General features: G+C 48.4%; 2 protein-coding genes and 1 long non-coding RNA gene across 3 annotated transcripts; all 3 read right to left on the bottom strand.

Annotated features, from left to right (window-relative positions):
* Nucleotides 1–18626: 18626 nt before the first annotated feature.
* On the bottom strand, nt 18627–91953 carry FGF18 (fibroblast growth factor 18). The gene is made up of 5 exons (XM_005442675.4): nt 91535–91953; nt 91230–91266; nt 63021–63201; nt 37720–37826; nt 18627–18928 (listed from the first exon to the last, which is right to left on the bottom strand). The coding sequence occupies exons 1-5, from the start codon at nt 91564–91566 to the stop codon at nt 18662–18664; spliced, it is 624 nt and encodes a 207-aa protein (XP_005442732.1). The 5' UTR covers nt 91567–91953; the 3' UTR covers nt 18627–18661.
* Nucleotides 91954–95053: 3100 nt separating this feature from the next.
* LOC129736615 (uncharacterized) lies at nt 95054–98697 on the bottom strand. Its single transcript, XR_008733496.1, has 3 exons — nt 97243–98697; nt 96122–96579; nt 95054–95303 (listed from the first exon to the last, which is right to left on the bottom strand). It is a non-coding gene; the product is annotated as an uncharacterized LOC129736615 (long non-coding RNA).
* Nucleotides 98698–105465: 6768 nt separating this feature from the next.
* On the bottom strand, nt 105466–118618 carry NPM1 (nucleophosmin 1). The gene is made up of 11 exons (XM_055718077.1): nt 118462–118618; nt 117663–117742; nt 114594–114713; nt 113691–113784; nt 112907–113010; nt 112301–112359; nt 111760–111814; nt 110113–110202; nt 109410–109511; nt 106805–106879; nt 105466–105826 (listed from the first exon to the last, which is right to left on the bottom strand). The coding sequence occupies exons 1-11, from the start codon at nt 118523–118525 to the stop codon at nt 105788–105790; spliced, it is 882 nt and encodes a 293-aa protein (XP_055574052.1). The 5' UTR covers nt 118526–118618; the 3' UTR covers nt 105466–105787.
* Nucleotides 118619–121896: the final 3278 nt, after the last annotated feature.

The following is a 121896-nucleotide window of genomic DNA, read 5'->3' on the forward strand; positions in this document are numbered from 1 at the left end:
ATAAATCTATCCCATATGAAATTCCATCATTATAGCAAAACCTCCTTACTTGTTGTTTTTCCCCACAGCCAGCTCCAGCTCTCATCCCCCAGTTTATCCGAAGGGGATCCAGTCTCCAGACAGGTAAAACACACATTGAATTCAGGTGGACTTTCACCCACATGATGCTGGTGCCAAGCACTGTAAACCCTCGCACCTGCTCATTTCCACTGACCCCGACGGGCCCCAGCACCCTCCTCCAGTCCACCCTCCACACCAGGAGGATCTCTGCAAACAGCAGCAAGCTCTGCTGCTTCACATTCCTCCTTAAATCCATCCTTTGCCAGCATATCTACCGAAAAATTGACAGCAAAAAAAACTGAATTAGGCTGCTGGTGTGCTAAGACCACTGTCTATCATACTGAGCAATATTGGCTCATCGTCTCCCCGCTCTCGCTCTCTGTCTGCACCCATCTGCTGCCTTTCCTCTCCAGCTCGGGTTCGGAGCGCTGGTGCTGCACGTCGCCTAGGTCAAGGACAAAAGCTTCAGGATGCTGTAGTGGTAGCAATAAAGGCAGGCACACACACACACATGTTTATGTGTATGTATATGTGTATGTGTGTGTATGTGTTTGTGTATGTATCTGTGTATGTATCTGTGTATGTATACGTACACATATGTGTGTGTGTGTATGTATATATCTCTGTTTCTATGTCCATATGTATTCAGTGGGGTCCAGCCTTTGGCAGTCAGTGCCTTGTTTCTCCTGGCTAAGTGGGAAAAAAAGAGGAAAATCCTATCAGAAAACAGGACTTCACAGAAATCGAAACGTCTGCAGAGCAAGCTCTATTTGAGCTGCTTCTTCCAGCAGGAAAACCAGAGTGTTTCGTTTCATGCTGGACCAAGAGGCACTTCCAGCCATCACAGTGGCTCTAGAGACACACTGGGTGACATCAGTATGCCCTGACATAGCATGAGATAACAGAATTGCCTGAGCTCTTTGTGCAGACAGAAGTTTCAGTATTCTGAATTTTCACTGTGCGTGCGTGCCAGCCCCTCCTCCAGCCCGGAGCCTGCAGCCCCGTTCCCGGTGGGCTGGCGGGGGTGGGCAGGGCAGGGGGCAGCCGTGCCCCAGCCCCCACACTGCCCTCCGGCGCGGGACCTCCACTCAGCCCGCGCAGAGCAGCCTGCAAGCCTGAAGTATCATTTCATTATTAAAACAAGCTGCCACCACGGAGAGTCTTGAGCAGGACAACAGGCCTGTCCCTGGGCTCTGGAGAACATCAGCCTTGATTGGGAAAAATGGTTTTAACAGGAGTTTCACCCAAGCAAGGGCTGACAACTGGGCCTGTGGCACTGGACGCGGTTCCATGTGCTTTGGCAGAGCCTCTGGTACCATGCTGGCTTTTCACCCAGAGTGGCTCTTTACTCACTTGATAGCGGTGTGGGTTAGGGACTGTCCTGGCTTGCCCCTGTGGCCAGCACCGGAGCATGTCAGGAACAGTCCACTGTCATTTAATGCATGTATGAGCCAAAAAACGGTGACAACCTATTAACACGTGGTCATTAACGATCAGATCTCATTCATGCTGGTATAAATTCAGGAGTACATTAATTTTTAAAAGTGTCAGGCTAGCAGAGCAGAATGCAGAAGCTGATCCCTTCCATCTCCATTTCTGATACCTAGCTCGTGTCTCAGCCTCTCTCAGTGCTTCTAGGACACACTGGTGAGTTTTCAGGAGAAGGTCTGGAGTCTTTTAGTCATGGACTGCCTCTTTCATCCAGCTCAAACCAGGTCAGGAGCTACTGGAAGCCACCTTTGGAAGACCCAAAGGCAAGAGCTGGTGCACAGAGCCCAAGATCACAATGTTTCAAGCCTTTGGCCTGAAGCATCACCTCTCTCTGCTCAGGGTGTTTCTCTGCTTAGCACTTTGCTGCTCAGGAATCTCATACAACAGCCTCACCATCAGGTCTGCAGGACATCATTGGCATCATCATGCCAACAGCTATGCCATGAAGGGGCAAAGCCCCAGCCAATGTTGCACAACCCACGCCGCAATTATTTACCCACAAACACCTGTTCTGAACTGATGACCACATATCAATGCTTACCACTATTTAGCAGCTACTGGCCCATGCCCTGGGTGCTCCATCCAGGCATGACTCTGTGGACTAGTTCAGAACAGTTTTCCACCAACTACTGCTGTGACAATGTAGACTGAGATCTGCCTGTGACCTCTGCATCTCAGACCCCTCTTTCATTTCCCAGTTGGGCTTCTAGGATGCCCCTCAGAAGGGTCAAACCCCGATCAATTTGCCACAACCTGTATTCCCAAGAGCTGTATGGGTGTTAGGTCTCTAAGTCGAGTTACCACCTGCAAAGCATCATTCCCCCTTCCCCCATTCTACAAATCATTTCCACCACCTCCTGCCTTCCACCCACACATACCGCCCTGAAAGAGTTAAGAAGAATTTACAGTATTTTTAACTTACATTACTCACTTGTATTGAATTATTCTTGGATCAGATATTAAATGGAGATTTTCCATATAATATCTGTCACAGATGGAAAAAAAAACATCATCTATGGATGAGTGTAATCCATTCATTGGTTTACGGATACAGCCCTCTCCAGGGATTGTCAGAAATAAACACGATGTCCCTGTTTGCTGGATTTTTGCATTTGGATTGCTGAGCTAGCTGAAAAAATGTGTGAAATCGCATGTAAGCCGACAGCTCCCTATTGACTAGGCATACGAACAAGCTCCCATGTGTTATTTATTCCAGCAAGCCCATGGACTGTGTCGTGCACATGAAATGCTAGCCCGCTCTGAAATTCGAGGGGATAATAATCAATAATGCTTTGTTCGTAACACAGCTTTCATCTGCAAAGCCCAGAGCAGTGTTGGAGGACACAGGTGCCTGGGGCTTGCAGGGGAGGAAGCTCGCATGGGGGGGTTGCACAGACCCTCACTCAAAAGGCAGAGCTGGAACCAGTCCCTCCAGCCCAGCAAACCTCAGGGACAAGCTGCCTGCTGACAAGGCACCTTTGGCATCTCTCAGACATGCTAAATACATGGATTTTTGTTTGTTTGTTTATTTTTATAGGAAACAGTCTCTGCCAGAGCAGCTTTCCAGTTACCTGGTATGATGTATTGCAGCGGTTAAAAACTACTTGTTCTTTTGGGAATTCCCAGGAGGAATTAAGGATGTTGGTGTGCTCAAAGCAAGGGTATGGCGAGACGGGAAAAGCCAAGCCTATTTCCACCCCGGCCCCGTTAACGCCTTGCTTTTATTCCTGAACGCAAGGTTTACAACAGCATCCTCTTCCCAGGCTGGTGACACCACCTCCCCACAGGTCACCCAGAAATGGCTCAGCCCGCTCTCACTGAAGCGATGCCTCCACGCTGCATGGCAGGGCTCCAGGACAGCATCGCCCTCACCGAACAGCTACCGGCTGGGGGGATAATTAGTATCTCCCCCATCTGCTAGATTAGCTTGGGGAGGGGAAGCAGGGGAGCGCTGCCAGGGTGCACTTAACTCTTCCGTCTTCAGGCGTTTCTCTGCTGCTCCCCCCTCGCAGGCTCCACAGCAAACCCGACTGGACCCAGCGAATGCCAGACAGAGGAGGTCTGGGAAAGGTGGCCAAATCCTGCCTCAGGACGGGGCTGCTCCTGCCTGCGCTGCTGAAGGGATGTGGGAATGGGAAGGGTCCTTCCTGCTCCCATGAGACCACCACCAAATCCTCACCAAGAGAAAATATGCACCATTGAGCCCACCACCGGCAGCCCCCACCCAGATGAGTAGCTTTGGGTTCCTCTGCTGGAAGGTCCTTCCACACCCCAGCCCCCTCCAGCCAGCCCCAGCCAGGGTAGGAGCTGCTGTGCCCAGGGCAGCATCCTCCGGGCACCGCTTTAAATGGGGTGCTTATGTCTGGGAGACAAGGGAGGATGCTAGCAACTGCAGCCCGAATGCAGACGCAGGATTAATGCTGCTCTCGGCAGCAGACTCCTTTCCTGCATTAAAGTCAACACATCACCCAACACTTACTTCACACCCTCCCTGGGGTGGCCGGAGAGTTCCCTTTATAAGGTTAATACCACCCCCTCCCCCAACCCCCCAAAAGAAACAGGATATTTCCTAGCTAATTTGTATATGTCTAATTTTCATATCAACAAACCCAAAGTCATGATTCGGGGCTTTTTCAGGTTTGCTTTATTTCTTACCGCATTCCTGCTCTTACTGAGTCCATTTCCATTCCTCCTCTCCTTTCCCAGATTCCAGTATCCACAGGTTTCTGGGTTAACAACAAAATAACACAAGCTGGAACCTGTTCAGATTATTATTTTTTATTATTTTATTTTTATTTTCTTGCTTGGAAAACCTTTTCCCCTCTCTTTCACCCTCCCCGCCAGGGAGTTCAAAGGGACATGTTCACAAACACGGGCAGCGCTCTCCACACCCACACTTGCCACCTTGAGGGAGGGAGCGGCACGAAAACTCGCTGGTGAACATTTGTGCAAATACTCATTTGGCATCTGCTAATGTCAAGTCTGGCTGGATTGGGGCTAGGAGCTGTAGAAAAGCATAAATGAGTCGGGCAGACAGCAAAAGCCAAGCTACTTCGTTATGCAAACAGGAGCCTCTCACAGCAGCTCTTGCCGCGCAGAGAAGGGGCTCACGCTCTGCGTCATTTCTTTCGTGCTTTGTCCTACCCTTGCATTATGATGACTCTCCTCTTGCAAAGACCCTGGTGTGCTACATGCTGTACAAACCTCCAGCCCCAAAAAAGCTTACATTCAATAAACCACAGCCCAAAGTGGAGAGCTTTGCACGCATGCACAAGCAGCAATGGCACTCAAATGGGGGCTGCTCTTGCCCCCATCCTTGTGTCTGCTTGGTTTGTTGCTGTTATTGCCACATAACTCTGCAAAAAGCGTTGCAGGACTGACTTTCTATGAAATACAGCATGCTGCACGAGCCAGCTCCCCAGCTATAGCAGATGATGCATGCGGCCGCTCTCCTTTGCTTGCACAGCAGGTAGCAACGGAGGGCTGGCTGCCAGCATAAGCAAAACATTCAAACAACTGCAAATAACCCCACTATCTCAACCCCTGGCATTAACGGGGCAGCTGCAGCTGGGTCGCATGTCTCGTTAATAAAATGTCCTCAAATAATAACAGGCCTAGATGCAGGGTGCAACCTAAAAGGCTGGAGCCAGGTCCCGCTCACCTGGTGGCAAAACTTCCCTGGGCATCTGTGGGGCCTTGCGTGAGATGGTTCACCTCCCACAGGAGGGTTTTCACTGCAGAAACTTTATCCCTTTCATGTAAATTCAGCAGCACCAGTACAGTGGCTAATGGACCACACGATCTATAATTTACTAGTAAATTAAATACAAGCAGGATTGTTTTCTGGAATGGATGCCTGCAGCACCGAGCACACAGGTGCAGGGGGTCCTGGGAAGGGGGTCACAGCACACCCTGCTTCTGGGGCTTCAGACAGGGACTGTTCAGCAACAGCCCCACGGCAACAGCTGGACTGGCCGGGGCAACACAGCCCTGACTCATTCAAAGCTGAACTCATGGTGCAGCGCTCAGTGCGTGCTGCCCTGCCACCGGAGATGCAATGCCGGGGGCAGGAAGAGAGGTCCTGGCACTGCGCTTCTAACCATGGGAAAATTCAGCATTTCCATCAAAACTTACAAACTGAATAATCTGTGTTAGAGCTGGCTGGAAATGTCCACATTTACAGATAAGTAAAAACTTTGCCTTAAAGGGAACCTGTATTTTTGTCAAAAGTAGAAAACCTGGGACCTGAAACACATTCTTTTCACATTTCAATATTTCTAGACTCTGCATCTAGGCTCAAAAAATGCAAAGAACTTTCCAAGAAAAAAAAAATCTGGTTAAAAAAAATACAAAACTTAATCCTTTAGCTGTACTTTTCAAGGCAAAAAGGACAAAATTCCCAGTCATATTTCACCAGACCCCTGGCTAATTCCTGATTTAATCGTCAGTTTAATCATCCCAGTCCAATCCCAGATTCAACTCTGACCTTGGTGAAGGTGCCCATGGAGGCGGGTGCCAGTACCAGGCACCAAGCCAGGGTGTCACTGCGTGCCCTGGGCTGGTGGTCGCTGGATACACGGCAGTGCAGGGGGCTGCTCTGGGGCACAGCCTGACATCTCCGATGTCCTTGTCCCGGGCCACACCATGGCCACCAGCAGAAAAGGGATGCAGACAGCAGCAATTCTCCCAGCAACCGCCGACACCTCTGGCTCCCTCTCCATCCCTCCTGTGCTGTGTGTGGCAGAGCTCAGAGGCAACACAGGCTCGCTGCAGGGGTACAAAGAGTTAATAAAGAGAAACCACCTCTCGCTTCGCAGTTTTGCAGAGGGAGGTGCTGAGGAGTTGATGCCACTAATAATATTCCAATAGCTGGGTTGGAGAAGGCCAGCAGGCCCATCGTGCTCAGCGTGGCACTGCGTGGGAGGCTCAAGCCAGCTCCTGCGCCATGTCCCTGATCCCTGTCACACCCTCAGCACAAGGCTCTGCAGTGTCAGACGTGTGTCAGGGGGCTCCTGCCCCACAGGAGCAGGACACAGCCCAGACGGAGAAGCCCTGGTAGAAACCCCGAGCTCCTCCAGGGCTGTACGGTGTGGGTGCCAAGTCGAGAGCAGAGGCTGGTGGTGGCTTAATGATGTAAACAGCTAACGAGCCTGTGGAGCAGGACAGACAGATAAGCTGCATCTCCTGTTCCTGCATTGATCCCCGGGCTCTCTATTGGCATCCCTTCCCACCCTTAGAGTTTCCACCCAAAGCAGCAGGGTCTTGGAGTCCTGGTTTTGACTGGAAACATCAGGGAGATGAAGCTGAATTCCTTCTCATCAGCCGAAAGAGTTCTTTATTATTTATGACTGGGAACGATTCCCACCAGAAACGTGTAGCTGGTTATAATTTAAAAGTTTCTTCTAACTCAGGAAATTTCCGGGAAGGTCTAATAGTAAACACAATAATGTGCCCACAAGTTACAAATCAGCGGTCCTGTTTGTTTAATTCATTTGCCCAGAAAAATAATTAATGCAAAACTAATGGTGGTTTTTATTTGTTCCCTAAAACAATGTTATCAGTACATGCCCTCAGTGCATTTTTAGTGCAATTATAAAAGTTTTTCCAGCTGGAAAGTGAGTCAGCTTAACTTTTTTCTTTTAAACTAATGACCATTTAATGTCAGATAAAAGGTTTAGAGGAAAGGATTAAGTACTACTTTCAACAGAGATGGTGGGAGATAATTGACTCAATTTACCTCTGACACCGGTGCAGGGCACCCACGCGCCCCTGTGTGTGTTGAAATACAGGAGAGCGAGAGACCTCACCAGAGATCAGTGCTCTCCCCATGCAGGTGGGCGCTCATGTTTTGCCCTCCATCACCCCAGCACATCCAACTTGACATGTCTAGCAGGTGTCTCTTGTGCCCTCTGAGAACACGCAGTTATTCCTGGCCTGGAACTAGTAAAACCCTTCAAACAGCAGAGGAGAAGTTACAGGACAAATGTGAAGCCAATAATAAAATCCCCAAAAGTAGATGATGAAACAAAATCCTCCAGTTTGGGTATTTGCTAGCAGGCACAGCCCTCCCCTGATTCTCCAACCTCTGGCTGCAGCTGCATTTTTACTTGCACCCACTGCTGCTTCTCTGGAAACTTCCAGACCAAATAACTTTGCTAATCTTTCATCTCTGCATGCTCCTGTGATCCGTTTTTCTTTCCCCTATCACTGCCATTTTCAAGGACTCGAGGTAGTTCCGCCCCAAGCGATGTCTTTTGCCATTTGCCTGCACGGGTGAGCCCTTTGCACAGGATACTCCAGGTGCTGACACTGCCCTCCCTCTGCTCGCTGCCAAACTTTTCCCGGAGCTTTTTCTCTGTGTCCCAGGGGGCAGGGTGGCCCTTTTTCCTCTGGTGGTGAAGCTGCCAGGAAAGGTTTTCATTGCTGTTCTGATGTACAAACCACTTGGCTTGGGAGGAAAGGTGTTTAATGAAGCACATACCATAAAGGTATGCACCCCATCACAAAGTCCAGCTCCCAGCTCCCTCGCAATGCGGCGCTACACAGAAGCCACCTATAAATCTAAATGCCATGAATGTGTCATGAATTCCACTTAAGGGCAGGGCTTTGGTTTATTCCCCAAGTCAGTCACTTTCCAAAGGCAGTCCCTGCCTCCCAAGGCGGCTGTGAGCTGGGATCTGGCTTGTGCCATGCCTATGGAGACACTGCCCTGGGGAGGGAGAAGGGCTTCTCCAGGGCTCGCGGCTGAGCTGGTGACAGTCAGCCCCACCACCACCAGAGATGCTGCCTGCTTGGAGAAGCCACCTGGGAAAGGTGAGGGTCTGTTTTCGTTGTCTTCTTCCAGGAGCATGACATGATCCCAGTTCACACCTTGAAGAGGTACGAAGCAAACATCCAGCCCTGAATCACTTGGCTGCTGCAGCAGATCGTAGATTAGAGCACCTCAGGCCGGGTTCAGACCACCTACCGCGACGTCTGACGGCAGCACCCACAGCTGGGCTGGCCAGGCCAAACCTGTTCCCTGTGCAGGCACTGGGGAGGACACCCAGTTACTCTGCAGCACCCTGGAGCTTTAGGAGCCAGACTCACCTCCGCCCCAGCAGCTATTTTTGATGCTTCCCAGAAAATCATGCCATGGAGCCATCCAGGTTCCCGTAGCAAAGGGCCCGCCGCATGCACAGATCTCCTTCTGCAATCACAGGAGAAATCTGGCTGCAACATGCTGAGTGGATGGGACTTGAACACCCAAATCCTCCGGGCGACGAAAGATCTCAGCCCAAATGTATGCAAGGAGCTTGTACAATCAGGCTGCGAAACACTGAGCTCAAAACTTGCCATGTTCAAGATCAAACGAGTAATCACAACTTCTCCACCCCCGGAACAGGACCACTTGCATTTAGCTGCCTGGCACGGCTGGTGTGAATGGCAGCAAGGGCTGGAGGAGAGCTGGGTGACCCTGGCCCTGGGAAGGCAGGGGCTGGTAGCTGTCCTCTCCCACCCCCACCAGCTGGTGAGGCGGCCATGCAACACTGCCACAGGCCAGCACCAAGCACAAGAGAAAATGCAACCCAGGTTTGCAAGCGGGGTTGCTGCCACCTGGGCACGGGTATTCTTGGGAAGAAGTGCCTGTGGAACTTCTTGTGGGAGTGGAAAGGAAACTGAGAGAGGACAGACCCTACAAGGGTCCTACGAGGCCATCATGGAGCATCTTTGATGCTCCTTCAGCCAGTGTAGGGGGTAAGAAAATACAGGCCCACGTGACAGGACAAGGAAAGGACTCAAAGCACACCTGGAGGTGTCTTCTGCTTTCTTCAGAGCTGTTTAACAGGGACAAACTGAGGCTGAACCACTGTGGCTCTCACTGGGTGGGATGGGAGAAGCACCCATCTGTGAGGGGGCATGCTGCCCGACGCCCTGCCCTTCCAAGGCTGGGCTGTAGGCCCCCATAGTCTGAACCCAAAGGTTAATCGCCATGCCATATGTTAATTTTCCCCAAGTCAAGAACCGCTCTCTTTCACCAGTTTTGAAGTTTTCTGCCTTTCATTGAATTTCCCCGCCTGTATTAGGAGAGCAGGTGAGCGGGAGTTCCCAATTTACTTTCTCTGCAGTCTAGACTATTCATTACTTTCCTGTCTCTAAATGAAGCAGGCGCAGTCCTTTCAATAGCTCCATAAAGCATTCCCTCGCCAGGCCTCTAATCATTTTCATTGTCAGCCTCTGAACACTTATTATTTCCACTATATCCCCTTTTGAGATCAGATATCCCAGAGAGGAGCCTGGCATGTTAGCGAGGGTCTCCTCCGGATCTCTGCTGCAAGCAGGCAGGCTTTCGGGAATATTTTACATCCCTCTCTTTAACCATCTGCATATTTTGTGTTACTTTCCCAATAGCAAAAAAAGAAAAAAGACCCCAGAGTCACTGCAGATAGCTCGATAAAAGCATAAATGATTACAATTAATTTGGAGCCCGACAATGTGCATGCGTAGCTTGAATTATTCCTCGCCGTGTCTTGCCTTGCAGTTGTCAGGGGTGAATTTTTTCTGCCATTGTGCTGCCCATTCACCTAGCTTTGTGTGGTCTGACAATATCTCAACCCAAGGTGGTATATGGTTGCAGGCACTGCCGCTCTCGTTATTTACAATGGCTAATTAAGATCCTGCTACAACCTTCATCCCACCCTTAATTCTTATGAAGCAGCCAACAAAAGGTTTTGATTTCCTTTTTGGCTGGAAGACCTTTTGGCTTCTGCAAAAAGGGGATTAAGAATGAAAGCACATAAAGGTATGTGCACAATCACAAAGTCATAACAGCTCTCCGAGTGCAGTCTCCCAGGAATGAAACGCAGCATTAGCAAGAAGGGCTAATTGGGACCGGTTTAAAGAGTGCACATTGTGTAGCCGAGTCCGGTAACACTTTTGATCAGGCAGACAACACAGCCACAAATTGCTTTCTTCCCTCTCCAAAATATCTGACCCTGCAGGAAATGGTGTTTTACCTTTCCCGAGCAACCCAGACGGGTGGGCGGGCGGCCGGTGCACGAACGGGCTGAGCACTGTGCCTGAACAAGCCCAGCTCTCCAAGGGCTCCAGGCAGATGCAGGGTCCCTGTCCCCGAGGCTTGGCCTCGGGGTCCCCAGAGACTGGTGCTGGCTCCGATAGCGATTGCCCATGCCCATGGCAATGGCAGGATCAGGTGGAGCCGTACGCATGCAGCTCACCCAGAGCTTCTCTCCAGGGAGTGCTGCGGGCACAGCCGTGGGCTGTGGGTTTCAGAGCAGTTGCTCTCCATCACCTCTCTGCCTTCAGCCGGAGGTGGGTGCCGCGCCCTGATCCCAGGCTGCCTCCAGAGAGCCTCCCAACTGCAAACCTTGCTCCAGCCGAAGCAGCTCTCTCCGCTGCCCGATCCTCCCGCAGGTGGCACCCCTCAAAGGCTCTGCCTGGGGTGCTGCCATCCCCAGAGCCTGTCCCCAGCCCAAAGGCCTCCTCTTTTAGTCCCTGCGTCACCAAGCCAGCTCTGCAAGCCAAGCTTGGGAATCTGGTTCATTAGCTTTTGGCAATGCCATCCCCCAAAATGTCATGGCATGCAGAAATCTATGAAAACCAGAGACCCGAGACATGTGTTTTTGTTTGTTTGCATGTGCCAACATTTCCAATGGCTCAGAAATGTGTGCCTGTGAAGGCTGCGTGTGTGTTATTCATTTAGGATCATTTTCAGCCCTTATAATAGGAGGCTCATTTTATCCTTTTGAAAGCTCTTGAGCAGAGATGATCACAGTCCCAAAGCCTGCCATGGCTGTAAACAACATTTAAGCTCCAGCTCTCCTTGAAAAATAGTCCCACAAAGGAGTGGAAGGGGTTTCACTACATGCTCGTGTCAGATACATAGATAGATAGGCAGCTCATTCCTCTAGGCTCCTTTGTAAACCCCAGCCAAGATTTTCACATTCTGATTCATGCAAATATGACCATATGATCAAAGTAGCATGTGCTACCTCCCAGGAACTAATGCACTAATGGCTGCACGCCGCAGGCCATGGCCTATCTCACACCATCGCTTTCCCTCCTCACTCCTGATGCTGCTTCCTCCTGTCCCTGCATACAACATCCCTCAAGCAGACAGCTGGCTCTGAGTTGGCCAGGAGAGGGTCTACTTCCAGCCGGTTCTCTGCCCAGCCTCACAAAACACTCGGAGAGCCTTCCCTTGCATCCTTTCTGCTCCACCTATGCCAGAATTTCTGATGGCGCATCTCTCCCACCTACTTCTAGAGAGATGGTGTACCCCAAAATGGGGATGCGTTGTCCCCAGAAACCCTAGCTGGGAAGTTTTGGGGTGAAATCTCCCAATTGCACATTTCTCCCATGATTTGCATAGCTCCTTTCATTTACTCAGGGTGGAAGCAGGCTCAGAATTGCCTCTTTTAGGAAAAAAAAAGACCCTTCCAACCCTGGGACTGCACAAGATGGTGAAAACAGAACCCAGGGGAGGAGTGGGTCCTCAGCGCCGGCTGGGAGATGGGACCTGCAGCATCACCCACGGTGCTTCCCACAGCTGGGCCATGCTGCCCTTCATCCATGACATCCTTCAAAACACACCTGGAACCTCACGACACTCGTGGTGCTTAACCAAGGAAGAAACTCCCATTAGAGGCTTCGATGCGGTTACATCTTCTGTTATTCCTGGCTGCTGTAGTTGCTTTTTTCAAAACAAAGGCAGTGTTTTCTATCCTTTAGGCCCGAGCAGACCAATTCATCTCTCTTCAGGTGGGTTTCATGTGGCTTGGGAAAGTCAACCAGTCGTTTCCCAAGACCAGCATAACTCAGTCATGCTTCCTGTGGCTCAGCCATGGATTCCTCAGCCTAGCAGCCACCAGGGATGTGCAGTTACCCTTTTGTCTGCTCCGAAACTGGAAATCAGCTCTTACCTGGGCAGGCGGCAGCATCCGCAGGCTGCTCTGGCCGGACTATAACTTTCTGAGCAGAAACAAGTACCCAAAACAAGACCCAAAACAAAGATGATCAGGTACTGCAGCAGTCACCACCAGCCCAGATCTCGTGGCTTGGTTTGTCTCTGTGAGTAACCACTAAATCTGTGGGTCTTGACTGCCGAGGAAACCCTGGTATGTGCCAGACCTTGCCGCAGGACAGGGACTCTGCAGGTGGCACCAAAGGGGATGCTCATGGTGTACGTCCTTGGGCTGGCACCTTAACACAGGTGTTGCGAGCTTAAAATGCCATGGGAGGAAAGAAATGGTGGTAAGAGTTTTTTTCCCCAGGATTCAGTCTCTGGAGAAAAGGGGGTGGCAGCAGGAATGGGTAGGGTAGGGTCAACACGCAGAGGGTTTGGGTTCCGAACCCCTCGGCAGGCTCCAGGGAAGGGTGGTGGGAGCTCCCACCCAGGGCCTCGGCCAGTGGAGCGAGATGGTGTTTGCTAAAGAAACAGCAAAGTGCCACAGAACTGGAATTTTAGAGGGGGGCTCAAATCTGTTCAGAGACTTTGAAAACAGTGTCAGCTGAGAAACAGACAGGGGATTTTGTTACACATCAAATATTGCTTTTTGCTTTCAAAGTGAAGCTTCTGATTTATCTCTTTCTTTCTTTTAAAATCACCTGTATTTAAAGAAATGAAGTAAATTGTTAAATAGGGTGAATTAAATGTTTTTGGGGTAAACCCAAATCTCTCCACCCAGTACTTTGTCTCACTTAAGAAAAGTTTCAGTTTGACCTGATTTTTCCTCCCTAATTTTTCAGCTCACACCGTTGGAAATAACAGAGTCTACGTAGGTTACATCATTCGTGAGGAATCTCCTCTCATCCGTCTCCAAATGAATAACAACAAACATTCAAAAAATAATTGAAGTTTATATATATCCCTTGGCCATTCAGGTGGTATGGCTGGCACGAGACATAGGCACTTTAAACAGCTGTTGTGAATCTTAAGTATAAACTTCCACCCTTCGGCACCACGCCAGGAAATTCTGCATAGGAGTATACCAGCTTTCCTTTGCAGCAGACAAAAATCATCGTGTTTTATACCTTGAGAGAGGACAGGAGAAAAAAGCTTTTTTTCCTGGGGACCCCCATGGTTTGTCAGACCCTTGCGGCTGTGTTGGATGAGCAGGACCAAGCCAGGCTCTGCAGCAGGAGGGGGGCTTTGCAGGGGTATTCACAGCTACACTGACACACGCACATCTCCTCCTCCTTCATCGGCAGGTACCTGCATTGTAGAGTAGTTCAGTGTCCTGAAAAAGAACCACCACCGCTACACACACACACTTTTTCCCATATTGCAACCTTGTTTTTCAAAGGTAGGTATGATAACAGCACGCTCTTGGAGCCAAAGTCATGTGCGTTTTCTGTTACCCACCCTATCCCACCTACAGCCGACTGTGTGTGCTCAGAGTCAGATCTTCCTTGGTGGACAAACTCTCCTAGACAAAATAAACTGCTAGACCATCTTCTCCAGCTGTAGTCCAAGGTCATGGCTGAAATCTCATTCCACTGCTTTTCTGGAAGTACAGACACACCAAAACACTCCTGAATCCAGGAGAGCTGATGGGCAGCCACAGGACAAAACCCTGCCTGTAGCGCTACACATGTACCTGTCAAGCCTCGCTCTGAGAGCTGGGTAAGCTGGGCTTTTGCTTACACCAGACCTAACTTCCACCCTGCTGTGTTTCCATGAGCCAAGATAAATAACCTATTGCAAAGACCAAAACCGTTGCAGCCGAGCTCAGGCCTCCTCGTGCTTTCCAGGATGCTCTCCAAGCTCTGCTCCACTCCCACGTGTGTCTCCCTACAGACACACCAGGTTCACGGGCACTAGAGCATCCAGCTTATTTAGGCTGTGGCCTTAACTCCACAAGTAATGAACATGAAAACTGAGTCTTCTCATCACTGAAGCACTAGGGCAGCATCCCTTCCCCAGGCTTCATTATTTTTGCCCCAATTGCTTCTTTCTCACCTTGTCCCACCTTGTGACATTTCTTGGAGGAGCGTATCAGCTACACTCCCAGAAGCAAATATTAATTGTGTAGACAGCATGTGTGCTGGTGTGTAAAAGATGCAGTTGAAGGGATCCGTTCCCCTGTATAGGTGTGTGCAGCCTTTGGACATGTGCAATATCCCCCTGCTTGCAGAAGGGCACAGCTAAAACTGTGAGTGTGCTCCTGGAAGAGGCTTCCCTACTGCTTCATAGCTGCAAAATGCTCCTCTCTAACTATGTTTATACCTGTGAACCTGTGCTATGGGGATGAGCCTGAGCTAAAGACAACTGCAAGGACAGCCCAAGAAAACGAGCACCAAGTTTCAAGTGCTCGTGCTCCCAAAGTATGTGCTGCCAAAAGCCCACTGTTGGCAAGTGGGGCAGATGAGGCTCAAATAGGGCAGCCCAGGTGTAGCAACCACCCGGCTTTGGTGCACAGAGCTTGCAAGGGCACTTGCGTTTGCATCAACAAGGCAGAGGCAGAACAAAACTGCTTGGCTGTCAAGCAGGAAAGACTGCACCAGCTTAAGGGCTCCAGCTGCAGGGATGTCAACTTGGTCAACCATTCCCATCCGCTGCCAGCTCTGTGGTCCAAGAAAGGTTGCCAGAGGGCTGGAAGGCACCTTGCACAGGGGCCAGGACACTCTTTGCTTTCTCGGCCAGTGGCAACCCTCAGGCAGGGTGCACCAATGTCGTGGTGAAGAGTTTGCCTTGCTTGGACCAGCCACAGAGCCCAGCTAAGCTTTGACCACCAACCCTTCACCATAGCAGGAAGGGAGACCCACCAGCCAGAGGGTTACACCAAACAGCAGTCTGGTTTGTGCAACACACTTCGAGTCTTGTCAAAAAGCCTCCCTGGACCAACAAAGTTTCTGTCCTGGAATGGACTCACATTTCAGCGTGCCCCAGCTCCTGCACCCAGCTTCATGACAAAGCCAACCCCAGCACGTGCCGCTATGTGATCTCAGCTATGAAAACATTGCTACAAATCTAGCGCTATTTCTGAAACGGTAGCTACAATATGCTTTCATTAAATCCAATTAAGTAGTGCATTTTGTTTAAAGTGTGCCCACCCAGAGCTACACACACAGAGTAATGCCATCAGTTGCTTCAAGCAATCACCTAGCGTTACACCCCTTGCTCTTGAGGTTATTTCCACAATAGTAATTAAATCCTCATTAACAATTTTCAATTATAAAGTAAACCAAATGTAATAGCCTACACAGGGAATCTCAGCTCATATTCAGGGAGCCCGAAGACTTTCTGAAAGGAAGAAATGTTAAACACCGCAGCCAAGCTTCTGGGGAGCCTGGAGGTCAGCGGAGGGACCCATCCCACCGGGCTGTTGACAACGACTTGCAACATCTGGCCTAACCACCAAGCACACTCTGGGCACAGAAACACCACGTGCCCGCTGGCAAGCACGAGGCGGTGGCCACCATGGGGCACGTGATGCATAGCTCCTATGCCTGTTCGTTTCTTGAACATCTCCTCCCCAGAGCACCCTTTTGCCCCCCACATAAAGGTGCTCCGAAGGGAACCGTGTGAACTCTTTGTGCCTTTCCCCCTGCTTTTGTTGTTATTAATAAGCCCTGAAGAGCAGAGGTTCAAACACAGGTACTCAACACTGTGTCCTCAGCCCACACACCCCTCCGACGGCACCTAACTGGGTGAGCACCGTAGTGCCTTGCCACCCTGACTTTTCACAGCCTGAGGAACCCACCTCGCTGCTGCCCAGGAAATACTCTTGTAAACCAATGGCACAAGTGCCAGATTGCACGGCCCCAGCTCCCACGTGCTGGTCTCCAAACACAGCAGGCACTGCAGGACGGCGGGCAGATCCCCCCCGGTTGCTCTCGGCCTCATAGGAGATCCCTTCTGCCCAGCCTTCTCCAGCATTTGCCGCCCCCATCCCTTCAAATTTCCTCATGGCAAACAAACCCTGTCGTTCTGACAGTGAAACCATCAGTGCCATGGGCCATGGCGATGTTTCAAGGAGGAAAAAGGCACCCATAAATCCTTTCTCTCTCTGGAAATCAACTGGGTTTCTCCTCTCAGAGGCACTAATGCAGCAAATCTCCAGCCGCTCCCAGTCCTCCACCCCCAGTGCTCCTCTGAACTTTCCCCAAATCTCTCCCACATGAATCAATCTGAAGGCAAAGCTGGCAAAGCCTGCCAGCCCCCACCAACCAATTCCACCACCACGCCATCAGGGCCCGCTTCCCTGCTGGTCCGCTGGTGCACCAGGAGGGCAGCTCCCAGGATACTCACTGCTCGAGTGACCACCTGTGCTCAGCTGGGGTGAAGGCATCACCAGTAAGGCTGCCCAGCTTCCCGTGGAGCAGCGCGGAGTGACCCTGCATAGCATTGTTCATTTTTCTCTAGGCTTGCGAGGTTTGGAGATTGGTTCAGATAAGCATCCTCAAGCTTGCATGCTTATCTGCACCATCTCCCAAACAGCTTTGATCTGCAGGAATTGGCTGCAGCTCTCAAAGTTATCTTGAGAAAGCTTGTTCTGGGGAGAGTTGTTCTTCTGATTAACAAGAAAAAGCTTTCTTGGTGGCTTTGAGCATTTTCAGCCCTGGCTGGAACAGGGGTGTAGCAATGTCTGCACACGGAGAGGAGGAAAAAGCCAAGCGAGCTTCTCCCTAAAGCTTCACTTGGGGCTCAGTTGTCCTTTCCACTACAATCTGAGGTCAGTTGTATCATCTGGCTTCTTTTTCCCACTTTCTGTTTAACACCGTCTTGCCCCCTCCACGGTGTGGGTTGGTCTGTATATATAGGTTCCCACCTCGCATCTGTGCGGGGCTTTACATCATCCGCATCCTATGCAAAGCACCTGGGAGCGAGCTGGCTGCCCCAACCGCCACAGCGGGTCACTGACGGCTTGGAGAACTAAAACATACAATACAGAATTCAACAGCTGAAACAAGTAGTCCCTCTCAACAACCTCCAGTGAAGGAAACACAAGCCACACGTAAATACATGTTATCAAGTCAAACGTTAATATTCCAGTTTTGGAAAGCCTTCTGCTTGGCCAAAGCTCTAAGAAGTATTTGTTGGACTGAAAAATATCAAATTTAACTCCTGCTCCTGAAAAATGCCAGCGAGGATTGTCCCACTCTCAGCCCATCATCACCCCACACAAGATTTCTTCCTTGGGGGAACAACGAGGGAGGAAAAGGAAGGAGGTATTGAGGAAAAGGAGGAATTACAAAATTAGCAACAAAGTCTACATTGGGGAAACTACCCCAAACATATCCTGCTGCCCTCACATAAAAGATAAATACGCATTAAAAAATCACTGCTCAGGGAGGGGAAATAAGTGTGAACAGCAAAAATAAGTACATGTGTTTTAAATAATTTTTTTAATTGTTGAGGCAGTAATACTTGGTTCATGGAACTGCAATATACAGAGAGGTGAAATAAATAGCTTATATATATATAATATATATAATATAGCTGGTTTTAAAATATTCCCTTATCATTGGTGTACTAGGTCATCTGGTAGTCACTTGAATGTATTTAGCAGCATTCTCCAGAACTGAGCATAATGCAGGATCACGGAGCCGTGACACCTTATGTCGTCAGAAAGGTTACAGAAGATCGATGCGTTGAGAACTCCACGGAAACTCAATCACTGCAGCACACACCATCTTGTCTTGGGCCGGTGTGCAGCAGACAATAAATAATTACTGCAAAACCGGCACTTTTCGGGGCAGGGTCTCAGTAACTTTGGGAAAGAACTTTGGTTTTCTTTGGTTTTATTTATTTATTTTTAATAATTACCTTTTTTTTTTTTTCCTCTGGGGATATGCTTGAAAAGTTGTCCTTTCCAAAAAAGCGAAATAAGCACCTGTGTGTCATCAACAACAAGAAGTCAATTTAAATAGAGCAGTTCATTTTGTTTTTCAAGTCACAATAAATCCCTAACAGCTTTTCCCCAGCGTTTGCCATCTAGTCTTTTATTAATTTTTTTTATTTTTATTTTTTTTTAAACACAATGTACAAAAATAGAGCTTCTTCCTTATTTTTAATGTAAAAATATTCCTCTGGTGCAGTTTTTTTTTTTCTTTTTTTTTTTTTTCTTTTCGTGGTTTATTACTGTGACACTGTTTTTGTCTATTTTTAACTGGGGTTGGTGGGTCGTATTCTCTTAGTCCTCTTGGTGACTGTTGTGTACTTGAAAGGTTTCTGTATCTCCACTTGCCCCTTTGGGTACCTCTTCATAAAATGTACATCTTGCTGGTTTTCCCGGGTCTTGGGCCCTTTCCGTGGCCTCCCTTTTTTGGTGAATCCAACATACCAGCCTGAATATTTTGCTGACATCAGTGCCGTATAGTTGTTTTCTAGGACTTTTTCAATGAAGACACACTCCTTGCTGGTGCCATCAGGCTGAAAAAGGGGGGGGGCGGGGAAGGAAAATAAAAAATCATTATTCAAATGCGAGCTCAGTGACCAAAACCCAATTTGGCATAAGTAAAATCATCACATCTGGACCTTGTTTTTGGTTCAAACTTTGTTAATATGAGCTGTAACAAACATCAGCTGAAATAGACATGAATAATAATAAAAAAAAAAAAGCATGAAAGCATGAGGTCATCATTTCATTTTTTTTAAAACACTCCTATCCAAGGAGAGAAAGATTTTTCAAAGACAACAGTTAAGTTTATCCAGTTCAGTTCCTTCAATTGCAAGCAAAGCAAGACATTTAGCTTTGCTTTTTCCATTAAGAAAGGAGGATGAATTGAATTTGTGCCAGGGAAACATCATACTTAATCAGAAAAAAACAAACCCCCCCAGAATCCCATATGGGCCAAACAACAGTGTTTCTCTTTTCTGCCGCTCACTTTTGTTTTCCAAAATACCTTATGGGCTTGCATCCATAACTACCCAAATCCCACTAAAACCATTACAAGCCTTAGTCTAACCCTTCCCAGGGCTTTGCAAACTCTCCCCCACCACATCCCGGGTGCGACACCTGGCAAATAAAGCACGCATGGAGCTCTGGGGATGAGCAAAGGGATGCAGGAGGCACCGAGCCCCCTGACCCTGCTCCAGCCCCGGGACCCTGGCAAGCCCCAAAGGCAGCAGTTCTTTCGGAACCACATCGCACACCCCAGGCTTGGCTCCGACTCGCATCCCGGAGCAACATCAGCAGGGAAAGCACCGTTCCCACACCAGAGTGTCTCCCCGGATGGGACAGCATCCCACTGGCATCCCAATGCGCCTGTAGCTGGAGGACTATGCTACAGCAGCGTTCTCAGCCACCGGACCCACCCCAGCTCCGCTGCCGGGGGTGGAGGGGGACACAAGTGCCTGATCCTACACCTCTGCACTCCCAGGACAGGATTTCGTTTGGAAGAGGGTTTCGTTTCCGGCAGCAGAGGCGACACGGTCCTTCGCCTTATCCAACCTTTCCATCTCAGCCTAAAAGCAGCCACCCAAAGCTCAATGACCCAGCTGAGGAAGCCATGTCCCTAAACTGCTTTCCTCCTCGCAAAGGAAACCAGGATTAGCACAGAACTGGAGGGCAGAAGCTCCTGAGCATGAGCACCGCTCCTCAGCCACCCTGTAGCACAGCACCCGCCCTGCTGGGACTCCCTGCCCGAGGCAGCTGCTGCTTCGAGATTTTGGCAATCAGGGTTCACCTCAGCCTGGAGATCCAAACTAACCAAGATCCAGAACCGGACTTCGAACATGGCAGCATGTGGATCTCAGGCTGGATTCAGGACTCTAATTTACACAGCACACACCACACCGGAGGGAGTTGCAGCATCACACAACAGCATCTTTAGGTCCTTCAGCAGAGAGGAAATTCTTCTCACCTATGATCTTCTGCCAGAAAATGTGTTTTGCCCTTTAACTACTGAGTTACTGGTCCTGCACCTAGAATGCCACGTGTCGTTGTGTACATCGGCACTTTGGTTTAGATAGATCAAAAGATAGCAGGGAATAGATATAGATGCACTTCAGCCCTGGATGTTGTCTCAGCTCTGGGTGTTATATGGATTCCTGACAGGGATAAGCACAGTATGGACCACCATACAGGACTTAATCTAATGCTCAGCAAAGCCAGAGGAAGGATTTCCATCACAGTATTAGTCCAATCCAACTCCCCGCTGAAGTCAAATAATGAGTTTTTCAATACTGCAGGCCCATGCTTGCTGCTACACTTGCCATTAAAGTCTCCCTATCCCATCTAAATGGCAGCAGCCCCCTCAGCCCCCAGCCATTTCACCCACCCTGTCTGGGGGGACAGGAGAGGTGCAGCAGCACAACCAGCGCAGCACCTGCAGCGACAGTCGGTCCCCCGGGCTGCAGTGGCTCTGCGCAGGGGCTCTGCTGAGCATGGCAGCCCCTCACACTTACCGCCCCCTCCCCACGGCCAGGTCAGCCTGCTCCAGCTGAGAAGCCTTCCCAAAATGTCCTGCACAATCACAGCGGGGTCCAGTGCAGTTTGTGGGAAGGGCGGGGGACCATGGGGCAGGGGGGAGCTCCCTTGGGCTGAGCTGGCCCAGGCTCCCCCACACCTCTGATCCCTGAATAACCACATATGAGATACAAACAGAGCTGCGAGGTAGGAACCATCAGGCATGACAACCCAAGCCAGAGTCACACAGGCAACAACAGTGGAAAAACTTTGTCATCGGCAGCCTCCACCACCAACCATCCCTCCCTGGCTTGATACCTTTAGCAGAGCTTCAGTTCAATCCGTGCAATGAAATGTGATGTTTACCCCAAAATCATTAATACACCATCCTGCCTGAAGGGTTTCGTTACCATGGGTAGGTCTTATTAAGATGGCATGGGAGAACATGGCAACTTCTGCATCAATCATGCTAATCCAGGATCCATGTTCCCCATATGTGCCCCCTACATGGGGGCACAGCCAGCTCTGCCCCAGGACCAGCAATCTCCATCCCGGGCTAGGCACAAAGGTCCTAATTTTATCATGTACAACTGGAAGCTCACAAATGCTTTAATGAATGGCAGAACCAGGCAAAGCTCAACGGTTCCAGTTCCGGGGGGGGCGGTTGTTCTCCAAGCCTTGGGTTTGATCAAAGCCACATGAGTGGGGATGGGGAAAATCAGTCGACACCACGGGGTTCCACCAGGTTTCAATGGGAAGCCATAAAACGACCCCAGGTTTCTCAGGGCTCAGCCCACTACAAACCCTTCCCCAGTGAATGGAGAATTTTTAAACAATACCATGGCTGAGTTTCAAATCCACCCAAACCCAGGTGCTGATGAACCGACCGGATCCGTACCGCAGGGGGAGCAGGTAATTGGAAGGGCTGTTTCCCCTACGCTTGTGGAAAGGTCCTGGATTTGAGCCCTGACCTTGTTGCTAGGAGAATTAAGGCTTTTTCATGCAATTTGGGAGGTTTCCGCTTGTACTGCAATGTCAGTTTCTCATGGAAAATGAAGACTGGAATGAAAAGAAAATGTGTGTGTAGGAGGGGGAAGTTATTCTATTAATAACAGAAAAGTATTTACTTATACCTTCAAATTTGCCGACAGAGCCTAAGACGAAGACAGGAGGTGGAGGAATAACAAGGTGCAACTTCAGGCCAACCTCAGGGCTAATTTGAAGTAAACAAGGTGCATGAGATAAAATAACTTCGTTCTGGAAAAGGAAGAGCTAAATGATTTGATAACATGAAATTACAGTAACATTTACAAGTGCCTCAAGATAAATCAGGATAAGGACCTCACTTCCCCAAACAGAGCATTCCTGTACATGCTAAGACATGTCAGAGACAGACAAATGTTTCCCACATACTTACAAGATGATTTTACAGCATCTGTTACAATCCCCAATAGAATAAATCATTCACACATATTACCTACACCATGGAGAGCTGGACCCATGGCAATCTATTAGGCACAAAAGCAATTTATAAGGGGTTTCAATAATTTTTGAGTGTCACCTTGCTTTCACTAGGTGCCCATCACTTAAGATCTAATCATGTCCCTGTTTAAATGCCAGCAAAACACTCATTGGGTCTGTCACCCATCCCCTCAAGGGCTCCTCCAAAGAGAGGAGGAGGGAAGAGAAAAAGCACACAGCTTTGGCCGAGCATCACTCCCTGCTCCAGCCGCCTGCTCGCCCTTCCCCAGGAGCTCCTGGTGCAAACGCTTGCCGCCGATACAGGGTTGTACCTTCTGCCGCCGACGTCAGCCGGGAGATGGTGCCAAGCCACATTTTGCACATGCTTAGCTGTCAGGATGCACCTTGCAGAGCGCACGCCCTTCAAAACATGGAGGTTTATATTTTGAACTGATTCTTTAAAATAAAGAAGAGTTCTCAAAAGCCTTGGAGCTGTGCAAAACTGCTTAGCCTGGTGCAACGGCACTGCCATGTGATGGGGGAGGGCCTGTACCCAGCCCCTCATCCCCATCAGCCCTGCAGAGCAGCTCCAGAGCATCCCACACGTGCTCGGAGGACCAGCTGCTCCTGGTTTTGCTCACCACCATCCCACAGGCAGCATCTCCAGCTAAGATCCCTGCTCAGAACAGGGCAAGACCCACTGCAGAGGATCAACCTCGCTCCTGCAAAAGGCACAGGCTTTCTTCAAGTCAGCACCTCCTCGTACCTGCAACCAGCCACCCCCAAATTACCAATTTTGCCCCCGGGGCTGCTGCCTGGCTGTGTGACAAGGCCATGCCACCATGGAGGTGACAACTTGCTGCTCCGTTCTTTTCAGAGAAATAATTCAGAGCATTTTTTGTTTAAACACACCCCTAGCAGCCGTGGGAAGAGGTGGTAGCTGTTAGCCAGGCTTCTGATAAATGCCTTATAAAATACCCGATCTAAACGCCACCTTCCAGAGGAACCCCTCGGGCATCAGCCAGGTCTGCGCAGAGGCGAGGGGCAGCACAGCCATGCCCGTAAGCCCCAGCAGCACGAAGCACTGGCTCCAGCTGAGCATCTCCTGGAAATAAAGGCTGGGAACCAGCCCCAGGCACAGCGAGCCGCTGCGCAGTGACAAGGGGGTGGACCTGAGCGGTCCCAGTGCCTTTCTGGAGCAGGGTTAGGGCACCAGCTGCCATCCAAGGCTCCCCCTCCAGAGAGGAGTACCTGGAGCACGGAGCCGCTGACACACCAGGGGCCAGCACCATCCCCCCTGCAGCCAGCAGCAGCGGAGCTGCGCTCGCTGGAGCCAAGGGCTCTCCGAGTGCCCTGAGCTTACCAAGGAGCAGCACCGGATTGTTTGTGCAGAGCATTTGGCAACGGGCTCTCCAGTATTAAACGTGAAACATGTTGAACTGACACTAAAGCAGAATTAAGTGCCAAAGCATTTGCTGCTTCTACAATTACACTCCAGAGCGCTTTGGTGCTCCTGCTCTCCTTTTTATGACCCAACTTGGTCTTATTGTAGTTTGGCTTTCCCGTTTTAAGTTCTCCAAATGGAAAGGATCAAAGGGCTCTTTGTTGTCGTAGCAGGAGCGCTCCTCCGAGCGAGGCATTCCTGCCACTAACAGCTTGCTGCTCAGGGGGAATTCGCGGCAGCCTCTGTGCCACCAGCCTGAGCCAAAGCATTAGCAGGTGCAGCAACCGCCTCCGCCTTCCCCCTATTAGCCTGCCACACTAAGCCACCTGAGCAGCTTTTTATGGGAAAGGGAGGCCAGGGCAGGTTTTCTCATTTATGCTTCACAAATCTGGCTCAGTGGGCACCGGCAAATCCAAACTTCACTCGGCTTTTACGGCAACAATAAGCTCACGCAAGCGGCTTGGGTAACACCACGGTGTGGGGAGAGATGCCTCCAAGGCTGAAAGGTTTCTCTGTTTGCAAAGATCAGGGCACAAATTAAGCTCTATGAGCGATCCTGTGTTAAGCTGTCGTTAGCTAAGCTTATGTTAAAACACTTCCCCCCCTCCTCAAACGATGCCGCATTAGAAGCTCTCTGGGTAAGGCGACCGAATGCACTGGTGATGTGCTGCAAATAATAACAAACACCAAACTGTACGAAACACGTCTGTGATGACCCAGGAATGCCAGCTTGGCACAGGGCGCAGCAAGATTCAACCTTTCAAGTGAGAGGGGGATGACTCTCCTGTCTAATTATCACCTTTCTGCAAGTTCAGCCCCCCAGGGTAGAAGTCAAATTGTAGAAATACCAGCCCTCCCTACAAGTGGGAGTGCTTCCCTCTTGCAAGGAAAGCAAGGCCCCTCATCCTAAAAATCCTGGAGCAGGGAAAGCTGCCGCTCAAGCAAAAGGTTCCAAAGAGGTGTACACACCCATGTTTCTTCCAAGGAAAAAGCTGGAAAATGGACCCTTTCCGCACCCCTCCCTCCCCCTCCGCAGACAGACGGATAGGCAGAGGGGGTTCCTGAGCACTGGTGCCCCACCGTGCTGGATCTCACACCACCCCCAGGTGCGAGATACGCCCACTGAGCTCAGCTATTATTTCAAAGGGCTGCTAAAAATTTCCCTCGAATACTAGCACTGTTAGATTCACACACAGCATCATACGGAAGAAATCCTACCCTGTATTTCCTAAATTTTGGAGCAGTGACAGCAGGGAAGCCTTGGGTTTTCAGGAGACTTGTGGCTCAGCAGTCCCAGTAAGCCACTCCTGAAGCATCCCCAGCTGATGACCAAGGGCTGCATCACTGCTAACACTTATAAAGCCCCAGAGCTGTTCATGCAGCAAGAACCTAGTGACATAAGATTTTCAGGAAGCATATCCCTTTCCCTGTGGTTTTGCACAACCTCATCTCAAAGTCAGATGGGCAACGCTCAGAGCCTCCTCCAGACTCACTCCACTCAGCTTGGAAAATCCTGAGTGGAAGAAGGTACGGCAGGAGCTGTGTTAATGTCACAGCTTTTGGCGCTGCCGCCTCTCCCCCTTCGCACGCACACCATTTGCAGGTAGGTGAGGAAGCGTGACGCCGAGGTGGGTACCACAGCTGCCAGACCCAGCAGTGCTGTGGGAGGTACAACCCCCTCGCAGCACAGCAGGTGTGAGCACCCTGCCTGCCGGTAAGCTGGACCCAGCCATCCTCGTGCACCTCACAGGGCATTATCAGGACAGATCCGTCATAAGCATCCTGATGCTCAGCATCCTGGATTTATGGCAAGGCACCCTGACCACAGAGACACCTCTTGACCCAAATGCACATTCTTGCTCCTAGACTGGGCTGTAAATCAGGGAAGCTGCATCTATAACTGCCAAGAGTTACTCAGCTTCATGCACGTTTCCTCTAGCTCTCTGGCCTCTGAACCTGCACAATCCTCTGAGGAAAATACTTAGGAGTCATGATGGGCAGTTCAATAAAAGTGTCTGCCAGCACAGCGGAGAGGTTAATTATGTATACAGGACATCTAAGTGCATTCACAAAGCCAGGGAAGTAACACAAAACCCGTGCGGAGGAGACCTCTGAAGAGAGGGTACATTTCCATTCAGAGGCCCAGTTTCAAAGCAGCATTGCCCATGGTTGCGCCCACCTGCCCACAGGCACTGGGGGTACATCCCATCTCTCCTGAGAGCATGCCAAAACGGGCACAGGCTTGCCTGCCTGGGCTAGGACACATAGGCTTTGCAGAGACCTGACCCTGTTAGTACCACACACAAGCCGCAACAGCCAAGGAAGGAAGGGAACAGTTTAAATTTTTTTCTTTCCTTCTACCTTTCATTCAAAAATTCCACTTTTCTAACAAGTACCTGTTCAGAAACCCTCACACTGCCCTGGAGGAGCATTTTGTCACAGGATAAACAGGTGGACACAGAAGTGGAATGTTTGCAGGGATGAATCAAGCAATGCTGAGGTTACGCCAGGACCTGCCTCCTAACCCGCTCCTTCCATCCCAGGCACACTTCTTCCCAACAGAACGGCAGGACAGCACATATCCTAATTAGAGCAAAAGAGGTTGGCTTCACCTGGGAAGATGTACAGTTGGTTAATAGAAACTCCTAACTGCATCCCAGGGAGCTACATGTACTTACTATTAATGATGAGAAATGTCAATCGCTTTTTATATCAACTTTATGAAACCAGTAGAAAATTTAGGAAAACTTAATTGGAGTCAAAACTGTGGGTTTCTTGCAATAGGAAGCTACTGCTTGGGGAGATCTGAAACCTCAGGCAGGTTTCAGATGTGACACCCGAGCAGATCCATGGCATCTACCATTACCCACATCTACCCGATCCAGTTGCACGTATGCTTCTGGGTGCTCAGCACGCTGAGAGCCGGGGAGGTGTTTACCCCCCTGTACAAAGCCCAGCCTGTCGGTCAAACGCGCTGCCGGGGTTTGCTGTTTTTTTCTTCTGGAGCAGTCATTTCCAGCCTCCACCGAGACTCCACAGGCTAGTCCTGAACTTTCGTAAAAGCCAATTAAGAGCAGCAGCGTATTTCTTGTAGGCTTAAATTCATTATATAGGAACCTATGCCACTGTAGGAATTTTTTTTTTAATCTTGTTTAAAACATCAGGTCTAGATAATGAGTGGAGCAAGAAGACAGGACTAAAACAGTTGCTGACCCCATAGCAGGTCTGGTAAATCCCAGATTTACACATTAAACAAACTTACACACTGACTTTTTAAGTTATCGTTTCAAACAAGTGCAATCTCATTCAGGTGACATTCTGGTAGTAACACCAGTTTCCTTGGGGCAAGTTTAAATCAGTGGAATTTAGGACCAAGAAAGCTCACTGATTGTCTGCAGGATGGCATTAGTTCTTTTCATGTCAAATTATATGACTAAGAAAAAAAGATAAATCCATGATCAAATTAAGTGCCATCCATAAAAAATGATCATCCAGAATTGTTCGAACCTGTGAATGACAAATTTCTCCATCTGTATACAACACAAGGCATTTGAGATTTGTCCTCCCTTAGGAAAACTTAATATCTTTAAGTACCTAAAAGACAATGTAAGAAAAAGTCAAGAACAAAAATGCATTTAAGCAAGATCTACTTTTCTTTGACCTTAAAAACGGTATTGTAACAGCCATGTCAAGTGGACTATCTTTTGCTACTGTTTGGAGCTACTGTCTACTTCAGAATTAGCCTCTGTTCTCACTTCATCTCCAAAAATTAATTAAGAGTCAAGTAGAAACAGCCCTTGACGAGCAGGATCCACCTGATGTGTGGATGTGCATGTGCATGATGAACGTGCATCTCAGCTGCATCCACTTGAGGAAGACAAGGCTGCATCGCTTTCCTCCCTGTTGCAAGTTAAATACACCAGCGTATTTGCAAAGTAACATTTAGAAGAAACATCATCCTCATCTTTGAGACACTCAGACCAACAAAAATTGCACTTGGGAGATAAGATGCTCTGAGGAAAGCAATTAAATTCAACTTGACACTTGCCAGCACAAGACACACACAGCACACCCTCTCCACCCAAACAGGGTGAGTCATGACCAGGGCTCAGGGATCCCCTCTCAATAATTTTAATTAACATTTAACCTTAAGGAACAGAAATACTCCAACATGACACACAGCTGCAGCCACCAAGAAACACAGGCGATAGGATGTTAGCAGCTTTATGGTGACACTTGCTCCCTGAACACAGAAAGAATTAAATTAAATTATCATGCAGCTTTGAAAAGGCGGTACTTTTTCCCTGGAAGGGGATATACAGCTTCCAGCCATAGGACAAGGAAAAGATTTAGAGATCAAGCTTACAAGCTTGGTCTGCAATGTGAACCTTGACTTTGCAAAGCTCCAGTCTGGGAGAGAATTGGTGCTTCTTAGGAATATCCAAAGGAAAACATGAAGTTCGCTAAAGAGGAATCACAAGAAATCCATAAACTTGTTACACTCTCCGGTGACCAGGCACAGCCTGGAGATAAAGGGCCAACACTCACATCCTCAGCTGAGCAACTGCGACTCTCTAGCATAAAAAAATACAATGCGGTAATTAATTTTTTAAAATAAAAGGATAAGGGACCTTTTGCTTTATTTTAGAGAAAACACAGCATTGTGTCTGTGATGACAAGCTTATGTTAACGGGAGATGTTCATATATGGCTTAAACACGACTACGACGACCTCTTAACCACATGGCCTAGCCCATGAAACAATGTATGAAGCACCAGTCCCATCTCGGATGCTACCACCACCACCCGAGGAAGCCCTGCTCACAGGATTCACAGCTCATGTCATGCACGGCTCCTCTACTCAGCTTGGTTAAAGCAAAACCTGCTGGCCTTGCTCAGCCTGAGAGGATCAGCATCCGTCTGGGGTGCTTAGAAGATTGCAAGAACTGAAGATAGCACAGAAGGACATAGCACAGACCTTAAATATTCACATTAATAAGATGTTAGGTGACGTCCAGCCAACACTGTCAATGTCCTGCCCGGCAAAACAGCTGAACACAAATCCCAGCAGCCCACTGTGGGTGTAAACATGCTTAATGATGTGCTCCATTTATGAAACCCAGGACCTAAATCTATCAGAACATGCAGGTAAAATGTACATACAGCACTAACAACTGGTCAGCAAAGGGAAGACACTGGCAAATGCCTACGTGGTGGCACAAGCCCCTCTCTCCATTCAGTGCCCTGAACAGCCCAGTCTTCTGGCTCAGCCAGCCTTCAGGGATTTGGCAGCCAAGCTTACCTGCATGCATAGGCTAAGAATTGATGCAATTTTAACCATTTGTGAAGCAAAGGAGCCTTCTCCATACAAGCATATTTCTCCCACCTTCTCAACCTCTTGTGCCATGTGAGCTCAAGCCCTGCCGGTGCTCCCCAGCTACCCCCATTCCCTCTGCAAACTCTCCCATCTCTCCTTCCCAAGACTTGCAGCCATTCAGTGCTTATCAGCACCCACCAACCTGCTCTCCCTCTTCTGCACACCAAGCTTCAACCTGATCTCTACTCTCCCTACAATACCAAGATCAGCCACCTGCCACCCCACACCAGCACAAACCAGCTAAACTTCTTCCATAAAATTCATCACCCACATTTACATCATTTTGCCCTCTCCTTCCCACCTCCAGAGAAACTGCTGTGCCAAACACTGCTATAAACAAACTGCCACAAATACAGAACCAGGACAAGGCCCATTGCTCATAGCAAATATTAATGCTGTAAAGGTCCAGTGAGCTCACACAAACTCCTACCATTTTGAAGGAACCACCGCAGAATCAGAGCCTATCCACTTCTGTGCCAAGGCAGCCTCAGTACAATAAACACTGGAAAGTAGTTTCACTGGGCTGAGCCACAAATGGCTTCTTGGGAATCATGACACGGTTGTGCCATCCAGAACGAGGATTCCTGGAAAAGCCGGGTAACACTCAGCGCCTGACGATTGCCTCTGCTCAAGGATAGGAGCTGTGGCACCGGGGCTCCTGCTGGCCGGGCGTGCAAACCCAGCACACCGTACCCCTCCGGCTGACACCTCATCCCTTCCCTGCATGCCCACAGACCCACAGCGGAGGACAGGGTCAGTGCAGCCCTTAGGGAAGGTGCACCATGGGGTCTGGCCAGCTCTTAGCACGTTATACCCACCAAGAAGTAACAGGACAAATGATTGTGCCCACATACCCTGAGACTGCGTGATAACAAGATCCCTACCATCACACCTAGCCACTTCCCCTCGGGGAATTCTTCTGACATATTTCCAGCACTGTAAAGGTTTGAAACTGCAACAAACAAACCAGATGATACAAATTCCACCAGCACCCACAAAAGTTTCAAGGCAATGCTTCAGGTTGCCCAGCAATGGGAAAGGAGCAGCTGTGAAAGGCTGCAGTGTTACCAAAAGCCTCATGATATTTAGGGGCTGAGAGTGGAGGAGGGTGATGGCTGATTTTAGCTTCTACTTCTGCTTTTAATTTCACAAGAATCTCAGCTTCTAAGTTTTCAGAACAATAATTCATATTTTTTCCACTGGTCGCAGGAAAAAGTCTGATTAGGTGAATGCAGAAGATTCTAATGGCTCAACTGAAAGAAAACTGGTTTTGTCATCTCATTGCTTTTAAGACCTTTGCAATCCTGCAGGCCCTGATTCAAGATTTTCAGATACTTGAGGCTGGTTTCAGATCAGGTCCCTGTTCAAAGTACGACAGGGTCCAAGGTTGCTTGGTTCCAGGTTCCACTGAAGGCGTTTATTTAGATGACTTAAACTAAAACGAACTCACAGGGGAGTGAAAGCCTGGGAACAGTTGGCTTTAAAAAAGGACCAATCCCACTCTATATGAAGAACCAGACTACAGTTCAAAATGAGATCTGAGTGGGATCCAGCAAAAGCCATGTCAAATTTTGCTTTCACATGAGATGCCAAGTCAGAATAGTTTATGGCTGAACATGTCACAGAGAGATCCGCAGAACGCACGCTATTAAACCCGACACCCCACTAATTCTGGTCGTGTTTTTGTTGCAAATTCAGCATTCAGCCCCAGGAATTGTTAGGTTTTACAAGCCCCTTTCAAGCAACCTGAATACTGTGCAACTCCAGCAAAAATCCTGGATAAGCGTCAAAACCCTGTGAAACTCAGAGTTCTGCCCCAAATCCAAGATGCAGTTAGGCGTGGGTTTAAATACACAAGCTGAGGAGGGCAAACACCTCATCTACCACATTGGTTTCAAACTGCAGACCTCAGAGTGCCCCTCTGCCCTCACCACACACCTCCTGACACCTCTGCGGCACACCTGGCTGTTGGGCTAGACCCCGGTACCAGGAGGACTCGCACCCAAATGCCAGGCAGGACTGGGGCACGCAAAAGGCGTCAGGCTCAGAGCTCATTCGAGTCTCCTTGTCTTGGGCTAATGCGGACCCCTGGCCTTACAGCAAGGCACTGGTTTCCCACCATCGGTGTTTCAAAGGTAGCTTTTCAAGAAATCTCAACCTCAGCCTTGACCAACGTCAACTGATGAAGCAGCTGGTCCAGGTACATGGGTAAGGCTTCGGAGAACCCACCTGGTGTCTCCTAACCTGGGCAACTCTTGCTGTCCTACAAAGGGTGGCTCCCCCCGAGCCACCTGGAGCTCCTGCAACACAACACATTCCTTCTCCCGTCAGGCCAGAGGTACTATAAAGGGCCAAGACCACATGCATGGGCCATAGCAAGCGCCTTCACTCTTTGATGCTGTCAGAGTTTTTTTAGCCAACTTTCCTGACTAAACACACACATGCTTCAAGAAAACCCCTATTTTAAAGCTGTAATGTAAACAACCCCAAATTATTACTATCCCCTAAAGGCTACTGCTGGCAGGCATCAGTGATAAAGCTCTGCCAGAGCAGTCTGGCATCTAGCAACAATTTGTTTGTTGTCCTGCAAAAATACAGAGAGCCTTGCCATATGGTATTAGCAACTTTCTGGTAACATTAAGAAATATATTGGCTTGGAAAGCAGTTATCGCACCAGAAAAAATCTTACGTCTAAAAGGCAGATCTCTGCTGTAAGTGGTATCAGCACACGGTGCTGGTCAGGGGTGGGGGAGAGGTGATGGTGGCCAGCAGAGCCGTGCCCCCTTCAGCCCCTGGCAGAGATGACAGGTCCTTGGCGCAGCCAGGCTTCAGCTGGCACAGCTTTTCTTCGGGAGCTGGACCGTGCTCGAAGGCACGAGCTCAGCACTGCTCGCCTGTGCTTTGTGAGCGTCGGCAGGGCTTCAGCACTGCAGACATGGCATCAGCACAGCTGTCCCCAGAAAGCACCCAAGTGCCCTGTCATCGGCCTGAAGCAATGCCTCGGCAACCCTGACCAGCCAGGGGGTTCATACCGTTCACTGAACAGCTTTTTCCCACTGTTCACATAAAGCACAGAGAACAGAGAAATAAAACTCACTAAACTCATTAAAATATTTTGGTTTGTGTTGGTTTTTTTTTTAAAAAAAGGCATGTATACTATAATGATTTTCTGAGAGTATGTATATACCAGGTCACTGAGGATTTTTCAAAGAAAACTCAAAGAAAGTGGTGCAAGTCAAACGTGGATTTGGTGGGCAATCACCTGTTTTGTAGTATCACATGCTCTCAGGCTTGAATTCTCAGCAGGAGCTGAACTGATGTAACTAGCAGGGACTTCTTGGGATACAACGTTACTGCTCTCTCCTTCTGTAGGGCTGGCAGGGACAATACCTGTGATAGATCCCCCATTCTGTCTATCACTTTTCTAACTCTGCCCCTATTTCTGGAATTTTCTCTGTGGCCACACCCTACCTCAGAAGGACTCACCCCCATTTACAGCAGTGTGGGAGTTTCCTGCGGACTCTCAGTATCCAGATTCCAGCCGTCTCACATGGAGCAGCATGACACAGGAGCACAGCACGCGTCTGACAGTCACCACACTGCCCAGACTCCGCCTGCATTCCAAGTCCCATCCCACCCTGAGAAGATGGCTCCGACACCCACCACCTGCTTCTCCTTCCTGGAAGAGCTCAAGGAAAGACGTAACGCACTGAAAGATGGAGCTGTTCTCAGAATGAAACCAACAGGGAACAATAATCTGCTGGATCTGGAAAAGATCTAATCCACCTAATGCCACAGAAGAACACTAGTGGGATTGCTTGGAGCATCTTCTGAAGAAACTTCTGGATCAAATCAAAGATGTGCTTAACTCTTTCTCCATACTTCTCAAATCTTCTGGATTCCTTCCAGTCATTACTTACCTTCCCTTCTTCTATATCTTGCTCTGAAAACTGATGTCTCCCTCGAGACACTCTGCAATAAGAAGACTCTCCTCCCACTTGGCAGCTCTGCAGGAAGACACAGTCCATCCTCCTCTGCCCTTGGTCAGCCCAGAAAAACAGGTCTATTCTCTCCTCTCCCTTTATAGCTGGGAGTGCAAAATACGTCTTACGGATAGCTGCTAGAACCCGAGTGCTGGTGTTGACCAGAGCACATGATCCCATGGGTGGCTGGTAGAGAGCCACAGGAAATTCCCTGGCAACAACGCCTGGGGATTAGGAGATGCTCTCATCACCATGTCCCAGCCGCTCACCCTAGCAGCACCAAAAGGAAAAGCCATGGCTTTGGTCATCTTGTAGTGGTGCCGACAGATCCAGTTTAAGCTCCACAGAGATCACGGACTGCTTGCAGACACTCTCCTGACAAGGGGATTGGGAAATCTCTGCAGCGCCTTGCAATTCCAGAAAGCATGGATTTGTTGTAAGGACAGGCTCAGCAAGAGCAGTCAGAGGTGGCCAAGCTAATTAACAGCCACCTGCTCACACCCTGGGGCTGCTAATCCTTGCTCTGGAGACTTAAAAGACTTACCTTTGTCAGTCTTCTACAAACATGAAGTCCCCGCTTTATTGACACCCTTATCTCAACATATGAGATAAGAGAAGCTGAGGCACAGAGAAAATAACACAGAAGGGCTCCCCAGGAGAACCACAGTTAGAAACTCAGAGCTCCTCAAGAGACCTTTAGCTCCTCTTCCCCCCTAATACTGAATTATTGCAAAAATTCAGAGTTCTTGTGTCTGAGGTGACCAGGCATGTTGCACCTTGTCATGAGTGGATAAGTCACATTGCAGCTGTCCTTGGAAGCACAGCTGAACCTTTCATAGTCCCCTTCTCCCCCATGTCTGTAAGAAGCTTGAGATGAATAAACAGGAATAATAATAATAAGCCAAAAGATTTTGAAGAAAAGCACCTAGCATTCTTGTTCTGAGTTTTCATACTTTCTTGTTGCAATATAACTCCACCATAAATCCTGGAGAAGAGAAGGCTCCAGGGAGACCTTATTGCAGCCTTTCAGCACTTAAAAGGGGCCAGTAAGAAAGACAGGGACCAACCTTTTAGCAGGGCCTGTTGCAATAGGACAAGGGGTAATGACATTAAATTAAAAGAGGGTAGATTTAGACTAGATGAAAGGAAGAAATTCTTTACGATGAAGGTGGTACTGGCTTGTCACCTTTCATGCAGCGTAAAGTTTTTGGTTATTTTTCTTGATGTGCTTTTCATAATGTTAAGTTGGCAAATGGTTTGCTGTTACAAGAAGGTACTGAGCACTGGCCCAGGTTCCCCAGAGCGGTGGTAGATGCCCCATCCCTCGAAACATTCAAGGTCAGGCTGGATGGGGCTTGGAGCAAACTGATCTAGTTGAAGATGCCCCTGCTTATTGCAGAGGGCTTGGACTAGATGGCCTTTGAAAGTCCCTTCCAGCCCAAACTATTCTATGATAAAGTTCAGTGTTCCATAGAGAACTTCAGCAAAATCAGAAAACTCAGGACCTACAATTTCTACGTGTCTATACATAGAGGCACCAAAAACCGACAGGCAAAAAAATATGGTCAGAAGGAAAAAAATAAACATTTCTTGAGCCTTTCTTCAATATAACACCAAGAATCAATGAAGAAACACAACCCAATTTGTTTTCCCCCAGTGCTGGCCACTTTCAACAGAAAGTTCACTCCCTGTACAATACCTGCCCTGTCTCCAGTTTTCATAAGCAGCATATAGAGCTTCAGTGACCTCAGCAGTTGCATGCTGCCACAATAAATAAAATTAGAAGCCTGCGCAAAACAACTCTGAGCCTTTTGGCCAACACTGGCCATGAACACGCAGTTGGTAACAAGCAAGTGAGGGAGAAAACACAAGGTTTGGGGCTCCTGAGAAAGCTCTGCCAAATGGCCACCAGTCCCGCTGGCATAGGTGCAGTTTCTGATAAAGACATGAAGAGGAAAAGGCTGCTCATCCCAGCCCTGTGGTTAGTCTGTTCTCCTGCAACACCACCGGCTCCGAGGTGGGGAGCAAGCCCTCCCTGCCCCTGGAGCTCTTGCATTCGGCACCAGTTCCAGCTGAGAACAACAACAACCTGCTCCGGTCTGTAATACCCTTTGTAGGTGATTATGGGAAACAAAAAGGACTAAATTCAAAGCAGGTTTTCAACTGGGGGGGATCCAAAACTGCTGACTGAGGAGGAGAACAAAGCCAGATGGCATACGCTGGTATTGTTAGGGATTATGCAGTGTAAGGCAATAGGAAATGAGCAGAGAAAAAGACCCGGTTTGGTCCCATGGCTCCTCTCTTGCCAAATGAACATACCGGGGCAACCGTGAAACAATCAGTTTATGGGTTTCATTCCCCTCCACCCCCAGACTGAACTTAAACATTTGTATAAACCCAGGCGTAACTTTTATCTAATGTTTTCCTTGGGGTTTACTAGCTGTTTAGAGCATTCAAGCTAAAAACACTCCCTCAAATTCTTGCCACAAAAAGAGCTGAAACTATGATACTAATTAAAACCACACTCTTTGGTATCAAGAAGACATGCTATTATTTTCTTTTTTTGCTCATGAGAAGCTGTTAATATGGGCAATGAGTCTGGAACATTTTCCTTCCAAACACCATTCTCCGTACCCCCTCCTGCTCAGGTCGGCTGGTTTGTGAACTTGTCAGCAGTCTGGGATGGGAAGGTTCATACTTTAAAAAAAAAAAAAATTCTATTCTTGTAACAGCAAACCATTTGCCAACTTAACATTATGAAAAGCACATCAAGAAAAATAACCAAAAACTTTACGCTGCATGAAAGGTGACAAGCTAAAGAACTGTCCTGCCTTGGTGCCCAACAGGCGAAATCAAGGGATGAATCTTGCCTAAATATACGACACATTTTGAAAAACAGCCTCTGACTTCGCCAAGATGCTCCTGGACACTCAGCACAAACCAGGAAAGGATGTGGGTTGCGCTGTGTACCACTGCTGATCCACCCTGGCGTAAAGGCTATTAAAGGAAAAGGTAAGATTTCATGCTCATTTTACCCCATCTAATTTGAATACTTTAAGGTCTCCGTTACTGTGGTATCAGCACCTCATCAATACCCACAAAATTATCCTTATAACATTTCAGGAAAAAGTGCTATTATCACATTTAAAGGATGGGAAATTAAGGCACACAAAAAAATAAAAATTAAATCAAACTAAGGCACACACACACCCCCCAAAAAAATAAAACTCCAGGTTTGTGTTCAGTGCAATCCTCAAAAGCATCCACATGTATCCTGAGAGGTCTAAATCTGGTTAGAAAACAAATTTCCTTGTCCAAGATCCAAAATCTCATTCAAAGCAGCAATGGCACCGCAGAGGTACAGGGAGCAGAGAGAACCAGCTGCTTTGGTCCAGTCCTCCTGGAGCACCAATTTCCAAGTCCCTGCCAACTCTGAGCAGCGCCCTGGACGCTACCTGCTTGGCCAAAGCAGCTCGGCAGTGGCCCAGGCAGGCAGCCACGGCTAGCAGCTGCCTGCCAAAGATCTGGGCTTAGTCTCGACAGAGGCATCCACACTGCTCATGAGGAAAACAGAAGTGGCAGGAGGGATGCCCGGGGCAGGCGCTTGTCCCGCAGGTGTCATGCTCAGGACCGCAAAAGTAAATAAATTTTCATCAGAGCAATTTGTTTTCTGGTTTCTGTTTGGGAGTATGGCTTTTGCTGTGTTGACTCAAAACAAAACTCAGCTTCCCTTTTTCACAGCCACAGAGATGCTAGATTTCAATTCCTGGTGGTGCAAAGCGCACGCAGTGGAGGAGGGGGTCTTTATTTTATTTTACATTTATTTTTTGGAGATAATTTAGATATGAGCGAGCTCCTGCCTGTTAGCAAGCTTCTAGGTTCACCAACAACACAGAAGAACTGCCTAAGTTACAAAACCAAGTTAATACATAAAAAATATGACTTCAGCAAAGAAGTTAAGCTGGATGGGTGAATACGCTGAGTTTGTTATGTTTCCATTGTGTGGGGATCCAGAGTAATAAAATATCCCTGTAATGCTAGAACCATGAGGCCCAGCCCCGGTACCATGTTCAGATTCCAGTATTAGCTCTGTCACAGCTTCCCATGGCTCCCCGCTGAAAGGGGCCTGACGTTGCCCACCTCCCCAGCACCAACCTCCCCAGCACCAACCTCCCCAGCACAGTGCTCCACTTGCCCTTTTACTTTGAATTTCCCTCCAAAGAAAGATCAAGTAATGAAGTTATTATGGAGACGGCCACGACACTGGGATGCTGAGATGACATCTCATGTCAGTTTAACACAACCACAAAGCATGAACCCACCACACCCGAAGCATCATCAGAGAATCCCAGGGGTGGCTGCAGAGCTCGATTTTAGGGGTGTGGGGGAGGGCTCGGGGAGGGCATGGGCTGCCCTGCAAACCCCACGTCCCCTCCGTCCTGCTTTTCATTTGAGGCTGACAGGCGAAGCTCGAACACATCATTACAGCCTTCAGGAGGCTGCTAAAGGTAACACTCATGTTACAAATGAATTAATGGGAAACACTTACCTTCCCCACTAGCTTGCCTTTCCTGTTCATGCAAAGGTAGAAGTCTGTCTCCTTCCCTTTGATCCGGACTTGACTGCCAAAAGTGTCTGTTTCCACTAGAAGCTGGGCTTGTAAAGGAAGAAGGAAAAAAAAAACATTTACCAATGTGGTCCCATTAAGTCAGAGCATGCAAAGCTCATCAGCATGTTGTCCCATCACCTCTACACGAACCACACGATGCTGGAACGCTCTGCAAGGCAAGAGCCCAAGGAACCACCCAGGGGGCTGAGCTCTGGGCTTGGTCACAGGTGCAGATCTGACACGTCTGCACTGGCTCCTATGTGGATGCTCCAGATTTAATGCCCGTTTAGCACAGAGTGTGCATACACACGTGTGTGCTTCATCCATCCGCACCAACCCCACCAGCCCATCAGCAATATCAAGCTCAATGCTAATGCTCTCCTTCACGCTGCATAAGGGTTCTTGGACAGTAAGAATGTGGCTTTTATTCTCATGAAGATAAAAGATTAGCACAGCAAGAACAAAACTCCTGTCCCCACAGCCAGCAGCCCTCAAACACTGCACAGAAGTGGTCCAGCCACATGCTCATGGCGCAAAACATCGCAGTGATGTCCCGAAGCTCACCACAACAGCTAGCAGGGGAGAAATTTGGCACTGCTTATTCTGTCTGATGAACACCCGCCCTGCAGACATCCTCTGTGTGTCTAGCCATGTTCCCAGGAGGTCACTAATTACTTTCTGGCAGTCCAGGTCCATGACTCCTGCTCTACCTGGGGGAAATATGCCCAATTTCATAGTGCCTCACACATTTGGTGAGGCCAGAGCTCGTTTGCAGCACTGCCAGGAGCCACGGTAGAGGACAGATTTCTGCTGCACCTCCATAAACCACCTGCCCTAGTACAACTGTATTTGCAGAAGTAGCCAAACTACCACCCAGATGTGTAGCGTGCCATCACCATCTCAAAAACCTAGACAAGTCCAAATTCAGCGTTTTATTCCATCTCTGATCTAAACATGAATTCCAGTCATGCTCAAGGTTCGGGTTCCAGGAATTTCCCTGAAGAGGCAGGAACAGGCAGACTGGACATTTTGGTTCAGATCCATCTCCGATACAGAGGGGGAGAAAGGAGACATGGTCAAAACACAACACAAGAATGTGTAAGTGTCAGCAAGTGCAAATCCACGGTCCTGCTCTGGAAATACTCATGCTTGTAAGACCCAAGCCCTACCGTAGAAACATGGCTTTTGCCAAACTCTGGAGAATGTTTGATCTGTGCTGCAAAAAGTCACATTCTTTTTGGCATTCATATTTCAAACTTTAAAACCCTCTAAGAGCAAATATGCTCACTGTAAGGATTTACCATGGGGATAGAAATAGGAGTTTGTTTCATTTAAACACATTAATATTTTTCCCACTTGTAAAGTCAGCTTTTGGCTTCTGCAGCAGTGCAAATATCACAAACCTTTAACTCACAAGGGCCCTAAAAGGAGTTTTTCCTTTGCAGCTCAGTCACATATGCAAGTTCAGGGTTTTCCAGTTACTAGCTGCTTACATTTATTTAGGTCTATCTGTTAAACTTGTTATCACAGGGGATATTTAAAGAATAACTTCTTTCCCACAGCAAGTGGGATAAAGCCTGTATTATAGCAGAATACTATTTGCAGTCATGCATAAATATGGATATTTATCTAAGCCTTTCAGAGACACACCATGGCTTTGGGTATCCATGATGGAGAGCAGCTTGCGAGCGACAACTGGGTGCTGCAGGCTTTCCCTCCGCACCTGCCAAGGTGGCATGGAGCCAGTGACTACTATAGGTAAGGAAGGGCCACGTGAGCCAGAAATATAGCAGTAAGGATATCAAGATAAGCTAAGCCAGGATGGCGGAGGACAACACAGGGTCAAAGACCAGTCTTCAAGAGGAGGTTAACCAGTATGGCATGTAACTTGGTGAATGTCCACTGCTCTGAGAAGTTCAAGGAGGCTGCTCAGGTACAACGCAGCATTAATAGAGAAGGGAATAGCCAAAAGTATGAGTGTCTTTAAAAAGGTGACTGTGAAATATCTTCCCCCGCCATGAGCAGAGGCCTAATGGCCAGCCTCAGAGGGAGAGACCAGCAGCCTGCACACGAGGGACCGTTATGGAGCCAGCACAAGAGGTGCCAAGGACTAGCCCAAGAACGATAGCCAGCAGTCAGTGCCGAGGAGTTTATCACGTGTCAAATCCAGCTGGGCACAGAGACAGACCCAGGGCCACCCACCGAAGGGGTTCAGCGAGGGCTGCACAGCTTGAACGCAGGCAAGGACAGGATGCAGCAAGCTCCCATCTGAGCTGCGAGGCGTTCCCCGCCTGCTCCGGTCTCAGTGCCGTGACTAAAGCTGCTAAGAATACCGCTGAACAGCAGACACCAGCTTTCACCAGTCAGAGTAGGAGCCAACGCTGATAAAACGCTCCAACGCAAGAGCCTCAAGCTGCGGTCCCGACGGACAGCCGGCAACCCGCACCTCTGCGACGTGGGTTCCCACTGGCAGCTCGCGCTTGGGTGGACAAACACAGGGCACACCGGCTCGTGTTCCCCACCCCCTCACTCTGCAGCCAGTATGAGTAATATCCAAGCTGATTTTAATTTGAAAAATATCACCTTAAAAAGATGCCGGTTCCCTGCTGTGAAAATTAAAACCATCTGGATGGAGTGATTTCAAATAATTAATCTAGGTCTCCTTTGGCACCGCTACTAATTAAAATATGATACCTTCCTCCCCTTTTTTAAATAAAGAATTTAAATAAAGTTTAAAGATCTAATAAAATAATGTCATAATTTAGAACTAAATGGAAGTCACCTTTCCTGTGGGCTGCAAAGGTTATGCCAGTGCTGAGATCCCTCCCCGGCTAGTGCCACAGCACGGGCTGAGCAGCAGCTGATGGGCAAGCATCCAGTGCAACACCTCCAGCAGTAAATACACCAGCACACATACCCCAGTGCCCCGAGGAGGCCTGCGAGCCCCAGAGCTCATCCTGCACCCAATGTCTAAGAGAGAGGAGTGGAGGGGAGGAGGTTCAGCAGATGCCATCTGCTCTCCACTGTGACCCTACCTGCCAAAGTACAGGCTAAGGCCACCCATGGGTACCCACTTCTGAAAAATTTGAGTCTTAAGATGGTGGAAACATTCTTATTTATAGGGATCCTTGACCTCTTTCCTACAAAAGATATCAGTGCGGCTTTAGGGTTGGGTTCATAACCCACATGGCTTCCAGCCTAAGGCACCCCTTCCAGCCTATTCTCCTTTTTCCAGCAGGCATCTCCCTAAATCCTCTTAGGAGCCCAGACTGGGACCTTGCACAACACATCTATCAGTTAAAATCAGCTGGGATGAATCCCAGCCCTGAACGCTGCAACAAGAGTTTCAGGGGGACAGAGGCTGGCCCAGCAAAGGGGCTGCTGAGGTCTCTCACCCCACTGCCATGCAGCAGCAGAGGAGCTCAGTCAGCACCGAGAGGATTTAAGTTAAACTGGACTTGGCTCGTGCTCTCATCTCTATGTTTAAGATGCTACAGCTGCAACACGAAAGCACCAGGGAAAATCTCCAAAGCAATTTCCACTGAAAGCTCAGGTAAAATAAGTCCCACCAAGTGTCCCCACGGCAGCCTGCTGCTCAGGACACCTGACTTCAGCCCCACTGGTCCCTGGATACACTGCAGAGAGATTACAATCTTCATTTTCAAAAGCTCTGCACTCTAGCCGTCAGATCAGGTATTATTGTTTAAATTCTTTGACATCTAGATATTCTGATATACTGGGGGGAGCGGGAGGTAGCGAAAGAGAAAAGATGTCTTTAGAGGGTGAGATCTTCTGCTACACGTTTTTGCCTTATTGGCCCATTTAACCTAAACCTTCCTGAAAACTCCCACTGGAAGAGACTAGAATTCCTCACAAGTCTAGGTGAAAAGGATTACATATATATATATATGTTGAAAAGCTATCTTCCAGCTAAGAAAACATGAAGTCAGGGAGATATGTGAAGGTGGCAGAAAATATGCCAAATTATCTTTCAAATATTTCCTGGGAGTGGGAGGACAGGAGCCAGAAAAGCACCGGGAAAGAAAGGAGAAGGCGGCACCTGAGAAGTGTAAGGTTTACATGCCCCTATCACAAAATCCTAAGCACCAGCCAGCTTCAGATAAGTAAAGAGATAAAGGGGGAAACACAAAAAAGGCACAGAAGGACTGGATACTTCGAATCTATCCACCTTTGCTTTTTTATTTTTCCCCCCAGGTAAAAATTCCACAAAAGAAACTGCAGAGAGAAAGAAAGTACAGCCACTTACGCTGAGCACGGGCACCTCGAAGCAGGCCAGCCAAAACAGATCTCCTGGGGAAAAGGCTTTCAGAGGGGACCAAGATCTTGTTGCCTTTGTTGCCCTTGAAACCATTTCCAGCTAATGAAGAGGAAGGATGCGCAGATACACCAAGGCTGAGACCACAGTGTCGGTGACGGAGAGCAACTCTCCAATTTAGTTACTCGGGTGCCATGAACTGAGAGAAAGCGCTTTTCCATAGTTCACAGCATGTATTGCATCTGATGGGAGAGTAAAATTTCCTCTCTGATAAGATTGAATCCTCCAGCATGAACCCCAGCATGGCCAAGGGTGCTTAAAATAGTTTAAACCTGTTCAAACACGGCCTACCCCCCACCAAAACCCTGTGAATCCCTTACATGACCACAACATAGGAGAGAATGACCCTGTCAGCACTTCACATTCATGATGTAATGAGGGAAAAACGCCAAAATTAGGTAAAGTCTGGAGGGTCTAATAAAGCCCGTGGGCTATGAACAAGTGAGGCTGCATCCTCAAGTTTTGTTTGCACACTTGTATATTCCTCCAAACTGTATCATTTTAAATAGTTATAACGCATATAATGCATATAATGCATATAACCCAACTCCCTTCTCAATTATTCAGGTGCAAATGAGGAGTAACCACTGAAATCAATAAAGTTGGTGCTCAGGAGGGCAGAGCTCTGACCCACATACCACTGCAATTAGCTCACCAAGTCTGTCTTGAATGAGCATATGCTATGTATGTCAAATTATTAAAAGGGATGGTCGTGGGGAGGAGGAGTAAAAGCAGCTCCAAGATCAAGGCTCCAGGTATTTCCTTTTTTAAGCCACCACTTTGCACAAGGGAACTACCCAGGGTTAGTGCAGGGGGACCGCACCAGCAGCGGCACACCCAGTCTTAACCCAGGCTTTAAAAAATGCCATTTTTCTAAATGAGGCTTTCTTTTAAACATCCTGTCTTTTACTTGGTCGGCTGGTGCAGTTAGGGAAAAAGATGTGTTTTGGAGCGCGTGAGCCCCTCAGAGCATCAACACGTCAATATACGCCAAGTGCCACGTCCCCTGCAGCACTTCTCGCTGCCCGATCCTGGGGTGGGGAGGTGAGCAGGGCTCTGTGTGAACAAAGGAAAGACTGCAGAGACAACCTGCCACCCGCCTAACGGCCTTAGTAGCTCTCAGGAACCAGACAGGTTAAATATTTGCATGGGAGACATCAGAAGAAAATCTATAATGCAGCAAAGACCTCAAAGGCACTTACACTGCAGCAACCTGATCCTGCAAATACTTTCACACAAAGGACTTCACACACATCGGAAGTCCCTCGAGTGCTGATAAAGACCCCTACATGGCTTCAGGGTGCCGCCTCTGCCACTGGCCACACGGTTGGACACGCTGGGAGCACAGCTTTGGACACAGAGGTGCAAGCTTCTCCCTTTCCCAGCCCCCAGCAGGGCTGCCTCCTCGCCCTGCCTACCTGCAACCACCCCAAGGGCTTGACGTGATGGAGAAAAGTGCAGGATGACCACACTTTTGTCAAACAAGGGATAACATTCCCCTTCCTGGCACACTCTGGGTTCCACCTCCACACTAGCCGATAACAGCCTGGGAGATGCTTTCAGGCACTCTCAGCCACAAACAACCATCTAACACTGAGAAGGCATCCTGTCCCATTTCCAGGATGCTGAGCAATCCCCTCGGTGCTCACTGGGCACGTCTGCATGACACAAGGCCAAGACATGCAGAAACATCCACGCTGGTGCCAACCACACCAGTCTGAGTACCCAGCCCAGGACAGATGTGCAAGCATGACACACTGCCGCAGCAGTTAACCCTACGGGGTGCACAGATCAAGATATTCAGGCAATAAAATATCACTCATGCATGAGTGAAACCTCTGCTGCTTAAGCCTGTCACACCATTACAGTGGTCTCACCTGTAGGGACAACCACCCAAAAAAATCCCAGTACGAGTTCAGCAGTGGCTAACAAAACATGCCCTGGGAACGATGCTGAGCTGCTGGTCCTCCCCGAGCATCCTCAGGCAGAGCCTGCTCCCCGCCCTGTAGGAGATGGGTTGCTTATGCCAGAATGGCAATATCAAGGAAAAAAAGGGAGATTCTGAAATAAAGCAGTGCTCTCCTCAGGACTGCCCAGGCTCCTAGAGGATGACAAAGCTTCCAGGCACTGTCCCTATAGACTATTCACCACATCTTGGGAGAAGCTTAAATGAAAATTCATTACTTCAAGGTCTTTTATCAGTCCGCACACATAGAAAATATTTGATAGTTTAGCTGACATTTGACCAGAATAAATACCAAGGTAGGTGTTAAAGATGTTGCCAAACTTAAATAAAAATTTAATAAATCCCTGAGTCTGTGATTCTGTGAAAAACAAACAAAAAATATCTGAGCACAACATGAAAAGTATAAGCACTGTATTACTGGCCCAAGCCTGTACTACCCAGAGGCTGATCGCCGTTTACCCACGTGAAAAATGAATGTAAAATACTGTCCTTCTGACACAGAGCCATTTGCACCCATTTGTAGATCTAAGAAAACAGGATTAAGCAGTGGGGAATCAGACTTGGCCTCTCACAGATGTTTTATACATAATTCACCATAAGAGACACTAAAAATATTTTGGCAGTTGCTTCAATGACAGTGAATAAGCTTATTTAGACAAGATCCAGTAAAACTGGAGGCGATAGGATGTGTGCTTTAAAAACGCCTGGGCGGGGAGCAGCAGCGAACAAATTCTGCACTGAACTTTGCCACCTGCAAACTTGCAATGACTAAGAAGTAGGCCTGGAAAGAGAAACGTTAAAAATGTTAGCACAGAAATTCCTCTATCTCACCAGGGTGTCTTGCTGCCTCCAAACACGGCTCAAGTGGACAGTATTTCTACAGAGGCAGGAAAACTGCTTGACAAGCTGCCAGGCTCTGAGTCTGGAATTAGTGAAGGATGAGCCTCAAAAAAGTTCAGAAGCTCTGTTATGCTTGAAAAAGCACCTAAAATGAAAAATAAAGAGCCAAACCCTGATGTCTTTGATCATTCTCATTTGAATAAACTCCTACTGACATAGTCAAGCCCAACAGACAAGGACCTCAGGACCTGGCCCTGAGCGCCTAGCTGAAACGCATCCAAAGCACTGGAGTCTCCTGGGTCTGGAAATAGCGTGAACCTTCTCTGTCCCACAGAGGGTTAGAATTACCGCAAGAACAAACCCTGCTGAAGTTATTTTGACTCTCTTGTTACCAGTCTTAGCTGAACCCAATAAAAATACTGATGTACACAAAAATAACAATAAGTGGAGAATGACAGCTATGGGAACCCCACGTACTCTTGCTTCTCCAGAGCTGCTTTACTTGTTGCCAGAAGCGTAGGACAGACCGCATTTACTCTGAAGCACTCACCCACCTCTCTTGGGCAGCCTGGTGGCTGGCTGCTCATCCTTGGCAATGAAGTAGGTGTGATGCTAGCACCACTGTATCCTCTTACCAAGGAGTCCCAAACACATAAATCTTTCCTGTATGCCAACACCATGATGGTTTCACGTACTCCAAAAGTTAGTCCATCCAGGTTCTACTGTTGTATTTGTGAGCGCTCCAAAATGGGGCTAATGAGGAGAAATGCGTAAAGCATTTGCAGCGTTGTTTGAATTAAGATTATCAGCCGTGCCTGATATACAAAGATGCTAAGTTCTACCAAGCAGCCTTCTTCATCTGTGCCAGTAAAAGTTGAAATTATGACAATTCATTTTATGGATAGAAATACAAGCATGCTCACACATTTTCTCAAAGAGGCTCATTGTAACTTTCCCTTCTTCCAGCAAGTATAAAAATATGCTGAAAATAAAGTTGCAGGATGCTCCGGTATTTTCAATGGGATTCTTGTGGCTCTGGAACCCAGAGGAGCAGAGGCAGCAGCACAACCTACCAGAAAAAATGTTCTGGCACATGGGGAAAATTCCTCTATGTTTTAGGATTTTAAACTGGGCTTGCTCTCAGAAATGGACTCAAACACAATTTCAGAGATACCTGATTTTTTAATCCTGGTGCTGCTGAAGCTCACTTTTGCCAAATAAAAGATAACGCATTATTAAATGAAGTATAGAAAATCGTCACTCTTAGATAAAAATATGAGAGTGTGACTATTTTTGGATAAGGGTTGAAAGACGTGGAGAAGAACTGATAGCACATGCAGGGACACATCCTCTGGAACCAACTGTAGGCAAAGCGAGTCTCTTGGAGGAGTGTCCTCTGCATCAGTCCACTTGAAAAGGTCTCTCCCTACAGACATAGCACTATTCTTTCAACTATTCTCAGAGCAGCAGCAACAGAAATAACAAAAAAAAAATCAGATATCACATTAACTCTGCCTTTAGCACCTTTGGTGTCATGTATTTGTATTTGGAAACACATTAATTACAGGGCTTTTCTTAAACTATTACCCCCAGTGCACAGCTTAGGTAAGACTATTTACTTGCCTTTTACTGCATATTAATTGCATGAGATGTTTTAAAAGTCTTTTTTTTTTTTTTTCACCTAGAGTCATTTGGGACCAAAGGCATCTGGCACTGGGTATTTAAATGAGACCTGTTGGAACTGTAAAATTAGTTTTATGTTTTAATAAAGGTACTTTAAAAATCTCAAATATTATTCTGCATTTAAACCATAAGTGTTTGGATTAAGAAAAGGAGATCTCATGTGAAATCTTAATATAAAAAGTAAATCAAATACAGAACTGAGCCAGTCCTCATCTGTGGCATTATAAACAAGAGCAGCAAAGGAAAGAGCAGCAAAGCAAAGAGGCAATATCTCTAATCACCTATTTTGAGGTGTTCTGGGTTTAAAGACTCAGCACTGCCAGTTCAGTATATTTGGAGACCCAGATCATCCTTAAAGCTCAGACTCAGCCCCACATTTCCATCCAAAATTTTCTCAGCCCTTTTCTCTCCTCCCTGCACTAGAGCATCCTCCCCTCCTCTCTCCACCTGGGGGGGTGGCCCACAGGGGATGGTCCTTTGAGGCGGCGAGTGCCACACTGGCAGGTGATGATGATGATGATGCAAGTGTTCAGCCTGCACCCACCCTAACATGGGCAGACAGAGCGCGTTTAGCTTGGAGGGCTCTTCAGCCAGCTCTTTGATCAGCTCGTGATTTACTTGAAAAGTCTTCAGACATACAGACAAAGGATAAACTCCAAAGGGCAAGCCCTCCTCCCAGTACTCACTACCCCACGCCAGTGAGAATGTCCCTCCTCCCCACTGGGACACCTTGTTACTCTCTTACTCCATCTCCCTCTGCAGTCTTTGGAGCAGATAGGAGAATGAAATTCCCCACTGCTTTTATACAGAGCACTGTCCCGACAGCCACATCTCTGCACCGAGCCCGAGGAGCAGGGCTGCCCCTCACCTTTCCCACAGGAGGATGAAGCCACCTTAGAAACCTGCCAATATGCCCCATGTTCGCAGCCAGCACCCAAGCTCCGCGACCACTGCTGCTGCGGGAGGAGCTGCCGGTGCCCACCACAGCCCTCACCACCAACGCCACCCTGGATGAAGGACATGCCACACAAGCCCTGGGGCAAGAGAGAGCCCTTGGCAAACAGTACCTTATCTGCAAGGGCTTTATAGCCCAGCACAGAGTTGCAGCCACCTGAGACTGACCCATAGGAGAAGAGAGTCATTTCTCCACCCGGGACCCCAAAGGAGCAAAGGAACCAGTTAAATTGAAACAAGGAGCTTCAGTGCAAGCCTTTGGTGGGGAAAGCAGATGGCTTTCCCTAAATCCAGGTGCTCCCCAGGCCTGGCCCTCCACCGAGGTCGCGAAGTGAGCAGAGACCCTTGGTAGCTCAGGGCAGCGGGAGGGGAAGCACGCAGGTGCCAGCCCCCAGCCTCCCCACAGCAGCCACCGCGTGCCCTCCTCCCCGCCGCCAGCTGCCCCGACCTGCCGTGTCTCTGCAGGTCCACCTCCGGTGTGAGGAGTTAAAGCTCATCCCCCAACAGGCAGGGATGAAAAGGAGACAAAAAAGCAGGATGTTGGTGAATGACAGCAGTGGGTGGCCGTCAGCCCCTGGCTGGCGCGCTCTGCACACAACAGGCACAGCCAAGTGTGTCTGGCACCAGACAATTATTTTGCTGGAGGTGTGTGCGGCGGGAGCGCCGAGAGCCATTCTCACAGCGAAGCAACCAGCCATGTCGGCTAACAAAACCTCTCACCGGGAAGCATCCCTCTCCTTGCTCCCATCTCCTTACCCAGGTTCAGTTGGGGTTTTTGTGTTGGTTTTTTGGGTTGGTTTTTTTTTTCCTGTGTTGTCCTTCCTGCTGGGGCATTTGCAGCTCTGAAAAAAAAGCAGGTCAAACAGCCCCAAATGGTGTATTTAGTGCTTCCCCTCAGGTTTCTGTGGCTTCTCTGCCATTTTCCTACCGGACTTGGGAGCACAGCAGTATTTATGGGGTAGCGAGCTGACCCCTCGGCTGCAGTGGGCGAGAGTGCCTGACGTTAAGTGCTGCTAATGCGTTTTGCATTTGTGCTCGGGGGCAGGAAATCTCAACTTCCAGTGCCAAGGGGTTAATTATAATTTATGTAGCAAGATCCCAGGCTGTGTTTTGTTGTTTGGGTTTTTTTCCCAGCTAATTAAGAGGTACAATTACCTTTGAGAATCAAAGGGATATTTTGGTACCCAGCTCTTAGAAACAGATTACAGGCACTTAAAACACAAGGACATCTTTGCTTTTCTACACGTGCTTAGTTTTTCATTTAGATCATTAACAAGAAACTGTCATATTCCTGGTCCACCAGCACAATGTACTTGAGGCCATCTATGGAAGCCATTACAATACGGTAACATATAGCATTGCTGCTTTCCCAGTGATAAGCTACGTTTCCAACAACATGTTTTACTATCGAGCATCACCTGCCGCTCAGGGCTGTGCAAAAACTTTCTGCTGATTAATTAACAAAGCTTCATGATAACCTTGAGCTGGGTAATACTTAAACAGACCAGTCTGTGCTCAGACTGCAAGCCCAGGACTACTTACTATCCTAAGACAAGTAGCAGGTTGATGGATACTATTGCTGTATTAGTAATACTTACTACTAAATTGTCCCAGGCAGCATGGCAGTCCCTCTGCATTGCCCTCTTCTACCCAATGGCCCAGCGCAAGCAGGGGGGGACCTTGCCAGGCAGGACTTGGGAACTGAAGCTAAGGGGCAATTAGCAGCAGCAGCACCCAGAGACCAGTACTCAGCGTGGCTGGGCAGCCGGGCAGGCTGGTGGGCAGGCAGCACCCGTGGGACCCATCTCCAGCAGCTCCAGCCATGGGGATGCACAGGGTGAACAGCACTGGGCTGTGCTGGGCAGCACTGGGTGGGCTCCCGCCCTGCCTGCGGCTGAAGGATCGCTGGGAGCCAGCCTGCCACCTCCCACAATCTCCCTCTGTCACTCCTTGCCTTCATGTTTGCGCAGAGGTTTAACAGTTACACGTCCCTAGTTCTCACCACCCTCAGAGGTGTTTGCTGAGCCATTTGCAAAGGGTTAACGCAATTGAATATTCAGATGGAAGGGAGGGTGGTTTGGGCTAAAGGCAGAACGAAAATGCTCTGGGGAACCTTGAAGTCCCACTCCAGGGAGTCACCAGCATTACACTACACAGGCTGCATCCTCAACTTGACTTGGCACAGGCCGTGCAAATACATCTCCCACCATTCATTATTTTTTAGGGATGCAGTGGGCTGTTACTTTCTGGGAAATTAAGCACTTAAGTTAGAAACTGATGCTGTGGAACTGTCAGCAGACCACATACACCGCAGGCTCTCACGCATCCCTAACAGCAGGATCCACCCTGACCCAAAACACAGCCAGAAGCAGATGCGAGGCTGGCAGGGGCAATGAAGACCAACCCTTTCTCTAAAAAGGGGGTCAGCATTAAGACCAAGAGGAACATCTGTCCATGTGGGTTAGAAATGAAGGTCGTGGTGCCAAAGCCAACGGGGGAGCTCAGCAACTGGTATCCAACATCAATAACCTTCTGCCTACAGCTTGATCACACCGTGGAGTGTTTATCAGGCTGCCCTTTGATGTGCTGACAGCAGCAAACTTGCTGTGCTGAATCTGCCGCAAAGCGGGTGGGAGCACACAAACTGAAAACACGCCATGTGAGGCATTGCTGTTAAATTAGGAGGAGATAACGCAGTCAACACCTCAGCATGGAGAGATGCCGACTGGTACTGCTCATCTCAAAGGCGCTCCAAGAAGTTTATTTAGAAACCTGACAATCAACACATCCTACAGGTATTTCCATCCCTTGAAGCCATTCTTCACTAGGTAATTGCCAGCGAAAGGGCACGTCAGTTGTCACATGCCATTTTACAAGAATATCTACAAAGTGATGTAAACCTGTACCGAGCAGAGCGTTTCCAGTACTGTGGTAGTCAGCAAACAGAAAGTTCTGCTGCACTGCAGGAGACTAAGTGCAAATCAGAAAGGCTTTCCTATGTAAAGGTTGAGAATAATCAGGGCAGAAGAGGGGATGGTATTTTTTAGAGGGTTTATTACTGTGTACAGGGAGGCGGCTCCCTCCTCGCACCAGGTACAGCAAGGGGTGCTAGTGCAGGCAGAGGCTGGGAAAGGACCTGGATCAGCGGTGGAAAAAGCAAGACAGGGATTGCAAAACTGTTGCTTGTAGTCCCGGCTTAAGCCACTAACCTGCGTGACATTCGGTGAAAAGGACTTGTAAATGCTTAACCAGCAATATGACCGAGCTATATAGGAAAGAAAAAGAAAGGAAGGGCAGATCCAGAGGGAAATATATATATACCAGCATTACCTTTCCCTACAGCTTGCTCTTTATTGAAGAAGCAGCAAAAGCTGCAGTGCACTTCAGAGTACAAACACTGACATGGAAATTCAGAGCCCTGAACTGCTTCCAACAGGGAAAATATACTGACCGCAGTCTGTTTGGAGGTCAAACAAAATCAATAGCCTTTCCCTCCAGTCTGTCTCTAAACTAAGCTTCTTTCAAAGACATCCAGAGAAAATGGATCATCTTTTGTTGTTGTGTGTGGTTTTGGGTTGGGCTTTTTTTGTTTTGCTTTTTTTAAGTGGTCAAACATTCATACAAGTATAAGAAACTCCTTCCTCCCTCAACGTACTGAAAGGATTGTATAGAGGTCAAAACTGCCCGTCAGTTTTACTACACAATAGATGAGTTACCCAGTTCTTGGGGAGGGAACGAAGCTGGAAGTCGCTTAACACTCAGTAAGAGAGGAAAAAATAAATCAATGTATTTGCTTGATTGGGGTACATTTAAAGGTGGTTGTCAATTAGTTCAACACAGTTTGCTGTGGCAGAGCACAACAATTTAGCCCCAGGAGCTGAAGTTTGCTGCGTTTCCTCAGATTCCTCCTGCTGAGAGACAGATATTGGCTACAGCCAGGTCAGGCACTGAGGAGGAGGAGTGAGGGTGGAAGGCACAGCCGCAGAGTGGGAACCAGTGAATGGGAAACTGACATCAGATACAGCAGGACTGGGGACTCCTCCCTTCCATTCGAAGTACGCAGTAAACCAGATTTGTGTCCAGAAAGGAGCAGAGATGATAACTGGTTATTGCGCTGGTACAAAGTGTGCCTCTCCACCCTGCGGCACACGCTTTTCAACTACTGTTTATCTACCAGTGTGCAGATGGTTTCATCTTCACAGATATAAGTGGGTCACCCCAAGCTGAGGAAAGGGCAGAAGGACCGAAATGGTAGAATGGAAAACCCTGCCTACATCCAATTTTTCAAATAATATAAATTCCTAAAAATCTTAATACGAAACATCACAAGGAGAAGTGGGAGGGGCAAATCATGAAAAGACACTTCCTAAGGGTCCCACTGAATGCATCCAAAGGAGAACCACTGCCTTCAAAGCAACGGATCACTGATGACTTCATCTACCAGTTCTGTTCTGACAGTGTTTTAAGAAACTCACCAAATCACAAAATAATTTAGGCTAGGAAGGCTCTCCAGAGGTCATCCAGCTCACCCTTCTGCTCAGAGCAGGACCATCAGGGCTAGAGACCATCACTCCTTAGCTGTGCTCCAGCTCTCCTGCAACAGGTCACTCTTCCTGAGAAAGCTGGCATCCTTGTCTTGATTTAAGCGTGCCTAAGGATGCACGGTCACTGCATCAGGGATGTGGCTGGAGAGGGACAGACACACCTGCAGCTGGCTTGGGCCCCAGCACCAGCAGAACTGAGAACAGACCTCAGCAAGAGTGAGCTGCCCATGCCTATGCCCCTCTGCCATCCCTGCAGCCACAGTCCACGGAGACACACTGATTCACCTTTACCTAATGGGGCATCCCACAGTGCTGATGTTTGCTGCTGTCAGCACCTATACGAGCTACATTAAAGCTACTGTTTGTCTCTAACTCCCGTTGCGAGTGCAGCAGACGGACAGCACACCAGCACCGGCAGCAATCCACACCCTGACTCATCCGCCGCCCTGCTCTCACATATGCCGCAGGAAGAAGGGTTTGTTCCACCAGCCACCGTAAAGGGCACCTCATTTCTGAGCGAACATATTTAGCATCTTCTAATTAGGATCTTAGCTTCTTCTTGTGCCCACACAGGTCTAATAGTTCCAGCACCAGAAAATCCTGGCAAAGCTCAAAACAGGTTGCAGCAATGGAGACCGTCAAGTGTTCACCCAAATTCGTTATGGCTGCAAGAACAACCAGGGCTAGCAGCTAGAAACAAAAGTGCAGTTTCTTGGCAATGCTTTTTATCTCCCCTCCTCCAGTCTTCCCAGGTGGAACAATTTACCCGGTGACTACACAGCTCTTACATTTGCTTGTTAGCACCCCCAAATTAGTAGGTGTAAAGTCAATATCCTTTTGCCTATTTACTCCTAATGAGTTGCCAGTCAGAAACTTAACTTGAAAAAAACAGTTACAAATGCAGATGCAGAAGCAAATGAAATAAAGGCAAGAATCACCGCTGAGCAAACCTCGCACAAAGGCAAGGGGCTGGGCACACCACGCAGCATCCTACCATTGTCAACAGCTAAAACCTAACAGCTTTGATTTGCCTCCCACCGGCTAAAATGGTTTGAAATGCAAGGTCTTAACAAAGGTGCAAGACACAGGAGGAATGGGAGGCACTGCTGGGCACTTAATCTCCTTTCAGTCTCACACAGGAGCTCCAGGAATGGCTCTGCTGAAGTCGCTGGAGTTTCATGAGTGCAGAAAAGAGGATAATCAGGCCTCAGCTGAAACGGGGATCCAGCCCTGTGATCCTTCCATGCAACCAGCAGAAATGTTATTTGGGATTTACACTGAGGTTACCTTTAGGCAAGTTCCTGCTGGAACCTGGGGCAACATCACTGATCCCAACAGGACAAGCCCAGCTCTCAGCAGCCGCGGAGTTCACCCTCTGCCTCGGCACAATGTGCGATTTGAAACTAAGAACCCAAAGTACCCCTCGGTCTACTTCAGCACTCACCCCTGCAAAAGCCTGCCAGAGCAGTAACGGGTTCTGTGGTGAGGATACCCCCTCAGGCCCGTACCACACGGGGGACACAGACACACTGCTAGCCTTTTGACTGTCCCTGGCCAAGTGCTGAGGCCATTTCACATCATTTTTTGACATTTATCTGGTGTTCACATGCCATCCTATTCTTAGCCCTTCCCTGTTGCTCTTCCACACTGAGGCCTTCACTGCCTCAGCAGCTGCGGGTGATGTCCGCTGCTGCTAGAGCTCCCCTCTCACATCTGACCCTGTTTCATCTCCTGCTTGTTCTTCCTAAAGCACTTGAGACCTTCAGGTATAAACCAAACCATACCAGCTGCGCCAGCCTGAAGCCAGGCTCCCAAGCGTACGTTGTCGACCGTATGCTCAAACACCCATGGCTGGAGTCACCATGTGCCACGCCAGCATAACACCCGCTCCTTCTCCATCCCACCAGCTCCTGGATGAGGAACAGAACAGCTGAGCAGTGTCAGAGAACGGGGACTCCCTTCCATGGCATAGCCAGGCCCGGATCCTTCCCGCCAGCATAGCTGCCTTCCAGTTGTGATGGCAAGGAATCTGCTTGTGGGAGAAGACCCAAAACTCATTACAGCTAGAAGGTGGCAGGGTCACGGCAGAAGGCAGGATTTTTTTTCTTATTGCTTTGGGAGGAAAGGCACCCTTTTGGCAGCTGTGACTGCCGAGGAGGAGAAGGCTTTTTAGGCACTCATTTCAGCCATCAGAGACAAGGGCAAAATAAACCTGAGCACTACCCACTGCTTCTTCAAGCTCAAGTGGTCCAGGTGGCATCAGCAAAGGACAGGCACATCCCCAAAGCAACTACAGCAGAAGTCAGGGACACAAAGCTCAGGAGACATTGAGAAGGTCTCAGTTCCTACATCACCATAAAAGCATTAATTGTCTGTTATGGGCATTCAGAAAATTCTTAAAACTCATCAGGGACCAAAGCGTGTGCTATTTATTGCTGGCACAGCTCATTAAAAGGGATGCTCACAGACTGCAGCCATGCAGCCATCTCCTCCCAAGCCCAATACCCCCTCTCTTCCTCACAGTAAGAAAAAATAGGGGTTTTTTTACTGGACCTTCTCATTCCCTTTACTTTCAGCTCGCCTTCCCCTTCTTGTGAGCGCTGAGACCGCAGACGCTCTACACGTGTTCTCCTCTGCATCCGACTGGCAGGCAGTCTGGAAAATGCCAGTATTGGAACGGCCTGAATTCAGCGGTTTCTGAATGCTGATCGGACACTATTTCGTTCAAGCCACAGATAGTCATTTTTGGGGGGTATTTTCAGCTCCCTTTTTGGATTCTTCCAGATTTCCAAGCGTCATGCATCAGCAATTTCTTCTCTTCGGAGCTTCATTATTTTTCACCTTTCTGCCGAGCCTGAGGCTTGGTGCAGTTTGTAGGGGACCGGGCTCTTCCCTCTTCTTCCAGACGGCCACGCAATGCTACTGGCGTTGTTAATGTTTGCTGTGCTCCACCTCGCAGCTGTGGAAATTCCTGACTATCTGGTTTTTAAAAGAGCTGAGGTGAAATCTGAGCGATTAAAGTGCCTTATTTTTTTATAAAGTCTAACACCTTTCTTGAGGAAACCCCAGCCTGAAAACAGGAATGGTCTCACATCTAAAAGCACCAAATAATTACTTCTAACCAGGCTGCCGGTGTGGTGTCCACTACCACCATCTCTTTCGCATCTCTCCATTTGCAATGCTTTTACCCTGACGGCACACACAGGTCAAGGGAATGGTGCAACACTTCTTTTGGAAATGAGGGAAGGACACACATGGAGATTGAGACGATGGCATTTGTGCTACTCTGTCATACATGAGGAGAAAAGGTCCTTCTCTCTGCACTGTCTAGAGGGTCCAGCCTCAGTGTCCTACCACCCCACCTGGGCAAAACGGGGCGCAGGAGATGCTCCAGCCAAGCAGCTTGGCTAACGCCACCAACATTAAGTCTCAAGCAAAGCAAGCTCCTGACTTCAGGTCTCTCAAACAGCAGCCTAACAAGATCCCGTGTCTATTTTCCAGCAGAAGCGTGCACTTTACACCTCAAGTTTTGAATTTCCCATCCTGTCTTTAATTAGGCATGTTGTTCATAGGGTTATTGACATACTTCATTTCCTCCAAATGTTTCTCATGAAGGACAAATCTCAGTGGCCACTTGATAACATGCATGGTGATGTAGACCAAAGCCAAATTTACAAGACAATTTGTTGGTGATGTTTTCCTTCCCCCCTCTCCAAAGTAAAAGCGATTAAAGAATCCTTTCAGAAACATAGACTAGCCTATTCGCAGGATGCTTTTAACTGCATCCCAAGAACTGACTTGAATTCATGACTGGCTGAATCCTTAGATATGGGAAAACCGCATATAGCACAATACAAGGCTCAATAACAGACACCAACATAAAACTGCAATAAACTCACAGGAGCTCTCTCAGCACTTGTGCACACAATCACTCATGGCCTAGAAATATATTTAAAATTAAGCAAACCTCTTCCAGAACTTCATTATAGAATGGTCTGGGTTGGAAGGGACCTTAAAGATCACCTCCCAGTACCCACCCGGCAGTCCCCAGGTACAAATTCCAGATAAAAGTAAATCTTTGTACTAACATGCATAGTGCGTTTTCAGAGTCACCGAGGAGAAAGGGAAGCCCCAACTTTGTTTCCATGTGATTTTGTTGCAGTCAGGGAAGAATGTTTAGCAAAGCAGCTGCTTGAGCTTCATGGGAAAAAATCGTAATCACAGCAAGGCAGGAACAGATAATATCATATTGACCTGTCTTCAGGGTCTGGCATTCACATTTTCATAAAGTGTCTCAGAAGATAAATCACTATACTAATAATATTTGTATTGATTATCTAAACTGAAGCAGCAATCGAATCCATTGTCTCACTTCCTCTTAAATTGCTCACAGATGGGATCCTATTTCCTATTCTGCATTTCTAATGGGAACACTTAAATCACAGCACAGAATTATATACACACACAAACTGTTAACAAAAACCCTTTTATGACTTGCATGAAAATAAAGATTTTTCACTTTGTAGCTCACTTCCCACTCCACACAGAAATTTAAAATGACAAATTAACAACAGACCTCTAAATTACTTCTTGTTATTTCTGGGTCCTTAATATTTACTGACAGGCAGGCTTATGTTTTCCGAACCCTGACCAGTGATTATGGAGCCTTGAAGTTTGGACATAGAGCTAAAAGGTGAATTATTTATTTTTTCTGTGAAAGTCAAGGCTCTTTACACTATCTCAAGGTCCAGAAGTAGAGAAATCAGAAATCACTGTAGTGCAGAGGAAAAATAAACAGCTTCTGCTGTTACTACAGGTACAGAACAGGGGCCGCTGTGGAAAGAGCTGAACTTCAGGTGTGAAGCTGGCCACAGTGGGAGTTGGGGGGTAGCAGCTATCAAAATCACAAGTAAAGGCAACCGGCAAGAAATACATCATTGGAAATAGGGCTGTCATGAATCAAAAAGCAAAAGGCTTGGGTTTTCCTTCCCAAACTTCTCATCCTGTCTAAGCGGAGCTCTCCCCTACCCTGGCGCAGAATACAGCGGAATAAAATAAAATATAAAAAAAATAAAATTTAAAAAATAATCATTTTTTAAAAAAAAGAGTATTACATATACAGATGGTTCATATAAGGTGCTTATAGCACATTTCAAATGGCCACTGAACCTTTGGGAGCCGCCTGGAAGGTGAGCAGCCAAGGCACTACGCAGCCCACTCTCCAAGGGGGGAGGGGAGAATAAAAATTAAAAAAAAAAAATCAAGCAATCAGGGGACGTTGGGCAAGAAGAGGAAAAAAAAACCCAAACCCAGAGCCACAACACAGCAGCTGGACGGCGAAGGCTTCTTGGGCTCAGGCCGGTCCCCAGACCCATATGACTGTCCAGCTGCCAGGGTGAGTGATATCCCCTTCGCTGGGGTCAGCTCTGCCCCCCGGCCAAGTAAGTGAAAATAAATGGTTTAGAAGATAAAAGGTCTTTTTTAAAAAAATTATTTGTCTTGTTGTCACGTCAAAACTGTAATGGGAAGAGACTGCAGGCAGCGATACGTCGTTTAAATAGGGAAAAGCCACCCTGATGGTTCCCCGAATACATTACTGGGAGCATCCCAGCTCGTGCGGTACCTGGCTCCTGGGAAGACAGGCAGGTTTCTGAACCTAAATACAGTGTATTTAACTAACCCCAGTTTCTACTTGGGCTACATCTCCCGGCTTCCTTGCAGGTTAATGCTGCGCTTCCCAGCCACAACGAGTTTAGGGTTTGGTTTTTTTTCTTCCTGGTCTTCCCCGGAGGGGGATCAAAATTGATTTTAACTGTTCTAGGAAGGGAAAGGGTTAATGAAGTTTCCCAAGGCAGCTTGCTGTTAAGGTGCCAGAAATGCTGAGGGGAAAGAATGACTTGCTAAAGATGGGACAATGGCACTGGTATTTTGCATTTGTTTCCAGGCTTTGAGATAGAACAAATGGGAGTCATTAGTGAAATGAGTTTAGGGAGTTCTAAATTAGCTGTCAGGCTGCCAAACCCGAAGAAGTGCTATGTCAGCTCATTAATTCTGGAGAGCACAGGATTACCCAAACCTAGGAAGGAATCCTGCAAAATTCAGAGTCAATTAAAGGAGGCTATTTTGCTGTAATAATATTTTCCACACGTATTACACCTCCTCATGGAACAGCGCCCGCTTCTACCACAAATGAAATCTCTGGCGGGATGGAGTGTGGCTGATGTCTAGACGGCTGTAATGTGCTCTCCATGGGCTTGTCCCCTGGCATCTCTGGGAAGCTCCAGCTAGAACAGGAGGTGGGGACTGCAAGCTGGGGAGCACATCACCCAGGCTGGGGTGGCCCCAGGAAGGAGGCACCTGTCTGCCCCAGCTCCTCACTTTCCCTGTACCACCCAAAAAAGGCACATCTGTACAGGGCATGATGTGCTGTACCAGGAATGCCCGTGACCCGTGGAGGTAATGCCTGGCATCATGCATGCACTCCAACCTCTTGAATTTGCTTCCCTCTTCGGTCTGCCTGACCCCAGATTTGTCAACCACCTGCTAGCAAACCCATGGTTTGTTAACCTCCCCAAACCTCCTGTTTCAGAGCATCTCTCCAGTTCTGAGCTAAAACCCACTGAACTCAAGGGAAGACTGGGAGAGGATTTCACTGGCGCTGGGTCCACCGCCCTGGGTGGCTGGAAATGCTGGCAGCGATGGGTTGCTAAGAAGGAGATGTCATCCCTGTGCTCTGCCCCTTGCATGGGGTGTCCTCAAACAAAGCCTCCCATGCTACAGACAAGAAGGTTTGTAAAACAGATGGTTTATAACCTTCTAGGGAACCCAAGAGTTGTTTTAAACTGTGATAGATCAGGTCAAAGGACAAAATACCACTGGAGAGCAACCTGGAACGCCTCGACTAGTCCCCCTACATATATATACCACATCCCGGCCTTCGGGACACCCAAGCGCTCGCCGCAAATAAAAGTTACCTCCGCAGAGAGGGCGAGCCCAAAGACCCCTCACACCCCCCTCGCCTCTCTCCTGATGGCTATCGCTTCTCATCACCCCACAGGACTGCAGTAGCAGGGGACAAATTAAAACAAAAATCACATGGCTGTGAAATACAAATGAGGCAAGAAATGCCTTCACCCAACCAAGAGAGCTCTGTCTCCCCAACTGCGCCGGATACAAAGATCGTGAACAAACAGGATAGAATGTCTTCTGCCTTTTGTGAAATGAAAATAAATGAAAGGATCTAAGGTTTCAGGTCACTGATCCCTCTCTTCCCTATCTGTACCATTTATCGGAGGTAGAATATAAAGGTTCCAGGTCCTTTTCTTTTTTTGTCAGCGCTTTAATTGTTGTTTTTCCTCCTTACCCCTTTCATTTTCTGAATGAAAGGACCACTTAGGAACCTGTAAAGTAATAATAAGGTTATAACAGGAATATTGTTTTTCTGGGCCAGTGCAAACTTCTTCCGAATAGGTTGAAGAGATTAAAGTAAAAATGCAATCTGTAAATAGATCACTCTTTTAATTAGTTTATAGTCTGTTAAGAGATAATATTTTGTTCACATAGATCGTCTTTTATCTAAAGATCTCAGAGCACTTTAGGAACATCAATTAAGCCTTTAAAAAAACCCAACAACCTTGGGAGATAGGTAAGTGTATTTAGATTAATTAGTGTTGCTGAGAGCAGCAGGCATTATTATTAGATTTAATTTAGTCCAATAATTGACTTATCTGTTAATGGATTCTAATTCATCTGAGGAGGGATCAAATCCATCTGATTAAAAGGATTACATCGACTCAATTAATTCTATTAACTGACTTAATTTGCCATTTAATAATTTGACACATGGGGCCAGATCTTGGCCCCGAAGAACACATAAACCAAAAATTACGTACCGGAATTATTATGGCAGCAAAACTACGCATTGCAGAGCGTACAGTTTCCCTTGCACATGGCACTTGCAGACCTGGACAGAACACCCAGGGGGGCTCGCTCCAGCCAGCTTCCCCCCGCCCTGCAGTAAGTTCTCCCCCTTTTTTGCTGTACAGGTCGCTTTGCTGTACTTATGGTGGCTGCCTGGAAACAGCAATTCCCTGCCCTGAGATCTGCCACCTCCCCTCTTTTCTGGGCATTCCCTTCAACCAGGAGGTGAGAAGTTTTTCAGAAGTCAATAAAACCTTGCAATAAAACGAACCTCCCTTTTCAAAGGCAGGATAACCCTCCCACGCCAGCCATTTGGAAGCTGTATATGTGAAAAAATAAAAAAAAAAAAAAAAAAAGAGAGAGAGAGAGAGACAAAAAAAGGCCTCCCTTCATTTGGACACTGCTCTTTAACCAGTTGTGAATGTAGGGGACGAGAGAGGAAAGAGGTGCTAAAATGTTATTACCTCCCCCATCCTTAAAACTGGCTAGTGCTAATTGCTGGTGATGAGCACTATGGACCTTTGCAACAGCCACACCACTGAAGACATTGAGGCTGCGTTGCCCTTGCCCAGTGTCACCTTCTCTTAATGGGACTGAGTTCTTGGGGGATTTCAGGGCTGGAGCCAGCTCAGGGGCACCTTTTCCCACATCTCTTTCTCGTCCTCCCAAAGACTTCCCCAGGCTGTAATCCTTAGGATATCAATCCACATCACCTCCACCATCATCTCCCCGCCAGTGGGACAGGGTTAAGACAGAGGAGAAGCTGGGGGAGACTGCACCATCTGCAAGGGCGACATGGCCAGGGAAGGAGCCGGGCACTGCCCAGCCCTAAGCCTGGCTCTGACTCCCCGAGCCAGCGCAGAGGAGGAAGAGAGGGAAGAGGAGAAAAAGGGCAGGAGGAAAACCAGCCATCTGCTGCATGAGAGTAAAGGTGTCCTCCTTCAGAGGCAGATCCGACCAGCAAGACGGAGATGTGGATCAAAAGTTTGCAACTGTTGAGATCCCCAGACCTGGTTTAAGCCTCTCTCTGGTCTTGATCAAAGGTTACTCCGTCATAATGCCTGGGGGGAGGGGTTCCCAGCACATAATGAATCCTGTGTCATTGCCTTTGTATCCACTTTTGGCTGTAACACAGATGGTTCTCACTTCAGTAACTCTGACATCTCTCCCCCCTTCATTATCACAGCTAGGAGCTCTGCGTGGTCACATCCTGGACCTCCATGTCCCACCTCACTGTCTCCCCGATTATCATGCTCTAAGTGTTCCCGTGCCAAGCACGACGAGGAACAGATTTCCATAACCTTTTAGCACGGCTAGGGACAGGAAGGCTTTGCAGCTTGACGTGGCAAGGAGGTTCATTAGTAAGCGCCAGGGAGGGGGCAGGTGGGGTGTCAGCACATGGCCTCCGTGGCCAAAGCACTCTGGCTTGTTAGAAGGATGCCAGCAGCCAGGAGCAGAGAGGATTTGGTGACGGGCAGCGCCGTGGGCACCGGGGAGCATCCCAGACGGGAGATCTCGAGCTCTGCAATTGTGCAGCATCACCACCGGTCACAAGCACGCTCCTGCGCGAGGGTTTGTTGTTCAGACACGATTGCATATGTATGAAGGGGACAAGATGGGCTTTGACACATAAATTAGCACTTGTCAGCTGCTCACGGGCACACTTCCCTGCTGCACCCCACTGTAAGTGCTGCCTTCTTTTATGGAGAGGAAAACTACATCACGTTACCTGACAGTCACCGTGGGCAAGAGCGTTTCCTGGGAAGCCAGCAGCCAGCACGCAGCGACTAGTTTACATATCAAACCTTAAGAGGATGAATGCAATAAAATGACACAATAATTAGCAGCCAAGTGGCACTTTCCACTCCTGTTTTATCTGGAAATTTGGGAATGACAAAGGACAAGGTTGATGAGCCCTCGGGGCAGGGCTTTCTCTGATGGATTGGGTGACTTTACACAACAGCTGGGGGGGTTCATTCCACACCAGCCAGGTGCTTTCTAGCTGCCACCTCCCAGGGCACAGCTTCTGCTCCTCTGCCTACGCTAGCGGTGGCTGTAACTGCCCTCTGTGCTAGGCACGGCGGGTACCTCGTCCTGCCTGAAGCTCCCCAGGGAACAACTGCCATTCCCAGATTTTGACCTGCCATCACCATAGTCCACCTCCACCTCGACAGTGCTGCACATGAAGTCAGGCTCGCATGAACGTGCATGCTAGCCAGTGCATACACACACCTCTGCAGCAATGCATGAACACATGCGCTGTACATTCACAACAGAAAAAGGACCACTTGTTCGAACAGCCCCCAAATCCTTCCAGCAATCAACTGGAGGAAAAGTATTTCTGCTGCAACCATCTCAAAATGTACTGGAATTACAGAGGGTTTTTTTGTAATTCAGCCTGCTATCAGCATTTCTAGCCCATTGCTTGTGTGCAATTTACAGAGTGGCTGACACGCTGCTAGCCCAGGGAAAGTTCAGTTATTTGTGTTCCTGCAGGTTCTACACACCCCGAGATTCAGCTTACCCTCTGGGGTGCTCTCAAAGCTCCAAAGCCTGCTTCATTTCAGCTCAAACCAAGTGTCGCCCCTGCCTAGAAAGACAAGAGTGCTTCATTGAAGCACTGGATTCACCCAGACTCAAGCCCAGAGATCATGGGAAAAGAACATCCTCACTCACCAACCTGGGTATCATTTATTAATGACAGCAGACACACTGCGAGCTCATCTGTTGGGCAGAAAAAGATTTGCCTCTTCAAGCACCACTATACACTAATACATTGGGGCATGACACCACTGTGGGAACTGCCTGCAGCTGGGAGCTGGGCTGACAGCCTGCTCCAACACAACAAATTCCATGTCCTTAACCTGGAAAGGTTTTTTTCCCCTTTTATCCTGTTTTTTATTGCTGCTCTTGTTTTTCTCCCAAGAGGTTCTCAGCCTGACGTACAGGATTAAAGCCTTTGACCTGCTGTCTGGGGGATCCCAGTAAATATTCTTACCATATTTATCTCCATCTTCTCCTTTGGCACTGATCCTCCTGCCGAGCACTTGGATGTGTTTCCCACTTGTCCTGCTGTAGAGCTGATAGAGCCGAAGCTGCTTCCTGCTCACGTCATCCCTCGCTCGCGTCTGGTTCTCCACGTGTATCCGAAAATCTACATTCTCCTCTGCAGCAAACATCTGCGAGTGGATGGGGAGCAGGGAGAGAGAACAGAACAGACCATGAAACAACCAGCATCTTGGACAGAAAGACTGCACACCAACCTGCCAACGGGCACGTGGCGCAAGAGGACTCAGATTTGGCTGCCCTTTGCTTGACAGCTGCAGCCGCGGTATCAGGCACTCAACATGTAATTCTAGCCAGAGCTGGCTCTCGACAGTAAACCAAACCTGGGCTTTTACAATCAAACTGTGGGGTTGGTTTTTTTTTGAGTAGAAACTTCTGCTCGGTCCTGCTTTGATTTAATCCTGGTCAGCCAAGCTGGCCATAAATTAGGCTTTCCATTGCATGTGCATAGCCTCCACACCAGGTTACACAGACACATTTGGGAGAAAGGGGATGGACAACTCCATTTCAGAAAATTTGTGCTTCACCTTCAGCAGCTGTATTGATTCCCTGGATTAGCTGTGGTGAAGAAGTCAAGGGAAAAAAATATTTATGCTGACATTAGCAGACAGGACTCCAGATTTGCACAGGCGTAATGTCTACTACGATAGGTGTTGTTCGTACGTGGGCACTCTTCAGCCTAACATTTTTGCCAGCTCTGGTTTCAGTGAAGCCAGCTCACGGGTGACCCTCTGTGGATGCATCTCTGTCTGATTCAACAGGGCCACAGCTTGGGCAGAGATCACGAAGGCCAGCAAGAGCCAAACCAGCATGTCCAGCCGCGGGGCTGTTAGCAGCAGGGGTCTCATCGCTTGAGCCACATCATCTGTTTTTTCTGGCCAATGGAGAGAATTAACCTTAGTTCACTACAGCCTTAAAATATTACCAAAAACTTTCTCTGACACATCTACCCTTCTCTGGAGGCTTTGTTTCCAGTCTTAACTGTTCCCAAGAAACACCGCAGGATTCCTGCTTTTGCTTCCAGGGAGCTGTCCTGCCTTGCCCAAGGTCAAAGTGCCAGAGAACCCAGACGTTCTCCAGATGCCCTCCGAAAGGGGAGGCTGGTAAGCACCCAAAAGCACGTCACACCCAAACAGTATGAAAGCCCAGAAACCACTCCACGATCTGTCCCCAAGACTGTCTGCACCACAACGCCCACACTGCCCACACCAAACTCACAGACGGATGGTATTTTGGTGGCAGACTCCCTCCACAGGACAATAAATCATTTGGAAACCAAAAGCAAAAAAAATTTTGAGCAGTGCACACAAAATTTTTGATTTGACCAAGACAAAGACCATTCAAAGTCTACTCGTTGTTGGCGAGCTCTACTACTGTGTACCACCTGCGTGTTAGAGAAAAAATCCACCACAAAATAAGAATCACGTGGGAATTTAATGATGCCTAGGTTTGGGGCTGACAGAAGAATGACATTTACCTCTAGCAGGGTTAGTACTTCTCCTCCTAACCCATTCCCACCATGGCATGTTTGCACCCCTCCTAGCCTGCAAGCAAGAGTGTTCTGGTGTATTGGTGTGGGGATGGAGCTGGCAATGCAAATGAAAAGGGTCAGTAAATCCTCACTCAGGTCCATTCCAGGCAAAAACACATAAAAGCAAGTGGCCACAACACACAAAACAGCATAAAACAGCCCCACTTCAATCTCCTGTATATGTCACTTCATACCAGCAAATATTTTGAAGCCAAATACTCCCTGAAAGTCAAAACCTCAAAAGAACTTTTTAGCATTTCCAGTTATCACATAGACACACAGATCAGCAGCAGGAGGAAAACTTCAGGCGGGCAGGCAGTGCTGCTTAGCACCAGACCTTCACTAAGCAACCCAAACAAAAACATTATATTCAACACAGTGGCAACAGCAATGAGGTTCACAGGGATGTTGTGGGATCACCTTTGCTGCCCTTATTAAATGCTGGGATTACGCTATTTGAATCCCAAGTCCTAGGAGAGAGAGATTTAACTCTCTTACTTCACTGTCAGAAGTCAGGAGGAGGCTGCAGGAGCCAAACGCACAGGCTGAGAAAAAGGAGATTCAGGGCAACGCTGGGTCTAAACAGATATTCAAGGTGATGACAGAGATGAAAGACAAGAAATACGCAATTAATCATAGCAATATTTCCCACTCTTAGAAAACAGCTCAAGCAAGAAGCCGTGACCCAAAGCTGAGGATGTGAGAGGAGAAGCAGCCGTGGCACCTGCCAGGAGGGCACCGCGGGATGCTGACAGAGCTTACAGCAGTCACTGAGCCAGGCTCTGCTCACCCTCCTTTCCCGAGGTTCCACAGCTATGTCTCAGGACAGCCAGCAGGGCTTGGCATTTGATGTGAATAATATTCATTTATTTTCTTCTTCCTATGTTTCTCCTTGCTTTCTTTTCAAATCACATTATTGCAAAGGATGCTAAACTACTAAAACCGGAGATGTTCAAGTAATGTTGACAGCCTGCCTCGTACCCACAAAAGCAAGGCTATTTGCAGTTAAAATTCTGGCTCCATCATTTTAAGATTTAAAACAGATTTTAAATCAAGATGACGTCGTTACATTGCTTTCACCACATGTTAATGAATTTCACATTTTTCTAGGAAAAAAAACAAAACAGGTGGGATCTGAAGTGGGGGAAGGGCAGGTTGCTTTGCTTTCTTGGAAACTTCAAGCAGAAAAGGCAATCTGTTTTCCAAAACATGTTTTAATTCTCTCTTTTAATTGTCTCTCGAGCACTCACCCAGCAGGGCCCCAGCCCGTAGCTGCAGTGGACTCTGGAGCGCCCTTGGAGCCGTGCTGCGCGGTGGCTCCCAGCCCGCCTGCACACACTTGTCACAGTTCCCCTGCCCAGCATCAGCTAATTGAGTGTCTCCTCCCTTTGCAAGAAGGGCACGGCTGCAGCCCAGGAGGATGACATCTCCTCCTGCCCCAGCCAAGGGCCTGCTGGCATCACCCACAACCCCAACGCCCTGTCCAAGCCCAGCGGTAGCCTGGCGGGGGGATCAGCAGGGGACATCGACCCCTGAAATAAAGTCAGCCCAAGTGTGTATCACTCCATCACTTCCCCAGTAACAGGCCCAACTCTAGCCCAGGGAAAGAAATCCTGCAGCAGGAACATGCCACAGGCTCTCCGTGCGGCTGACCCTTGGGGTCGAGAAGCTGCCGTCCAGAGCAGCAGTGAAACCACCAGGATTTAGCTGCCTGCTTAAAGATAAGCACACGCTTAACCACTCTGTTGAAACAGGATGCTTTGCTGGAGTGTGGCCAAGGAGAATTAGCTGTGCCAGCCTGGGCTGCATCTGGCCTGCAGCAGAGAGTATCAATACTCTAAAATAAAATTTCATGCAGTGTCGATTTCATGAGATAAAACCTATTTGATCATTGCTGAAATCCATTCTCACAGTATCCCTGCCCTAAAGAGTATACTCCCTCAAGCAGCTAACTTTACCGAGATAAGAAAGTCCATTTATATATACCATAAGAGAGACCCTCTTTCATAAATCTCAAAAAAATTAGTAACATATGCCTCCTTCGGTAACTGATCACCAACACCCACTCAAGAAGGTCAACTAAAACCAAGTCCATCTACCCCCAAACACATTTTTATAACAATCACAACCACACAAAAACGAATGCAGAAATGTCTTTAAGTCCCAGCCCCACTTGAACACTTAAAGGCTTTCACTTCTGTTCACCAAAGCAAAAAGTAATCTTCCACACACACACCTTTTTTTAAATATTAATATGTTATTACTGTAACATGATATATGAAATGACCACTGGGGGGGGTTTGGCCTCTCAATCCGATCATCCACGCATCCACACTCTAGGCAGCAAAACCTACAGACTCTGGACCCAGAGTGCAGCACAACCTGTCTCTGAAATGAACAGCCGCCTGCACCTTCCAGCTCCTGACCAGGAATGTGCCCTGTGGGGGGACACCCTCTGGGGACAGGGAAAGGATTTCCTGCATCACTTTATCTCCCCCAGTGTTTTGGTGGGATTTGGGGTTGTACTGCAGTGTATTTGGCAAATCTATCCCACCCATATGGGCCACTACCTATGCAGGACAACTTCAGCACTTCAGGATCACGGGTTTCATACAGCTCCATCTCATTCTTTGCCAATGGTTTATAGTCTGCAAAACCCCAGTCGTTAAAACAGAGCATCACATTTGGTTTCAGTTTTATTCTTCCTCTCTGTTTTTCAGTCGGTTCCTCATCCATTTATTATTTATTTGTCATACATCTCACAGCTGTAACATACAGCCACAAAGACATCCCCAAAATACAGTTGGCGATACAGACCTCATGCAAGGGAATAAACAGCATTCCTTTTAAAAACAACCATCAGCTCAACCAACTCGTGCATCGGGAATGCCTCGCTTGCTGCACCAGACCTGCCTCGCCCCTGACAAGGCGCAGCTCTCCCTCCTCTCACTGCACTTGCCCAGTCATTCAAGGTAGGTCCATTTAGTCCTACCTCCTTTCCAAACAGCCACAGAAGCCAGAAACATCTTCAGACAGCCCACACTGGGAGATTTTCAAGTGCTTTTTTGTCAAACGATTCTAACACAATGAGTGGATTTCATTTTAAATGGCTTTACAACGATCCTTCGGTTTAAAGCATGACTGGAGGGTGAGAGAAAGACCGTTGTGCTGATGCAGCCGAAGGTTTCACCATTAAGTAATCCAAGAAACACTCAAGACCAGCAAAAGCCTCCGACAGCAGCACTGCAGCGTTAGCCCTGCACAAGCTCGCACCGGGGGCTGCAGGCAGCGATGCCGTGCTGTGAGCAGGGAGGAAGCACAGCCCCGCCGAGGTCAGTGCAAGCCTCACGGTGCCAAGCCATGTTTACAGGATCTGCCTTTCCATCCAACCAACCTCTACACATTTTGAATTTTCTCTTTTGAGCTTTCCAGTAAAAGGGGATGTTAATCTGTTATTGTTCGTGTCATAAAGCATTACAGCATGAGATGTCCAAGGCCCACAGCATGGCCAAGTTAGTTGGGAGCTGGACTTCAGAATTTCCTGATTTTTTGCTTTTTATCCTACAGAGCCTCCAAGCCTCATCAGAGAGCAAACCATATGTCATTCCCCAAACCAATCTAGGAATACAAAATCCCTCTTGCTAAGGGCCATTCCGATTGCAAAAGATAAACAAATCAAGCTATTCAAAGTCCTTTCAAACCCCATCTGATAAGCAGGAAATACTTATTACCTTTCAGCCATCAAATCAACCTAATATTAATGATTTTCTCCATGACCTTCTAAACACATGAAAGTTAACTCGGTAAGGTCAACAAGAGGATATCCAAGACAGATCTTTCTCAAGTCTGCAAAGGCAAGTAACAAACCACGTTGCTGCCATGACTTTGGCAAAATTCCTCTATGCCAATTACAGCAAGATTTGCTAGCACACCATGGCAGCCATCCACAGCATACAGTGAAACACGACGCACTCCTCATTTGCTGCTTTTTCCTCCTCTTAACTGCAAAGTCAGTCCTTCACCAGCATGTTGTTACCTCCAGGTTACAGAGCCTAGTTTGAAGCTCAACAGAAGTGGATGTGCACTGCTTCAGTGACATAGTCACCTCTTTGGGCTTAGAAGCACGTTTGGAAATTCATCTAATGCATGAACGCTCCATATTCAGATGCACAACAGGAGCCCGGAGCAAAGGGAGAGGGCACCGCCGAGTGAATCTCTGTGTATCTAATGGGAGAGAGGCTGTGGCACAACAGTGCCAGAACGGCACAAATGGAACTAAGCCGTTCAAAGTAACAGAACGCAGACCTTTGTTTTGGTGTTTGCTTCTTATTCCTATCCACAGAAAAATATTTTTTACTTCAAAAAATAAATATCCAAAAATCTAAGTTGTGCTCCCAACCTTGGGAGATGTCACCTCGGATGATGCCTGTGTACCTTCCAAGATGCACTGTGAGAAAGGCCAACGCCGAGCACCACGGAAGTGGTGGTTACAAATGATGTAGATGTGAGACTCCACACAAGACTCCCCCAGAGGCATTTACAAAGTATTTCACTTGAAATACTTTTGAAATATTTTTTTTGATATGAAAAACCATTTCAACAGGCAAGAAGGAATGTCCGATTTAAAACCCAGATGCCAAAAGATCTCGGTCCACCAGAGCTGTACCACCGTATAGCCAGCTCATAAATCGAGTCATGAACCATCTTCTGTCTTTGCTTCCTTAGAAGGCTGTTTCAGAAACACCTTCCTCACACCCACTGCCTTAATTTTCTACCAAGTATATGTACATCCAGTTTACATCTGTTCATTCTTGTACCAACAGTGTCCAGTTTGGATAATACTTTGCCCCCTGTGCTTCTCCTTGCAATACGTCGAGGCTATTCCCTTTCTCCCCTCTCTTCCCCACTTCCATTCCACCATGCTCAGAAAGGATGCAAACCAAGCACCAGACTACCCCCACCTCCTCCCACCACAGAGGAGCTCCTGCCCGCACCGAGGATGGTGCCGAGCTCACCCTCGACACGGGCCCATGCAGGAGACACTGGCCCAGAGCACCCCCCGCTCCTGCACAGGTGTGCCCTGAAATCCAGCCCCTCATTTCTTCGACTCGAGCACTTTCATGTCGCTGCAGCATGTGAAATTCAAGGATGTTTGCTCTTTGTTTAATGCACTTTTAAGTGAAGTGCATGTAGGGAACAAGCTGGAAAAGAGAAGGAAATGGGGTGATGCTGGGGTCGAGCCTGCCCATCCCTTTGGATTTCAGAAATGTTACACAAGACCCAAAGAGAAGACATTTCCAGGGCTTGGAAGAGGGGACATACAGTTCAGCAAGTGACACATACTTGGATCCAAAAGCTGCTCTGCAAGCGGAGCCTCCTTTTACCCCCAGAGCTGCCTGCCGCATTCAGAGAAGCCATACATTAAATCTCTGGGCAGCATTGGACCTTCTCTCTCTCCGAAACACACAGCCCCTGAGAAATACAGCTATGGCTCAGCCAGACTCCCCAGCATCGCCCCGAGATCCCACCAGCTTTCCAAGCCATGTACCAGTCCTACCAGGGTCCCCTGGAGCAGCATGTCCCCTGCCCCCGGGACGGCAGACAGCGGTGTTAATGAGCCTGGTATGAAATCACGAGGAAGGCGGGAGCGCGTGCCAAAAAACTGGAACCTGAGAGAGTTTGAGGAAACGAATGTTTTATGGCCCATCAGTCAGTATTTGGCCATTTTCTAGAGAAAGATGATGCCACCTTCAAGAAAACCAAGTTTCTCCTTTTGATGATGGAGTGAGCCTCTGCCAGAACTGTGAAAACGCTCCATTTGTGAGATGGTGACATTTTAAACTTGTTCCACCCTGGGAAATGGTTCAGCCTGGGGAAGAGCAGGGTTTCAGCCTTGATTAATGACTTTTAAAACCCCAGCTGTACTCGTGTGCGAGCAGAGGAAGGGAAGGCGCCTCCAGCCAGCACTGCCTGCCGGTGCAAAGCCCAGCACGAGAGCGCTGCTGAAGCACTGCAATGCAGCTCTCCCGAACGGGCTCCACATCCCACCTGCATCTGCCCCTTGCCACCGATCCACAACCAGGTCACTGGCTGCAGCCCTCAAGTCACATTATTTTATACACAATTACCATATTTTTAATATATATATACACATCATAAATTATAATTTATGTAATCACCATAAGCATATATAAATCAGGAGCAACAGCAGCTCAACAGCCTGCAGGAGGGAGCCCACCCTCCACCGCCCACCTTCCCCCCAGCATCGTGCTGTGGTGCAGCAGTGCCCAAGGGCCAGGACCGAGCCACCTCCCAGTGCCAACAGGCACCTCTTCCCCAGTGGGACCAGTTCCTGCTACCTGCGGTAGCCAAAGCAAGCCAACCCTGTGCACCTCAGCTGCGGGGGTATCTGCAGGGCACCGCTTCTTGCCACAAGCTCTTGATGGTTTTGATTCTCTGGAATACAACTCAGACCTTAATTCTTTTTCTTATTTTTTCTCCAGTTGTGCTACATCTTTTTTTAAATTCAGGGCTGGCATTATTTTACCACAGCTATCAATCAGGCAATGAGCAAGCAGGACGTTTTTTCTTCCTTTCTTTCTTTGTCTTTCTTTCTCTCTAATGCTTGTTATATCTCTGCTATATACTTCCTCTCCACACAGAAATATCCCTTCAAAGCTTGATATTATTGAGCAGCTTTCAACCATGCCCAACAGAGCCATGTATTCTCTGCATTTGTCTGGCCTTTGTTTCTAGGAATGAAATACCAATGGCTGAACAGTGTGACTTCATTTCACTCCTTCATTCCAATACTTGTTCTATTTCTATCCCACTGGGTCAAACTCACCTATTGTGAGACCTCACCGATTTCAATTACATCAGGGATTAATTTGTTCCATTGCGTTGAAGCTGTTAATACAATCCTTGCTGGCTCTAGATTAGAAAAGGCACGGTGGAGACCTCCCTCGCAGGCAGTGTGTTTAGCAGCAGTCTTGATCTTCATTTTTGTTCAGCGGTGGGTTTTTTTTTTTCTTCCCTTTGTGCCCCTTTGCCCCTCTTTTCACAATCTTCCCCTTCCTTTCTAAATTGCCCTTATCAGTACTGGGTGGTCTTTCTGACTTCCACTGTGACTGGCAAAACGTTGCCTTCCAAAGCTGCTGCCCAGGGCTTGCGAGGGAGGTCGGTGCTGGAAGGAAGGTCCGACCCGAAGCCACCCGACGCCCCGCAGACATGACTGCTCCATCTCTGGTACTTCATCTCCTCCAGGGTCATCACGAAGGGTGGCTGCAAGTCCCCGCATACCCAAGGGGATCTGCAGGTCTCGGTTCTGCAGCTCCGTCCACTGGCCGACAGGTCTCCAGGCAATGGCTGAGATCCTCCACGCAGCAGAGTGACACGCAGAAACGCACATTTGTCAGCTCTGATCAACCTTCCTGAGGTTCCCAAACTGGCACACAAGATCACGACAGAGCTTTAAAACCACCAGCCCTAGGGTCCTGTAGGACATCTGTGATACCAGCTAAAGGCCAGCTCAGCAACCCTGACTGCCAGTTGTCGTTTATCCACAGGATTTTTTCTCGGGAAGAGACTGTGATGCAGGGAGACTTAGGGCCCACGTGGATGCAGAGCACTTCAGCTTTGCTCGAGCACTGTCACTCTGCCCCACAAGATCCATAGCTTTTCCATTTAAAAAAATCCAACCACATCTTTGTGAAACTATATTTTTAGGAAATAGTGTGAAGATTCCAGAACAGTAAGAACAGCAGTTACAAAAACAGAAGTAGGGGGAGGAAATAGAAGATATGAAAATAAACCCCAATAAACAGCTCAGCAAACAGATTCGTCCCTCACTTAAACACATGACATTTCCATGGTGGTTTCATGAGGTCACCTCAGGCTTCCATAGGGCATCTCTGTGCAGCCTGGGCTGCAGGAAGTTTCAGGGGTTAATGCTGCAGCCCTCAAACCCACCAGACAGCAGTTGGATGGGTTGGGTTTCAGGGCTCCAATTTTGTTCTCATGTTCAGTACTCAGTTTTCCAAAATGTACAACGTTCCCATTTACAACTGCACTTTTTTTTTTTTACTACAAGAAACACAGGAATAAGCTGGACTACTATCACCCAACTGTTTATTTAACTCTGCTACTCACTTTAGACCTCAGTGGAGCCATCCAGGGACAGGGTGAAGCCCCCACATCCCCTCCAGGCACTGCCCCACCTGCCATCTCCCACTCCAGCCACCCGCTCAGGTGTCATCCTCTTTGGTGCCAAATACTACCTGAGCAGCACTGCCCTGTAACTACATGGCCTGGACCCAAGCAGTATATAATCACCACAACTCAAACCTCAGTGCCAGCAGAAACCCTCGCACCTCCCCAGGACCAAGACCTCACAGCACATGCATTGCTCTGGACATGTCCTACCATGAAGACCAACCCCACCCTGAGACACACAACCCATGGAGAGAACACAGGATTGGTTCTGGAGAATGTGTTACATTGGAGCAGCCTTCACAACAGCCGAAGCTTTCCAAAATATTCCCCTCTACAGCTGAAATCTCCTACCACGGTTTCTCCCCAGATGGTTTTGCTGGGGAAGAGCTAAGCTCCCATCCTTGCCACTTCACCACAGTTACTTCTGACATCATCAAATTCAGTGAAGGCAAAACAAACCCCAAAACAATTCCCCTGCTTCCCACCATGCCTCCCAAGGGATGCACTCCCTGCTCAGAGGGAACTTCCAGTATTCATGGGCCCCACACACTCTGCTGACCAGTGGCAACGTCCTTCAGGCTTTGCACAGGCCATGCATGGTCCCAGCTCTGTGCTACGGCCACTGCTCCTCCTGATAGCACCAGGATATAATTATTTTTTTTTTTCCAGAAATAGTTTCATGCCTGTGTCCCTCCTCACAGCACAGGTACCAATGCAAAGAAAACCACAGCAAGGCTGTGCAGAACAGCCCCGACCAACCTCTGCGAGATCATGGATCCACAAAGTCCGCAGCTGGATTTGGGGAGCTTGGCATACTACAACTGCCTTTACTGCCTTAACAAAAAAACAGAACCAAAAAAAAGCTTCTTTTCTTTATGGAGAAAACAATCCTGCTGAAATAAACTGCCCTGATAACAGGAATTAAAACCATTCAGCAATTCAAACTGTTGCAAGCAGCTGTCTGCTAGTGTTTTTGAGCAGCTGAAACAGGCATTCAAGAAACAAAACCTTGAGAGGAAACCATAAAATCTTGCCAGCCCAAAACACAGCGAGAGCAAACATGGTCCCTGATGAGGCAGCAGCGCAGCAACCCGTGCCCGCGCACGCATCGCCTGCATGGCGAGCCACGGAGGAGGTCCGTTTTGATGCAGACCCAGCAGCAGCAGCCAACTTGCTCTGAAACAACTCGAACGCCTTGGCACAAAGCACAGGGAGCTCTGCAAAGGGGAGAAACAAGGCTGAGGGGGCTGCCCCTCCCCAAGCCCACTCATCTCCAGAGTGCTGCCACGGCACACTGTGGGTCCCATCGCCCCGTTTCATGCGCAGTGCTGGAGGAGCCCAGCATGGCCGCGCGGGTTGGGCTGCAGCGGAGACCAGGGCAGCCCACCCAGCAGGGTGCTCCTGGGACAAAAGGTGCAAGCACCCCACTAAAAATACTTACCAGCAATTTGTTTGTCTCTTCAAACGAGACCTGAACCCAATTACTGAAAAACCTGCCAGGTTCAAAGCACTCCCGACCTTTTCTCTCCTTCCCTCCATCACCAGCAGCTTCCTCACAGGGCAGATGCTCCAGCTGCAAACCTGTTTGGCCACGGCAGTAGGGCAGAGCAGAAACCCCAAGCCCACTTCCCTGAAACCAGTCAGGGGTTTTCCACACCCTGGAAAAAGGCAGAGTCATTCACCCCTAGGACTTACAATGCCAGTTTAAAGCACGGGCCCGTCAGGTCCAAGATGACACCTCTGACTCTTCTGCTCCATACCAGCCCAGCCGGGACCTCCCCAAAAACAGGAGCAAAAGCACAAGACATGGGAAACCCAAGCGATACTCAGGAAAACATCACCGTCAGAAGGAGACAGAAGGTCATCGGAGACCCATCTCCCCATAAAAGAAATAAACATTTGCAGCAGCAGCAGCACCGCAGCAGTGAACTGATGTTTATCCTGGTAGCTCCTTTCATCCCAGTCCCCTGACATCGTCCAAGGAACACAGAGATCCTTGCTCCCACTGCAGAAAAGCAACTCCCTCTAGGGTAAAACATGGCAACTGCCGAGCAGCACACACAAGTTCAGCGCAGGATTTCCAAAACACCTTTTTCCATTGCATTTGCAAAGAAAATAGAGATGTGGCTAACAACTATCTCCCTAGATAGTAGCTTCCAGGCACTGCTCCCATGTGAAAGGTGGCTTCTCCAAAAGCACACAGCTGATTCAGCAGAGATGCCTGGAGACCCTACCGAATTATCCCATTTTTCCTCTATCCAGTTTCCTCTCTGGCAACCTTTTACTAAGCTCCAACCAGTCTCATAGGAGACTCCCCTTATGAGCTCCTGCTTATTCTGGCAAGATAACACCTAGTGACCCTACATGGGAATGGTGCCAAGGGGAACGCGACCTTCTCAGGTGTCACTGCTCACTCATCCCAGGATTTGGCAGCCTCTGCGCAGTACTGGGCTGTAAGAAAATGGTTGTGGCCAAGGACTGGGAGGTTAATCCATCTAACAATAACTGGAAGCAATTGAGGGATTTACTGAAATAGCAGGAGTCATTCCTCTGGGAACGTTTGTGCTGCTGATACCTCGCTTGTGCCTTGCGTTCATTCCCACGAGCCTGCCTCACTTTTTCACACCTGCTTTTAGAACTGGCTAACATTAGCTGTTTGAGACTCAAAATCTCTCCCAAAGCTTGCACCCTCCCCTCCTACATTTAAAGTTTGTCTTCTCCATCATTCAGCTGAGCATCTTCTTTACTCCCACTGCCTCCAACAGCTCCACTCTGAAGGGGGACACTTGCAGGTTCAGGGCAAGTAGCAGATCCATGTTATGGAAACCACTAAAACATCACTGAAAACCGGTAAATATGAATACCATCCTGCTAACAGCAGTTAGTGGCGGGGGGGAAGCAGGGGAAAGTCCTGTCTTTCTGGGCTGAGCTCTCTTTCAGAGCCTAATGACAACACCTGATGGAGATGCCCAGCCTGGGGGACAGCCTCTCTGGGGTTTCCATCCTGACCCAAAGCCTGGGATGGCAGGGCTGGTGCTGCTGAACGTGACTGATGCTCGGCAGTGGTACAAGGGATCCCTGTGGTCCTGCCCCACCTCAGCTGCCAGGCTGATCCAGAGCTTTTGGTGTCAAAACAGGAACAGGCGTCGTATGCGAGGAAGATCTCTGCAAACTTCAAGCCATGATTCAGAGACAGTGCCTTCTCCTCAGGTCTAAACACCCAATAAAACACCAACCACCAGTGGGCCATTTCCTCTTCTCCTTCCAGCTCCCGCTCACCAGAGATGCTGGCCCTGTGTAATGACGTGTTCTTTGCCCTTGGACTTCACCCACTGTATCCAGACAGTCCATCAGGTGAGCCCTGACTTGGGACACTGTTGGAAGAGCCAGGGGCACAACCTTTGCTTTTTGAAAAGCAAAGTACACATCAAACCGCAAAATTTACAGAAAGGGGATGTAAGATTCATCTGCCCTGTTCAAGCAGTGGACCAGAGGTGCCCGGCACTGCTGTGCTGCGAGGAAAGCTCAGGTATGGAGCTCAGAAATGTCACTGGAGGCTCCTGAACAGGCGAGAGCAGGGAACTGGGACCACAATACGATCCAGCAGGACACCAGCTCCCAGGAACACGCCCCTGGAGTTCTCTAAACCCCCTGGGACCTGTAAAAGGCAAGGTCCCAGAGTAACGGTGTTGAGGAATAGCAGTCATGGTAAAGAGAGGAGTAATTTACCTAAAAATAAACGCAGATTCCCTAGAACAAATAGCAGTTTGTGAAATTACAGCCATGGAGATGAGCACCCCCTTATCCTTCAAACAGGTTTTCCCCCTTTCAGTGGCACACTTTGACAACACATTGCTGACGAGGTTCCTTGTCCGCTCCCCAGCTTACCACGACCAAGCACCTGCAATGTGAGAGTTGCTCCTGCATGGTTCTCTTCCCACATACGTGAGAAACATCTTTACAAAAGCCTTGGAAGCTATTTCTGGAACAGGGCTTTCAGAGACGATTTTAATCAGTAATTTGATTGGTTATTTGAAACATAAGATGCAAAGATGCAAAATTTTCTTCATCTCTGCAAGGGAGATTTTTTTTTTTTTGATCTTGCTTTATGCTTTACTTGCCTTGCAAAACCTGTTCCATGAACTGTAAAGCAGGATGTGCTCTCAACCCCAAATACATCACCACGGGAGCCCTGATAATGTAGGAGACGGACAAAACCAATTTCCATTGGAAAATGGCCTACTTACTTCAAATAAATCTCTTCAACTTACCTGGGAAGACCTGCTTTTATTTAGCAAAACTCAATTAAAGTCATCATTAACAACAACCTTTTCCATTTCCTATCACTTGTCCAGGGTGGCCCTACCTGAAACCACGGTCTGAGATACTGCACAGCGACATGCTGCAGAGCTTCCAGGAATGATCAGCAAAGCACGACTTCACACCAAAAACATCCCCAACATAAGACCAAGACGTGAAAAAATAGCTTAGAAGTTCCCATCCAATGAACAAAATGTATGGCCATCTCCAAAAGCTTCACAGGAAAACAGAAGAGATGGGAACCACCTCTGTATCACCCTTGGCATCCAAGATGCTCCTCCTCATGCCCAGCACTCTCACCAGCCTGCTCCCCCCATGCCCGCGAAAGGTGGTCAGCAAACCAAAGGCTGAGAGGGAGCAAGCACTGAAGCTGGGCATCCCCCAGCCCCAGCCTGAAGGCATGTGTTAGCAGATGGGTTCCTGCACCTCCCAGCTCACTGCCACCCTCCCCAGAACAATGCTCCTGTGCCACCACTGCTGCCGTGCATGGTGGCGGGGTCCCCTCGGCTACACATGGTGATGTGCTGCAAGACCAGCCGGCACCATCTGGAGATGAAAACCAAAGGCAGCTCTGGAGCAGTAACTTAGGGCTGCCAGCCACGCCAGCTCGGTACCTGCTGACAGAAGGGTTGAGAGCAGCTATTTGGCATTCCCAGTTTCCCTTTATAAACACCCTGCTGCCAGAGCATCCCCTTTCTGAGGAAACCGGAGGGTACTTCATCCCTGCCTGCTCCTGCTTGCGGACACCCGGGGCTGATCAGTTCTGCTCAAACACGTTACCACTGACGCAACCCCCAGCCTGCCGTCTTGGGCTAACGGGCTGTGCGAGCATTTTCACTCTGACTTATCAGCTCTGCTCCAGGCTGCTCCACGGAGTGTCCACAAAATCCATCAGCCATTAAGAAGGAGCAATCAAAAAAATATTCCGACTGGGTTGGTGTGTAAAGGCTCTTCCTCCACCTGAGCCAGCCATCACCCCATACCTGCCAACAGCCATGAAACTTTTCCTTCCCCAAAAGTGCTTTGAAATCCATTCTCAAGCCCTATTATCTCTCCTGTTTATACTGCACTCCCTCTATTATCGAGAAATCTCCGAGTAATTTAGAAGCCCACAAGCTCCTGCACTAACAGGGCAATAAATCACATTTATATACCCCATTGCCTACTGTTCGCAGGGCTGTGGTGCCGAGCCGGGCAGCCAGCGGCCAGGTGACACAGGGCGGCAGGGACAGCCACTGCCTCCCCTAGCCCCGCCACCTCTGTGGCATGCAAGCTGGGCACAGCAGTAGGCACTTGTGTCCTGCACGGTCCAGGCGTTGATTTTTTAAGTATCCAGAGGGGATTCCAGCCCGTGTCCTACCTCCCTGTGTTCTCCCCATCTGATACTGACACAAGCACACAAAAGAGGGTTTTCTTTTCACAAAATCAAACCAAAGGAGGAGGATGTTTTTGGCCATTTTCCTCAAGGAAAGACGTTGCCCATCTAATAATCCCTAAATGGGCAGTGGGTTGTTGGGCTTTCATGTGTGCCTCTGAGCCTCCCCTCACCGTGCCAGGTTGCTGGTTTTCTTTTCCACGGAGTTGCAAAACCCCTGAATAACAAGGTTTGTGCATGGAAGTGCTGACACAAACCTTAACTACAGCATCCTGAACATGATACCAGAATAAGGACGCTCCCTGTGTGGCCCAGCGTATGGATAAATAAAGCATTTCAGCAGCCAGCGCCGACAGATCATAAACCTCCACGAGCATAAATACCAACAACAACCCAAAAAAGATTAGAGGGTTTACGGGCGAGGCAGGCTGGGATGATTTAGAGTTGGGGTGGAAGGGTCATTATTGCTGAATAGGTGGGGGCGAGCGGGCCAAAGAAATCAATAAACCATTCTGCTCCCAGGGAAGGAAGGGGCCACGCTAATTGTGCAAACGCACATTTTCCGTTCGAGGCTGGAGATCTCCAGCTCACCCAACACGGGTGGATATAGGGAACGCGCACTATCTTGCCGGGAAGCAAGAACTTCACCCCGAGACATGCACCCCAGGAGCTTCATCACTCAGGAGAGCTCACCTAAGCACCTGGTGACAGCGCAGCTTCATATGAACACAGACCCAGGTCACGTTCATCTCCAGCTCCATCAATTTAATTTTTTATGAAGTTAATATATAGCTGGGATAAGGATCTCAGTTGCTTTCTGCACCACCGTCCAGTCAGAGCTTTTCCAGTGCTCAGTCCCAGCACCCTACAACCAACTGACAGGTCGGGCCAGCACCGGTTGTCTTCAAGCACCAAAGACAATCTTTGGGACCGCTTCACCCCTGGTAAAACAACCACGTTAGCAAGTTGCCACGCTTGTGTTGGAGGTTGCCCCAAAAAAGCCACAACAGATCGCTGCATCCTACAGCAAAGACGGACACAAAGCCTGGTGGGCGGGCTGCCCGGCACACAACTGCTGAGGCACAGAGTTCAAAGGCGACAAGCGATTCCTCCTCTGCCTCTCTTCTCCTTCAGTCCTCCCCATTCCCAATTCTTCTAGCTTTTCCCCCTCACTTTCTTTCTAGGGAACAGAGCAATGGCAAAGGGACACCAGCGCTGGAGAGTGAAACCCACTTATAAACAGAATAAATATATACTAAAAAAATAATATTTGTACCTAATGGGCCAACATACCTAAAAGCCCACCTGTGGGACAGACCACGGGAGGTCATTCAGGGAACTGGCGGACATGGCAATGCCCGTTATTCCCGTTATTCCCATGAAGAAACCCAAGCTCACAAGCATGTACAAGTGCAAAAGCTGACAACCTTCCTTCCCGGCTAACCAGAGCTGATGATGGCAGTAAAAGTACAGGAACCTGCTCTGGTCCCTCTGCGCGATCCAGTCTCCTCCTCTGCTGCCTTTCCAGAGATATTTAAAGAGAACACTTTTTATATCAATTAATAAAATAACTCAAAACCTGTCCAGGTCATGTCAAGCTTACTGCCTGCAGTTAATAGATTTCAGCTTTACTTGAGATCCTGAGAGTTTTTAAAATCAGTAATTTCATCTTCCCTCCAGAAATAAATTCCTCAATGGTTTCACCATGAAAATATTCCTAGGAACGGACAATTCTGCTGCTGATGTGCTAAAGACAGCGCACGAAAAAATAATCAGATTAACATTGAGCCTTATCAGAAGTATGGCATAAACCATGTGTTGAATTTAATCCAAACCAAACTGTCAATCTGCCTTCAGGATCCGATGTAACAAACATGAGCCCAGGGCTAGAAATGGAAAGCACGGTTTGTTTTCTAATAGAAGATTTGTACTGATCGCTATTAGCTGCGCTCCTGCGTGGAAATCTTTACACTGCAAATGTCAGACAAATAGGATTTCTTATCTTTCTGCTTTGCTGAGTTAGGGAAAAGTTTCATTTTATTTTAATTAATTTAGATTGCAGGTTTCCCATTATTAGGGAACAATTTTCAACAGTTTTGGAAAATAAATCCTTTTTGAAACATTTCAAATAGGGCAAAAAAGAAAAAGAGGTGTTACCATCACTAAGGCACCTTCTGAGGTTTAGGCTGCTGCATCCCCATGCAGCTTGTGGGTACCAGGGAAAGCCCAACACGCTTTGCTGCATCCATCACCAGTCACCAGCTGGTGCTGGGAGGAAACTCAGGCCAGGAGCTAAGGAGATGTTAAGACACGAAGCTGGAGATTCCCCAACAGCCCTTTCTTTTAACCACCAGCATTCGTGGTTACAGCACTGGGATGCTGTAAAGCACTGTGCCCCAGCCCAGCCATCCCCACCCCCTTGCTCCCCAAGCATCCCTCTGCAAGGGACCTGCAGCAGCGGCTCAGCACCCTGCGGGGCCGGCACACGGATGGTACCAATGCAACAGTACAAACAGTTTCCCGTTTGGTCTGGAAATACCTGGAGCTCCCCGCCTCGCCGGCCCTGCCACCCGACTCAGACCAGCTTTGCGAGCACAGCCCCGCTGGCCCCGTGTCAGTGTTGGCACTGATTTTCTTTAGAAGTGAAACCCCACAACTTAACCCGGTGGTGTTCAGCTTCTTGGTACACATGGTGCTGGTGCACGCTGGGGAAATCAGGCTCCCAGAAAAAAATGAAAACCACGCAAATAAATTCCATTTTCTTGTTTGCTAAATTCCAACAGCAATTAAATTCACATTACCTGCTCTTACAACATTGACAGCACAAAAGAAAGCCCTCTGCCTCTCTGGCAGACTATTCCCGTTTAGCTACTCCCTCTCCAAAGCAGCGAACGCAGCCTGGCTGACCAAGGAGCTGGAGGCACCGCTCCGATGCTCACGCCTGTGGGGTCAGGAGTGCAGATGCTGCTCTCAGGGTGCCTTGGGGGCACAGGACAGCCCTGTCCCCCCCTTGCCAGTGCTTTCATGGCTCAGCAGCACCTACACAGGTTAGGGAGGCAACCCCAGCAAAGCACCGGAGCAGGCGCCTCCTTCACCGCATCCACATCTGAAGGCACCTGCACACCTCTAAAAATTCAGCCCTGCAATCGAGCTGTCAATTTTGCCACAAACTGGTCAGTTTGGCTCGCGGGTCAGAAGAGCTCTCTTGTCGGGGCTGAGGCAACGCTATTTCAAACTCACAACATACACACATGTAACTGGCGCAGAGCCTGCGGCTGGCCAGCGTGGCCGGACAGAGCTGCCCTCACTCCTCCCTTCCAACCCCAGACATGCCAGTTTTGCTGAGCACTGAGAACCCCGACACGGAACTGTGCGTGCTCGCCTTTGCACCGCAAAGTTCCCCGTCCCTGACCGCCCCGTGGGCCGGCTGCCTTGTCGCTCAGCAGAACACCCAACAGAGTTTCACATCTAATTTCAGGTGAAGCTTGTAGAACTGCCTGTTCCCCAGGGTAAAAACGTCATGCGTGCACGGCATCAAACATTATTCCCGTAAAAGGCCCCAACAATCAGACCTGCTGGTTTTCCTATTGATTGCTGGGGGGCTGTTTGCTATTCTGATCTCAGCTGGTCGGAAGTCTCCCCAATCACTGCAAGGTCGCGACCACAGGGTCAGAAACCTGCACTGCATACATCATAATTTATTTTACAGATAATCAATACCGCACTGCGCGATGCAATCTTACAGTACAGCCTCACATTGAGGGACTGATGCTACTCATACAGGACTGTGACCTTAAGGCCTGGCAGCTTAAGGGGGTCAAAATCAGCTTTCGTCTTATAGTTGAAAATCACAGTTGGAAATGGGAGTGTGCACCCCACTCGTTAGTTTGTACATTCCTATAACTGAGTCAAATTCTGCCTACGGATTGAATCCAGCTTGGGAAAATAAATATTACTGTCCATTCAGGTTCATGTCTAACAGTTGGAGAGGAGAAGCCCAAGGAGCAGCATGGTCAGCGGACTGCCCAGGGTCTGCAGGGAAGAAGGGGACCCCAGTCCCACCTGCGGGTGAGGGAACCCCTGGGACGGCAGTCCTGCAGCACCAGCTTCCCACTGCATCCCTCTCTTCAGATGGATGAATGGCAACAGAGAAGCAGCAAAATGCCCTGCATCAATATTGTCCTTCATCCCATTTTCCAATTTATATCCCCAGGGCTTCATATGCCACCAGCCATGCCCAGGGCCACCCAGCACACACGCTGCAAGCCCAGCTATTTACCAGGCTCACCACTGTGTTTTCCTGTTAATTCTAGATTTCTGCCGGAGTAGCTCAGGGTATTCCAAAAGATACAACAGCTTTTTAACAAGCTGTCCTTAAAAATGATGCCAAAGATAGTATTTTAGCAAGAAAGAAAGGGATTTGAAATATGCAGCAGGAGCAAAAGGAACTGGGAGGAATAAGGAGTACTGGAAATATCTTGTAGGAAGAGCAATCCGTTATTAATTAATTGCTGCATTCTGATATTTGTATCCATGCAATATGCAGTTCCCTGGGACCTTCACCAAGGTTTTACATTCATCAACCTGATTTGGATTATAAAACATTAAGAGAGGAAGCAGAGGGCACACCAGCCCCTTGCCCCTCTGCTCGCCCTCAGTGCTGTCCCCGCATTGTTTGCAGGATCTGGCCCCTCAGCCAGGCCATGGCTCGGGGCTCTGCCTCCCCCCCGGGGTAGCCCCGGCACCCCCAGTCTGCCCCCCAAACCCGGGAGAGCACTGCCTCGCTGTCCATCACAGTGTGGGGCAAACCCAGGGACCAGGCTCTGCCTCACCTGCCTTCCTCACTGCCACACATGAGCGGGACCACCAGACTGCTCCCCACTGCCCGCGGTTTATCCCGATTCAAGTGCTCCCCAAGGCAGGGGCTGTGAGCACCCAGCACCGCAGCTCACATCTTCGCCTTTGCTTCCCCACTGGCCCCGAGGCAGAGTCCACCTCAGGCGGCATCGACGGGCTCGCGCTCGGCCACAGCCACGGAGCAGCTGCCGCACCACACCGAGAGAGCAGCTATGGCAGAAGGCTGCTGTTAGATGCTGTTATTGCATTCTAAGGCCATAGAATCATAGAAACACAGAATCATTTAGGTTGGAAAAGATCTTTACGCTCATTGAGGCCGACTGTTAACCCAGCACTGCCAGGCCCACCACTAAACCCTGTCCCTAAGCGCCACATCTACAGGTCTTTTAAACACCTCCAGGGATGGTGACTCAACCACTTCCCTGGGCAGCCCGTTCCAGGGCTTGATAAACCTTTTGGTGAAGAAATTTTTCCTAATATCAGATCTAAACCTCCCCTGGCACAACTTGAGGCTGTTTCCTCTTGTCCTAAAGGTCAGTATGTTAAAGCCATTGTGGATTTCTTGGCAGCACGACCCCTTTTCCACTGGCTGCAGTGGAATAAAGCAGATAACCTCATGAAGAAGCAAATGTGTGCAGCGAGCAGGGTGTCAGCGGCGTCTGGCAAAGGGCAGGGTGCTGTGCTGGGGGAGGGTGTGCTGTTGCTACGTGGAAAACACTGCCCTGTGGTTTAGCTTGAAATCCAGCTGTTGGTGCGGGCAGGGAGGTGTCCAAGCCCTGCCCGGGAGCCCTGCCCCATGTCGAAGTGAGCTGGCGAGCCTGGTGCGGGGGGCACGAACCCCACCGCCTGCCCCTGGCCAGGCAAGGAAGATTGGCACATGGGCTCCCACCCACTGCAGCCCCCCGCGCAGCACGGAGCTCGCACAAAGGGAAACACGCAGACCATGACAGACTAAGCCTCCTCCTTCCTCTCTCTGTTCCCCTTTCTTTCTCTTCATGCTATGGCGAGGCTACTGAATGCCAATAGGAAAATACTTTGGCAGAGCCAGACAGTCTTTTCTATTTCAGGGGTTTTTATTTCTTACTTTCCCTCCAGCTGCTTCGCTGGATACCTAATCCTCCACGGACATCTGGAGAGGTACCAGGACACAGAAGCAACATACCAGGTAGGCAGCGTAATGCACAGCTCTGCATAATTTCTGGTTGTACCTGCTGTTAGGGCACAGCAGGCGACCAAAACACAAAAAGCCAGGGAAGGAAAATAAAAAAAAGGTTCAGACCTGTTGGGGCCACAGATTCCCATGTGGAAGCCCCCGGTATCAGCAGCAGAGCATTGGGAGGTCACACTTTGCAGCAGAGCATCTCTTTTGGAAGCATCTTGGGGGTTCCCGCCTGCCAGCCCTGTCGGAGGAGGTTGTAGAGACCCTAGGCAAAAGCCCTGGCAGCAGGTATCCATAGCCCTGCCCAGGCACCAAGGGCAGCCACTCCTCTTGAAATCATGCTGCTCCCTGAATATATTTTTCACTTGCACTTGTTACAACTGGTATCTAAAGTGTCCGTAGCTGGGGAAAATCAAAGCAAAAGCAGCTATCGCTCAGTGAGAACAGAGAGGGGAGAGGAGAGAATGTGACAGGGGTTCCCAGCTCCTACAGAAAGGAAGAGACCCATAAAAATACTACCAAGGATGTGGGAAGTAGCTTTATAGATCAAAAATACTATTTTCAGCCCCAGGGGAGTCTTTCCTTTGAGCTCAGACTCCCACAGCGGAGGGACATATCCACTCACCCAGCTGAACAGCTTGGCGCTTACAGCAAAATCCAATATCCTGAGTGGCCACCTGCGCGCCCCTGACGCTGTGCGCCCTACCTGAGCCCCTGGAAGCCCTCAGCAGTCCCCCCTGCCTGCCCTTTGCCAAAGAACCCACCACCAGCTGCATGGCCATGTCCCAAATCCACCCGCTGGCCTTGGGAAGCATCACCCTTTACCTGTTCCACTCTTTTCCTTCCCGCCTCAGTAATCGATGCCCAAACTGCTCCTCAGGTAGAAAACAAGTAGGGTCTGAGCGGGCATCTTTCCTGCAAACCCCAGCACTCCTCCAAACCCAACATCACTCACCTCCATCCACCCTTGGATGTGCCAGGTGCAATACGGAAAGCAACAGAAATTACATAGAACAACCACGATGTGCCCAGCTATCTCAAACAGGGGAAGCCTGAACCCCGCATCTGCTGTACCCTTCTACATGCTCTCCTCAACAACACCCAGGTCCTCCTTTGGTTCTCTAAAGCGCCTTGCATGTCTCTAGAACCACAAAAAAGCAAAGTGCAATTCATGCAGGTGTGCAGATTGAAGCCTCCAAGCAGAAGCCCTGCTGTGCTGCACATTGCCACACGCAGAAAATGCCAAGGAGTTCACTCTGTTTCTGTCTCGCTGGGATGGGGAACCTGGAAACCAGCTTTGTCCTTGCAAATCTTCCCACTCAACATGTGTGTGAGGGGTTCCCTGGCACAAGACCTGCCCCAGCACATCGAAGGGCTGGGGACTGTGGGAAGCAAAGGCAGCACGTGCCCAGGTCAGGCAGCTGACGGCCACCATGGGGGTCACAGGCTGTGTTACCCCCCATCCACATGGGAGCAAGACCCCCATCTGCACACACCCTCCGCTCATCTCAGTCTCGTTTCTCCTATGGGAGAACCGAAGAATGCGCCAGCACAAGAGCCAGGCCACTGCTGCTCGGCGGGGCCAGGCTTCCCTGCTCCAGCCCAGTCACCCGCTCCAGTTTGCCTCCTCTTCCTCCACAAGCCTGAGCTCTCTGGAGAGCAAGAGGCAGAAGCAGGGCATGAGGGGCAGCTTCAGGACACAGCACTTCATAGACTGGTGCAATGAGTCAGCAGGGGGGAATAAGAATCCCTTGTGGCAAGCAGCATGGCTGTTTCCTGGAGAGCAAGGAGGTTTTAAACAGGATCAAACAATTTAATATGGAACCAAACCTTTCCTCTGCGGGTTGCAGCCTAGCGGAGCCACCCAAGCAGGCACCACATCCACCGCCACAAGTCCAGCAGCAGCACAGATCCAAAGCCGTGGATCATATCATCAACTCCAGCCTGTGATGGGGTCATGCACTTCATCAACATTGCCAAGTTCCTCCTCCTCCTCTAATTAAAAGAGGCTTTGCTTATGCAGTTTCTCTTGTCTTCTCACTGCGTAATAATTTAAGAGTCGGCTACGATCAGAAAAATCAACAGAAAACTTCCCAGCCTCTCTCAGACTACCTCTGCCATATTTTGTCCTTCACAGCGTTGCTTCTACAACCCATGTGTTAGCAGCCCCGCACGAGCACAGGGTGGGCCAGCTCAGGTGGGCATTGCAGCGCGGCAGCAACCACAGCGAGACAAGACTGGAAAGTGGAACTCACTTCAGACGTTTTCAGGGAGGTGGGCTACCTCCACCTGAGGGGGTCCAGACACCCACAGGGAGCAGGAGGCAGGTGCCGGCACAGGGATGCTGTGCTGAGAACTCGGTGGTGCCACCCCGGGCTGGGTGGAGATGGCAAGCACAGGGTCTCACAGCCTGGGAGCCAGAGGGTGCTGGTCCCCTGCCGAGCCTCAGGCTTTGCCACCAGCAGCAGAGCACTCCGCCACATCAAAGAAGCACCTGCCCTATCCCACAGCACAGGCCTGAAGAGCGAATCAGTGGTGCCCGAGCCCCAGAGCCTCCACCCCTGGCAGCACACGCAGCCTTGGCCACAGCCTCAAGACAGATGCTCACGCCACCCAAGGAAGGAGGGAGCAGGTGGGTGCCCACCTGTGGGGAAGGTGGATGTGAGAATAACCCCACTGGGGTCAGGCGGTCCAGCACCCTGCCTTCCGCGCCAACCACCAGCACTACTGGCGAGGGCAGAGCACGGGGACCCTTGGCTCCAGTACCACTCCACACCTGTAGAAGGGGTGACCAGAAGCCCTGGCCAGGCAAGCTGTGACAAGGACCATGCTCTGCCTTCTCCACAACAGTGTCCCCAGTGCCATTCGGTGGCACTCGCGGCCGACCACCCCGGGAGGCGGCTGTGGAGCAGCAGATGGGGAGAGGGGAGGGAGCCGCTCAGCAGGCTCACGCCTCTGACATGTGCTGCACACAGCTCCGCCAGACCGCAGGATCTGGCTCACTGAATGTGTGGAAGCAACACTCCTCTGTGTCTCACTTTACAAAGCCCCAAACAATAACTGTCTGTCGCTGCACAGGAGCTTAGGAGAAATAAGTTGCTATTGGCATGGTGTGCGGCAGCCTTCCTCTTACACAACACCAGCAGATGTGAAAATAGCCCGGTGCTGCCTTGTGCGCTCCTCTGACCTCCTGTTTGCTTCTGGATCAGATTCCAAAGCTGGATCTTAACCTACAAGAGCCATAAAAGCAAAGGATTTGGCCCTATCAGGGACCTCTTCCTAATCTAACACAGATGCACTTCATGTAGGAGAACACGCTGAGGTTTATCAGGGCAGGGAAGAGGCTGAGGCAGCACGAGCCTCCGCTCCACAGCATGGCCAGGGCAGCCCGCGCCGGCATCGTCCCATACTCCAGCCGACAACGCACTGGAGGTGGCCCAGGGGCAGAAGAGCTGGAAGCTCTCACAAACACAAAACCTGGCATCCTACTGCTCAGCCTGCACCAAAGCTGCTTCCAGCCCCCACCTGACCCGGCAAAGGGGGACATCTGAGCTCCTGAGGTCCCATGTCCCTGACCCCAATGTCCTAAAGGGCCACTGGGGCTGCCAGAGCTGGTACAGCATGGGAGCCCCCCTCCATCCACACAAGGTGCTCCTGGGGTTTCTCACCCATGCGAAGAGCAGGGAGTGACTCCAGAGCCAAACACAAAACCGCTCCAGGACATACGGAGGGAAAAAGCATGTGGAGGACAAATTGCTCCCAGAAACGTGAAAAGGCACTGAGAGAATTAAACCAAAGGATGCTAAAGATAAGCAATAGAAGGAGAGTTTAATAACCAGTGGTGAAAGGGTACCCCTAAGAACAACCTGCATAAATAAATTAATCTCTCCAGTGTCCCCAGGGATATCCAGTGTCCCTGCTGCCCTTGGGACTGCAGCAACGCCAAGCAGCAGAGGAACTTCCCAAGATGCAAGAGAAGAAAACAAGACAGGGACATCGCTACCATGGGGGAAGGGACCGGAGAACGAGGTGTCCTCCTCACAGCCCGGCAAGGTACAGGGCTGCTCTCACAGCCGCTGGCACCCATCGCCTGTGCTCCAGCAGCGCTCCCCTCTGACCCACCATGCGCTACTCCCTGTTGTCCCTTGGTGGAAACGTCACCTGACAGCAAAGCCCTGGAGGACCCCAACTCATCCAGGAGACTAAATCCTGCTGTAACCCCCCCCCTCCCTCCGAGCTTGCCACGGTCTGGGCTGGGAAATGCACCTGCGGGGCTGCCACAACCTACCCTCAAGCGATGCTACACCGACCGGGTCACCTGCGGCACTGTGGACGCAGGCTCGGGGGCTGCGGAAAGCTCTGGGCCAGCAGCTGAGCTGACATGCCACCTAACTGCGGGCAGCTTGCATGTCACACACCACAGTCTTTGTACGCGCTTAACTAACAGAAGATGCAAAATACCTAAGCTGTGGTATTTTGCCCCAGAATCCCTCCAGCCCCAACACATGCTGGAGGGATTTCTACCTTTGCATGCAGAGCCAGAGGGTCACAGCCAGCAGCAGAGGAGCGTAATTCTAAGACTAACACGTGAGACGACCCGCTGATCATGGCTTGCATGGGAGGGTGAAAGGCGGCCTTAGAATATAATCCATTTCAGGCACTCTTAAATCTCTCCAATACAACACAGAGCCCTTTAAGCAAAACTAAACAACTTCCTTTAGCCTAAATAAATATTAAACCTAAGTGATGCATTAATTTACTCCAGTTCACCAAAGGCTAACTCCTACCCAAATTGATCATTATAAAAGAAATCCTATAATCCCTCGCTCCCATTCAGGCTCAAAACATGTAATCCCGTGAATAAATCCAGAAAGAAAGTGTAACAAAATGGGCAATAAAAACTTACAGCATTCACATCTTTTCATCTACCATTAATACTGTAAACACTCACTCGAAGGCCCTTGAGTATGACTAATCTAATGTTTTGGCTCCCAACGCTAATTGCCGAAAGAGCTCGCCTCTCGGTGTGACACCCAGCGAGACCCACCGCCCCTCCAGCCACGGCCCAGGACACCTCCGCGGCGCCCAGCCACAGCGAATCCCCGCCTCAAATCCCGCACAAGGCTGCAAAATCAGCACGAAATGGAGCAAGTATGGTTCTAATAGCACCAGAGCGCAGAGCTTCCCCCACCACCACCTTTTTTTTTTTTTTTTTTTTTTATTATTTTATTGCTTTGGAAGCCTGCGAGCTCCAACTGTATAAATGCCAATAACTTCCCAAGTTTTAAGGCTGCTGAAGTAAGAGATCAGATTTTAGCAAGTGCTTTCCAGGCAGCCAGCCAAACTTTTTCTGATTCACTAAAAGCACCAAAGGGAGGGGGAGAGGGAGGGGGCTGGAAGGCTGATTAACTTCAGTTACCGCACAAGCACAAAAAAATATCTCCCCGCTGCAAAGGGTGCCGTCGCTGCGAGCCCTGCGCAGCCTGTTATTCCTTGGGCTTGAAAAAAAAAAAAAACCAAAAAAAAAAAAAACGCACCGGAGAAATACAGCAAACGCCTTCCAACCGCAGGGTAATTTACAGCTGTGGATCCTCTCCTGCCGAGGAGGCTGCGCCGCCGAGGGGAGGCTCTGCTGGTGTTAGGTTCGAGCTGCAGTTTTCAGAGGGGATGAGAAAAAGAATGTGACCGGGGATTTTTTTGAGGGGTTGGGGAGCAGAGGATGGGGCTGGTTTGGGTTTTCATTTGGCCGGAGGGATGGAGCCCCCTCCAAGGTCGCAGCTGTGCTCATGCGGGACCATCCCTCGCTGCCGTCGGGTGTCGGGGTGAGCAGGTGCAATCCCGGCCAAAGCACCGCACGGGGCCGAGGGGTGGCACGAGTGTCCCCCGGCCCTGCGGGACGGTGGGCTGGAGCCACTGGGACAGCGGCACCTGCTCTGCCTGGTCCCGCAGGTGGGTCTGCTCCGGGATGCCCAGCTCAAATCCCCATCCCAGGGAGCTGCGTGGCCCTGGGGCTGTTGGGGGGCAGCGGCTGCCCTGGCACCCCCAGCCGCCGTCCCTGTCCCGCAGGCGCCTGGGCTGCGGAGCCTCGGCGCTCAGGGTGTTCCTCCAACGGCTCCATTCCTGCCGAGGCAGGATCAAAGGCAGGATCTGACTTGGATGGCTTTCTACTGAATAATGGGGAGGGAGCACACAGCCTCCTTCTCCTGGCTAGGGAAACGCGTGTTTTTCAAAGTATCAGTTTTTGGGAGTAAGTTCTCTAGGAGAGGGGGGAGGAAATAAAAAAAGGGGGAAAAAAATAGAAGAAAAGGAAAAGAGGGCGAGCAGAAGAGCGCCTGCTTTTCCAAGGCAAGTGCATCAATCAACGTTGTGCAAGGAGAGTCCAGCACTCCCTCTCACATCATTAGCCAGGCTAATGCACTCCAGAGGATCCCGCTAGGGCAGGCTACCGGCACCCGCACCGGGGCACCCCGCGCCCGCAGCGGGCACCCAGCGAGAGGGGCAGCCCCCTGCCAGGGCAAGTGACACTCCGGCATCTGGCGCGGGGAGCGGTTTAATACGTCTATAAAAACTAGAGGGGAAAAAAAGTGAAAGCCCCAGCCAAAAGTGCCTGGCACTGCGAGGTCAGCACGCCGCCTTTGTTTCTGTTTTACAACCAAAAGCGAAGGAGGACAGAAAGGACACGTACCTGTACCTGAAAGCACAGCAGCAGGAAATGTAAACATCTGGAGAGGAGAAAAAAAAAAAAAGCAACAAAAGATCAAATGATGCGGTAAAATGGTTAAAGTTGATTTTTTTTTTTTTGCTTTGTTTTTGTTTGCGATTTTTTTAAAGGACACAGAGCGATGCTCTGCTTATGAAAAGGCTCGGGTCCCGATTACCACCTGATTGCAAGGAAAATGCAACCGGAGACCCCAAAATGAAAGTTTAAAAAAAATAAAACCAACCAAAAATTTTTTTAAAAAATATTTAAAAAGATGCCATAATCCTTACAGGCAAGTGCAGGCTGAGAGCAGTGAATACATCGCTGGGCGAGGAGAGGGGGCAGGTCAGTGGCTTCACGCTAGCGGAGTGCAGTCCCCCACCGCCGCCCTGACATGGGAGCGATCCGGCCGGCGAGCTCCGCTCCGCTCCGCGCCGTTCCGCGCCGCTCCGCGCCGCCGAGAAGTTGTGGTACCGCCCGCTTTGCCTCCTCCGAGTGACTCGCTTAGGCATCAGCTCTCCTCTCCCCCTGTCTCTCCTCCTCCTCCTCCTCTCCCTCTCTCTCTCTCCGCCTTTGGGGGGATGAAGGTGCTTATTGTCAGTAACTTCCGATCATCAGCCAGTGCCCCCCCGCCGCCCCCCGGGCCGGCCCTGCCAGGCGGAGAGAGCCTCTCCGCGGCCCCGCGCCCGCACAGCGCCGCCGCGCCCCGCTCCGCGCTCCTCTGCGCTCCGCTCGGCGCGGTGGCATGGCGCTGCGCGGGGCGCGGGCGGGAGGCGGGACCCGGGGCGCGCCCGGGCGGCCCCGCGGGGCTGGCACCGCCTGCGCGGGTGGCGCACCGCCTGCGCGGATAGCGCACCGCCTGCGCGGCGCGCCCAGGAGGGCAGGGGCGGCGCGGAAAGTATTTTTTTTTAGGAAAATAATGTATTAAAAAAAAAAAGGGGGGGGGGGGTGAGCGAGGCCGCGCCGCTCCAGTCCCCTCCACGGCTCGCCCGAAACACGAAGGGGTCCCCCCGCGCCCTGACACGCGTGAGCCGCGGCCGGTCCCGCACCGCGCTGGGCTCCGGGGGGCGGCGGGGCCCGGCGCTCTCTTACCTCCGGGCGCGTCCCGGCCCCGGCGAGCCCCGGGCGGGCGGCAGCGGGGCCCCGGCGCGGCCCCCCGAGTACCGGGCACCCGCCGCCGGGGCCGGGACGAGCCGCGCCCGCCGGGGCCATGAGCCCGGCCCGGTGCCGCGGCGGTGCCCGGCGGGGCAGCCCGGCGCTCCGGCACGCTTCGCCTGCCCTCCAGCGGCCGCGCCGCGCCCCGCACCGCCGGCCGGCTCCCGCAGCCCGGGGGGCACCGAACGGCTTCCCCCTCCTCGGGTTGCTGCGGTTTGGTGGTGGGGTGGGTTTTTTTTTTAGCTAAAGAAAAAAAAATTCGCACGCTGAGAGCGTGCGGTAACTCTTTCCCGGTCTCTGCAAGCTCGTTTATAGCAGACAAAATGCCAGGAACCGTTAACCTCCACGTACAGCCTAACTCCAAAGAGAGCCTAATGTCAGTTAACACCTTATTAAGTGAGAACATAACCATAGCTCATAACTCGGAGCTTTCCAAACTCTCCACTCGAGTACCAGCGCATGCCGGCACGGCACGTTGGGCCCTGCTGCTCCCACATCTGGGGGACCAGAGTGCTCATCCCCCCTGTTCTCAGCCACAAACCAGGCAGCATCCTCCGTCCCTGGAGTTCCTTGCTGGGGACAGCTCAGACACAAATCACACTGGTTTTCAGCCGACAGTTTCAGGCCCAAGAGGCACAGAATACGTTACCATTTGAAAACAGTGATAAAGCAAATTCTTAGAAACCCCCCAGCGCCAGCATGTATATGGGACATATGCAATGGACTTCCCACTTCTGCTCTTAGGGATCCAGATGTAAAAAAAAAAAAAAACAAAAACAAAAAAAACCCACAACCCAAACTGCTACCAATTACTAACACCACCAACACCAGTGGCAGCACACATCCCTGTCCCTGTGGTCCCATGGCACCTCGCCACAGCTGGAGGCTGTTTCCAAGGATGGCCAAGATCATCAGAGCCACCCTCCCAAGACCCACAGGTTGAGCTCCCCAGGGTGCCCCATGCAGAAACAGTACAAACAGAATCTGGCAATTCGCAGGATGAGAGCATTTAGCTTAGATGTGAAAATATTTAATATATTCCTAATCATCATCAAAGAGTCTTTTCCTCAAAGCAGTTTGGGTGGGGAGGAACCCAGCCTATGCTGCCTTGTGCCGTCAGGTGCTGCTCAGTCACCCAAGAGCAAGGCACCCCACGGCATGGGATCAAGCCCAGTGTTTCCATGAGCATCAGCCCATCACCTCGCTAATCCCCAGCGCCTGCTGCCCAAGGAGACCCTGCCCAGCACACACAGCAGCTAGGCAGAGCCAGAAGGCAATAATTCGTCTCTAACACCTGATTGTGGTCACCTGCAAGCATGAGCTTTGATTGCTCCTTCTCGACTGTCCTGACCACCAAAACTCAAAGCAATCAGAGAATTAATTGGAACTGTCTCAGAGACAGTCCTGGGGCAGGAGTCTGGCCCCAGTGGGTTTCTTTGGCCCTCCCTTAGGTAATTTTTTCCCTTTAGCTCTTCTAGGTGCAAATGCAAGGCTGTAAAATCAATCTGCCCTAAATCCAAGGGGGAAGATAGCAGAGGGCGGCTGTGGGAAGCCTGCATGGTCCCTCTACTCAGCGGAGCTCCAGAAAAGGCCACCAAGACTCCCACTGATGGCTGGTGCACCACAGACTGCACCAGACCAAGGATGTCATCCTCAGCTGAAACCAGATTTCTGCAGCTCCACCAAGAGCCCATGTCACATTTCTCTCTTCCCAACCCCAGAATCACCCTTGAGGAAGCAGGGTCCACGCAGAAAATGGGTACCTGGAACTCAGTCCCCACCCTTACCGTGACAATGCCAGGGTGCTGCACTGTTACCAGGAGGCATTAGGTTCATCCTGCCAACCCTCAGAGCTGAGCCTTTCATACCACTGACATTCTGTGCCAGTTTAAAGCATTGCATTTTCCTCCTTCGACAAGAGTGGAAAACACTCAGCAACCAGAATATGGAAGTCAGGACTTCTGGGTGAGGTTTTCAAATCCAAAGCATCCCACACATGACCTGCCCCCTCTCCCGCAGGAGCAGAGCCTTCCACACACCAAGTGCATCAGCTGCTTTACATTACCAATGTGTGGGTTGGCCTTGAGGACCTCAGGGTCTTTAAGTAGGATGATGGCTTACACAGTATCCAAAGGAAAGTTCATGCTTTTCTACTGCATGCCTTCATAAGACCAGTTTGACATGGAAAAGCCATTGGTGATGCACTGGGGAAGGGATGGAAGTCCCTACAGTGGCCACGAGCATCCATCCCACCACTTTGGGGCTTTGCAGCATGACAGCCCCATCACCTGCCAATGAGAAAATCCTCCATAGACAGTGACTGATGGTGTTGCCCAACACCCAAGCCAGCCCAGGGCTGGTGTGCCCAGATAGAAGCAGCATGGCTAGAAAAGTCATTTGTGAAGCAGCTAATATTTATAATTTCAATTCCCCCAAGAGCATGGAAACAGAGCAGCTACAGCAGAGCTACAAGCTACACATGGAAAAACCTGTCACAGGTGATGCTGGCCCAGCTGACACACAGTGTGCCAGCAGCACAGCCGTCTCCCACCACTGCATCCCAGCTGGAGCTTCAGCTGCCAAAGGGACCGGATCCATACAAAGCAAAAGGCACCCAGACACCTCAAGGAGTGGGAACTGTCAGGGCAACACCTGGGGGGTGCTTTAAAGAGGACACTTGGGTTTTCTCTTTCCAATTATGAAAACATTTCATTTGCAATCACACACGAGTTCTTTATTTAAACTAGATCCATGTTTTGTGCATCAGTAGTCTGACAAAGCCCTTTAATCTTTAAAATCCCAATAGGTACCTGAAGAATAATAGCATTATCAAGTGGATCTCAGACTACCAGCCTCGAAGAACACAGCTGAACACAGAAAACAGATGAGGCCGCTCACGTGTATCTGTGGAAAAATAAAAGTATCACTTAGCTACACATTGTTACAATATGTGTGTATGTATATATACTATATTAAGAGCTCTGCACCCACGCCTATTGCTCCACTGCTGAAGGTTGCGATTTGATCCAATTCCCCACACAAACGCAGCCAGCACAGCCAGTGCCCACTGGAAAATGAACACCTTTATTTTAAGCTGTTTATTTTTCACAGGGCATACTCAGGGTGCCAAGGCTGGTGTTCCTAAGAGCCTGATGCTCACAGCACTACATCAAGCAAGACGCGGGCCAGGTAGGGTCCCTGCGCTGTGGGGCGCTCCCCGAGATCTCCCAGGGTTACTGCCTTTCACTCACCCATGCAAATGCCTGAATTAAGACTATGTCCTACAGTGCCTCGCTGGCTTATTGGATTAGTGACTGCTCTTCAGCAGCTCAAATCAAAGTCTGAGCAGCATGACCTTTCACTTGCAGGGCTGTGAAGGTGCCCCCAGTGAAATGCGTTTCCCTTGCCCTGCTCCAGTGGTCCATATCACCCAAGGAGCAGACATTTCACAGAGCATGAAACCCATTCAATGGGGCCAAGGACTTAGCAGCACGCTTGAGTGGGAAGCCTGCCCACCCACTGGACACTCCTTTGGAATGTGAATGAGAAGCCGGCAGCACATGCCAGCACAGGATCCGGCCCCGCTGCACCTGGCATACTGTGCCACTGGAGCCCTTTCTCCTTTACATCCAAGATGTAAAGGAGAAAGAAAAAAACCAGGCTGACGTTTTGCAAAGACCAAGTTCAGCTCTGCATCGCAGCACTGCCGCTGGCGAACAAACCTGTGTGCTGCTTGCTCCTGGCATCTTCTGCATCCCCAGCCTCGGGCTGTTTCAATAAGCACTTCTTCCTGAAAAGCAGCTTGAAGAGGATTTCTACATTTTAAACCTTCAGTAAAAGGAAAAGCAACTTTTAGAAGGGCTGTGGCACGTATTCTCTCTTTATCCAGTTTACGCACAAAAAGGCAACTTTATCCCAAGGTAAGAAGAGATTTTAGAAACACTTCTGCCACATGGCCTGGACAGGCAGGGAGGGAGGGGATGCGGATGCTTTGCAGTTACTGCCACTTGGCAGAACTGCCACCTCAAAACAACCCTGAACTGGTACCCGGGAGGACAGGACTTCAGCTTTTGCACCACAATATTCAGCCACAGCCTCGTGAAAGAAACATGGTGAGGAGCAAACAGGACTCCGATTCCGCCAGCCACAAAGTACCAGGCTAAAGCCCTGATTCAAAGCACTGGAAGAAAAGAGAGAGAGATAAAAATAAAAGTTGCATGAAAATTCTGCAAAGCAATTTGCAAGTCGTCAGTGTGCGAGGTGCCAGCAGGGCCAACAGAGAAGAGAGGGTAAGGCCATGCAAAAGGTTAACAAGCAAAGCCACAGTTTCTACATGAAAATGCATCCCCTGTGCCAGCCCTACAAGCACCTGCATGGGAAGGGTGCTTAGCGTGGGGCAGGTCACAGCAGCCAGGAGCAGAGGTGCACAGCTTTGGTGGCTTTCCAGAGCCCTCTTCAGCCGCTAGCCTGGCTAACACACCCTGCGGTGCTTCCCCCACATCTACAGGCAGCAGCTCCATCCTCCTGCTCAGCGCAGCTGGAACACAAGAAGAGCAGGGCAATCAGGGATGTGGTGTTTAGCAATTTTGGTGCTTTGCAGCCGTGGCTGGTCCCCAGCACCTTGCTTCACCGCGGGCCATCAGACAGCAGCTGCAAGGCTGGGAAGCTGCTGGGTGCTGCTGCTCAGCCCCTGAAGCTCCCAGATTTCGCTGCATACCAACAGGCACAGGGAAAGCTCACTTATCAGCTAACCACAGATGGAATTTAGGTTTTAGCATGCTGAAGTTTCTCCCTGGACGTAAACAAACCACGCGCAGAAGAACAACAGCAACCCAAACCATACGTCGTCAGCTTTTACACCAGGTTTTCACCAAGCTCCGAGACAGATGAAGAGCCAGGGAGATCAGCACAGAGCCAGTGCGTGTCTGCAGCCACTCTGCTGCTTGCCCGGACTTTGAAAACACATGGAGGCCTAGGGAATGAACCGAAATAGGGAACAAAGGTGTAAATAAAGCGAAAGCAGAAATGCTGAATTCCCACAACGAGCATTTTAAACACTAATTCTGGACACGCGTAACAGAGTTTTCCTTCACTGCACTAAAAAAAGAACTCGAAGCAGTGCTGGGTGCCTTCTGCTGACTGAGTTTTTAGCTTGTGACTGTTGAGCTGTGCTTTATAAGCCCCACAAATCAGCCACCAGCCTGGAACACATGAACTGCACCATGCCATGCCAGCCAGTGGGGATGGCAACGGGAATTAGAGGCATTAATCCTGCAAATACAGAAGCATCGATCCCCTGTGGTGACCAGGAGCTGGGTGGGCTAGGGTTTAGGTCAAGAGGCCTGAAGACTGGCACTATTAAGATGCAGGTGTGGCATGACCCCATCTTTTTAGTACGAAGTATTTGCTATTTCATAGCCGCTGGGCAGCCCAGCTGGACAGAGGTGAAAGGTCTCTGGAGCCTGAATGAAGACAGCACATCCATTAGTCAGCATTAAGGAGAGAATACGTGCGAGGGGTGATGTGAAGTCCCAGCTCTGCTGGAGTTTGCCCTGCCATTACCAGGGGAGGCCTCTTCTGGCCTCCAGGAACTCTCGCCTTGAAGAACGATTACTGAAAAAGCACATAATGCATGCCAAATATAAGCAAGCACAAAATACCAGAATAATGGGATAATATGAATAAGAAATACAAATAATAGGGTATCATTCTGTACCATGAATACATCCACCTGGGACAGCCTTCTGTAGACTGGAAGGTGAGGGAGCTGGCGCAGGGCAGAGCACCAAGTCCTGGGAGGATGGAGGTGGCCTGAAAACCCCAAAAGCCACGGCCAGCCAGCCCAGCATTGCAGACAAGCTGTCCCAGCTCCAGAGAGAGCAGGGATGCTCCCAAGGGCTTCTGCAGCCAACTGTCCTCACTGGACTTCTTAGGAACGGGGGCAAGAGAAGCACCTCTTCCAGCTCTAGACCACATGCATGTCTCACAGCCCCACGCAAAGGGAGAACCCAGCATGCTACAACCCTTTCTGTGATGTCTGTCATTACTTTGTAAGAAAAAAAACCCAACAAACTAAAAAAGTCTTATTCAGCAGTCAGGACTTCAGGGTTTGCAAAGGTTTTTCTCCACTGAAACACCTCCCAGATTTCAATGGGATTTGGGAACTGAAACCCCAGATGCCACCGAAAGCTCCAGCACACTTGTTAAACAAACCTCAGTGTTTTATCAGCAGAGGAATGAGGAAAACAAAATCACTGAAAATGACAGACATCTCAAGCTAAAGGAGAGACTCGTAGGCCAGTTCAATATGCTGTTCTCCTGGGTAGCCCACCTCCAGTGCTTTCCCACACCCCACCGTCCCCCAGCCTGGCCACCCCTGCTCTGGTGTCCTGCCTGTCCCACAAAGAGAAGATGCCCATGGGCTTTCCTTGGCCCCACCACCCAGGAGCATTCCAGCTCCCCTCTGAAAGCGTGTGGCAGCTGCTCAAATGATTCTGAAGGGAGGCAGTACAGGAAAACCTCTGCAAGCAACCCTACACAAACCAGTAGGAAATTCCACTTTCCAGCCTGTGCAGTGCATTAAATCCTAGGGCTTGGCTTCTTGGATTTATATTCCTCCATGGTTTCGTTTTTCAAAAAAAAAAAAAAGAAAAAAAATCACAAGCTGTTAAGCTTCAAAACTTAGTATTTCCTTAACTTGGAGATTTTCAGCTCGACAGCTCTTAAACATAAACCTCTTTGACTGAAGTCTCCTGAATTAAGCTGTCTCCAGCAAGTCACCATCTCAACCCCCATCTATGGAGCCTCCTTCTCTCTGGGATGACCGATCCCTTTCCCAGCCACTGCTGTGGGCTCCTGCACTGCCCCGGCTGCTATCTCACAGGCAGGACCTCACGTGGAGGCTGCACGACCACACGTGTCCCCACAGCTGGCACATGCCACCCCAGGGCAGCTCAGGGCCGATGCACACACAGCTGCAGGTGCTGAACAACTGGTGATGTCCTGGACCTCTCTATACCCCACGTCACTGTTCTTGGTGATGGCACAACCCAATAAACAACTTGGAGCAACCTCAGAGCAACTTTAGGCAGGCCTGGAGACAGACACAGGACAGCTCTTTCTGAAAACAATGCCAAGAAAAGTGTGTTTTACTAATCCTTTTGAAGAGGACCTGTAGGCTACATCTCACTTCAGAGCAAGGACTCCAAAAATGTAGCAGATGGATGGCTCATTTTCTTGGCTGTTTACACAAAAATATATCCAAACGTGGCCTTTTTCTGGAAAAATCAACGTCACAGGCCAGTGAAGAGGAATCTCTGGAAGTCCCATTCTGCTGGGGCATGCCCAAGCACCTCGCACCCCTGCAGGCAGGTAGGGCTGAAGGCTCCATCGACGTGGAGGCACACGGCAGGGCAGCGCTGAGCTTTTCTCATCACCATGCTTCACCGTGACTGAAAGGAGGGCACCCGTCTCTGTTGTGCTCTTGGTGACACTTTGCCACACAACACAGAAGGGTGGATGGATTCATGCAGGAGCACCATGTCTGCACTTGTGTTCAAAAGATTTTTCTGGAGACTGAGAGCACGAGACTGACGATGGAAAGACAGTGCTGCTTGCAGCAGCAACAGATAGAAAAGACTGGAGGAGGAACTGATAAGGATTAGAAAACAGAGAGGAGAAGCCTGAGGAGCAGTGATGGACCCAGTTAGCAAGAAGGCTGTGCAAAGATGTAGAAGTGGGAATGAGTTGTAACGTACTATGCAGAACCATAAAGCTGGAGGGAACAAGCAGAACCACCTCTCCTAGTTTGAGACCCTAAAAAAGAAGCCAAGATCCCCCGATCTCCCAGTCCTTCCGTGGTCTCCGGAGATCACGAGGGTTGGGTCCCCTTCATTATGGTGATCCCATGATACATTATTGCCTTTAGCTATGGGCGGGGGGGGTGGTGGGGTGGGGGGTCATTTACTTAAAATCTATTTTTCCATGTGGACAATTTGAAGGAAATTCTACTTAGAAGTACGGGAAAGAGTTAAGGGGCAGGGAAGAATGTCCTAAAGGCCAGAGGTGGCCTTATTACTAAACTGAAGGCATTCTCTATTAGCTGCAGCAGCCCACGGTTCACAGCACCCACACATAGGTGTGGCATTTACATACAGGCAGCAGCTACAACAGCAGGTACTTTGGGAGGCAACACTCAAAGCAACTCTGGGATAACATATACTGCCCCAACATAGCATGACCTGCGTCACTAGAAACCTCTCATCGAGGATGCTCTTGGGAAAATATCCCAATTGCAAGCTGTGGGACAAATAAAGGACTAATGGGAAAAGTTACACAAAGCAGGCACGGATAAAGGTGGTTACAGCAGTGAAAAGCCAAGTACCTCAACAAGCTACAATATGCCTTCAACTCTCCCTGCAATTATTTCACATTTAAAAAAAAAAATGCAAAAACCTCAGGCTTAATTTGAAAATAGCTTTGAGAATTTATATCCTCACTCAAGAGGAACTTATTTTCTCTTAAATACCAGGTAAGTGAACGGAATTGGATGGGGCTCAGCAGGCTTAGGGCCCCAGCAATTAGCTGAAGGGATCTCGAGTAAGACTGCAGGACCCTTTGACAAAATTGCCTTCAGTTTATAAAAAAAGACTGTTTCTAGTACCAGCATCAACCAAACACTAAGTCTAAGATGAACCAATTGTCTTCCGAGTGGCCTGATCACATCCCCTTGTCCCCTCCTTTTGCCACCTGCTGCTCAGGTATGCCAGTTTCCATCCCCTGGCCTGGGCCAGGCTCTGGGCAGCAGCACATCGCTGCCGGCACAGCCGCCTCCGAAGCCGCAGGTGCTGTTAGAGGACTCCTGCCGAGCATCCCAGTGGGTCTCTGTTTTTCTCATTCTCACTTTTGATCCTCAGCCGCCACCTTCTTGTTTTTTTGATTCACTGCCCTTTATCATTTTTCATTTTCTCCTTTTCCTTTCCTATCCTTTTCCTAAAAAGGCTCTTTTGGCTTGGTTCAGAGAGCCGATAGAAGTGGGAGAAGAAAGTTTCTGAAGTAAAGGGCAGAGCAAAAGTCAGCCCCATACAAGTGACCACAAGCCATGCATGCATACAGTTACAGGAGTCCAGTGGTCTCCACGGAATGCATATATCGTCTTAATTAACATTTAATACATTTGATTGATTTGGTCCAAATTCGGCATGGTTTAAAATCCACTCGCCTAACACTACCCAACAGCCAGCCATTGAAGAGCTGATCCAACATGACACACAGAATTGCTCCCAAAGGCATAAATGCAGATAAAAAAACAACAGCAGCAGAAAGCAGGGGACTCCCCCCGCTGTCTGCAAAGGGAAGGCTGAGTCAGGCCCTTCCAGACACACCTCGAGGTTCTGTACCGCATCTCCTGTGCCCCATCACGAAGCTCAGCTCTCCCCGTTCAGATTAGGAGAGCCAGGACTCAGACAAAGCAACTCCTAATAAATACCAGATCGCAAAAACCTCCAAACCTCACTCAACACAACCAGTTGCACTTGCTGCTGCTTGCCAGGACCTACTGCCCATTAGCCAAGGCCAGGGAATGAAGGCGCTCCATCGAACGCCTGCTCCAAACCACCCAATTCATTTGCAGCTTTTTCTATGACATTTTGTAAGTAGGATCCAGGCTTTTAATTCCCCTTTGGGAAAACGGCAAGAGAAATAAGAAATGTGCTTGTTCCACAGGGAACGAGGGAAGGAAAAGCCGGGAGTTTGGCTGCTAGTCAGTAATGGCACACTGGAAGGAAGATGGGACATAGCTTGGGGTATCTGGGTACGATTACTAGAGAAGGAGAGGGCAGAGAGCATGTTCCAGCATGAACTTAGCCCCTGAGGGACTGTCTGGGTGGCAAGAAGCCCAGAAGCGCCACCCATCCTGGCCCTGTTTTCCATTACCTCAGCCCACACACACTCCCTTCCACCCTCCCGCCAGCCTTGCTCTGGTTGTTCCTCTCCAAAGGCTGCAACAATTGCTGAGCACAGGCAAAATAACAGAGCCCCATACTCAGCGCAGTGCTTGGGGTCTGAGGCACCATTCTGGCAACCTACTTTGATTCACAGGGCCAAACAGAACTCCAGAGACAGCCCCAAGGTGGCCACAGGCACTTTTCTTGACCACCCTAAGGAATAAGGCACAGACCAAGACCTCCTGAACCTGGAAAAGGGTTTTGTACTGCAGGACAGTATCCTTCTCATCACCTCCTCTGAAATCAGATGCTCAGAAGCACCAGACTTGGAGACAAAGCAGATCCGTACAGAGCAGCTGTACCCACAGCCACCACCGTGCAGCACAGGACAGCGCTGCTGCACGGCCTGCGTGGTCCTGCACAGCCGCGTGGCCTCCCCCTTGTCCCACGCAGGGGACCACCACCAGCTACCCTCTCCTTGTAAGGAAGGAAACACTCATGGGGGGAAGCGATGCATGGAAAAAGCAACGAACAGAAGGGTCCTCCAACAGGTAGGGCAGCAGGGGCAGAAATTCGTGGGAAAAGGAGAGGTCAAGGGACAGCCACCTTGAGAGGCATTTTACCACCCCGTAAAGGAAAGACGAGTTTCCCCATGGAAGGTCAAATTTGCACCAAAGCGTGACTATGTACCTCCATGCTCTCAAACAAGCCATCCTCAAGGAGCAGGATCACACCGGCTTACAACCCTCAACATTGCCGTCAAACATCACAGCTTTGCTCTTTGCTGCGATCGTGCCATTACCACCGTGCTAAAAGCGTCCTTCAACTCTGCAGTCAAGAACAGTACTTCAGCAACCCACATCTGGTATTTGGTATCTTCAACAGGTATTTTCGCATCTGAACTTAAACTAAGGTGTGTTTTTTTTAATTCAACCTCTAAGGCTCTGTTCATAGTGGAAGAACTGGCAGCCTGCACCTGAAAATCCTGGAGGATATGGCTGCAGAGCCCAGCAGCCCCACGGTGGCATCGGATGGCCAGTCCCAACAGGAGCGAAGCCTCTGGAGCCGTGACTGGGAGGAAGAGGAAGAGGCAGGCGCTGTTCTGGGAGGGATGCGGTGGATCACCACGCAGCAGATACTCACGCTGACCACTTCTCACAGCTAGAGCTGGTTAAGAATGTCAACTGGCAGGAAACAGTGAACAGCTAACCGGGGCCAAGTACAGTTATTTTTATGCCAGGATGCAAATGCCTCAAAGATGCTCAATGGCAGCCCGACAAAGATTTGACTGGCATCATACCTTGGCTACAGGACAGGGATACATTTTCCTTTAGAACTGCCCAGACAGGATCCATCTTCCCCCTGCAACCCTTGTGCAGAGCACGGCTGCTCCCCACGGATCTGCCTTGGTCAGTGACCTATAGACAGACAACACCCTGGCTTTTCTTAAAAGTTTAACACTCAGAATATTTTATTGGCTGGATAGCCTCTTACTGAAATTACTGTACAATTTTCACTTGTTTCAGCCAAAATTGAGGGCAATTTTGCTTAAATAAGCCTGTCTGTGCCATTAGGTCTATTTCACCAGGGAAATTTGCTCTCACTTGTGCATATGACATCATCTGTTGACATAACCCCACCGAAACCATTTTAAACCCTTATACTCTGCCATTTCACATGCTGCAATTATACTCAAGTTTAAATGAATCTTTGACACTAGCCTTGCACAGTGTTTCACTTCTCTACCATGCACTTTGCTTGGCTTTGCGTTTCCAAAAAAAGTGTTTGCTTCCGGAGGCCTGCACTCATTTCCACCATGCCCAGAATCTCAACTAAAGAAAACTAAGGTTTTTGTAACTGCAAACTTTAAAAATATTTCCAGCGACAATTTTACAAACCAGATTATACATTCTGCTTCTAGAACAACCTGGAAAAAGAACACCCGATAAAAAAAAAAAAAAGAGACCCCCACGCCCTATTAGGACAACCCAATAGAAGATTTTACCATGTCTTGTGAAGGTAACCGCTGTAGGACCCAAGTGTGCAAGTCCTTCAAGTGGAAAAAACCTCAACCAGCTAAAGCCTGCTTTAATGCCCTTCTGTTCTCAAATACGATTTTTCTGCTGTGAAAAACACTGGTCAGTTGCATTAATGCTCACACATTGCAAGGATTAAATCAAAGTTTAATAGTTACCATACAACTGCTTAAATATTTTCTTAAGTATTCTTTCATCTTCATACCATTACTGCAGTTACTACACATAGACATAGCATTCAAGCATTTGAAGTGATACAGCATTTAAACAAGAGCCTTGAGGAAGAGTTCAGTGCCAGCCATGACATCCATGCTTTCCCCGCCCCCCCTTCACCTTAAAAAACCCTTATACCTTGGCATTTCTACTTTTTATGACAACCAAGAACGGTCCAAATATTTGTTTCAACTCTGCCTCATAGCATCATTGGTAGGCAATAATCAAGAAAGACTGAAGGAACCGAGACAGGACCACCTGCCCATCTGAGCTTTTGGGATTTGCTGGAGATTAGTTCCTCATCATTCCCAGGAATTTCTCCACTGGCACTGATCTCCCTCAGTGAGCTCTCTAGGCACACCCTACAGCATTCAAGCTAATTCTCTTCTCCACAAAACCCTCACAGGAGCCATTTACATGAGACAACCTCAGAGACTGCAGCCCCTGAGAGGAACACCACAGCCAGCAATTCCCAAATCAAAAGTATTACATTTTACAAGCAGAGTCACAAGCCCTACAAACTCAGTTGTTAGAGGGAAACCATAAACCAATGAGCAACGAAGCTGGTCAGAAATTGAGATGCAGGAAAGGCTGTTTTAGGCAATTATGTAATTAGTGGTCACTTCCAGACAAGAATAAAGCCCTGCTTACCACTTAGTCTCATTTATATTGTCAGCTTTAAAACCAACTCCAATTCTATGAGCTTTACAGCTACTGAGCAGATGACTGGTGAGAAGACTATCTGATTTGTACTTGGTAAAAGAGAAGTAGCTACAGTATTTAGCAGTAGCTTCTATGAGAACTTTAAAGCCTTGTTATCTTCTGGGTTCAGTATGCCAACTACCCCCAACCCATAAAAAAAAGAAACGATAGTACTTTATTAAAATACTAAATTTTATTTTTTTTCCACGTACATTTAGTCTCCCCACCATTTCCATTTGTCTGACCACCACCACCACCACCATGCCTTATCAAAACATTCCATACATACTTAAAATGAAGCTGAGGGTGGAGTCCCGTCTTTAAAAACTAAACAGGCATTTTGGACAACACATTCTTGGCAAGGTAATCTGGATGACATTTATCAGACACAGTAGGGAAAAGCTCTTTCAGCATTTGTAAAAAGGACAGCCAAATAATGGTTACAGAAATAAGACTGCAGATTTTAATGAACTGTTTAAACTGTTTTCTTTTCTTACAGAGTCTGTCTCCACTGCCAGAGAGCTTGAATGACCTGGAAGTGTACACAAAAAGTTAGAAATTGAAATCCATTTTTCTAATTATTTCCAGTTTACTACCTCCACTTACTCCACAAAATACTGACGTTAAATTACAACAAAAATGCATTTCTTTCAGAGAAAATAAAGTTCAAAGCAAGACATCAGACCCTTCTGCTAGAAGACTGTTATTCCCTGTAAGTCACAATAGTAAGAATTCAGTGAAGGTAAGCTAGAGGATGGGTGTGGACCAGCTAGGCAAATATTGGCTGAACTCTGCCTACCCTGGCTCATGTCAGACCAACTCCAGTAGCTGAGGCTAACTGCTTTTAAACATTCTTTCAAGAACCTATCAATTTGTCTATCAGACAAGTTTACTCTGAACCACTGAGGGAAGTAGGAAAGTGTAAGGAATTCTGTCACTGGAAGAAAGTTTTTACTTACAGGAATTTTGATAGGGAAATCTAAGACACATTTTAGCCTAGCATATGTTGAGTAGTAACTAATTCAGAAACTTGCTTCCTGATACCACCACCTTTTGGCTTGCCCTCTTACAAGAGTTCAGTTGACTTTGGGAGAAAACGTAGCAAGAAAGCCATAATCTCAATCACAAAACAGTTCCCCCGCCCAGACACCCTCCCCAACAAAAGGCTGAACAGCAGACTGGCCTAGGTGGCCAAATTCAGCAGCAAGGAAAACCACAGCTCATTTCCTTAGCCAATCTGGTGCCAAAAGGAAAATTCTGTGGGTTTAGTAAGCAAGAGATAATTTACCAACCATATAAAAGCTGGAAAAATGTAATAAAATATTAGCTTTCCCATCTTAGCCAACTAAACCCCTAAAACTGTTCCCATTTATTTGATTTGAAGTATTGTTCGTGGTTTGTAACCCTTTGAAACAGTCCAAGGCTTGTAAAGATTAAGAAGTGGAAAAGAATCCCTAAGGCAGGTTATAAAAGTTTTTGGACTTTATCGAGTTCCAATAAATTCAGTTACCTTCTGGTCCTCCGTCCTGAAGCAATTCTTAACATAGTTGGCAAATTTGGGTTCCAGCTTCGGAAGGGAAGAACCCTATTTTGAAAAAAAAGCAAGCTTTAGTGTATGCAGGTCATTTAATGATTCCAAGAAGTAACTCATGAAGCTTAAATCCCTTGCAACACACACGGAATTTTACTGAACTCACCTTGCAACATCCCAAACCAATCTGCTTTTAAGTAATTTTTTCAATTTTGCTTTCTACAGTACCCAGATATTTCTGACAGATTAGTGCCCACACACTAAAATGCCTGTACAAGCATCTTCGTTCATGCTCAGAAAACCTAACAGCAACCATTCATCACTTCAAATAACCTTGCCTGTAGTCAACGTTCATATGCTATCCAACTAAACTAGAACTAATTCCGCATCTACGGATTCCTACTACAGCACTCAACTTGAGACATTACTATCCTTCACAGGTAGGTTTTAGACTTCAGCTCTGTAAAGCAAAAAATTTAAGTGATCTCCCACCTACCCTTCAAACATCAGCTCTAAGAATGTAAAGAACCATTCTAGAAACATTTGTTTCCATCTCTGAAATGTACATACTCAAATGTACAAAGCAAATTCAGTAATAATTCATGAACATGGTTTATCTTCATGCCTCTTCCCATCTCCAGGCAAAATAATACAGCACACCATTTTAAGAAACATTGATTTACTTTCACATGCCCAGTGAAAAGTGTTTTTCCTATTTTTCAGGTTTATCAGTTGAAATATACCTAGCCAACTGCGATAGTACACTTAGCTGCTACTTGGCACACTGCAGAGACAGCAATTTTCCGTTCAAAGTAAACAAAGCTACATTAGGAAGATCTGAAACTGCAACAGTGCAAGCAAAAACGCTTGGATTCAGACAATTTTTTAGTTTTGTATTCTGTCAAGTACTGATGCTTTTCTATTGGCTTGCTGACATCTACCTGCTACGTAATACAGCAGTTCCCTCTTAAAATTTAATAAAATGAGGGTTTTTCAAAGCTGCTAACTTGCTGGCTGTCAGCTAGAAGTGCTATTGTATATGGAAACACACAAACCTTTCGCCTAAGATATGCTTTCACACCATCTCTGAAAACATTAAATTAAGCCCCCCGCTATTGCTTCTACGTATTTGTGCTGACACAGCATTTCCAAGTGAAAACACGCTTCAACAGAAAAGTTGCCGGTTATCTGGTCTGCATGCTTCCCTCCATAGGGACATCTGTCTACTGTGAATAGCTCAGCCACTTCTGCTTACACTGCAGAAAACACTAATCGTAGCTCCTGAGTCATGCGAAAACCCACCCCAGCATCCACTAGATCCAAGAGGTTAGTTTGACCTAGCAGAATGATACCATCCATCACTGTCAGGTTCACAATTTAGGTATATGTATTTCGATCTCGATCACAATCTGTCATTGCTCACTCCGCATCCACTCTATACTGAAACACTTTTTGTCTTACTTTTGCATTCCGGGGATGAAACCACCTCAAAACATCCTAATTCTTTGGATTACTTAACTGCCACTGTAAGGGGGGAGGTTTACAAGCTCAGACCAAACGAAAAACCAACTCACCCAAAAAACCCGTGGAATTCTTCAGAGCACTGACATAAGCCAAAAACAAAGTCTTCCAATAAATAATCTGGTTCAGTCACAAACGATCTGTAAGCACACCCCTGAGCTTGTGAAGTAAAACCAGAACTACTATAGTCTAGATGTCAGGTCCTCACTACAATCTATTCTCCCATACAGGTGCATACAAGTGCACCCATAGCTACCACACCGGTTCCAAACTTGGTTAAGGGGGGAAAAGTATGGCTACTACCTGCTACACTTTTACCTAACCAGCCTATAATTAAAATGCAATTTCATTTTAATATGTAAACAGCAGCTAAAAAGAACACTCGTATGCATAGCCATGAAGTGGTAGTCAAAGCTACTAACAACCAGAAACCAAGTGACTGCCCTGTGACCTTCAAAAGATGAAACATCCGTTGAGAGACTCAATCCCAGATACCCAGTTCAGAAAGCAAACGCTTTCAGGTCTTTATCGATTCATTAATACATCACAAGGACCTATCTCCCCCTTCTGGAAGTTATAAAGCTTTACAAGCATCTGGCTACGAGTCAGATACTGCTTTAAAACCAAGTTATTCCAAGCACGTGAGGAACTCTGCTTTACTCTAGGCTGCCTAAAATAAAATGTATGTGCTAGTTAAGACACCTTTAGAATAAATATCATCCAAGGTTTGTTGCTTTGTTGTGGGGTTCGGGTTTTGGTTTTCTGTTGTGTTGGTTTGGTTGGGGTTTTTTTCAAATTTTATTTTGAAACAGTTCACTAAGAAATACCAAATTACTAATCACCAGTACTGGAAGAATACAAAAACAAAAGCGTTTTTGCTTTGCAGAAAGTACAGAGCCTTCTTTTTCTCCCCCAAAAGTTTTCATTTCTCTGACCTTCAACATCACCATATTCTGATAACAGCACAGCCATCAGTGACAGGTAACCACTTCTTAAAAACACACAATTCTTCTGATTGGTTTAAGTGTGAAAATCTGAGAACCTGAAGTTCCTGAAAACTCACCTTATCTATGGACGCTTGCATTTTTGCTTTAATCTCCTCTAACGACAGAGGAACTTTTGGCGTTTTTGGAGTTAGGGATTTATCCTTCTTGGAATCTGGAGTCTGAAAAGTATTTGTTTCATTAGAAACTTGTACATAAATAAAGCTACTTTATAATGTATAATGTATACAAGATCAAGTTTTCTAAAAACAAGAATGTTCAAAAATCTACTGTAGAATTTATACAGAATAAATGAACTAGCTATCACAGATACTTCAGATAGTTTTCAAAGTCACAGAAGTTAATCTGTGCTTCCAACACATTCCTCAGAGACAAGGGTAAGAACAATATTTAAGTTTGGAGTTATTACAGTTAGCATAGCTAGTAGCATTGTATGCTTCTGGGCAGGTACCTACACAGCACTTTCCCAACAGAAATGAAACAAAAAATATCCCAAACATGCAGTGATTTAGAATTTACTCCACAACTGCAGCCATATTCGATTATGCTTTAAGGTGATCTTAGCTGGTGTGGTCACAGCTTAATCACTGAAGAGTTTCACAGGGGAACACAACGCAATGAACTGTATCCCCAAGCATGCTTCGTATTAAGATTCAAAAACCTAACTTAATGGTTAGTACATTACTTAAAGTTACCACTGGGCAAGAAAGCTAGCTCCCACACTAGAATAAACATTTGTTTTACTCATTTGTCTTCACTCACTTTTGATTTAGATGCTGGTGTGGACGGCTTAGAGTCTTTTCCATTTTGCTTTGCTTTCTGCATATTTTTTCCTGAAGCCTCACGGACAGGCTGAAAAGAATGCATTAAGTTCATTTGCCATGAAAAAAACAGTAAATGTTAAGTCTTCAGTAATTTTTAACAAGCTTAAGTGAAAAATATGTACTATTTAACCTCAAAAAGGCATTTTCACTGCCCATGCAATACAATCAGCATCCATTATTTAAGCAAAAAGCATATAGACTACAGGAACTCAAATGAAAAACTACTGGTGTAGCACAATACGTAACATAACCAAAACAAAGTTTTGTTATGATGCCAGACAACTATGTGGGACCTCCACTACATTTTCCTTACATATTACATCTTTATATATTACCATGCAGACTTTTGGGGCAGACCTTGCCTGAAGACTAATTCTAGACAGCACTACAATTCCAAGATAAGATTCAGTGCTACCTGGTTTGTTGTAACACAACCATTACCTCTTGTTTGGCATTTCATACAGAAACACCATCTGGGATGTGCATGGGCAATACCACATGTGCATTGAGGAAGTGGATTCTTACATTCCTATATAAATCAAGAGACCATTTCATTCAGCCACACTAGATCTGATTAGATGGCAGGAAATCTGCAGTTCAGCTTGTCTTTACCAGGCCTTAAATTATTGTGCACTATCACCTATAGAAATCCATTTGGACAGAGCAGCATATAACAAAGTAAAACATTAAATACTTGTTTCTAAACAGCAAATACAAACACATAAATTCAAGCCCAAGAATGCAAGTTCAATAAAACTACCTTCTACCTCTGCAGTTGCCAAGTTGTCTTACCGTTCATTTACCACCAGATGGCACTCACGGGCTGATGTAACTTCACATTCAAGCCCCTGGGCTGCCTGAAGGGAACACCTTCTCCAGTGGGCTCACATATTTAGATCCCTTTTTTATTCAAAGTTAGGTTACTAAGACCTTATTCACAGCATGCATGACTAAGTGAAATGGCAAAGCATAACCCGCACCTTTGAGCGAGATTGTTTGCTACCCAACACTGCACATGTGCATATACATGCTGTTGAAGAACCCAGCCATCCCTCTGCAGCAATGTAAATAAAACACGGACTCAATGCACACACTGAAGTGTTTTGATATCCTACCACAATTTCTTTATACAGACCAAGCTGAATCAAAAGCATCCCTTTCACACATTCCAAACAGCTGTGCTTAAACTCAGTTTCGGGGATTATCTGCCCAATTACTGTCATCCTTTTATTGATATCATCCATTATAAAACGAAACACTGCAAACACCTCAATTAGCTTCTGCGTTACCATAAATGCAGAGTTCAAACCTAAAAAAGCTACAGCTTATGCAAAGAGAGCTTCCCCCCACCCCTCCTGCTTTAGGGGTCTTCACGAGAATCCTCAAAGATGACTCAATCAGGACAGGTAATTAACACCTGTTAGCAAGAGGCATTAGCACTTGCTCCCTTTGCCGGAATAAACTTAGCTGCAGACACTATGCCCACCTGGCGTTATCGCTCACTTCCTTTCAAGTTCATTGAACAGGCTGTTTAATCATGGGTGAAGAGGGTCACAGTGTGTTTATATCTATCTATGCCACTTACTTTCTTCACTGGTGTTTTCATTTCTTCCTCATCTTCCTCCAAGTCATCCTCATCACTACAATTAGAAAGTTAGTCACTTCTCATAACTCAAGATTCATACAGCTTTACCCACATTAGGAATTAATCCTCCAACCTCCTTCCCAATAAAATGTTTTATTCATGAAGGAAGCAAGTAACCTTTCCAAGTCTACCTTATACCCACCTTTTAGTGTTTGGCCAAATACTACCATTCAAACAGTTAAACACACTCCTTTCTGTTTTAATACTGAAGGCGTGTAACTTCAGATTTCCACTACTACTAATACAGAAATTCTGAATTTATTAAATTAATTAATTACATTAATGAAGTTTTATAACCCAGTATAACATATTTGAGTAATGGTAATTTAGGTTGCATTGTGGAGATAAACTTGAGATAATTCTGCTTTTATCTGTAGCAAAGATAAAAAAGGAGCTTGCTCAATTAAGATCCAGTTATGTCACACAATTCATATTCTGAAACAGTTAACCCTGTATTTCAAAATTCAGTATCAATACATACTCATCATCCTCATCATCTTCATCATCCTCATCATCCTCTTCTGACAATTTTGCTTTTTTCTTTAAAAAAAAAAATATCAAGTATGTTACACATCAATACCGTTTCATCCTAATAAACAGCAACCTTGATCCAAAACAATGTCGCATAATGATTACAAGACTATCTTCCATCAATTTAACTAAAACCCAAGAAGTTACAGCTGCCAATTCAAAAGCCATTGACAAATTTACAGCATACTCCGAGCATATGAACCTTTCCTCTACACTACAGAGCTTTAATCAGCATTTCAGTTCTTGCAGTACGTGCTGATGTTTATACCAGAATCTGCACACTCGGTTACTGCAGTGGACAAAACTTCCACATAAAAGTTGCCTCCATATTAGCCCCTCCAGCAAAGGTTTGGAAACTATCTGTACTTAACTAAGCTTCTGTAATTTAGTACTTGTCAAGACCCAAGAACAAAATAATCCTTCCCAACATATATCAATCAACAGACCACATATTAAGTGAGTCACAGCAAGCCATCTAACTGCTTACTCCTAGAGGCAGCAGTGACACCAAACCAAAAGAAAATTCTGCAGACAAGCTGATTAGAAGTATATATACCTGTGGTGTTTTAGCTCCTCCCCCACTTGCTGGTCTCTTTGTGGAAGTGTTCACAATTTTTGCATCATCTTCCTCATCATCTGATTCTGGTTCTTCCTCTAATGCTGACAAAATGATGGCAACGTGTAAAAAAAACCCACCTCATTCAACAGTTAAAGCAAGACTGCTAGTAAGAAACAAACGGAAGAGTATCACCCACAACTAAACAGGCATGGTCTCACTGAGGTGCTGGATGGATAGGAGGAAGCTTCTTACTATCAATCTAACCACTGAGACCAGAAACTTTTTCTGGATGAGTGTATGCAGGCACTACAGTGAAACCCAAAATGGGTGAATAATCATCCATATGCTGCCTGTAGTGGTCCTCACAGAAAGAAGCCACAGAAAGTCAAGAATAAAGTTTACTTTATTTCTAAGAAGACACATTTTAACAGAACTTCTAAAGAGATGAAGATCAGTTTCAAAGACAATTCTACATTCACAGAATCATAGACTCGTTTGGAAGGGACCTTAAAGATTATCTAATTCCAACACCTCTGCTCAAATTGCAGTGCTGACAAACATGCCCCTTATCTATACAAGACAAGAGCCAAGAAAAGGAATACAAGAATTTCTCTGAAGTCCTTTGTCCCACTAGTTACCTCATGCCTCTGAGGACAGTGAATTAAAACAATCACAGGGTCTTTATTAGACAAAGTACTGCTTGAGACACCAGATAAATCACTCAAGTTCTGCTGGTGCTGACAGGTAGCAAGATCAGACTTGTAACCAGAGCAATACATACCTACGAGATGTTGACCACTAACGTAAACAGGCCCCGAACCGCATTTCAACCTCAAGACCACGGGTGGTGTGATCTCAAAGCCACCTAATGAAACCTAAGGAAAAAAGCATTGTTATTTATTCAAATATTGCAGGTAAAGTGTGCTTAACACACAATCCATTCAAATGAAACCAAGAGCAGCAACGTGTAGACTCCAAGGCTATTACAGTTAGTGACTCCCAGTTTCTACCTGACAGAATATTCCAGAAGTGTCAAGTCAAGGTCAATAAGCCACAACAGGTTTTACTATGCTCTCGTTGCTTATCATAATTAAAGCACAAGTTTCAAAGCCAGACCAATCCACATTTGTTTTCTGCTCCTCTTGGCAGCAATTCCAGTTTGAACATTATCCATCACACCTGCCGCCAGCATTGTGCAGTTCCACTTGTACAACATCAGCAACACCGATTCAAATTACATTCCAGATGGCAGGAATGACAAGGGTGCCCTTAAATCAAGAAAGGGTAGCAGTCATCTTTAGAATGTCTTAAGAGCTTGGGATGTGCAGAAAAACTTCATTTTTCTCATCCCAGTCTCAAAGAAAGTAACACAGGCTATAGGTGCATCTGCTTGCAAGCGCACACATTTATATATGTAGAGATGACACATGTAATTACTACCACTTAAGAAAATGCATAATTTGAACAGAAGTCTATCATCTCTATGACTACAGTTAAGTCTACTAGGCACAAAAAAATGTATTCATATTTAGCTTGCATTTACTATACATGCCAAAACTGACACTCGTCTGAACAGACCACTGTGCTAGTTTCGCTAAAATTCAGTCAACTAAAGCCTTTTCTAACTAGTCTTTATCATCTGAGACCCAATTCACAGGAGATTTTTCCAAGTTCCTGTACTTACCGTAGGCTGCACTGACATTTTCAGAGATGCCAGTACTACTTTAATCGGGTTGCCTTCATAGTCCAATGCTTCTGCTTCTACAACATGTAATTCATCTTTGGCTCCAGCGCCTAAAGTAACCTGTGAAGAACAGTGCACATTCTGAGAATCTTCACAAATATTCTGAAGTCTTTAAAACTCCACTCACTGTCCTGCATCTCTTAAGACTGACGTCTGTAATTCTGACTGCTAATGACAGAGCTGCATGCCTCTTCCAAGCCAATATCCCTTTTCCCCATGACACCAGCGTCCTGTTGCAAGGCACAACTCAAGGCATGTTTTGATGAGAGTGAAAAGACCTTTTGCTCCTTGGATTACCACACTGAAATGAGTCAGTGCCAAGTCCAGTCGGCACTGATGCTGGCCAAGGGAAGAACTACAAACACATGCACAGAGCAAGGGAAACAGCTTCCACTGCTGCTACACAATCACAGCCCGTCCTTCCCCTTCCTGCCATGTTTCATCTGCCAGTTGCTTCACCTTGTCACACTGCACACTTTTTGATTATTTGACATTCAATGAAGAGTCAAGTCTTAACAACTCCCCCATTCAGTACAGTCATTTATGCATATGCCTTCTGCATTAACGCACCAAGGTCTGAGGGCTGCTGTCCCAGAGCATTTCACAACTCAAGTGCTGGGATTTCTTTCACTGAATACAAGCCTGGCACTTTCTGAAGACTCAAAAATCATAGCTGCAGGGAGGCAAATGAGTGACAGACACATGACAGGCCTGAAATTCCAGTTCTCTGAACCTTTGGCATCTGAGTCAGGATTACTTGCAAGAGACATGAAAACCAAGAATCCCTTGAAGGAGTACAATTATTCCTGAGACCAGTGATCAAAGCATTCTGCTTCCTTTCCCAATGCCCACAAACAAAGATTTCCACCTTCCACAGAAGATGTAGGTGTAAACACTTCAGGCAGAGATATACAACTTCAGCTTCCATTCTTCAAGAGCTGAGTTTTAGGCAGGCTGTAATGATGCAGACCAGATGTATCAGTCTGAAGGCTGAGAAATGGGTTATAGGATTCACCACTCCTGAGAAGTTTTGTTACTGTAAATTTAAAGAAGTGAAATTGCTGCTCTGATCTCACCTCTCAGAGGTTAGCAACACCACTGAATCATTCAGGCAGTGGGACTACCCAACCAGCACAAGAACTTAAGTGCATGCCCTCCACCCCATTACTCCTGTCATTTGCACCAGCTCAAGCAATACTATGGCACTTCCTATCAATTTACTTACAATATGTCTGGCAAGTGTCCATTCATGTGCCTTAATTTCTACACTGAAGGAACACACACTGGTAATAAATAGGTAATGAAGCAGGAACCATCTCTATACCCTCAGCTATCTTTAATAAGGAATCTGCAGAAGCTCTCATGCCACTTTCTACCTCTCAACATGCACCAATCTGCCTCCCCTTTCACTTTCATCTCCTTCTGTACCTCATACCCAAGTCCATCACCACATTTGTATCTTAACTGACATGCGCCAGTTAACCTTTTATACATCTAGTCTTTTATCAGGTGCACAGACCAGTCACCAGATACTTGCTACCTTCACACTTTATCTTTCATCAACTCCCTCCTCCACTTGGCCAAGGTATTTCCAGTTTGTCATGTTATTTTAACCTCCATTTCTCCTGTGTATCATCTTTTGTCTTAAATAAGACAAGTTATTGACTTTTTACCCCACAAGCCTAAAAACTAAGTACTAGTATGCAACCAATCTGCTGCTGTCCCCCATGAAGAGTGCTCAGCATCAGAAGAGATGCTACAGGTAGTTTTCCAATAACAGGATCTTTAGATAAAGCCCTGCAATTCAAGTATCCCTCAGTGGGTCATTTCATCTGCATGACATTCAGCTATGAGAACTACCTGCACGAACTCATCCTATACATACTTTACTGCTAGTCTTCCCTCAAAAGAAATTCTAATTAAGAACAAATTAGTCACTGTCAAGTGCAACCTGTAATTTTCATAATGTGCAAGGACTGAAGACACATGATTCATAAAACTGTAATGCCTATATTAAAGTGCTGTAAGTATCACTGTGAATAAGTTTGGAAAGCATTATTATGCAAGTCTCCAGAAGGAAGAAATTCTGCTATAGGAAGTAATACACAATTATGACTCTCTTGTTTCCAGGCCTCATTAAGGTGTCTCTCTTTATTCAAATAAACACAGTAATAAACTATAAAGTAGCGGGATGCTACAACTCTTCCATTTCCTTCCCTGTAAAGCTGGGGCATATTCTTCTGCTAACTAAAAAGTAACATGCTCAGCCCAGAACAAATGCCTTTAAATACTTTGCCTTGCTTGTGTGCCAGCAGGAAGATCTAAGGACACTTTTAAGAACTCAGTGTACAAACCCTGATTTCCAGGAGTATCCTGCTCTGTGAGGAGTCTGTTAGATTAATTATCTGAATGAAAGCTAGCACTTCCCAGTTACATCCTTAGAGAGAGTGACACCAAAGACAATAAATGAAAACATACACACGCACAGAGCACCATTTAGTTTTAGTATTTGCTACTTATGGAAAAAACCAAAAAGCACTGGAATGATGTTTGGGAACACCTTTTCAAAATAAAAAAAAGTTTATAATACAGTGTACTAGAATATGCCCATGTAGGATTCTTATAAATCTTACCCTCCTTTGGTGCTCCTGCAGCATCTGACCTATTGCATTGCAAATGTCAGCGTGTATATTCTGGTCTTTAATTTCAATAAAAATTTGTTAAGCTTCTGTACATTAATTTTTAAACTCTGCCTCGCATTGCTTGTTGTAAACAATGAAACATCAGTTAATATCTTAAACTCTATTTGTTTCAACACAGCAAATATTTCAAGTGACATTGTATGCTCCACTCAGTAAGAGAAGTTTATTATTTTAACAGATTCACATAAAATCCTACACCGTTAAAGAAACAAGTTTAAGGAAATAAACATACACCTTAAAAAAATCTCGCTTCTCAAAACATCACGCTACTTAAAAAAGAAAAACTTAAAAACCAAACAATACTTGCCGTTCTCAGAGATAACTGATGCTCGTTTTCTTCATCGTCTACTTTGAACTGATACTCCTTATCTGCTTTAAGCTCGCAGCCTGTGAAAAGACCATTTAATTACTCGACTACCGTTTTACCAAGATGCAGGTATTCGCTAACCACTTATTATTTTACAACTTGCTGTTTCAAGGCTCTGTACTCGCATACAAAACGGCCCAGCGGTGCTGCGGGCACACGAGCGAGGCAACACGTGGGGCGGGGAAAATCCCCGGCGAGCCCGCGGCCTAGTGCCGGCCACGCCGCCGCCAGCGCGGCCCGCCCGCTCCAAGGCCATCCAGGCGCGCGGCGGCCTCCGCGCTGCCCGGGGGCACACCACCTCCCGGGACTCCGGCAGCACGGGCGGGGGGCCTGCCCTGGGGCTGCCGCTAGGCCAGGACGGCGCGGCCCCGCCGCCCCCACGTGTCCCAGCTCCCGCCGCCCGCCACGTGCTCGGCGGCCGCCGTCGGGCCGGGGCTGAGGCCTCGCCGCGTCCTTAGGAACGGGCGGGGAGAACAAAAGCGGCCGGGCCGGGACGCGCCGCACCGCCGCCACGTGCGAGCCCCGCGCCACGTGTGGGGCGCGCGCGGCCGCTCAGGCCGCGCGCCCCCTCACGAGCCGGGCCTCCCCGCTCCGCTCCCCTCCCGTCCGCCCCGCGGCGCGCAGGCCGGCGCCGTGCCGCGGGCTCCACCGCCCTGCCCCAAGGCCTCAGGGTGCGGGGGGGGGGGGGGGGCCGGGAGCGCGGCAGAAGCGCGGTGCTGGGGCAGCGGCGGCCCGTTACCGAAGAGGAAGGTCTGGGGGCGCAGGGGGCCCATGCTCTCCATGTCCATGGCGCTGTCCTCCATCTTCTCGGCCTGCGGGCGCGCTGAATGGGTGGCTGTTGCGCTGCGGGCGGACGCGCACTAAAGGAAGGGGCGTACCCGCCCCCTCCCAGATATAGCCCGCGCGCTCTCGCGAGACCCGCGCGGCGGCCACGCCCCCTCAGCCCGCCGCCACGCCCCTGCGCATGCGCTGCCACGCCCGCCGAGGGCTACCGCCGTCATGAAATGGAGGCGGCGGGGGCGGCCTGCGCGGTTGGCGTGTGCGTGGCTGGTGCTCTCGCCGCACACGCGCGGGCTAGCCGGCGGCATAGGGGGAAGGGGCGGCCAGTGCCGCCCGGGCAGGTGGCCGCTTGCCGCCGCAGCCTGGAGGGGCCAAGCAGCGGTGTGAAATGGCTGTCGTTGGGCGGGCGGCGGGGGTCCTGCGTCCTGCGCGCTCGGTGCGTGGTGATGCCCCGCCTCGCTCCTCCGTGGTCTCTTGGGCCGGCCGGTGCCGCCTCAGCCCCGGGGGCTCCGCTGCCGCCCTGCGGGCCCGGGCCTTGCCGAGGCAGCAGGCCGGCGTTCTTCTTTCAGACCCTGCTGGGAACCGGGCCTGGGTCGCAGGGCAGCCCGGGCGGGCGAGGAGCGGCCGCCACTGCGCTCCCGGGCAGCCGGGCCGGGCCCTGCGGCAGCGGAACGCGCTGCCTCTGCGTGGGCGCCACGGGCTGATGGCTCCTGGCAGCTTCGGTTTAAAAAATCCCAACCAACAAAAGCAGCGGCCCCTTCTCCGGCTCGCGTACCTGCTCGGGTGAGCTGCCGTTGTGGGTCACTGCTCCCCGCGCAACTGGCCTCTGAGGACCAGGGAGCAACAATGTTTCGGGAACCCCCCTTTCAGCTGATGTGTGGTGGGAGCCATGACTCCAGCTGAATTGGCATATGGGGATGCACATCTGTCACAACAGAATTAAAAGTTAGATTTTGGTTTTGTTTTGGGTTTGTTTTTTGGGTTTTTTTTTTTTGTACTGAGAGCCACAAGCCTTGGAAAGGTTTGTGTATGCATCAGGACAGGCAGCCCGTCGCTGGCCCTGGGCAGCGGACACCTTCCAGTTGCTGGTCCAGGCTGTCCTTGTGTCCAGCGGCTGGTCTGTAAGAGTCAGGTGTCTTGGGAGCTGTAAATTAGCTAATCTCAAGATTACTTTTACCTGAACACTCAAGTCTTCAAAAATAAAAGCATATAGCCTCTAACTGCTCTTATCACTCCATTAGTTTGAAATGTGTCACTCAATGCCTGCATTCATATTCATAAGGAAGAACGTTAAATTCTGTTGCTGAAAATGAGAAAAACTGAAACAAAAAAGAATTGATGTAGTGGTAGCAATAGTCTTACCTGTCAAAATGTGTCACTCATCTTTCTCGCTCCCGCAAAGCTCACCCCTTTGAAAAACAGTAAATACAGTTCCACAGTATACACATTCATCTTATTTTTGAATGAAAAGTTTCCTATTTGCAAGATACAGTTAGTTTTCCAAATACGAGGTTACTTGAGCCATGGGTTCACCAGGATACGCTCCCCTACAAGCCTGTTAACATTAAAGCAGATTGTCTACCGAGGTATTTTCAAGTGGATTGCCGCAGGCTAACTAAAATACAATAATAATAAAATTGACTTGTGTGTGAAAACAAGGTATAGGAATAAATAGTAGTGCAGCTTACCGCAGGAGTGAGGACAGGGGATCTGGGCTGCTGCGAGAGCCCTCTTTTAGAGCCACAGGATAATTTTGGCTGGAAGGCACCTCTGGAGGCCACCTGGTCCAGCACCCTGCTCAGCGCAGCACCCATGTGGGTCAGCTGCAAGGGCTCAGCCTGCCTCTGCAGTTTGCCAGACTCCTTTGCTACAATGGTGCAGTAACTAACCCATTACAGCTGATTTGGAAATGCTGGTCTGGGTTAAAATTAGTGGGATTTTTTCTATTTCTTTTTTCCTCTTCGTACTAGCTCTTCTCTCTACTTAAATATAAGGCAACACACTTGTAGCATGTGACAAGAGTATTTAAGCAAAACCAGAAAAAATAGCAATCTTTTTGTTTTCTCCTTCCTTTGCATCCTGTAGTAGAGATTGTTAATCTGCAACCTGTGCATCACTTGTATGTATAGAAATAGCACCCTGATGAGTGTCAAAGTTCTAAAAGAGGAGAACAGTGTGATTGCTTAAGTATCACAAACCATCCTTCCCATCTACTCCACTTAAAATCCCAGGAAACCAGAGAAGGAACAGCATTTATTTAATTTTGTAACCTTTGGTTTGGTTCATTTCTTACTATCTTTAAGAAGAAATTACTTGTAAGGGTGGCAAGTTGGCACTGCAGTATAGAGGAGATACAGGAATTTGTGAAGCGGCAGAGGCAGGAAAACCCACTGAGTGTGGTGGCTGGTGTCACTGGCAGAAGAAAGGCATCATTAATTGATCAGACATCTCAGCCAAGAAGAGCCATATAGATGCAGCTAAGACATTTCTTTGATTTGGCTTGAAAATGGAAACTAGTATCAAAATTTAAAATGAAGTTAAGTTTTGGCGTGACCTAAATGACAGACTGGAGCTGAAAGGTGAATACTACATGGAAACAGTGAAAGAGGCTGCAGCTGTTTGCACGCACATTTACCTGGTGTAGTGCCAACAGGTGTACATGGCTACTAGTCAAAAACTCACCCAAAAACCTGTTCCATGTGGCACTGAGCAGCTGGTGAAGCAGACTAGGGTTACAGAAGTCCACCCAGGTCTGTCGAAGGGGAGCAGTGCAGCCACAGCATGTTCTCATGCGTACAGAGTCGCTTTTAATTCAATTACAGTCTTCCATTACTGAGGAAATAAATGTGGGAGGAAACAAAGGACAGACACAGAGAAGCAAAACAGGGGTAGGAAGTAGGAGATATATGCTTACTGCATCTCGTTTGGCTCCATAGGGCTTTAGAAGGGCTGTCATATATCATGACATTTATTATTTCTGTCATGTACTAGGATGAGAAGTCCATTACAATATCGATCATTTTACTCTGCTCAACTCTATGCTATGTAATACTCAGCATAGCTGAAAAAGCTTACAAGTGGTTTAGAAATAACTGTACCTGGAGAACTGAGGAAGAAATCGGAGTCAACATAGTTTCCCTTAATGGAATTCTCTTTTTGTTAAAGCTTACTAAAACTTAGGAAATTGCATTTTAAACACAGTTAAAAGCACAGCACAGTTGCAGTCAAGCAATCAGAATCTACAGACACAAAGATTTCCTATGCAATCTTAATTTACACGCTGACGTAATCACATAACCTTCAGCTGCGTTGCCCATGGCTGTCACATCACCTCTTCACCAGGCTTCTCCTTTCACCAGTCAATAATTTCTGCCCCAGTGAACCTGGGGCCAAA

The sequence above is a fragment of the Falco cherrug genome, chromosome 8 (genome assembly GCF_023634085.1).
Source record: "Falco cherrug isolate bFalChe1 chromosome 8, bFalChe1.pri, whole genome shotgun sequence".
Taxonomy (NCBI): Eukaryota; Metazoa; Chordata; class Aves; order Falconiformes; family Falconidae; genus Falco; species Falco cherrug.

Bases quoted from the DNA above. Each gene is read 5' to 3' on its own strand.
- FGF18 (XM_005442675.4), bottom strand. From the start codon at position 91,566: ATGTATTCACTGCTCTCAGCCTGCACTTGCCT. The intron at 91,267-91,534 runs GTAAGGATTATG...TCTCCTCTCCAG, and splicing joins CTCTCAGCCTGCACTTGCCT to ATGTTTACATTTCCTGCTGC. The intron at 63,202-91,229 runs GTACGTGTCCTT...ATCCACTCGCAG, and splicing joins TGCTGTGCTTTCAGGTACAG to ATGTTTGCTGCAGAGGAGAA.
- NPM1 (XM_055718077.1), bottom strand. From the start codon at position 118,525: ATGGAGGACAGCGCCATGGACATGGAGAGCATGGGCCCCCTGCGCCCC. The intron at 117,743-118,461 runs GTAACGGGCCGC...GTCTTTTCACAG, and splicing joins CCCCCAGACCTTCCTCTTCG to GCTGCGAGCTTAAAGCAGAT. The intron at 113,011-113,690 runs GTATGTATTGCT...TCATTTTGTCAG, and splicing joins TAGTGGTCAACATCTCGTAG to CATTAGAGGAAGAACCAGAA.